The 144179-nt window shown below is 41.2% G+C and overlaps 2 protein-coding genes across 4 annotated transcripts in view; both read left to right on the forward strand.

Annotated features, from left to right (window-relative positions):
• The first annotated feature begins 24632 nt into the window (after positions 1 to 24632).
• LOC111139481 (A-kinase anchoring protein 10) lies at positions 24633 to 103835 on the forward strand. Of its 3 annotated transcripts, XM_022491748.1 has the most exons (15): positions 24633 to 24764; positions 35042 to 35089; positions 40651 to 40833; positions 44571 to 45128; positions 66340 to 66438; positions 71442 to 71526; positions 72330 to 72453; positions 73506 to 73642; positions 76596 to 76740; positions 78927 to 79100; positions 83768 to 83877; positions 86067 to 86149; positions 93713 to 93765; positions 94385 to 94480; positions 102608 to 103835. In XM_022491748.1, exons 1-15 carry the CDS (start codon positions 24677 to 24679, stop codon positions 102611 to 102613), a joined length of 1989 nt encoding a protein of 662 aa, XP_022347456.1. In that variant the 5' UTR covers positions 24633 to 24676; the 3' UTR covers positions 102614 to 103835. The 3 variants fall into 3 exon arrangements, with proteins under 3 accessions (XP_022347456.1, XP_022347458.1, XP_022347457.1); XM_022491750.1 differs by lacking the exon at positions 78927 to 79100; XM_022491749.1 differs by lacking the exons at positions 93713 to 93765; positions 94385 to 94480; positions 102608 to 103835 and adding an exon at positions 88353 to 88545.
• Positions 103836 to 128391: 24556 nt separating this feature from the next.
• LOC111139478 (unc-51 like autophagy activating kinase 2) overlaps positions 128392 to 144179 on the forward strand; it is an 18856-nt gene continuing 3068 nt past the window's right edge. Inside the window, exons 1-5 of the mRNA XM_022491745.1 lie at positions 128392 to 128552; positions 129764 to 129856; positions 130981 to 131022; positions 141286 to 141318; positions 141611 to 141647. Coding sequence (XP_022347453.1) covers positions 128463 to 128552; positions 129764 to 129856; positions 130981 to 131022; positions 141286 to 141318; positions 141611 to 141647 — 295 coding nt within the window. The 5' untranslated portion in view covers positions 128392 to 128462. The remainder of the gene's footprint in view (positions 128553 to 129763; positions 129857 to 130980; positions 131023 to 141285; positions 141319 to 141610; positions 141648 to 144179) is intronic.

Consider the following 144179-nt stretch of genomic DNA (forward strand, 5'->3'; position numbering starts at 1 on the left):
TACTACCTGTACACTCTAACCAGATAGCTTCCTACTGCAAACATCAGTGAGTCTGTGTCTATGGTCTTTCTTTAGCAGCTGGCCTATGCATGGACAAGTTTGGATTTGCTAAAGAGATAATTCCAGGTCAGAGAAATGGAAATATCAGAATGTATTATGTCATGTTAGAGGCTCCATCAGCAGAACTATGTTCCCTAAGAGGTCCCAGAAGTCACCCCCTCTGTAAAACATGGAATGAATTAGTGAGAAGGCCACCTGGATTATTGAGAATTTGAATGGTGGCCCAGAATTTGTGATAGGAGATGCTGTTATGGAATTGGGCTCCCTAGTGTTAATGGTGATAACAGGATTCTAGAATAGCAGAGCCCTTGGAACAGCCCTAAATTGTCAGAGACATGATAGATAATAATTATTGCATTGGTGGGAAAGGTACCAAGGGTGCTTCGACCCATAGGTATATGTAGGAATGGCTAATGATGATTATGTTCTTGGAGAGAGATGGACAGTGTTGTGGACTGAATACTTGTGTCTGTCCAAAATTCATATATTGGAATCCTAACCCCCCAGTGTGATGACGTTATTAGGAAGTAGGGCCTTTGGGAGGTGATTAGGTCATCAGAGAGCCCTCATGAGTGGAACTAATGCCCTTATAAAAGAGATCCCATAGAACTCTCTTGCCTTGTCTGTCTTATGTGGACACAGAGAGAATGTAGCCATCTATGTACAGGAATTAGGCCCTCAGCAGACACAGACTCTGCCAGTACCCCTGATCTTGCACTTTCCAGTCTCTAGAACTGTGAGAAATAAGGTTTTTTTTTTTGGTTCAAGTCATCAGTTCTATGGTGTTTTTGTTATAGCAGCCTAAAGAGACTAAGACAGGCAGAAAACAAGGTATTATTTGACTCACATAATCAAAAGATCAAGATCAGATATCAGAAGGCTGATGTCACTTACCATAATAGAAAAGTCACGACTTTTCATTTGTTTCCAAACCTGAGAGAGTTCTAAGATCTGAGCCTAGCAATTGAAAAGGAGGCCAAATCTTGAGAAACCTTGAAATGCCACAACAAATATATATAGAGTGGCTGTTCTCCCAATCCTTTCTCCAAATAGGCCTTTAGTCACTGATGAGGCATCATCCGTATGGATTTCCCTAGAATATGGCAGAACCTTCACATTGGCTCCCTGACCTGTTGAGTAAGAGTCATTAATTTTTTTAAAAAGTGGGGGGGGGGGGAGGACGGAGAAAGGCCAACTGGAAGTTTCTGAAACTACTCCCAACCCTTGGCTGAGAAAATAAATCAAGCCATAGTATATCCTGGGTGGAATGAAAGATTATTACCTCCCTTAGAGATTTAAAGAATGGGTAGTTGTTCCCATTCTACTTTCCATTTCACTCATGGGCATATGACCCTGCAGAACCCAGATGGATCATGTTGAATGATGGTGGACTACTATGTATTTAACTAAGATGTAGTCCTAATTTTAGTTGCCCTTCCAGATGAACACAACCTCTGACAATTGGTATGTGGCTATAGATTTAGCAAATGCACTGTTTTTGAATTCCATTAAGAATGAGGCTTAAGGTCTGGGTGGCTCAGTGGGTTAAAGCCTCTGCCTTTGGCTCAGGTCATGATCTCGGGGTCCTGGGATCGAGCCCCACATTGGGATCTCTGCTTGGCGGGGAGCCTGCTTCCCCCTCTCTCTCTCTGCCTGCCTCTCTGCCTACTTGTGATTTCTCTCTCTGTCAAATAAATAAATAAAAAAAATCTTTTTAAAAAAATAAAGAATGAGGCTCAAAAGCAGTCTGCATTCATATGGGATGGAGAATAGCACAAACTCAGTCTTTTCCAGTCCTTGTTAATTCTACTGCTGTCGGTCCCTTGGCCACAGTTCCCCAGTAAAACAGAACTGAGAGAGAGAAAGAGAGATTTTTTTAATAAAGGACTGGCTCATGTGATGTAGGAGGCCGTTGGCAAGCTGGAGACCCAGGAAAGCCAGGGTGTGATTCAGTCTGAGTCCAAAGGCTTGAGATCCAGAACTGATCGTACAAATCCCAGTCTGAGAGCAGGAGACCAGGAGATGAGATGTCCAAGCTTGAGCTGTGAGGCAGAAAAGAGGGGATAAAAATTCCTCCTTCCCCCACCTTCTGTTCTCTTCACACCCTCAACAATTGTATGGTCCCCACTCACACCGGAACAGGCAATCTACTTTGCTGAGTCCACCAATTCAAATACTAATCTCATCCATAAACACTCTCATAGACATACCCAGAAAGAATGCCTACTATGGGCACCTCATGGCCAGTCAAGTTGACCCATAAAACTAACCATCACACTCAGTATCAAAATAGTCCAAGCAATGGTGTCCAACAGAAATATAAAAATGCGTAATTTTAGTAACCACACTGAAAAAAAGTAAAAAAGCAAAGGAAGTTAATAATATATGTATTGACTTACTAAACATATCTAAAATATTATCAATTACCGTATATAATTGACATAATGATATTAATAAGATATTTTATGTTACTTTTTCATAACAAATCTTCAAAATCTGGTGTATATTTTATGGTTATAGCACATCTTAATTAACCACATTTCAAAGGCTGAAAAGCTACATGGAGCTAGTGGCTACCATGGACACTGCAGATCTAAAGAACCCTTCGCTGTGGGGACATTCCGCAGAACATCACACTAGGACGCTATATTGATGACATCATATGACCAGACCCAGTGAACAAGAAATGGCAGGTATTCTAGATGCCCTGGTAAGACACATACCATGCCAGAAGGTGGGATATAAGCTCTACAAAATTCAGGGGCCTGCCACATCAGTGAAAAAAAATTTTTTTTTTTAGATTTTATTTATTTATATGACAGACAGAGATCACAAGTAGGCAGAGAGGCAGGCAGAGAGAGAGAGGGGAGGAAGCAGGCTCCCTGCAGAGCAGAGAGCCCGATGCGGGGCTCGATCCCAGGACCCTGGGATCCTGACCTGAGCCGAAGGCAGAGGCTTAACCCACTGAGCCACCCAGGTGCCCCATATATCAGTGAAATTTTTAAACCTGTTAGATATTTATGTAGAAAATAATTTAACTCACCAAAAGAGAGGTCTGGCCTCAGTTCTTGGTTGGTAGGCAGTCATCTCTAGGCTGTTGGAAAGTCATGCCAGATAGATATGTTGTATTATAACTAGGGCCAGCCATATTGTAACAGTATGATTTGGGGTGGGACCTTTGGGTCACATGATGTCAGTATGACCTGTCGAGGGGCTGCAGACAGAGGTCAGTTGCAAAGGCAATCAGCCTTGTTTGTGGGATGGAGTCCCAATCCTTTGAACACTAGCCTAGGGTCAACTTCCCTGGTTGGCAATATTCCATGCATGTTGTCATGTATCAATGCCAGGAGAGTAGAGCTCTCTTGTCTCCATGGGGAGAGGACAACTGGAGGCTCTGTGTTTTGTACTTGCCTGGATTCTGCCTTATGCATTTCTTCCCTTGGTTGACCCTAACCTGTATCTTTTAGCATTTATGACCCTGGGATCATGACCTGAGCTGAAGGCAGAGGCTTAACCCACTGAGCCACCCAGGCACCCTCTCTTTTAGCATTTAGAAACTATAGCTGTGAAGGTAACAGCTATCCGTGAGTTTTGCAAGTCTTTCTAGCAAATTATCAAAACTAAAGGTGATCCAGGAGACCCTCAAACTGGTATCATAAGTGAGGGTGATCTTGTGCAGACACAGGGGGTGACTTCCATGTTATCATTAAGTGTTGATTTATCTTTGTCTACATATTTACCACTTTCTTTGTTCTGTATGTCTTATAGCTCAGACTTTCCATCTGTTATCACTTTCTGTAAATTCTTTGGCAAATTCAGGTCTGCTAGTGACATTTTTTTCTTTTGTTTTCATCTGAAAATGTCTTGTTTTGTGTCATCTTTGAAATATATGGGTACAGGTTTTCAGGTTGCTAGTTATTTTTACCAGCACACTGAAGATTTAATTCCATAGTCACCTGGCTTCCACTGTATCTGTTGAAAATATCGGATCCCTAAGTGTCACTCCTTTGAAGGTGATCTGTTTCCCCAACCCCCAGGTTTTTTTTTTTTTTTAAGATTTTATTTATTTATTTGAGAGAGAGAGAACTCACACAAGGCGGGGGCAGAGGGACAGGCAGAGGGAGGAGAAGTAGGCTCCCCACTGAGCAGAGAGCCCAATGTGGGGCTCAATCCCAAGACCCTGGGATCATGATCTGAGCTGAAGGCAGATGCTCAGCTGACTGAACCACCCAGGCACCCCAAACCCCCGGCTATTTTTAATAATTTTTTGTTGGGCTCCTGGGTGGCTCAGTAGGTTAAGCGTCTGCCTTTGGCTCAGGTCATGATCCCAGGATCCTGAAATCGAGTGCTACATCAGGCTCCCCACTCAGTGTGGTCTGCGTCTACCTTTCCCTCTGCCCCTCTCCCCCCACTCATGTACACATACTCTCTCTCTCAAATAAATAAAATCTTTTTTTTTTAATTATTTTTGTTTATTTCCTGAAGTTTCATTGTAATAGTCTTTTTTTAAAAAAGATTTTATTTATTTATTTGACACAGAGAGAGATCACAAGTAGGCAGAGATGCAGGCAGAGAGAGAGGGGGAAGCAGGCTCCCTGCTGAGCACAGAGCCCGATGTGGGACTCGATCCCAGGACCCTGAGATCATGACCTGAGCTGAAGGCAGAGGCTTAACCCACTGAGCCACCCAGGTGCCCTCATTGTAATAGTCTTGGTGTGTATTTCCTTTTGTTTGGAGTTCATTGTGATTTTTTTTTTTTTTTAAGAGAAAGTGTGTGAGCAGGGGTGGTAGAGGAGAAGCAGAGGGAGAGAGAAAATCTTTTTTTTTTTTTAATATTTTATTTATTCATTTGACAGACAGAGATTACAAGTAGACAGAGAGGCAGACAGAGAGAGAGAGGGAGGGGGAAGCAGGCTCTCTGCTCAGCAGAGAGCCTGATGCGGGGCTCGATCCCAGAACGCCGAGATCATGACCTGAGCCGAAGGCAGAGGCTTTAACCCACTGAGCCACCCAGGCGCCCCAGGGAGAGAGAAAATCTTAAGCAGGCTCCATACCCAGGGTGGAGCCCAATGAGGGCCTCGATCTCACAACCCTGAGATCACGATCTGAGCTGAAATCAAGACTAGGACACTTAACTGACCAAGCCACACAGGAACCCCTTATAGTGATTCTTGAATCCGTAGGCTGATTTCTGTCTTCACTTCAGGAAAATTGTCAGCCATTAATGTTTCAAATATTTCCTCTGCTACATTCTCTCTTCTCTCCTTCTGGGACTCTGATCAACATATGGTAGACCTTCTCACTCTTTTCTTCTCTATGACTCTCACCTTCACCGCATGCTTCCTTCTGGATATTTTCTTCTGACCTGCCTTCCATTTTACAAATTCTCTCTGTTATAACTCTGCCTACGATCCAATGATTTGGTTCTTAGTTTCAGTTATTTTGCTTTTTCAGTTCTAGAATTTCTAGTTGCTTCTTTTTCATATACATTCTGTCAGTTTTTATAATTTTCAGTTCTCTGCCCAAATTTCCAATGTTCTTTTTTATAACCTCGGTCGTAATAGGCATAATTATGTTCAAATCTATGACCAATAAGTCCACGATCTAGAGCTCCCATGTCACTATTTCTATTGTTTATCATTTTTCTTGGCTTTTGTTCCTAGCGTCTTATCTCCTCATGCACCTGATATCTGTGATCGTGTGCCAGACATTATGTTTGAACAATCGTTTGTGGGAATAATTTGAGACATTGGGTGGTATTAGCTTGTTCCGTGTGGATTTTCATTTGCTTCCACCAGGCACCCAGGGCACCAGGAATCAGGGTTTGCTTGATGTATTGCTGGGGTTAGGATTTCCTGAGTCGTACAGAGGACTGGAAGCTGGGTTGCAATCCCTGTAAAGGGATTGGTTTACTTCTGATGTAGCTTTTTCAGAATCCTGATCCAAAGCAAGCCTGAGGCTCCAACTTTTGTCCTAATGTCTGTGACATTATCAGAAGCCTCATTCAGCTAGCTTCTCCATCTCTTTTCCCTGAACAGGGATGCTCCCAGAAAAGAGGCCCTAATTGGGGACTTAATTCACTGGATTTTGTTTCTCGTCTCTCTCTTCATCTGATAATTCTCCATTGGCTTATTGCCTCAATGGCTTGCAGTTTGGTTTTAGCTTTTCTTTTTCCGTTTTCCACAGCAGGTGGCTAGTCCAAATGACCTGCTTTACTGTTATTAGAAATTGGTTTATGAGAGGGAGGTATATGCAAGGGGACTGCCAAAGGAGCCGTAAGACTGAAGGAAAAGGCCAACTAGTCCAACTTGACAAGAAATGGCTTATTAAGGGGACTTAGGGACAGAAGTGTGTCTTGGGCAGCTATAAGACAAGTGGATTTGCACAACCCCATCTCCTGTGAAAACTGCTTTTATAGTTTTAGAGGCTGGGAAGTACATGCTTGTAGACCACCTGGGAAGAAATATTTGAGAATAGTTGTGTCATAGTCTTACCTCCAGAGCAGATCAAAGATGTTATGCCCCTGGGGTGTATGTAAGGAATTCTTTGTTATGCATTTTTAAGAGATTATTGTCATATCTCCTACTTGTTTGGGGTTCCTTTGATGGGAAAAAATGTGCACTAAACTCCCATTTATCTGGCCTGATTAGAGACTATAGAAGAAATAAATTACATTAAGCCCAAATTGCTTTTAGCTTTGATTAAAACTAAACTCAGAGGCCACAATTTTTCTTAGAGATAAATTTTACAAAGCTATGGATGCAAATGCTTTTGAGAATGTGAAACACTGGTTTAAGAATTAACCTTTGAGCGTTGATGAGAAATGTAAGTTATAGCAATACACATTCTGAGACTTGTCATAAATCTGAGTTTGGTTTTGGTTGCTTACTAATAAGATACAGGGAGCTTTTTTCCCCCTATAGTGTCAAAAGATTTATTTGAATAATTTCCTTGAGGTTATGAATGTTTGATATAGACAACCACATTTGTTAGAATGTTTGCTATAGAATTCTTTGTTCAATTTGTAAAAAGTGTTTGTTATAGGAAATTACTTTTATTCACTGGCTTTGTGATAATTACCTGGCTGATTTTACCTCACTGATTTGTTGTAATTGATACAACTGGTATAAAAAGATCATGAAGGGGCCCCCTGGGTAGCATAGCCAGTCAAGTGTCTAACTCCTGGTTTCGCTCAGGTGGGGATCTTCCCGTGCGTGAGATCAAGCCCCATGTCTGGCTTGGTGCTTTATGTGGAGTCTGCTTGAGACTCTCCCTCTCTCCCTTTGCCCCGTCCTCCCTAAAATTAATAAATAAATCTTAAAAAAAAAAAAAGACTGTGAGGATTTCCTTAAAATTAGGAATATAATGGGTATGTGGGTGAATCAGTCAGTTAAGCAACTGCCTTTGGGTTAGGTCACCATCCCATGGCTGTGGGATCAAGTCCTGGATAGGGTTCCCTGATCTGCGGGGAGTCTGCTTCTCCCTCTGCTTCTTCCCCACCCCAGTTTGTGCACATGTGTTCCATCTCTCTCTCAAAAATAAATAAACGAATAAAAATAAATAAACTAACTTTAAAAAATTGGGACTATCATCAAAGGAATTCCTTCCAGTAAAAATTCATTTTGTTTTATGTGTATATTAAAGTGGCTTTCACAAATTAATTTAGAAATGCAATGCAGAATATCTGGTTTGCCACAACTGCGTATTCAGGCGAATGGAATACTCTCGCTTATTTTTATATTCTTGTTTTATTTTAACTATTCATCTGTGGATCATCAAATTCCTACAGATTAAATGGTAGTGTAGTAGTACACTTAACGCTTCCCTAAGCGTATAAACACTTTAATGGGTGATGATTCAGAAGGCGTCTGCACTGCTAGGTATCATGCATTGCCTTCTATTTTCCCAATAAATAGACACCCCAGGCTGGAATCAGCTGATTAGGTATGAGCTGCAGGTGGAAAGAAAGACAGGAGCAGTAGTATAAGCAAATAGCTTGGAGTCAGACTGACTGTGGTCGAAATCTTGTCTCTATCCCTTATTAGCCTTGTGCTCCCGGGGTAAGTTACTCTGAGCCTCAATGTCATCACCCGTAAACTGGGGGTAATGACATTAGCCATCTCATGGGGTCTTTTGGTAGGGGGGGAGACTGTAAACGTAAAGGATGAAGTAAGAGTGTGATAGTAGGGGCGCCAGGGTGGCTCAGTCAGTTAAGCATCTGCGTTTGGCTCAGGTCATGATCCCAGGGTTCTGGAATCTAGTCCTGCATTGGGTCCCCTGCTTGGTGGGAGGCGTACTTCTTCTCCCATTCCCCCTGCTTATATTCCCTCTTTTGCTGTCTCTGTCAAATAAATAAATAAAATCTTTAGGAAAAAAAAAGACAAAGCACTTAGTATACGGAGAGCACAGGAGTACCTAAGAAATAATGACAGGGGCGCCTGGGTGGCTCAGTAGGTTAAAGCCTCTGCCTTCAGCTTGGGTCATGATTCCGGGGTCCCGGGATAGAGCCCCGCGTCAGGCTCTCTGCTCAGCGGGGAGTCTGCTTACCCCCCCCCCCCCGCCTGCCTCTCTGCCTACTTCTGATCGCTCTCTGTCAAATAAATAAATAAATATTTAAAAAAAAGAAAGAAAGAGAGAAAGAAAGAAAGAATGACAGGTATTACCACCTGAGAATACATATTCTGCTGCCCGGAGGAGTAAAGGCAGCTCCAGAATTTCTCTACGAGGCACTCAAGAGCAGTAATCACAGTGGAAGGCAGGGCTGGTCCTGCTTTTACATGGATTCTACGCTGAGTTAGAGAAAATGAGAAAGGGTTTGAGATTTGCAGGGATTAGAGCACTCCCCCTGGCTCCTGTTCAGTGATGATATTCAGGGCATTTCTTACACTCTCCCTTCAGTCCCAGGCAACTAGCCAGTCAACAAATACAAGAAGGCACTGCCAAGGGACTGGACTCCGGGCGGGGAGAGAGAGAGAAGGGTCCCGTGCTTACACTTCTGCTAGATCCCACTTAATTCCCTTATATCAACTGCACATCAGCTACACTCTTCCTTGTCTTCAGCCAATCTCATTGAAGGGCAAGACCTTTGGTTTTATTGGCCACAGACAGCAGAGTGGTCCTCCTGAGCGCAGGCTGGTTTACAACAGCCCTTCTGATTGTGGAAGGACGCTGACCAAATTCCCCTGCGGCCTCTGCAGAGGCCCCCAGGAGATGAACAGACATCCATTCTCAACACCAACTCAGGTCCAGAATACACTCAGGCATCCAGAGCCTCGGCCAGTCTCTCTCGCTTCTACCTGGCCACACTCCCTTTACCTAGGCAGCAAGAGGTTTGATCTTAGGCTCTGGAGGTAACTAAGTTTGAAATCCAGGATTCACCCCTAGTTAGCTTGTGACCTTGGACAAGATACTTTAACTGTGCCTAGTTTTCCCCACACCAAGACCCAAAGACTATTCTTTTTTTTTTTTTAAAGATTTTATTTATTTATTTGACAGAGATCACAAGTAGACGGAGAGGCAGGCAGAGAGACAGAGAGACAGAGAGAAGCAGGCTCCCCGCTGAGCAGAGAACCCGATGCGGGACTCGATCCCAGGACCCTGAGATCATGACCTGAGCCGAAGGCAGCGGCTTAACCCACTGAGCCACCCAGGCGCCCCCCAAAGACTATTCTTAATCTGGAGGCTTTGGCACAGTAACTGCGTAGAAAACGTTCAATAAGTATCAGCTGTGATTACTTTACAGGCCCAGGACCAAAACAAATCTATTAAGTTGCTCTAATTACATGGTGAAAAGACACCGGGTTTTAGTTAGTCTCAAACACTGACACTCCATAATCTTGGACAAGTTGGACTTCTTTTTGGTCCCGTGTCCCCAACCGTCACATGATTTTACTGATTTAAAAAACACTCAGTGGACATTTATTCAGTGCTATCTTCTATATTCCTTCCCCAAAGGAGCACACACAAGGCTACAATTATTTCCCAACCAGGGCACTTCACCCAGTGGTGAGGAACACTGAGAGTGCGGGGGAGACTTGGTTCCCCTCTGCTTTAGGGATGGATGGAGGGCCAGATTTACCGGGGAAAAGGCATTTGAACGAAGCTTGAAGGATAATTCACGAGTCTGCCTTGTAATTACTGGCGATGCTTTTATGTTACCGCCCCTTTCAAACTTGAGCATTCGTAGGGATTCGGTTCTGAAAACAAACCCACTTCTCCTTTTTTATTGCCGAGGTCACTGTGATTGAGAAAGCCAGTGCAGCCGCATAAAACAGGTTATGCCTCCTCTTCCCCCTTCGAGGAACCGTGACCTCGCGGTATCCGCGCGACTGGGGGTGTGTGTTTGGTCTGCTCGCCTGGGCGAGCACGGGCTGCAGGTGCAGGGTGAAGCTGCTGTAGTCGGCCCGTGCCTTTCAGCCTCACTGGAACCGAGAAACAGGAGGGCTAAGCGGGAGCGCGGCAGTGCTGGCCTCGCCTTGTGTACAAGGGCACGCTCTGAGTGCCCACGGCCGGACGCCCCCAGACCTGAGGCACTGCGCCATCCACTCCAGGGTCCGGCGGTAGCGCGGAGTGGAGAGGACTCCGGCTCCAGGAGGGCCAGTTTTGCGGGGACCGGATCTACATCTCTCCAACTCTGGCAGCAACGCCGGACCTGGGAAAGGGCACAGGCCGCACGCGCGCAGGATCACGTGGGCGGGCTGGGCGCGTGCCCCCGCACCCACGAGAGGAGGCGGGGATGGGGGGCGGGGCCGGCGTCTCGGCCTCCCGTGAAGCCTCGCGCGGGGAAGGACCGGAACTCCGGGCGGGCGGCTTGTTGATAATATGGCGGCAGGAGCTGCCTGGGCTTCTCGAGGAGGCGGTGGGGCCCACACCCGGAAGAAGGGTCTCTTTTCAGGCTAGTGCGGCGGCCGCTGCGGACCCGGAAGTCCGGGCCGGTTGCTGAATGAGGGGAGCCGGGCCCTCCCCGCGACAGTCCCCCCGCGCCCTCCGCCCCGACCCGGGCCCCGCCATGTCCTTCTTCCGGCGGAAAGGTAGCAGAGGGGGCTCCGGCTGGGAGCCAGGCCGGGCTTCAGGGGCGGCGGTGGGGTAGGTGGGCCTGCACGGGCTTTCCTCCCGGCTGGCGGCGAGGCCCTCGGCCTCCGCGCAGACGCCCCCTGCGTACCTTGCTTTGCTCCCGGACTCTGCAGGGAGGGAGAAGGTGGCCTCCTCGCGCGAGGTCAGAGGGGAATTTTCTCGCTGGTCCAAAAGTGTTTGCCGGAGCCGGTACAAGTTAATGCCTGTTTGCGCAAACCCAGTTTTCGCGTTTGTGTGCTGTGTGTCTAAACGGTGGATCCAGAAAAAGGAAATTCCTTTAGTACCCTGTTACGGAAGTCTCTGACTTTTCAGCATATTGAGGGTTTTATATCTAAAGGCAACATGTGAAAAAGCTCTTTTCTTCAACTGGTGCTATTTTCTAGTTTCCCCTTTTTTGGGGGGTGGGGTGGGGGATCCTGCAGTTCTAAATAACATTACTTATTGCTGAAAGTTCCCTAATGAAGACTATTTCTTTTGATCACTTAGCAAGTCAACTTAACTGTTGGAACGCTCACTTTGTAAACTAAATTTCTGATTTTCAGTTGTAATAGCTGCCCATTTTTTAAGTAGAGGCAGTTTAGTTTTGAACCTGGATAAAGTTGTTGTGTTGCATTCAAAGTATATATCCAGAATGAACAAGTGTAGGTCTTTTGGGGTGATAGTGGTTCTTTAAGTTCTTGTTATTTAAGAGAAAAGGTATCAGAGGAAAAAGAGAAAAAACACTAAACCTTATCAGAGGCTTGGGTTCACATGACTGCTCTGCTACTGACTGTCACCTGGGATAGAAAAGTGTTAACCCACTTTCTTCTCCTCTCTCAACCAAGAATTAGGTGGTTCCTAAAGGCCCCGTTCAGATATGAATTCAAGAATTCTTTTTAAGTACATGCAGAGTTTTAGTAACTGATGTCTAGGTGAGTGAATGGTACTGTGAGGAATAAATGAAAGCTCTGCTGAATGAAGGAAACCTGTAAAATGGTACAAGGAAGCTTTGTTGATAATGTACCTTGGTGTAGTTTATCGCTCTAATTTGTTTGACAATGTTGAAGTGGGTTTTTTTTTTTTTTTAAGGGGGAAAGAAAGCATTCTGTGTATAATAAGGCAGATTGCATGTTACATAATAGACTGTTGTCTCTGTCCGACAAATACTTTTGAATGTCTGCTGCTTGGCAGGCACTGTGTTAGGCCCTCATTATTAAGCACTGAACAAGAAAAAGTCCCTGCACCTACGGACCTTATTGTCTGCTGCAGCAGACAGGCAATACATTTCTCTTTTAATACCTGTGTGTATATACAAATTGATAACATGACAGAGATGAGGTGAGAGGAGAAGCATATTTTGGTTTGATGTTAGAGAGGGGCCTCAGCAGGTGACCTTGGAACTTAGAGCCAAGGGCTCAGTAGGAGGTACCAGAGGCTAGGGAAGAGCATGTCCAAAGGTTGTGAGTCAAGAAAGAGTTTGGTGTCCTTCAAGAAAGGAAGGAAAGCCATTGTGATTTGGGCTTGGAGAGGTAGACAAGATTCAGAGCTTTGTAGGCCATAGTTAGGTTTTATTTCAAATGCAGAGACATTATTTCAATTTATTATTATTACTCTTATTTTTGAAAGAGAGCACGAGAGGGGGAGGGGAGAGGGAGAGAATCTTAAGCAGGCTACATGCTCAGTGTGGCGCTACTTCGGGGCTGGATCTCATGACGGTGAGATGGTGACCTGAGCTGAAATCCAGAGTCAGACACTTAACCCACTGAGCTACCCAGGCACCCCTTAGAATTTTTAAAGAGGAGTGATTTGATCTTATGTTATAAAAAGATCATTGTAGTTGCTTTTTGCAGGCTGAATGTGGCAAGAGGAGAAGCTGGAGATGCTTCTGTTTAGGGATCCCATCCAGTCTTTAAATACCATTTTTAAATACCACCTATATGCAGACGACTCCTGAATTTCATCTCCAGCTTGAATTCTCTCCCGAGTTAGGAATGGTATATCCAACTGTTGGTCCACTTTATACCTCTACCTAATAGATACAGTATATCTGTTAATAGAAATAATAGGCTGACAGATGGATCTTTCAGTTACTGTATCCAAAATTTAACTCCATATTTTTTGTTACCTCAGTAAATTGCATTTCTGTTCTTTTACTTGCTCAGTCTAAAACTTTAGTACCTTCTTGAAGCTTTCTTTCTCTCCTACTCTGTATCTACATAAGCAAATCTGCTAAGACTACCCCAGAACATAACCAAATTCAACATCTCACCATCCCTAACTATTAACTCCCTGGTCTAGGTGGTCATCCCTGTAGATTGGACAGTTAAGTCCTTTGAGAGGATGTCACTCAAATCTCAGCTTGAATGTTAAGAGGAAGCTGGTTTTATGAAAGTAGAGAAAACAGGTGCCTGGGTGGCTCAGTTGGTTGAAGGTCTGACTCTTGATTTTGGCTCACGTCATGATCTCAGGGTTGTGAGATGGAACCCTGTGTTGAGTTCCGAGCTGAACATAGAACCTACTTGGGATTCTCTCTCTCCCTTTCCTTCTGCTTCCCACCCCCACCTCCCCACCCCCCATCCCCTGCCAGCACTTGCTTGCTCACTCACTTGCTCTCTCAAATAAATAAAATCTTCAAAGGCAAAAAGGAAGTAGAGAAAGCAGAGTTATTTTGCTGTAGGCTTCAGTTTGGTTTCCCTTCCTCCAACCTTGACCCCTATCTCTTCAAATTTCTCTAGTAGCTTCCTATACACGGCCCCCCTTAATCTTGTTCCCATTTCTTCTCTGTGTTCATCTCCTGCTCTCCTTTTCCTGTTTCCTGTTTCCTTTTCACTGTTCTTTTTATATTGGCCTCTTTGTTGTCAAATACATTCCTGCCTCAGGGCCTTTGCACTTATTTTTTTTTCCCCCTCTGCCTGGAAACCTCTTCCCACAGACACCCACTATTTTGTTCTCTCATCTCCTTCAGGTTTTTGTTCATTTGACATCTTGGTGAGGCTTTGTCTATCCTACTTTTAACATTGCAGTCCCCAGCCCTTGCACTCCTGTCTTACCTACTTTCTCCACAGCATTTATCACCCTCTACTTTTCTATGTATTTTATTAAGATGGAAGCTGATTTTTTTTTAAAGATTTTATTTATTTATTTGACAGACAGAGAGCACAGGTAGGCAGAGAGGCAAGCAGAGAGAGAGGAGGAAGCAGGCTCCCTGCTGAGCAGAGAGCCCGATGCGGGGCTCGATCCCAGGACCCTGGGATCATGACCCAAGCCGAAGGCAGAGGCTTTAACCCACTGAGCCACCCAGGCGCCCCTGGAAGCTGATTTTGTTCACAGCTGTATCCCCATGTGTAGGTCAGTGCCTGGGCATAGTTAGGAATTTGGTAAATATTTGTTGAATAAATGAATAAAAACAAAAAATATCTGCTATTAAAAAGTGCTGAGCAGGGAATTTAAATTGATGTGGGAGTAGATCACAGGACAACAGTATTTGTTCAGATAATAAAGGAAGGCTTGTCTGAGAAGATGGTATTTAGTTTGAGATCAGAGTGAAGGGAGAGAGCCAGCCTCACAAAAGATCAAAGGAACTGCATTCTAACCAGAGAGAACTAGAAGTACAAATGTCCTGAGGCAGCAATAGCTGGGTGCATTTAAGGAACCTGAAGAAGGCTGGAACTTACTGGGTATAGGATATGCTTTGGAGACAGAAATAGCATAGCTTGAACAAGTGATTGGAGTGAAGAAAAACTGGGAAAGTTTTGGGCTTACAGCATGGGGCAGGAAGAGTTAAGAACTGTTTTTGGCAATTATGACCTTGTGTAACAGACATCCATGTGGATACGTTAAAGAAGCAATGGAATGTATGAATCTATATAATTCTAGGAAGAGGTCAGAACTTGAGATACGGTTCTGGCTTTAGAAATATTTTGCAGGGGTACCTGGGTGGCTCAGTCGGTTAAGCCACTGCCTTCAGCTCGGGTAATGATCCCAGGATCCTGAGATCGAGCCCCCGCATTACGCTCCTTCCTCAGCAGGGAACCTGGTTCTCCCTCTTCCTCTGCCTGCCACTCCCCCTGCTTGTGTGCTCTCTCTCTGTGTCAAATACATAAATAAAATCTTTAAAAAAAAAACATTTTGCATAACTGATGATTAATGACATGGGACTAGATGAGATCACCTAGAGAATACATAAAATGTGAGAATTATGTTGAAAGGCTAAGGCTATTATAACAAAGATACACTGAAGTGTAATGGCTCAAAAAAGATAGATTTTTTAAAAAAATTACTCTCTTGAATGTAACGGTCCAAGTTTATTGGGTGGCTTTGCTTCACAGTCATTCAGGGATCTTTCCTCCCATATTGTTACACCTCTTTCCCTTAGGGTGTGGTTTGTTGTCAAAGCTGGGTCATAGCCCCTTCTGTCTGTCCTCAGTCCCCTGATCCATGGTAAAGAGGAAAGAGAAGCTTTGGCCAGGAAAGTGGCACAAAATTATTTCTATTCATATTCTGTTGGTGAGAAGTTAGTCATATGGTCATAGATAACTGCAAAACCTTCTGGGAAATGTAGAGTAACTAGCCAGCTAGTAGCTAGCTAATAGGCTACAGTCCTCTTGCTAGAAAGAGGAAAATGAGTTCTGTGGCCAGGTCGCATTGCCTGCCATACTATAGACAAGAACAGAGCCTTGGTGAAAGTTCTGGAGTTAAGCCAGCTTTTAGAAGTTAAATTGAGGGGCACCTGGATGGCTCAGATGGTTGGGTGTCTGCCTTTAACTCAGATCATGATCTTCAGGTCCAGGGATTGAGCCCCATGTCACTTCTGGTTCTACAGAGGTCTGCTTCTCCCTCTTCCTCTGCCTCTCCCACTGCTTGTGCTCTGTCTGTCTGTCTGTCTCTCTCTCAAAAGTATAAATCTTTAAAAAAAAACACTTTTTTTAAAAGTTAAATCAAGGAACATGAGCCATTGGCAAAGGGGAATCAAAAATAAAATAGCAGGGGCGCCTGGGTGGCTCAGTGGGTTAAAGCCTCTGCCTTCGGCTCAGGTCATGATCCCAGGGTCTTGGGATCGAGCCCTGCATCGGGCTCTCTGCTCAGCGGGGAGCCTGCTTCCTCCTCTCTCTCTGCCTGCCTCTCTGCCTTCTTGTGATCTCTGTCAAATAAATAAATAAAATCTTTAAAAAAAGGTAAATGCATGGAAAAAAATATACCTTAAAAAAAATACCAGTTATAAAGGAGTGTGATATCATGGAAGCTAAGAGAAGATAGTGTTTAAAAAAGAAGGGTGTGTTGTGTTGAATGTCACTTGCAGGATCAAGATGAAATAACTACTTAGTTTGATAATGTGGAAGTAATTGATGACTTTTGAGGGAGGTATCACTATCAGTGGAATGGGTTGGAGGGAGAAGGTGAAGTGTGGAAAGTAGCAAGAATAAAAACACCCTTTTTAAGAAACTGCAGTGAAAAGGAACTAAAAGGGGCTCTTGGGTTAAGGGATTTTTTTCTTTTCTTTCTTTCTTTCTTTCTTTTTTTTTTTTTTTTAAGATAAAAGGTGCTAGAACATGTTTGTATGGCGATAGAAATGATATGGTAGAGAGGGAGAAAATGATACAGAAGAGAGAGGTGTTACTTGAGGGAGTAAAGTTCTTGAGAACTCCTGAAGGATGGGATTAAAGCCCGACTATACCAAGATTTGGTTAGGGTATGCTGCCATTGGGAATGGCAGTTGGTAGGACCACTTATATAAAGTTTAAGAACCTTCAATCAATGCTATATGTTGTTTACAGATATAGAAATACGTTAAAGAGTAAAACTGTAGGTGGAGACAATAATCTATTTTATGAAATTATTTCCCTAGGGAGAAGGGGGAATCCAGTCAGGGAGAGAATTAATTTTCACATGCATGTCTTCTTTTGAAAAATTTTTAGAAGCAAATGTAGCATAATCTTAAGATTTGATAAACCTGAGTATTACTCAGATTAAATTCTAGTATTGTCTTTGTTTTGGATGTTTCATAATACAAGGAAATACAGAAACAAGAAAAAGTATAGTTAGCAGTATAGAATAATGTAGTTGAAATAAACCTAAATCAGTAGTCACAATAAATGTAAATAGGCTTAATTCTACCAAAAGACTGTATGGCTAAAAGACAAAAAGCCAGGCTGGATAATAAACCAAGATCCAGCAATAAACCACTGGGAACACAACTAAAACATAAGGACATAGAGAAATTGAAAATAACTGGATGGAAGGATATAGCAGACAAATGTCAACCAGAAGAAAGCCGTGTGGCAGATGACATACTTGAAACAACAAAACATTATCAGGGATAAAAAGGTGACTACATTATGATAAAATGAAAAGGGTAGTAGGAAGATAAAACTCTGAACTGCTTTGCACCTAATATCAGTCTCAAAATACATAAAGCAAAATATGCAGAATTACCAGGAGAAATCAACAAATTTACAAAGTTTTAAGAATGATCTTCTTTAGACATCTAGAGCAGTAATCACAATAAACAGAAATGGGCTGTCCCAGTGAAAAGACTAGATTCCTCCTATATGCCATTTAGTATAAAAAGGATCATAAGGTTAAAAGTAGAAGGATGGGAAAATATATCAGGGATATTAGACAAAAAGAAAGCTAATGTAGTCTTCACAATAGCACATACACAAAACAAAAAGTAGGGAAATTTAAGTTTTGGAATGGAAAGGAGACAAAGGAATTGTTAGTCCCAGATAACATAATTGCATATATAAAAAAACTGAAGAAGATCTACACACTTACTATTAGAACTCATAAAAGAGTTCAGCTGGGTTTTAAAAATATATGTGTTTATATGGGAGTATTTAAAACTCAGTTTTACCACTGTATGCCAGTAAAAACAAAACTAAAATCATTATAGAGTTTACAAAACCTAATTTGACATGAAAGGAGACCCAGATAAATGGAGAGGTATATTATGTTCATGGATAGAAAGACTCAATCCCAGAAAGATGTGAACTCTCCCCCACATTAATCATTCAGTCAGTGCTACTTTAAAAATTCCTATGGGGGTTTTAGGATCAGGACAAGTTGACCCTATAATTAATAGAGCAGATAGTTTTGTAAGAGAATAAGGTAGAGGACTTGGCCCTGTCAGAGGCTGATTATATGGTTAAGTAATTAAGACTGGAATTAAATGCTCAGAAACAGATCCATGTATGTATGGGAACTTGGTATATAAAGAGTTCCTGTTCAGTTGAGAAAGGTTGGACTAATCAGTGAGTGATGTTTGCTGTCCCTCTGGCAGAAAAACAATTAGGATTTTTCTGTGTCGTATCATATACATCAGGGGTCAGTTAGTTTTCTGTACAAGACAAGATGGTGTCCTTGTACCCATAGATTATATGTTAACAAATGGACATGGCTGTGTTAAACTAAAACTTTATTTATAAAAAACTGAAGATGGGCTTGATTTGGCCCATGGGCTGTAGTTTCCCAATATCTGACAAACAGAAATAAATATACAGGTAGATAAGAGCCCAGAATTTTAAAAAGCAAAATTTGAAATCATATGTAAGAAAATACAGAGGAAAAAAAAAATCTGATCCTGGGCTAGGAAAGGATATCTTTAAGACATAGGAAAATACAATCCACATAATGTAAATTTGGCTACGTTAAAATTTAAAGCTTCCATACAATAAAATACACATAAGGTATTTGCAACACCAAGGATTAACATCCAGAATATGAATGGAATTTCTGCAAATAAGTGAAGGACAAAGGAATTGAATAGCCAGCCCATAAAAGAAGATACCTAAATACCCAATAAATACAAAAGGATATTCCCTCAAAGGAACTCAAGGAAATGAATTAAAAATACCATCAAATACCATTTGAAAAATAGTCATTAAATAGCCACTTTCATTAAAACTGCCCATCACTGGTTACCTATTAATTCCGTTTATAGTGTTTTATCCTAGAGAAGTTTTTGTTTTTTTTTTTTAAGATTTTATTTATTTATTTGAGAGAGAGAGAGAGCACAAGCAGGGAGAGGGGCAGAGGGAGAAGGAGAGGCAGATTCCTGGCTGAGCTGGGAGTCTGATGTGGGGCTCAATCCCAGGACCTGGAGATCATCACCTGAGCTGCAGGCGGATGCTCAACCATCTGAGCTACCCAGGCGCCCCTCCTAGAGAAATTCTTACATATAGACTACATAGGAAGACATGTACTAAAATGAATAAATAAAGGTGTATTTTAGGAATTAAGCAGCTAAAATGAATGAACTAGAGCTACATGAATGCATCAGTATAGACAAGTCAAATTATGGGATGAATACAAGTTTCAGATATGAGTAGAAGAATACTATTCATGTCATTTTTAAAGATCTACAGAATAACTGCGTGTTTTACACTCAGGTAGTAAAAACAAATGGTAGAAAACACATCCAATTTAGGGCAGTATTTATCTCTGGGAAGGGAAGAGTAGTGGGATCAGGTAGTGAGTCATAGGCCTTTATATAATATTTAGGGGGAAAAGGGAAGTAAGGCAAAACACTAATAATGTGGTTATTATTGGATTGTGTGTACTTGTCTGTTTCAAGTATTGACTAGATCTGATTGATGAGAATGTATTGAAGGTGACAAAAGTGGAACTGTGGAGGTATGTTTTAGTGGTTAAAATCAGTTGGTCTTAGAAGTGTTTTGGGTGTGGGAAGTAAAGGAGAGACATGTTAAGAATGACTCTGAGATTTTTGGCCTGAGAAACTGGGGTGGGAGTGTCATTCATGAGAGAAAATGAAAAGTGAAGTAAACCAGGTTTGGGAAGAGATGGTATGTTCCATTTTGGAGCAGTGTAATTATAGAAGAGGATGGGTAGATGGTTAACGAAATGAATTTTAAGGTCAAGAAGGTTTTAGACTAGAAACAGAAATTCAGAATTCATAGCTTGTCTGTGGTATTGAAAGCCTTCAGAAAGGGTAAGTTCAGCCAGGAAATACACATGTGTATGTAGTGAAAAGAAAAGGTGCCCAACTTTCTCTGAGAAACTCTCAGTAGGTAGAGGAGAAGTGGACCAGGTGATAAACTGAGAAGGAGCAGCTGGAAACCAGGGAGTCGAGTGCCTTGGAAGTCCAGACAAGTTCATGTTTCAAGTGGGAGAAGCAGTCAGTTGGCAGATGCAACCCAGTTGCTTCTACTACATTACCTTATTTTTTTTTTTCCCAACAGCAGTGATCAGTAGCTGAAATGATCTCATTTTTGTTCATGTTTGTCTCCACATTCTTGTATGTAGACTTCTTGAAGACAGGACTGTTCCTTCCTGAGCCAGGACAATGTCTAGCATATACGAGGCACTCACATACTTGTTGATGGATTAATTTATCTGGTACTTTGAGAGCTCTTTATTTCCTGCTACTAGCCTTTCAGTGTTGACTGTTTAAGAGCACATGTTGGGATTTCTTATTTTGATAGGCTTTTCATGGTGGGGTTAAAGAAAATTTAATGTTGGAAAAAAAATACAAGAAAAGTAAGGAAGGTTAAAAATAGTCTTATGTCAGATCCTGTAAGAGTTCATGCTTTGCTTAAGCTGCCATGTACCTTCCTTTCTTGGATATTACATTGTTAGCATATTTGCAGTAGAATTTCTACTGTTTTGTATAATGGAGAAGAGACTGTGTAGCATTTTAAGAGAAGTTGTTAAGCCTTGAGTATTAGATATTTAGATTATAAGTTTAGAATGTTTTTATTTGCTGCTATGAGAGGAATACACAAAAAGTAAGATACGATACACGAAGAACTCTTTTTCTTGAAGACGCATCTAGTGGCATATTTTAATAATATTAGTTAACATCCTAAATTAACCTTGTACCTCGTACTCTTCTGGGCTCTTTTAAATTCTTTTTTCACTCATAACCCTCTAAGGTAGGTGTTGTTATTACTCTTCTAAAGGTATAAATCAAGGAAATTGAGACCCAGAGAAGTAAAGTAACTGGTCCATGGTCACAGGGCTGTGTAATAAGTTGCAAGCTAGATTTGAACCTAGGTATTCTGACATTGTCTCTCCATTAGCACGATCAGTGCTCTTGACCGAACGACGTTCAAGGGTCACTTCCTTAGAGAAACTTCCCCTGACAACTGTCTTGCCCTGTTCCCCTCCAAGGTGTTATTCCATTGTTGTACAGCTGTGAATATTCATCTGTTAGAAAAAAGCTTGTCTAATTTTTACATCGTACAGATAGGATCTTTTTGACTGTAGAAGTTGGTCATGATGCTCTTTTATCTTCCAGTGAAAGGCAAAGAACAAGAGAAAACCTCAGATGTCAAGTCAATTAAAGGTGAGTTCAGTGGCGTTCCATTGTGTTAAAAAAGTGATGTGCTTTGCATTTACAGGCTATTTAAACCTGTTATCTTCCCCCCTTCTTTTGCCATTAATCATCTCTGCCTTCTTTTGTAATTATTTATGATTGTGACTTATTTCCTTGTTCTACCTGTATATTCTTCAGCACCTTGCATATACGATAGGCTTTTGCTAAGCACTTGTTGGCTGTCCTAGTGATACAGTAAACCAATGCCCTCCATTAATCACATGTTTGATTGTTCCCTAGAATCAATGAGTTGATTTTATTATTTTTTTAACTTAAAATTAGTGAATTAACATAGAGTTTATTGTTAGTGTCAGAGGTAGAGTTTAGTGATTCATCTGTTGCATATAACACCCAGTGCTCATGATTAGATCAGGTGTCCTCCTTAATGTCTATCACCCAGTTACCCCATCCCCCCATACCTCCCCTCCAGCAACCCTCAGTTTCTTTCCTGTAGTTGAGCGTCTCTTACGGTTTGTAGTTGACTTTATTTTAAAAAAAAGCAAAAAGCGAGGGGTACCTGCATGGGTTGAGTGTCTGGCTCTTGGTTTTGGCTCAGGGTCGTGAGATCAAGCTCTGTGTTGGGTTCTCGGCTCAGTGTGGAGTCTGCTGCAGACTCTCTCTCCATCTGCCCCTCCCCACTGTGCTCACTCTCTCTCTCTAAAATAAATAAATACATTTTTTAAATTTTTTAAAATTTATTTTATTTGAGAGAGAGAGAGAGAGCACAAATGGGAGGAGGGGCAGAGGAGGGAAAGCAGACTCCCCGCCAAGGAAGGAGCCTGATGTGGGGCTTGATCTTAGGACCCTGGGATCATGACCTGAGCCTAAGGCAGAGGCTTAACTGACTGAGCCACCCAGGTGCCCCATAAATAAATCTTTAAAAACAAAACAAAAAGTGCCACCTGTGTGGCTCAGTGGGTTAAAGCCTCTGTCTTTGGCTCAGGTCATGATCCCAGGGTCCTTGGGATCGAGCCCCACATCAGGTTCTCTGCTTGGCAGGGAGCCTGCTTCCCCCTCTCTCTCTCTGCCTACTTGTGATCTCTGTTTGTCAAATAAGTAAAATCTTAAAAAAAAAAAAAGTGAAAAATACACTGAGTTGAGCTGACAGTTCTGGAGTAAAGAACGGCCACTTACAAGGCTTGGCTTTCTGTTGTTTAATGTATGGATCATTACAGTTTTTACTTCTCTGTTACTTTGGATGAATCGTCTTTTTTTTTTTTTTTTTTTAAGATTTTATTTATTTATTTGACAAAGAGAGATCACAAGTAGGCAGAGAGGCAGGCAGAGAGAGAGAAGGAAGCAGGCTCTCTGCCGAGCAAAGAGCCCGATGTGGGGCTCGATCCCAGGATCCAGAGATCATGACCTGAGCTGAAGGCAGAGGCTTAACCCACTGAGCCACCCAGGTGCCCGCTACTTAGACTTTTCTTTCAAATGTTTGTATCTTGTGTGGCTGGCATTGAGTATTAACCATTTATGCTCAGTTTGCTGGAGAGTGACTAATTATAACTTAAGAGATTTGTAATACTAGGGAAGAACTAGGGTACTTTACAGTCTTATTTTCTGCTTACTTCTGTTAATTTTAAGCCAGGTGGATTTCGTGTTGGTTCATACTGCCTTCCTTAAGCAGAATTTGATTGACTTTGATAAAGACTTCAAGCCCTTAGCAAGCAGCATGTGTAAAGATGAGATCTGAATGTAGAAGGAAGGGGTTTGATGTCTCAGGTACTTTAGATTTCTCCTTCTACTACTAGTAGTCTTCTACTACTACTTCTTCTACTACTACTTCTACTACTACTAGTAGTAGTCTTCTACTACTACTTCTTCTACTACTACTTCTACTACTACTACTGAGCAGAGAACCCGATGCGGGACTCGATCCCAGGACCCTGAGATCATGACCTGAGCCGAAGGCAGCGGCTTAACCCACTGAGCCACCCAGGCGCCCCCCAAAGACTATTCTTAATCTGGAGGCTTTGGCACAGTAACTGCGTAGAAAACGTTCAATAAGTATCAGCTGTGATTACTTTACAGGCCCAGGACCAAAACAAATCTATTAAGTTGCTCTAATTACATGGTGAAAAGACACCGGGTTTTAGTTAGTCTCAAACACTGACACTCCATAATCTTGGACAAGTTGGACTTCTTTTTGGTCCCGTGTCCCCAACCGTCACATGATTTTACTGATTTAAAAAACACTCAGTGGACATTTATTCAGTGCTATCTTCTATATTCCTTCCCCAAAGGAGCACACACAAGGCTACAATTATTTCCCAACCAGGGCACTTCACCCAGTGGTGAGGAACACTGAGAGTGCGGGGGAGACTTGGTTCCCCTCTGCTTTAGGGATGGATGGAGGGCCAGATTTACCGGGGAAAAGGCATTTGAACGAAGCTTGAAGGATAATTCACGAGTCTGCCTTGTAATTACTGGCGATGCTTTTATGTTACCGCCCCTTTCAAACTTGAGCATTCGTAGGGATTCGGTTCTGAAAACAAACCCACTTCTCCTTTTTTATTGCCGAGGTCACTGTGATTGAGAAAGCCAGTGCAGCCGCATAAAACAGGTTATGCCTCCTCTTCCCCCTTCGAGGAACCGTGACCTCGCGGTATCCGCGCGACTGGGGGTGTGTGTTTGGTCTGCTCGCCTGGGCGAGCACGGGCTGCAGGTGCAGGGTGAAGCTGCTGTAGTCGGCCCGTGCCTTTCAGCCTCACTGGAACCGAGAAACAGGAGGGCTAAGCGGGAGCGCGGCAGTGCTGGCCTCGCCTTGTGTACAAGGGCACGCTCTGAGTGCCCACGGCCGGACGCCCCCAGACCTGAGGCACTGCGCCATCCACTCCAGGGTCCGGCGGTAGCGCGGAGTGGAGAGGACTCCGGCTCCAGGAGGGCCAGTTTTGCGGGGACCGGATCTACATCTCTCCAACTCTGGCAGCAACGCCGGACCTGGGAAAGGGCACAGGCCGCACGCGCGCAGGATCACGTGGGCGGGCTGGGCGCGTGCCCCCGCACCCACGAGAGGAGGCGGGGATGGGGGGCGGGGCCGGCGTCTCGGCCTCCCGTGAAGCCTCGCGCGGGGAAGGACCGGAACTCCGGGCGGGCGGCTTGTTGATAATATGGCGGCAGGAGCTGCCTGGGCTTCTCGAGGAGGCGGTGGGGCCCACACCCGGAAGAAGGGTCTCTTTTCAGGCTAGTGCGGCGGCCGCTGCGGACCCGGAAGTCCGGGCCGGTTGCTGAATGAGGGGAGCCGGGCCCTCCCCGCGACAGTCCCCCCGCGCCCTCCGCCCCGACCCGGGCCCCGCCATGTCCTTCTTCCGGCGGAAAGGTAGCAGAGGGGGCTCCGGCTGGGAGCCAGGCCGGGCTTCAGGGGCGGCGGTGGGGTAGGTGGGCCTGCACGGGCTTTCCTCCCGGCTGGCGGCGAGGCCCTCGGCCTCCGCGCAGACGCCCCCTGCGTACCTTGCTTTGCTCCCGGACTCTGCAGGGAGGGAGAAGGTGGCCTCCTCGCGCGAGGTCAGAGGGGAATTTTCTCGCTGGTCCAAAAGTGTTTGCCGGAGCCGGTACAAGTTAATGCCTGTTTGCGCAAACCCAGTTTTCGCGTTTGTGTGCTGTGTGTCTAAACGGTGGATCCAGAAAAAGGAAATTCCTTTAGTACCCTGTTACGGAAGTCTCTGACTTTTCAGCATATTGAGGGTTTTATATCTAAAGGCAACATGTGAAAAAGCTCTTTTCTTCAACTGGTGCTATTTTCTAGTTTCCCCTTTTTTGGGGGGTGGGGTGGGGGATCCTGCAGTTCTAAATAACATTACTTATTGCTGAAAGTTCCCTAATGAAGACTATTTCTTTTGATCACTTAGCAAGTCAACTTAACTGTTGGAACGCTCACTTTGTAAACTAAATTTCTGATTTTCAGTTGTAATAGCTGCCCATTTTTTAAGTAGAGGCAGTTTAGTTTTGAACCTGGATAAAGTTGTTGTGTTGCATTCAAAGTATATATCCAGAATGAACAAGTGTAGGTCTTTTGGGGTGATAGTGGTTCTTTAAGTTCTTGTTATTTAAGAGAAAAGGTATCAGAGGAAAAAGAGAAAAAACACTAAACCTTATCAGAGGCTTGGGTTCACATGACTGCTCTGCTACTGACTGTCACCTGGGATAGAAAAGTGTTAACCCACTTTCTTCTCCTCTCTCAACCAAGAATTAGGTGGTTCCTAAAGGCCCCGTTCAGATATGAATTCAAGAATTCTTTTTAAGTACATGCAGAGTTTTAGTAACTGATGTCTAGGTGAGTGAATGGTACTGTGAGGAATAAATGAAAGCTCTGCTGAATGAAGGAAACCTGTAAAATGGTACAAGGAAGCTTTGTTGATAATGTACCTTGGTGTAGTTTATCGCTCTAATTTGTTTGACAATGTTGAAGTGGGTTTTTTTTTTTTTTTAAGGGGGAAAGAAAGCATTCTGTGTATAATAAGGCAGATTGCATGTTACATAATAGACTGTTGTCTCTGTCCGACAAATACTTTTGAATGTCTGCTGCTTGGCAGGCACTGTGTTAGGCCCTCATTATTAAGCACTGAACAAGAAAAAGTCCCTGCACCTACGGACCTTATTGTCTGCTGCAGCAGACAGGCAATACATTTCTCTTTTAATACCTGTGTGTATATACAAATTGATAACATGACAGAGATGAGGTGAGAGGAGAAGCATATTTTGGTTTGATGTTAGAGAGGGGCCTCAGCAGGTGACCTTGGAACTTAGAGCCAAGGGCTCAGTAGGAGGTACCAGAGGCTAGGGAAGAGCATGTCCAAAGGTTGTGAGTCAAGAAAGAGTTTGGTGTCCTTCAAGAAAGGAAGGAAAGCCATTGTGATTTGGGCTTGGAGAGGTAGACAAGATTCAGAGCTTTGTAGGCCATAGTTAGGTTTTATTTCAAATGCAGAGACATTATTTCAATTTATTATTATTACTCTTATTTTTGAAAGAGAGCACGAGAGGGGGAGGGGAGAGGGAGAGAATCTTAAGCAGGCTACATGCTCAGTGTGGCGCTACTTCGGGGCTGGATCTCATGACGGTGAGATGGTGACCTGAGCTGAAATCCAGAGTCAGACACTTAACCCACTGAGCTACCCAGGCACCCCTTAGAATTTTTAAAGAGGAGTGATTTGATCTTATGTTATAAAAAGATCATTGTAGTTGCTTTTTGCAGGCTGAATGTGGCAAGAGGAGAAGCTGGAGATGCTTCTGTTTAGGGATCCCATCCAGTCTTTAAATACCATTTTTAAATACCACCTATATGCAGACGACTCCTGAATTTCATCTCCAGCTTGAATTCTCTCCCGAGTTAGGAATGGTATATCCAACTGTTGGTCCACTTTATACCTCTACCTAATAGATACAGTATATCTGTTAATAGAAATAATAGGCTGACAGATGGATCTTTCAGTTACTGTATCCAAAATTTAACTCCATATTTTTTGTTACCTCAGTAAATTGCATTTCTGTTCTTTTACTTGCTCAGTCTAAAACTTTAGTACCTTCTTGAAGCTTTCTTTCTCTCCTACTCTGTATCTACATAAGCAAATCTGCTAAGACTACCCCAGAACATAACCAAATTCAACATCTCACCATCCCTAACTATTAACTCCCTGGTCTAGGTGGTCATCCCTGTAGATTGGACAGTTAAGTCCTTTGAGAGGATGTCACTCAAATCTCAGCTTGAATGTTAAGAGGAAGCTGGTTTTATGAAAGTAGAGAAAACAGGTGCCTGGGTGGCTCAGTTGGTTGAAGGTCTGACTCTTGATTTTGGCTCACGTCATGATCTCAGGGTTGTGAGATGGAACCCTGTGTTGAGTTCCGAGCTGAACATAGAACCTACTTGGGATTCTCTCTCTCCCTTTCCTTCTGCTTCCCACCCCCACCTCCCCACCCCCCATCCCCTGCCAGCACTTGCTTGCTCACTCACTTGCTCTCTCAAATAAATAAAATCTTCAAAGGCAAAAAGGAAGTAGAGAAAGCAGAGTTATTTTGCTGTAGGCTTCAGTTTGGTTTCCCTTCCTCCAACCTTGACCCCTATCTCTTCAAATTTCTCTAGTAGCTTCCTATACACGGCCCCCCTTAATCTTGTTCCCATTTCTTCTCTGTGTTCATCTCCTGCTCTCCTTTTCCTGTTTCCTGTTTCCTTTTCACTGTTCTTTTTATATTGGCCTCTTTGTTGTCAAATACATTCCTGCCTCAGGGCCTTTGCACTTATTTTTTTTTCCCCCTCTGCCTGGAAACCTCTTCCCACAGACACCCACTATTTTGTTCTCTCATCTCCTTCAGGTTTTTGTTCATTTGACATCTTGGTGAGGCTTTGTCTATCCTACTTTTAACATTGCAGTCCCCAGCCCTTGCACTCCTGTCTTACCTACTTTCTCCACAGCATTTATCACCCTCTACTTTTCTATGTATTTTATTAAGATGGAAGCTGATTTTTTTTTAAAGATTTTATTTATTTATTTGACAGACAGAGAGCACAGGTAGGCAGAGAGGCAAGCAGAGAGAGAGGAGGAAGCAGGCTCCCTGCTGAGCAGAGAGCCCGATGCGGGGCTCGATCCCAGGACCCTGGGATCATGACCCAAGCCGAAGGCAGAGGCTTTAACCCACTGAGCCACCCAGGCGCCCCTGGAAGCTGATTTTGTTCACAGCTGTATCCCCATGTGTAGGTCAGTGCCTGGGCATAGTTAGGAATTTGGTAAATATTTGTTGAATAAATGAATAAAAACAAAAAATATCTGCTATTAAAAAGTGCTGAGCAGGGAATTTAAATTGATGTGGGAGTAGATCACAGGACAACAGTATTTGTTCAGATAATAAAGGAAGGCTTGTCTGAGAAGATGGTATTTAGTTTGAGATCAGAGTGAAGGGAGAGAGCCAGCCTCACAAAAGATCAAAGGAACTGCATTCTAACCAGAGAGAACTAGAAGTACAAATGTCCTGAGGCAGCAATAGCTGGGTGCATTTAAGGAACCTGAAGAAGGCTGGAACTTACTGGGTATAGGATATGCTTTGGAGACAGAAATAGCATAGCTTGAACAAGTGATTGGAGTGAAGAAAAACTGGGAAAGTTTTGGGCTTACAGCATGGGGCAGGAAGAGTTAAGAACTGTTTTTGGCAATTATGACCTTGTGTAACAGACATCCATGTGGATACGTTAAAGAAGCAATGGAATGTATGAATCTATATAATTCTAGGAAGAGGTCAGAACTTGAGATACGGTTCTGGCTTTAGAAATATTTTGCAGGGGTACCTGGGTGGCTCAGTCGGTTAAGCCACTGCCTTCAGCTCGGGTAATGATCCCAGGATCCTGAGATCGAGCCCCCGCATTACGCTCCTTCCTCAGCAGGGAACCTGGTTCTCCCTCTTCCTCTGCCTGCCACTCCCCCTGCTTGTGTGCTCTCTCTCTGTGTCAAATACATAAATAAAATCTTTAAAAAAAAAACATTTTGCATAACTGATGATTAATGACATGGGACTAGATGAGATCACCTAGAGAATACATAAAATGTGAGAATTATGTTGAAAGGCTAAGGCTATTATAACAAAGATACACTGAAGTGTAATGGCTCAAAAAAGATAGATTTTTTAAAAAAATTACTCTCTTGAATGTAACGGTCCAAGTTTATTGGGTGGCTTTGCTTCACAGTCATTCAGGGATCTTTCCTCCCATATTGTTACACCTCTTTCCCTTAGGGTGTGGTTTGTTGTCAAAGCTGGGTCATAGCCCCTTCTGTCTGTCCTCAGTCCCCTGATCCATGGTAAAGAGGAAAGAGAAGCTTTGGCCAGGAAAGTGGCACAAAATTATTTCTATTCATATTCTGTTGGTGAGAAGTTAGTCATATGGTCATAGATAACTGCAAAACCTTCTGGGAAATGTAGAGTAACTAGCCAGCTAGTAGCTAGCTAATAGGCTACAGTCCTCTTGCTAGAAAGAGGAAAATGAGTTCTGTGGCCAGGTCGCATTGCCTGCCATACTATAGACAAGAACAGAGCCTTGGTGAAAGTTCTGGAGTTAAGCCAGCTTTTAGAAGTTAAATTGAGGGGCACCTGGATGGCTCAGATGGTTGGGTGTCTGCCTTTAACTCAGATCATGATCTTCAGGTCCAGGGATTGAGCCCCATGTCACTTCTGGTTCTACAGAGGTCTGCTTCTCCCTCTTCCTCTGCCTCTCCCACTGCTTGTGCTCTGTCTGTCTGTCTGTCTCTCTCTCAAAAGTATAAATCTTTAAAAAAAAACACTTTTTTTAAAAGTTAAATCAAGGAACATGAGCCATTGGCAAAGGGGAATCAAAAATAAAATAGCAGGGGCGCCTGGGTGGCTCAGTGGGTTAAAGCCTCTGCCTTCGGCTCAGGTCATGATCCCAGGGTCTTGGGATCGAGCCCTGCATCGGGCTCTCTGCTCAGCGGGGAGCCTGCTTCCTCCTCTCTCTCTGCCTGCCTCTCTGCCTTCTTGTGATCTCTGTCAAATAAATAAATAAAATCTTTAAAAAAAGGTAAATGCATGGAAAAAAATATACCTTAAAAAAAATACCAGTTATAAAGGAGTGTGATATCATGGAAGCTAAGAGAAGATAGTGTTTAAAAAAGAAGGGTGTGTTGTGTTGAATGTCACTTGCAGGATCAAGATGAAATAACTACTTAGTTTGATAATGTGGAAGTAATTGATGACTTTTGAGGGAGGTATCACTATCAGTGGAATGGGTTGGAGGGAGAAGGTGAAGTGTGGAAAGTAGCAAGAATAAAAACACCCTTTTTAAGAAACTGCAGTGAAAAGGAACTAAAAGGGGCTCTTGGGTTAAGGGATTTTTTTCTTTTCTTTCTTTCTTTCTTTCTTTTTTTTTTTTTTTTAAGATAAAAGGTGCTAGAACATGTTTGTATGGCGATAGAAATGATATGGTAGAGAGGGAGAAAATGATACAGAAGAGAGAGGTGTTACTTGAGGGAGTAAAGTTCTTGAGAACTCCTGAAGGATGGGATTAAAGCCCGACTATACCAAGATTTGGTTAGGGTATGCTGCCATTGGGAATGGCAGTTGGTAGGACCACTTATATAAAGTTTAAGAACCTTCAATCAATGCTATATGTTGTTTACAGATATAGAAATACGTTAAAGAGTAAAACTGTAGGTGGAGACAATAATCTATTTTATGAAATTATTTCCCTAGGGAGAAGGGGGAATCCAGTCAGGGAGAGAATTAATTTTCACATGCATGTCTTCTTTTGAAAAATTTTTAGAAGCAAATGTAGCATAATCTTAAGATTTGATAAACCTGAGTATTACTCAGATTAAATTCTAGTATTGTCTTTGTTTTGGATGTTTCATAATACAAGGAAATACAGAAACAAGAAAAAGTATAGTTAGCAGTATAGAATAATGTAGTTGAAATAAACCTAAATCAGTAGTCACAATAAATGTAAATAGGCTTAATTCTACCAAAAGACTGTATGGCTAAAAGACAAAAAGCCAGGCTGGATAATAAACCAAGATCCAGCAATAAACCACTGGGAACACAACTAAAACATAAGGACATAGAGAAATTGAAAATAACTGGATGGAAGGATATAGCAGACAAATGTCAACCAGAAGAAAGCCGTGTGGCAGATGACATACTTGAAACAACAAAACATTATCAGGGATAAAAAGGTGACTACATTATGATAAAATGAAAAGGGTAGTAGGAAGATAAAACTCTGAACTGCTTTGCACCTAATATCAGTCTCAAAATACATAAAGCAAAATATGCAGAATTACCAGGAGAAATCAACAAATTTACAAAGTTTTAAGAATGATCTTCTTTAGACATCTAGAGCAGTAATCACAATAAACAGAAATGGGCTGTCCCAGTGAAAAGACTAGATTCCTCCTATATGCCATTTAGTATAAAAAGGATCATAAGGTTAAAAGTAGAAGGATGGGAAAATATATCAGGGATATTAGACAAAAAGAAAGCTAATGTAGTCTTCACAATAGCACATACACAAAACAAAAAGTAGGGAAATTTAAGTTTTGGAATGGAAAGGAGACAAAGGAATTGTTAGTCCCAGATAACATAATTGCATATATAAAAAAACTGAAGAAGATCTACACACTTACTATTAGAACTCATAAAAGAGTTCAGCTGGGTTTTAAAAATATATGTGTTTATATGGGAGTATTTAAAACTCAGTTTTACCACTGTATGCCAGTAAAAACAAAACTAAAATCATTATAGAGTTTACAAAACCTAATTTGACATGAAAGGAGACCCAGATAAATGGAGAGGTATATTATGTTCATGGATAGAAAGACTCAATCCCAGAAAGATGTGAACTCTCCCCCACATTAATCATTCAGTCAGTGCTACTTTAAAAATTCCTATGGGGGTTTTAGGATCAGGACAAGTTGACCCTATAATTAATAGAGCAGATAGTTTTGTAAGAGAATAAGGTAGAGGACTTGGCCCTGTCAGAGGCTGATTATATGGTTAAGTAATTAAGACTGGAATTAAATGCTCAGAAACAGATCCATGTATGTATGGGAACTTGGTATATAAAGAGTTCCTGTTCAGTTGAGAAAGGTTGGACTAATCAGTGAGTGATGTTTGCTGTCCCTCTGGCAGAAAAACAATTAGGATTTTTCTGTGTCGTATCATATACATCAGGGGTCAGTTAGTTTTCTGTACAAGACAAGATGGTGTCCTTGTACCCATAGATTATATGTTAACAAATGGACATGGCTGTGTTAAACTAAAACTTTATTTATAAAAAACTGAAGATGGGCTTGATTTGGCCCATGGGCTGTAGTTTCCCAATATCTGACAAACAGAAATAAATATACAGGTAGATAAGAGCCCAGAATTTTAAAAAGCAAAATTTGAAATCATATGTAAGAAAATACAGAGGAAAAAAAAAATCTGATCCTGGGCTAGGAAAGGATATCTTTAAGACATAGGAAAATACAATCCACATAATGTAAATTTGGCTACGTTAAAATTTAAAGCTTCCATACAATAAAATACACATAAGGTATTTGCAACACCAAGGATTAACATCCAGAATATGAATGGAATTTCTGCAAATAAGTGAAGGACAAAGGAATTGAATAGCCAGCCCATAAAAGAAGATACCTAAATACCCAATAAATACAAAAGGATATTCCCTCAAAGGAACTCAAGGAAATGAATTAAAAATACCATCAAATACCATTTGAAAAATAGTCATTAAATAGCCACTTTCATTAAAACTGCCCATCACTGGTTACCTATTAATTCCGTTTATAGTGTTTTATCCTAGAGAAGTTTTTGTTTTTTTTTTTTAAGATTTTATTTATTTATTTGAGAGAGAGAGAGAGCACAAGCAGGGAGAGGGGCAGAGGGAGAAGGAGAGGCAGATTCCTGGCTGAGCTGGGAGTCTGATGTGGGGCTCAATCCCAGGACCTGGAGATCATCACCTGAGCTGCAGGCGGATGCTCAACCATCTGAGCTACCCAGGCGCCCCTCCTAGAGAAATTCTTACATATAGACTACATAGGAAGACATGTACTAAAATGAATAAATAAAGGTGTATTTTAGGAATTAAGCAGCTAAAATGAATGAACTAGAGCTACATGAATGCATCAGTATAGACAAGTCAAATTATGGGATGAATACAAGTTTCAGATATGAGTAGAAGAATACTATTCATGTCATTTTTAAAGATCTACAGAATAACTGCGTGTTTTACACTCAGGTAGTAAAAACAAATGGTAGAAAACACATCCAATTTAGGGCAGTATTTATCTCTGGGAAGGGAAGAGTAGTGGGATCAGGTAGTGAGTCATAGGCCTTTATATAATATTTAGGGGGAAAAGGGAAGTAAGGCAAAACACTAATAATGTGGTTATTATTGGATTGTGTGTACTTGTCTGTTTCAAGTATTGACTAGATCTGATTGATGAGAATGTATTGAAGGTGACAAAAGTGGAACTGTGGAGGTATGTTTTAGTGGTTAAAATCAGTTGGTCTTAGAAGTGTTTTGGGTGTGGGAAGTAAAGGAGAGACATGTTAAGAATGACTCTGAGATTTTTGGCCTGAGAAACTGGGGTGGGAGTGTCATTCATGAGAGAAAATGAAAAGTGAAGTAAACCAGGTTTGGGAAGAGATGGTATGTTCCATTTTGGAGCAGTGTAATTATAGAAGAGGATGGGTAGATGGTTAACGAAATGAATTTTAAGGTCAAGAAGGTTTTAGACTAGAAACAGAAATTCAGAATTCATAGCTTGTCTGTGGTATTGAAAGCCTTCAGAAAGGGTAAGTTCAGCCAGGAAATACACATGTGTATGTAGTGAAAAGAAAAGGTGCCCAACTTTCTCTGAGAAACTCTCAGTAGGTAGAGGAGAAGTGGACCAGGTGATAAACTGAGAAGGAGCAGCTGGAAACCAGGGAGTCGAGTGCCTTGGAAGTCCAGACAAGTTCATGTTTCAAGTGGGAGAAGCAGTCAGTTGGCAGATGCAACCCAGTTGCTTCTACTACATTACCTTATTTTTTTTTTTCCCAACAGCAGTGATCAGTAGCTGAAATGATCTCATTTTTGTTCATGTTTGTCTCCACATTCTTGTATGTAGACTTCTTGAAGACAGGACTGTTCCTTCCTGAGCCAGGACAATGTCTAGCATATACGAGGCACTCACATACTTGTTGATGGATTAATTTATCTGGTACTTTGAGAGCTCTTTATTTCCTGCTACTAGCCTTTCAGTGTTGACTGTTTAAGAGCACATGTTGGGATTTCTTATTTTGATAGGCTTTTCATGGTGGGGTTAAAGAAAATTTAATGTTGGAAAAAAAATACAAGAAAAGTAAGGAAGGTTAAAAATAGTCTTATGTCAGATCCTGTAAGAGTTCATGCTTTGCTTAAGCTGCCATGTACCTTCCTTTCTTGGATATTACATTGTTAGCATATTTGCAGTAGAATTTCTACTGTTTTGTATAATGGAGAAGAGACTGTGTAGCATTTTAAGAGAAGTTGTTAAGCCTTGAGTATTAGATATTTAGATTATAAGTTTAGAATGTTTTTATTTGCTGCTATGAGAGGAATACACAAAAAGTAAGATACGATACACGAAGAACTCTTTTTCTTGAAGACGCATCTAGTGGCATATTTTAATAATATTAGTTAACATCCTAAATTAACCTTGTACCTCGTACTCTTCTGGGCTCTTTTAAATTCTTTTTTCACTCATAACCCTCTAAGGTAGGTGTTGTTATTACTCTTCTAAAGGTATAAATCAAGGAAATTGAGACCCAGAGAAGTAAAGTAACTGGTCCATGGTCACAGGGCTGTGTAATAAGTTGCAAGCTAGATTTGAACCTAGGTATTCTGACATTGTCTCTCCATTAGCACGATCAGTGCTCTTGACCGAACGACGTTCAAGGGTCACTTCCTTAGAGAAACTTCCCCTGACAACTGTCTTGCCCTGTTCCCCTCCAAGGTGTTATTCCATTGTTGTACAGCTGTGAATATTCATCTGTTAGAAAAAAGCTTGTCTAATTTTTACATCGTACAGATAGGATCTTTTTGACTGTAGAAGTTGGTCATGATGCTCTTTTATCTTCCAGTGAAAGGCAAAGAACAAGAGAAAACCTCAGATGTCAAGTCAATTAAAGGTGAGTTCAGTGGCGTTCCATTGTGTTAAAAAAGTGATGTGCTTTGCATTTACAGGCTATTTAAACCTGTTATCTTCCCCCCTTCTTTTGCCATTAATCATCTCTGCCTTCTTTTGTAATTATTTATGATTGTGACTTATTTCCTTGTTCTACCTGTATATTCTTCAGCACCTTGCATATACGATAGGCTTTTGCTAAGCACTTGTTGGCTGTCCTAGTGATACAGTAAACCAATGCCCTCCATTAATCACATGTTTGATTGTTCCCTAGAATCAATGAGTTGATTTTATTATTTTTTTAACTTAAAATTAGTGAATTAACATAGAGTTTATTGTTAGTGTCAGAGGTAGAGTTTAGTGATTCATCTGTTGCATATAACACCCAGTGCTCATGATTAGATCAGGTGTCCTCCTTAATGTCTATCACCCAGTTACCCCATCCCCCCATACCTCCCCTCCAGCAACCCTCAGTTTCTTTCCTGTAGTTGAGCGTCTCTTACGGTTTGTAGTTGACTTTATTTTAAAAAAAAGCAAAAAGCGAGGGGTACCTGCATGGGTTGAGTGTCTGGCTCTTGGTTTTGGCTCAGGGTCGTGAGATCAAGCTCTGTGTTGGGTTCTCGGCTCAGTGTGGAGTCTGCTGCAGACTCTCTCTCCATCTGCCCCTCCCCACTGTGCTCACTCTCTCTCTCTAAAATAAATAAATACATTTTTTAAATTTTTTAAAATTTATTTTATTTGAGAGAGAGAGAGAGAGCACAAATGGGAGGAGGGGCAGAGGAGGGAAAGCAGACTCCCCGCCAAGGAAGGAGCCTGATGTGGGGCTTGATCTTAGGACCCTGGGATCATGACCTGAGCCTAAGGCAGAGGCTTAACTGACTGAGCCACCCAGGTGCCCCATAAATAAATCTTTAAAAACAAAACAAAAAGTGCCACCTGTGTGGCTCAGTGGGTTAAAGCCTCTGTCTTTGGCTCAGGTCATGATCCCAGGGTCCTTGGGATCGAGCCCCACATCAGGTTCTCTGCTTGGCAGGGAGCCTGCTTCCCCCTCTCTCTCTCTGCCTACTTGTGATCTCTGTTTGTCAAATAAGTAAAATCTTAAAAAAAAAAAAAGTGAAAAATACACTGAGTTGAGCTGACAGTTCTGGAGTAAAGAACGGCCACTTACAAGGCTTGGCTTTCTGTTGTTTAATGTATGGATCATTACAGTTTTTACTTCTCTGTTACTTTGGATGAATCGTCTTTTTTTTTTTTTTTTTTTAAGATTTTATTTATTTATTTGACAAAGAGAGATCACAAGTAGGCAGAGAGGCAGGCAGAGAGAGAGAAGGAAGCAGGCTCTCTGCCGAGCAAAGAGCCCGATGTGGGGCTCGATCCCAGGATCCAGAGATCATGACCTGAGCTGAAGGCAGAGGCTTAACCCACTGAGCCACCCAGGTGCCCGCTACTTAGACTTTTCTTTCAAATGTTTGTATCTTGTGTGGCTGGCATTGAGTATTAACCATTTATGCTCAGTTTGCTGGAGAGTGACTAATTATAACTTAAGAGATTTGTAATACTAGGGAAGAACTAGGGTACTTTACAGTCTTATTTTCTGCTTACTTCTGTTAATTTTAAGCCAGGTGGATTTCGTGTTGGTTCATACTGCCTTCCTTAAGCAGAATTTGATTGACTTTGATAAAGACTTCAAGCCCTTAGCAAGCAGCATGTGTAAAGATGAGATCTGAATGTAGAAGGAAGGGGTTTGATGTCTCAGGTACTTTAGATTTCTCCTTCTACTACTAGTAGTCTTCTACTACTACTTCTTCTACTACTACTTCTACTACTACTAGTAGTAGTCTTCTACTACTACTTCTTCTACTACTACTTCTACTACTACTACCTAGTCTTCTACTCTAAACTGCTACTAACAGTGTGACCTTGGGAAGTCCTGTAACCTTCCTCGGATTCTTCATTTGTGGAGTGAGAGGGTTGGCCTGCCTAACTTCTGAAACTGTACCTGGCTGAAAAATGCCATGTTCCTACCCTGTGACAGTACATAATCTGTGCTTAGCATTCACTGGCTTACCTTAGAATCTTACAGAACAGCGTAGGAAACAGGCCCTCAAGAAGTTTGCAGTATGATTAGAGCTTAGATGTGGAATAGTAGCAAATACACCAACATACTAATAACAACCATTTCTTGAACACCTGTTCTGTTATAGGCATTAGCCAAAAACTGAGGCTAGACAAAAAAAGACTTGGCTCCTGCACTCACTAAACTTACAGATTGGTAGGGGAGAGAGGAACATTCATCAAGTGATTCCACAGATGGCATGGGCTGGATCTACAGTGATGAAAATAAAGAGATCTGGAGTGATCAGTTTAGAGCAAAAATGGATAGAACTTTGTTATTGATTAAATAGGAGGTGTAAGGGACAGGAAAATTTCAGATTAACACCTACTTTTCTGGCTTGCCTAACTGTGTGACTGACTGGTGGAGAACCAAGTTGGGAAATTATATGTTCAATTTTGGCATGGTGGGTGGGAGGTACGTGGAGACATTTACATATATTATTTTATCCACACAATAATTCTAGAGTCTGATTTTCCAACCAAAGGCAAAAGAGTGATTTTTCTAGAGTCTGGCAGACCAAAGCTGAAATTCTGCTTGTTGAAACAACTACTATCTCATTGACTTATAGCCAAGTATTTAACTTTTGTCTTTCTGTGTCCGCATCTCAAAAATGAGGAAAATACTGGTCTTGCAAAATTGGTGTGAGAGATAATGAAGTAATATACCCTCCAAAAAATGTGTATCAAGCCCCCAGTACAAGGTCTGGTATGCAGGAGGTACTACTCTGGTAGCTCTTATTGTAACAGAAGAGGCCCTGAACATGATGGCTTAGTTAGATGAAGTATTGTGAGGAGGTCAGAGGAATTTGAGATTAGCACATGGGTTTTGAAGTGTGGGGAAGATTTTGTAGAAATGGGACTTAAGCTCTATAAAAGTTGAATAATAAGGATTTGAATGAAAGAGGCAATTCTTTCTCTTTTCCCTAACAGCCCACCCTCTTCTTTGAGTATATATTGGGCAAAGGGACCTTCAGACAAGTAAGAGGATATTTTCACAGAAGATTGATACCCAATTGTAAGGGCCTTAAAGACCAGAACAGAGACTTGAGACAGAGAAAATAGGGAGCCTGCAGGCTTTTGAGTGGGATGTTGATGTTTACATATGGTATTTATGAAAGGTAAGTCTGGAAGAGTTCCATAGGATGGAGACCAAAGAAGTTCTTTTGCTGTAATACAGAAAAGCCTGTATTAAGGGTGTGGTGTTGATAATAAACATGTAAGTAGATGTTTAAATATCTTTAAGAAAAAATCAACCAATCTTAGGCAAACATGTAGAGTGAAAAAGAATGGGCCCATGATTTTGAGCTTTGGAGACTGGCAGGTTGAGCAGAGATAGGGAAATTGAATAGGAGCATTAGTTTGGAAGAAGATGTGGTGAGTTTGGTATTTGGACAAATTGGTCTTGATATGGTAAAGTCAAAGTGAGAATAGCTAGCGGTAAGGAATTAATAGGCCCCAACCCCAAATCAAAGGCCAGGTGTCAGAGGCAGGTCAGTGCTTCCCCCGTGGGGCTCCAGTTCCACAGAGGTGTACCCCACGAGCTGCTGCAGAGAGGTCCAGAGTGTGAGTGAGACGTTCCCCTTGAATCAGCCAGAGTTACTAATAACTCTTTTTTTTTTTTTAATGTATGTATTTATTTATTTGACACAGAGAGACATAGTGAGAGGGAACACAAGCAGGGGCAGGATGGCGGTGTGAGAGGGAGAAGGAGTCTCCCCGCCGAACAGGGAGCCTGAAGTGGGGCTTAATCCCAGGATGCTGGAATCATGGCCTGAGCCAAAGGCAGACCCTTAATGACTGAGCCACCTGGGCGTCCCCTAATAACTCTTTTTAAAAATCTCCTTTAGATATCTGTTTAGATTTTAGGTACCTATTTTATCTGGTTTTATCTATTTTAACAGATGTGTCAGGGTCTCAAGTTCATTTGTGGGAAAAAGAGGAGTGCTTACAGATTTAAATAATCTTTTCAGAAAAGTTGGCCCTAGTAATAATTAAAAGGTTTGAGAGTAAATGTTGTTTCTAGCAGAAAGAATAAAAGAGCAGAGAGCCTCAGGAGGAGGAGTCGGAAGGAGACCATTTCCGACACGGTGGGCATTTTTTTTTTTTTTAAAAGATTTTATTTATTTATTTGTCAGAGAGAGAGAGAGGGAGAGAGAGCAAGCACAGGCAGACAGAATGGCAGGCAGAGGCAGAGGGAGAAGCAGGCTCCCTGCTGAGCAAGGAGCCCGATGTGGGACTCGATCCCAGGACACTGGGATCATGACCTGAGCCGAAGGCAGCTGCTTAACCAACTGAGCCACCCAGGCGTCCCAGGTGGGCATTTTTTTAAATTTCTTTTTTAAGATTTTATTTATTTGTCAGAGAGAGAGCACAAGCAGGGAGAGTAGCAGGCAGAGGGAGAAGCAGTCTCCCCGCTGAGCAAGAAGCCCGGTACGGGACTGCGTCCCAGGACTCTGGGATCATGACCTGAGCAGAAGGCAGACGCTTAGCCGACTGAACCACCTAGGTGTCCCTTCTGTCCTTCTTGCTATAGCAATGCACTAGGCCAACACTATTTAAAAACCTTTAATAAGAGTCTTTAATGTTTGTATGGAATAAATAGGAGAGGTAGAATGCTGATCCAGCTGTAGCAACAAGGTCACAGGACTACTTTGACAGTATTGTAATACTGAGTTGCTTATTTCCTGTTACCAAATGGGTAATCTCTTTATTCTGATGTCAATAGGCCATTTCTTCAGACTACTAAGGAAAATGTATTTTGTGAATTTTTTAAGTGTGCTTTATCTCTAAGCAGCTTGAACCTTGATCATAAATGTTTTTCATTAGAGAAATTTTGTTACCCAATTAAAAAGTAAAATAAGGGGATGCCTGGGTGGCTTAAGCATCTGCCTTCAGTTCAGGTCATGATCCCAGGGGCCTGGGATCGAGTCCCACATTAGGCTTCCTACTCCTCAGGGAGCCTGCTTCTCCCTCAGCCTGCTGTTTCCCCCTGCTTGTGCACTCCCTCTCTCTCTTCCTCTGACCAAAAAAAAGAAATAAATAAAATAAGTATTCTGAAGAATGTTTTTCTCATTTTTACCCCATTTCACAAGTTTTAGTTTTGTTCCTTGGACAAAAAGGATTAAGGAATTGAAAAGGTCCATATATCAGAATGTTTTCTGGCTTTGGTATTATCTGTCATCAGTAGAAGTTCTCAAAGAAACATTTCTTGTTTTAAGTTCCATTTTTGGCACAGTATTTTGAGAGTTATAAATAATAATAGGAAATTGCTTTCCAGTTTTCTGCTGCTTGATTCCCTTTCCCGTAAGTATTTTTTGTTGAGCGTGCATGCTTAAGGGAGGTGCTACAAAATTTTAATTTTTAAAGTTCTCTTAAAGTCCTTTATGAGACATTTTTAGGCTATCAAATTGTGTTTAATTTTTAACCTTTTTTTTTTTCAAAAAATTATAGCTTCAATATCTGTACATTCCCCACAAAAAAGCACTAAAAATCATGCCTTGCTGGAGGCAGCAGGACCAAGTCATGTTGCAATCAATGCCATTTCTGCCAACATGGACTCCTTTTCAAGTAGCAGGACAGCAACACTTAAGAAGCAGCCAAGCCACATGGAGGCTGCTCATTTTGGCGACCTGGGTAAGTGACTCACTTTTCGTTAACTTCTAGTAGGAAGGATTGAGTGTATTATGGGAAACTCTTGCTAGAGGATACTAGAACTGTATAATGGGAATGTGCTTTGGAAAAATGTATTTAAGGTAAGAGCATGTGATTCTTGATCTGTGGGTTGTGAGTTCGATCCCCACATTGGGCATGGAGCCTTCTTAAAATAAAATTTGGGGCACCTGGGGGCTCAGTCGTTAGGTGTCTGCCTTCGGCTCGGGTCATGATCCCGGGGTCCTGGGATTGAGCCTCGCATCAGGCTCCCTGCTCGGCGGGAAGCCACCTTCTTCCTCTCCTACTTACCCTGCTTATGTTTCCTTTCTCGCTATCTCTTTCGCTGTCAAATGAATAAATAAAATGTTTTAAAAAATATAAATAAATAAATAAAATTTAAAAAATAAATAAAAATAACAGCTACGAGTATAACAAATGATACTCTATTATGTTCCCATAAGCATAAAATATAAAGCATTCTCAGTTTAAAAAAAAAAATGGGTCATTTCCTGAAGAAGAAATACATTTAACCACTAATTTTATGAACAAGATGCCTCACTTCACTCATACTCGGGAAATTGCAAATTTAAGTAATGAGTTAATGTTCTCCCTAACACATCAGCAAATCTTTAAAGTTTGACAATTTGAATGGTAACGGAGATGAAGAGAAATAGCCAGTCCTATTTAGTGAAAGTGTAGATTGATGAAGATTTTTTTGGAAGGCAGTGTGGAAGTAGTTATCAGAATGTAAAATAGAAGATCTAGCCCTCAGATGTAGTCTCATATATGCAAAAAGAAGTAGATGCAAGTATATATAAAGCTGTTTATTGCAGTGTTGTTTGTGAAAGCAAAAAATGAGGAACAACAAACGTACATATCTGGCAATGGAGAAGTAGATACATTGTGGTGTGCCCGCATCTGGAATAGTAGGGAGCCATTTAAAAGTCTGAAGATGACCTAGAGAAATATCTAAGGTTAAAGTGCAAAAAGCAGGTCACATAACAGTGAGTGTAGTAGGATCCCTACTATGTTAAAATAACTTCTTCCCCCCACCCCCCAAAAAGGTATGCAGGAGATCGAGGTTTTCTGAATTTTCGTTACCCCCAGTTCTGCACTTTATAAAAATTGTGTGTCATGGTATCATAAATTGAAAGAAAAGTGAATAAATTGATGTCTAATAAAATTAGCCCGTTTTTTGACATCTTTGCTTAACAGTTGTATATCTTCAAAAATGTCAGAGTGTCTGTGGGCCACACTCAGCACACTGCAAACAGCATTTGTATTGATCACAAAGTAAAATTGTAACTTTTATTGGATTACACCTGCGTTGCTGGTGGGGGGTGTGAAATGGTACAGCCACTCTGGAAAATAGTTTGGCAGTTTCTTATACAGCAAAACGTGCAGATGTCGTATGACCCTGCAGTTGCACTCTTTGGCCTTTATCCCAGAGAAGTGGAAACTTACATTCCCACAAAAGCCTATATCCTGATGTCCGTAGTAGCTTAAAAGCCAAAAACTGGCTGTCTTTCAGCAGGCGAGTGAGTGGTTAGACACACTGGCACGTGCACACCACAGAATACTACTCAGCAATGAAGAAGAGCACACTATTGATTTACCTCACAACTCGCGCGAGTCCCAAGGGAGTTACGCTGAGCATCAAAAGCCAGTCCCAAAAGGTTATGCGCGGTATGATTCCATTTGTATAATATTCTTGAAATGACAAAATTAGAGAAATGAAGGACAGAGCAGTGTTTGCCAGAGGTGAGGAACGGAGGAGGTGGTTACAAAAGGCCACATGAGGCATCTACTTGGCATTGGAACTGTTTCGTAACTTGGCAGTTACCCAGGATAAAGTTGCATGGATTCCCTTGCATAGAATGAAGTCCACAGGTGTGTACAGGTGAAATGGGGAGATCTGAATAAGATTGGTGGTAGTAGCAACGTCAGTACCTTGATGTGATACTGTAATATGGTACTGTAAGATGTTACCTTGGGGAACCCGGGTAAAGACTACATGGGATCTCCCTGTATTGTGTCTTACTATTGTATTTGAACTTACCATTATCTCAGAATTAAAATTTTAATTTAAAAATTAGTAAATCTTGGGGCGCCTGGGTGGCTCAGTGGGTTAAAGCCTCTGCCTTCAGCTCGGGTCCTGATCCCGGGGTCCTGGGATCAAGCCCCGCATCCGGCTCTCTGCTCAGCGGGGAGCCTGCTTCCCTCTCTCTCTCTGCCTGCTGCTCTGCCTACTTGTGATATCTCTCTCTCTCTCTCTCTCTCTCTCTGTTAAATAAATAAATAAAATCTTTTAAATAAATAAATAAATAAATAAAAATTAGTAAATCTTGCAAAGGATCAGAATTTTGTGAAATTCAAGAAAGTGAGGTTGACAGAGGTGTACTGGTTAACCTTGAACATGAGACACCCCGGAGGCGCCTGGGTGACACAGTCGGTTAAGTGCCCCACTCTTGATTTCTGCTCAGGTAGGGTCATGAGATAGAGCCCCATGTTGGGTTGGGCTGTGCTTGCTCACTTGCGCCCTCTCTCGAAAAAAAAAAAAAAGAAAAAAAAAATGAGATAGCCGGCAAGGATGACACATGAAGTGCTTCAAAAGAAAATGATTTGAATATCAAAGGATTAAGAAAAGCCCTTTTGAAAAATTGATGAAACCCTGTTAATTTTATGAAGCTGGAACCTCAAAATGTCAATGCTGTAAATGTTAAAAATTGTTTTTGTTTATTCTAATAAATAGTTTGTGGTTATAATCGTAACCTGAATTTAGTTACATATATAATGAACTTATTTTTATTAGATTTTGTAAGTTTAGTTTTATTTCTCAAGATAAAAATCCCAGAGCTACTCTTTATTCTGTTGTAACAAACACTGAGCATTGGTAACGTTTTTCTGGCTGTATGCACACATGGACAATTTTTCCTCAGGAAAAGTTCCTAGAGGTGGCGTTACTGGATTGTGAAATCATGCAGATTATTAAAGCTTTGCCCTCTGTTACTGAATGCTCTTCCAAAGAGGTTTTGTTATTTTTTATTTTCATCATCAGTGGGTGACAGTGTTGCCTGTTCTGCTGTGCCTTTGTTGGTTTTTATTGTTATTTTTTGAAAAAACATCTTCCAGTTTGACAGACAAAAATGTATTAATTTGCTTTTCTGGCATTTTTAATTAGATTGAATATATTTTCATATATTTATTGGCTGCCTTTCTTTGGTACTAGTATCATAAGATTTTTTTTTCCCCAAGAATTTCCATGGTCTGAACTGCCATTAAAAGTCAGATAAGAATAATTGAGTTAAAGAGCTTTTTAACAGATTAATAAGTTTGGACACTTGTTTCTTTGCCTGTTTAGCAGTCACAGTGATGGTATTTCTAGTTCTTTATTCATTAAATTGCTAGGGAAGTAAAATTTTTTTTTTTAAGATTTTATTTATTTATTTGACAGAGAGAGATCACAAGTAGACAGGCAGGCAGAGAGAGGAGGAAGCAGGCTCCCTGCTGAGCAGAGAGGCCGATGTGGGGCTCGATCCCAGGACCCTGGGATCATGACCTGAGCCGAAGGTAGAGGCTTTAACCCACTGAGCCACCCAGGCACCCGGGAAGTATACTTTTATTTAAGAATTCTGGTACCACTAATGCTGATTGTGGCTGACTAATCCATTAATCTTAAATTATTTGTTACTGAACTGCTAATCTTTTGCTTCTTTCAGGCAGATCTTGTCTGGACTACCAGACTCAAGAGACCAAATCAAGTCTTTCAAAGACCCTTGAACAAGTCCTGCATGACACTGTTGTCCTCCCTTATTTCATTCAATTCATGGAACTTCGGAGAATGGAGCATTTGGTTAAATTTTGGTTAGAAGCTGAAAGTTTTCACTCTACAACTTGGTCCCGAATAAGAGCACACAGTCTCAACACCGTGAAGCAGAGCGCATTGGCTGAGCCTGTCTCTCCATCTAAAAAGCATGAAACTGCAACATCTTTTGTAACTGAGTCTCTTCACAAGAGATTGGAGGATTCTAGCTCAGCTCAGTTGCTTATGACTCCATCCGAAGGAATTGACCTGAACAATAGAACTAGCAACATTCAGAATCACTTGCTGCTTTCCCGGGAATGTGAGAGTGCCCATTCTCTCCATCTTGAAATGGCCAGAACGGGAACGCATCCAGTTTCCATGGAAACCCAAGAATCCTCCTCTAGACTTCTAGTAGCCAGTAGAAATAGTCCCTCTTCACCACTAAAGGAATTATCAGGAAAATTAATGAAAAGTAAGTATGTGGTTTTCTTGTCTCTCTTTATCCTGTTTGTTTAATCGGTTTACAAAGTAGAACTTGAGGCGAGGAATTAAAGGATTAGAATAGTTTTCTCTCACACCCACTTGCAAATTTGGGAGGATTTGGAGAATGTCCTGGAGAAGGATTGGTGTATGAAAAAGGAACAGCAGGGATACAGACAGAGATTGGATCCTCTCCCTAAGGCTCTTTAGCAAAATTAACAAATGAAGAAGGGTTGAATGTTATCCTGCCTCTTCCTTCCAGAGATTTTGAAATCAAACCATTATCCAGGGATGCTTATTTCATCCTCATCTCATTCTTAATTTGCTACTAACTTACTGTGTGCTTCGTAGGTAAAATTATTTAATTGCCAACAGGTGACATTTACTGGGTTCTGTGCCAAGTGCTATACTCGGATTTCACCTAATGGCCATACCACCTCTGAGGTCAGCATTATTGCCCCCATTTTACAAATGAGAAAACCATGGTTTAGGACAGTTAAGTAACTTACCTCGGATTATAGAGTGAGCAGGGAGCTCGAGTTAAAATCAGCATTTCAACGAGAGCACCTCTTTATTTCTTCTCTGTTTATTTGGAAGTTACACTCTCTTAATTTTTCAATTATCACCTTCTGGAATTCTGATTTGACAGCCTCCATGTTTTTTCCTGTCTTCATCTTATCTGTTCTTTGCTTCTCGTAGAGCTAGGTGATTCTTTTTTGGTTTTTCTTTGTTTGCTTTTTCTTTTCTCCCCGCTCCCCCGACCCGGAACACTTTATTTTTTTAGGGCAGTTTTCCTTTTTTTTTTTTTTTTTTTTTAAAGATTTTACTTACTTACTTGAGAGAGACAGCGACAGAGATAGCAAGAGAGACCACGAGCAGAGAGGAGAAGGAGAAGCAGACTCCCCAGTAAGCAGGGAGCCCTTCACCTGCTGGGGTCTCAATCCTAGGACCTTGAGATCATGACCTGAGTCCAAGGCAGATGCTTAACCGACTAAGCCACCCAGGCGCCCCTTTTCAGAGCAATTTAATGTTCACAGCAAAATTGAGAGGAGGGTACAGCGATTTCCTGTATACTCTTGGCCCCTGCACATATATAGGCCTGCCACTCCCATCATCCACATCCCCCACCAGAGCAGGACATTAGTTGCCATTGTTGAACCTACCCAGACATGTTATAGTCACCCACAGTCCACAGTTTACATCAGGGTTCACTTTTGGTGCTGTGCGTTCAGTGACTTTCGACAAATACACCATGGCATGGGTCCTTCCTTATGGTGTTGAGTATTTTTACTGCCCTAAAAACTGTCCATACTCTGCCTTTTCATCTCTTCCTACCTGCTAATCCCTGAGAACCATTAATCTTACTGTCTCCATAGTTTTGCCTTTTCCAGAATGTCATATGCCTAAAACTATATCGTATGTAGCTTTTTTACACTGATGGTCGTTTCTTCAGATCTGTGTTTTAGTTCATTTATTGTCTTTTTTTTTTTTTTCATTTATTGTCTCTTAAGATGGGTCTAATCTGCTGTTGAATCAATTTATAATTTTTTTTTATCTAAACGTTACTGAATTTTATATTTCTAGATTTTTTTTAATTCAAATTTGGTCAGTTTTTAGTTTCTTGTTCCTTTATCCCTTCATCCCACTTCTCAGCCTATTTTGTATTTCTTTAAGTTTATTAAACATATATTCATCATCTAATGATTCTAATATCTGTAGGTTTTATGAATCTGATTCACTATTTTTTCAGATTCACACTCTTGGTCGCTTGTGATTTCAGTGGTTTTTGGCTGTCTGAACATGGATTTTGGATTTTTTCTGTGGGAATTCTTTGAGAATGCTGTTTAAATTGGGTTATTCCAGGAAAAAAAAATAAAAGTAAATAAATTGGGTTATTCCAGAGTATATTGGGATTTGCTTTTGCCTTGCATCTGGGGCCAACTTCACTACCTTCCTGGTACCACTTAAAATACATTTGGTCTTTGGGTTTTTCAGGCAAACTCTTAGGGCCTTTGGCATGATTTTGGTCTAATCTTCTACCCTGTTTGGGCCCTGAGCAATTGCCCTTGAAAGTGCACACTTCAAGTCTCTTGGCATTGCTGGTTTTCCCAGGTGACTGCGCTGCCTTTCTGGCACTTTGCCCGTCTTGATTTGCACTGGCTCCTGCAGGTCCACGATTTCCTTATCTGCAATTAAGAAATCCAGAAAGCCTTGACAATCACATTTTATTTTTTTTTTATATTTTATTTACTTATTTCACAGACAGAGATCACAAGTAGTCAGAGAGGCAGTCAGGGAGAGAGAAGAGGAAGCTCTCTTTTTCCGCAGAGAGCCTGACGTGGGGCTCCATTCCAGGATCCTGGGATCACGACCAGAGCCGAAGGCAGCGGCTTTTAACCCACTGAGCCACCCAGGCGCCCCTCACACTTTTTTTTTTTTTTTAAGATTTTATTTATTTATTTGACAGACAAAGATCACAAGTAGGCAGAGAGGCAGGCAGAGAGAGAGAGAGGAGGAAGCAGGCTCCCTGCTGAGCAGAGAGCCAGATGCGGGGCTCGATCCCAGGACTTTGGGATCATGACCTGAGCTGAAGGCAGAGGCTTTAACCCACTGAGCCACCCAGGCGCCCCTCACACGTTATTTTTTAAATGAAAAAAACTTGACCAGAACTGGTGTGAACTAACTGCAGAAATGTGAATGTTTGATTATGTGATGTTGTCCCTCATATTGCTAAGAATATTAATGTGTATATATATATGCCTAGTGCGTTCCCTCTGTAAAAACAAACAAAACCCAGATTCTGAATTCTGAACTATTATTGTTTCCCTTACTTTACCACAAACTCTGATACACTTTTTAAGTGTATCAAAAAGTGTCTTGGGAGAATTCAGTATTGAGAAGAATTTCTTTGAACATTTAGTCTGGCCTGTTTCTGGAAATGGAAGTCTGTTTCTGTCATTGTAATACAGTTTATTGTTTTTGGAAGCTTTTTGTTTTGGTGATAGTTTATTTCAATAAAAAATAGAAATAGTGGAATCATTAAAGGAGTACTAGTTGTTTTACTTTTAAAATTTTTATGCAGTAGATTTGACCTTTTTTGATGTATACTTGCATGAATTTTAACACTTGCATAGATTCCTGTGACTGTCATCACAGCATAAGAACAGTTCTCTGACCTTTATAGTTAAACACTCCTCTATCCCAGGACTTGGCAACCACTGATCTATTATTTTCTGACTCTGTAGTTTTGCCTTTTCTGGAATGCCATACAAGTGAATTTATCTATGTAGCCACTGAGACTGACTTCTTTCAGTCAGTGTGATGGTTTGAAATTTATCCATATTCTGTCAATAGTTTATTGCATTTAATTGCTAAGTTATATTCCATTGTATGGATGTACCATCCATTCACCTGCTGAGTGACATTTGGATTGTTTCCACCTGTTGATGATTATGAATAAAGCTGCTCTAGAGGCACCTGGGTGGCTCAGTCATTAAGCGTCTGCCTTGGGCTCAGGTCATGATCCCAGGGTCTTGGAATTGAGACCGGAATCTGGTTCCCTGCTTGGCTGGAAGCCTGCTTCTCCCTCTCCCACTCCTTCTGCTTGTGTGTTCCCTCCCTCTCTGTGTCTCTCTCTCTGTCAAATAAATAAATAAAATCTTTAAAAAGCTGCTATAAACATTTGTGTACAGGTTTTTGTGTGGACAAAATTTTTTATTTCTCTATGGTAAATACCTACTAATGGGTTTGCTGGAATAGGTGGTGTGTGTTGAAAATGTTAAGAAACTGTCAAGACTGTTCTGTAGATTGGATGTACCATCTTGCGTTTTCACCGGCAACATAGGCCCATACTTTATTGGATTGTCTGTTTTATTATTGAATTTTGAGAGTTCTTTTTGTGTTCTGGGTATAAAACCTTTATTGGTTATATGATTTGTAAATGTTTTCTCCTAGTTTATGGCTTGGCTTTTCATTCTCTTAGTAGTGTCTTTCACAAAACAAAGGACTTTTTTGATTAAGTCTAATTTACCAGCTTTTTTCTTTTCTTTTTGTTTTCTTTTTTCTTTGGAATCGAATCCTAAGAACTTTTTGCCTAATTTAAGTTCATGAAGATTTTCTCCTTTGTGTTCTTCTAAAAGTATTACGGTTTTGTACTTCGTATTTAGATGTATGGTCTATTTTGAGTTAATATTGTATAAGATGTAAGGGTTAGGTCAAGTTTTTTTGTATTGGTGTGTGTGTGTGTGTGTGTGTGTGTGTATTTTTTTCTTTTTTTTGTCGTATGGATACCCAGTTGTTGCAACACCACTAATTGAAAAGACTACTCTTACTCCATTGAGTTCCTTTTGTACGTGAACCATATTCTGTTTATGGACTTGTTCTGTTCCATTGATATATGTGTTTATTCTTTAACTAATACCCACTGTCTTTGATTCCTATAGCTTTACAGTAAATCTTTAAATCGGTTAGTATGACTCCTCCAAGTTTGTTCTTTTTCTAAATTGTTTTGTCTGTTCTGGGTTTTTTTCTTTTCTTTTTTTTTTAATGTAATCTTATTTATATCTACAAGGAAATCCTGTTGGAATTTTTATTGAATTGCATTCAATCCATAGGTCAGTTTGGGAAGAATTTATATCTTAACTGTATCAGGTCTTAAAATCCATGGACGTGGTATGTCTTTATTTTCTTAAGTCTTTGACTTCTTCAGCATTGTGTAGGTTTCAGCATACAGATCCTTCATATGTTTTGTTAAATTTATATCCAAATATTTCTTATTGGTGTTCTTGTGAGTGATATTTTAAAAAATTTTTGTTACTAATTTTATATCACCAGTATTTACAAATATGATTGATTTTTATATATTAACCTTCTATTCTGTGACCTTATGAACTCACTTATTTTAGCAGCTTTTCTGTAGAATGCTTGAAATTTTCTAGGTATACATTGATGTTGTTTGTGGATAGAATAGTATTATTTCTTCATTTCCGATCTTTTTTTTTTTTTTTTCCCCTTGCCATACTGCACTAGCTAGGACTTTTTGTGAGTGGTGAGAATGAATATTCTTGTCTTCTTGATCTTGAAGGGAAAGCATTCAGTCTTTCACTTACTGTAAGTATGAGGTTAGCCATGTTGTTTTTTTGGTCAGTGCCCTTAATCAGGTTGATGAAGTTTGCTCCTCTTAATGGCTTCCTGAGAATTGTTTGAATCATGAATGATGTTGAAGTTTGTTATGTTTTTTGTGTGTTTGATGTGATCTTATGGTTTTCCTTGTGTTTTTTGTTTGTTTTTGTTTTTTTGTTTTTTGGTCTGTTAATATGGTGGATCATAATTGATTGACTTTTAAAAGTTTGAATAAGCTTGCATTTCATGGGTAAGCTCCATTTGGTTGTGGTGTATTATTCTTTTTACATGTTGCTAGATTTGATTTTCTAAATTTTGTTGAGCATTTTTGCATTTATGTTTATGATGGATTTGGTCTGTGGCTTTTTTGGGCTGTGATTGTATAGTGGTTAGTACTCTGCCTTGTGTGTCTTTTTTGGTACTGCTTTTGTCTGGTTTTAATATCAGTGTGATGTTGGCCCCCCAGAAATGAGTTGGGAAGTTTTCCCACCTCTTCTATTTTCTGGAAGAGATCATGTAGAATTGTTATTATTTCTTCTTTAAATGTTTGGTAGAATTTGCAAGGGCATGGATTTGTTTGTTTTGTTGTGTTGTGTTTTCAGAACATTTCAAACTATGAATTCAAGTTCTTTTATAGGCATGGGACTATTCAGGTTATCTGTTTCTTCTTGAGTGAATGTTAGTAGTTTGTGCTTTTTTTTTTTTTAAGATTTTTTTTTTTTTTAATTTATTTGACAGACAGAAATCACAAGTAGGCAGAGAGGCAGGCAGAGAGAGAGGAGGAAGCAGTCTCCCCGCTGAGCAGAGAGTCCGATGCGGGGCTCGATCCCAGGACCCTGGGATCATGACCTGAGCCGAAGGCAGAGGCTTTAACCCACTGAGCCACCCAGGTGCACCAGTAGTTTGTGCTTTTTAAGGAATTGTTTATTTCATTGAATTGTTGAATTTATGGGCATGTAACTATCTAGCATGCCCTTACTGTCTTTTTAATCTTGAGTTTGTAGTGATAATCTCTTTTTCATTCCTGATGTTGGTAATTGTATCATCTCTTTTCTTTGCCAGTATACATAATGGTTTAATCTGTCTTTTTCAAAGAACCAGCTTTTGATTTAATTAGTTTTTCTCTTTTTTCCTGTTTTCAGTTTCATGGATACTCTGTTATGTTATTTCTCTCCTCCTGCTTGCTTTGAATTTATTTTACTCTTTTTCTCATTTCTTTTTTTTAAAGATTTTATTTATTTATTTGACAGAGAGAGATCACAAGTAGACAGAGAGGCAGGCAGAGAGAGGGAGGGAAGCAGGCTCCCTGCTGAGCAGAGAGCCCGACGCGGGACTTGATCCCAGGAACCTGAGATCATGACCTGAGCCGAAGGCAGCGGCTTAACCCACTGAGCCACCCAGGCGCCCTGAGATCATTCTTTGAGAGAAGCATGTAATACAGGGGTGTCTGGGTGGCTCAGTGGGTTAAGCCTCTGCCTTCGGCTCAGGTCATGATCTCAGGGTCCTGGGATCGATCCCCACATCGGGCTCTCTGTTCAGCAGGCAGCCTGCTTCCCCCTCTCTCTCTGCCTGCATCTCTGCCTCCTTGTGATCTCTCTCTCTCTGTCAAATAAATAAATAAAATCTTAAAAAAAAAAAAAAAAAGATGAGCATGTAATGGTACAAATTTCCTTCTAATCACTGTTTTAGCTATACCCTGCAAATTCTGATACTTTGAGCAAAAATTAAATGTCTCATTTCCCTTATATCTTACTCTTTTGCCCATGATCATTTAGAAATGTTTAATTTTCACATGTTTGGGGAATTTTTGCCCTGTTATCTTTCCATTATTGGTTTCTCATTTAATTGTACTATGGTCAGAAAACATACTCTTAAAAAAATACTATTTCAGTTATTTTAAATTTGTTAAAATTTTTAAATAGTCTAGGATATGGTTTGTCTTGGTGAATATCTCACATACAGTAAGAAGAATGTATGTTCTATACTTTTCTATAAATGTCAATTAGATTGAGTTGGTTGATGATTATGTTCAGTTTTTCTGTATCCTTGCTGATACTTTGTATGCTTTCTATATCCATTACTGAGAGAAAAGTATTGAAGTCTCCAACCATAATTGTGGGTTTTTCCAATTATATTTCAGTTCTATCCATTTTTGCATGTATTTTGAGGCTCTGTTCTTAGGTGTGTACATTATATCTTCTTGGTGAATCAAATCTTTTATCATTATGTAATGTTCTTCTTTGTGGTAACTTCACTTGTTCTAAGTTCAAAAATAATCTGCTGTCTGATTTATATAGCTACTTCAGTTTAATCTGATTGGTGTTTACATGGTATATCTTTTTCTATCCCTTTACTTTTGACTTGCCTTTATTATTTTTAGTGAGTTTCTTTTGATAGCATGTAGTTGGGTAATTTTTTTTAAATCCATTCTGACAGTCTGATTTTTTGTTGATAAATGTATTTCAGCGTAAGTTTTAGTCTAGTTATTTGTATTAAGTGTAGTTAATTGTAACATGATTACTTACATTATAATATGTAATTACTCCTACTTGTTAATATAACATATGTATTGATATTAAGTATAATTATTAATGTATTTGGATTTAGGTCTCCCATTTATTTTTTTTCTTTATTCCCTTTGTTTCCCATCCTTTGATTTTTCTTTTTTTTTCTTTTTTTTTTTTTTTAAGATTTTATTTATTTATTTGAGAGAGAGACAGTGAGAGAGAGCATGAGCGAGGAGAAGGTCAGAGAGAGAAGCAGACTCCCCGCGTAGCGGGAGCCCGATGCGGGACTCGATCCCGGGACTCCAGGATCATGACCTGAGCCGAAGGTAGTCATCCAACCAACTGAGCCACCCAGGCGTCCCCCTTTGATTTTTCTATTCTCTTCTTTCTTTTGGATTGTTTGATTTTTTTCCTTTTTCTAACAATTCATGAATTTTTTTTAAAAAATTACTTATTTGAGAGGAGAGAGAGCACACAGAAGCTGTGGGGAAGAAGCAGAGTCTCTGTCAGAGCCTTACATGGGGCTTGATCCCAGGACCCTGAGATTGTGACCCAAGCCAAAAGCAGATACCCAACTGACTGAGCCACCTAGGCCCCTATGATTTCTTGATTTTATCTCTCTGTATAGGTTTTTTAGTGGTTTCTCTAGGGATTACAATATACATGCCTAAACGGTCTACTTAAAATTAGCATTTTATCATGTTAAGTGGGATGTAGAGCATGCCACCTAGGTCCCTTTTCCTTCCTGCTCACGTGTTATAGTTTGTCATCTATTTTCCTTGAAAACCCCCACAATTTAAAGAACTTAGAAGAAGAATTGTTGATTACATTTAAACCAGATATTTGCTGTAGCTGTTACTGTTCCTTCATTCCTGAAGTTTGGTTATTATTTCTGGTACCATTTTACCAGTGTCTCAAAAATTCCTTTAGCACTTTTTTTAAAGCAAGACTGCTATCAGATAATTTTCTCAGTTATTTTCCATCTAAGACTTCTCCTTATTTTGAATTTTTGCTTGATAGAGAATTCTAGGTTGGTAGTTCTTTTCTTTTACCACTTTGAAAGCGGTGTTTCACTGCCTCTGGCCCCTGTGGTTTCTGGTAGAAATCTGCAATCTTGGAATCATTATTACTCTGTATTTAACATCTTTTCTATAGCTGCTTTTGAGATATTTTCCCTGTCTTTAATGTTCAGCAATTTGGTTATAGTGTACAGGTATAGATTTCTTTGAGTTTCTTCCTATTTGAGGCTTACTAAGCTTCTTGATTTTAGCAGTTTGGTTTTTGCTGTTTTGGGGGTGAATTTTCAGCCATTGTTCTTCACATTCTTAGGGGCACTGTACTTTTTTCCTTTCTTTCTGGGACTTTAATGACGCAAATGTTGTATCTTTGTCATTGTCCTGCAGGTCCTTGAGGTTCTGTACTTTTTCTAATTTTTTTTTCCCTATTGTTTAGCTTGGAAAATTTCTATTCATATTATCTCTGGATTCACTGATTCTTTCCTCTGTCATTTCGTCATGCTTTGAGTCTTTCCAGTGAATTTTAAGTTTGGGTTATTATTGTTGTTATTATTATTGTTTGGTTTTAAAGTTTCCATTTGTTTGCTTTTTTTAAAATCTTCTGTTTCGGGGCGCCTGGGTGGCTCAGCGGGTTAAAGCCTCTGCCTTTGGCTCAGGTCATGATCCCGGGGTTCTGGGATCGAGCCCTGCGTCGGGCTCTTTGCTCAGGGGAGAGCCTGCTTCCTCCTCTCTCTCTGCCTACTTGTGATCTCTGTCAAAAAAAAAAAAAAAAATTTAAAAAATATATTAAAAAAAATAAAATCTTCTGTTTCTCTGTGGAGGCAGTCTTTCCATTTGTTTCAAGAGTATTTGACCTTCTTGGGACATGGTTATAATACCCCCCTCCTTTTTTTTTAAAGAGCGCTTATGTGTGTGAGCATGCAGTTGTGGGAAGGGGAAGGGTGGAGGGAGAGGGAGAGAGAGAATCTGAGGCAGGCTGCATGCCCAGCACAGAACCCAATGCAAGGTCAGTCCCACTTCCCTGAGATCATGATCTGAGCTGAAATTAAGAGCTAGACACCTAACCAACTGAGCCACCCAGGCACCCGTTCTTTAAAAACAACAGAAACAACGACTTTGTTCTATAATTCCAGCATCTGTATCATCTTGCTTATCTTTTCCTTTGTGAGATAATGGGATTTTCTGGGGTTTTGAAAGGCAGTTAATTTTGGATTGTATTATGGACAGTTTGACTTCAGTCATTCTGGGTCATGTTTAAATCCTTTAGAAAATGGTGAATTTTTGCTTTAGCAAGAAATTTGCCTGGTTAGGTTCAGGCTACAAGTTCCAACTAGCATTCTGTAAGTTGTGGTTTAAGAGTCCATTCATTTTTTGGATTTTACGTGTATGATAAGTCTGCAAGCATCCTGTCTGGAAAGGTCATAGTTTAGTTCTCAGACCCTTTGGTATGCGCTCACAGTCAAGTCCATGCATGCCCAGCTCACGTATGAGCCCAGGAGCACACATACAACTTGGTAAGCTTTTCACGAACCTCCCGTTCTGCAGTCTCTCTAATGGCTTCTGGCGCCTGGGGGAGCCCACCTTCCTGGTTGTTTGGCTAAAAAGTTGGGGCTTTACTTTCCATGACTATGTCCGCCTCTGGCCAAGCAGTGAGAGGGCAGAAGATCGCAGAACAAGGGATTCTCCTCTTCCTACTGGGACCACAGTTTCTCTGTAGAGCTTTAGGAGCCTGCCTGACTGCTGCCGCCATTGCCTGCATTGCTGGCCTGGTGTTCCCTGGGGACCAGGACTAGCGTGAAAAGGATGAAACAAGAGTCCAGGAAATTCACTCTCTCTCCCTTATCGATAGGAGTCCCCTTCCTTAGACCAGAAATAGAAGGCTTCTCTGGAGCTTTTCTTTGTGCATCTGGTGTGTAGTGTCAGCTTTTGAGTCCAGGCTAGGAGATCCTGGAGGAACAGAAAGTGGGGAACTTGCCCCTGGTGTAGTGGTGCTTTGAGTTCTGTTTTCCTTTCTCTGTCTGCCTGCTACACCATTTACTTCCCAGGTCCTCAAATAAATTTGTCTAGTGTTTTTAGTTGCATTCCATGGGAGATTGGGTGGCACGTGCTTATTTCATCTTGACCTACTCCTTAGGATTTCAAATCAAGTCACAGCGTGTGGATTTTCTGTTTTCCCCTAAAAGCAAATCATTGGGAAGATAGTGGTTTAACATCTACCTCTGTGGTTCCTATTATAATTATTTTCATTGTATTAAAGCCTCTTGATGGGCACCTGGGGGCTCAGTGGGTTAAGTTTCTGCCTTCAGCTCAGGTCATGATCTCAGGGTCCTGGGATTGAGCCCCGAATTGGGCCTTCTGCTCGGTGGGGAGCCTGTTTCCTACTCTCTCTCTGCCTGCCTCTCTGCCTACTTGTGATCTCTGTCAAATAAATAAAATCTTTAGAGAACAAAAACAAAACAAAACAAAAAACCTCTTGAGCTACAGAAGGTGGCCATCTGTCAGCGCCTCTTATAATTGTATTTAGAACTTTTCTGGAGCATAGAAATGCCTACTCTCCTCGTTCTGGTTCCAGCTCTCATTTTTCATAGAGTGGAAACACTTTTTCTTTTAAAACCTTTTTGTATTTGCCTGTATCACTCTCAGGTAGCCTAGGGTTTTCTTAATAGGTCCTTATAACTCTTTACCAAAAATAATTTGTAATGGCCTATTGCTTTTGTAACTAAAGATTGAGATTAAGAGCTCAGAGTTGATGTGTAATTTCTTCTGAGTAACTTCTTTAGGATATACTGGTGTTTTGTACTTCCATTTAAATAGATACTGAGTTGGTGTTAGGATCTTTATGCAAAGAGGTGGAGGTTAACAAGATACGGTCTTCTGAGCTGATGTTAATAAATGAGTTAATTTTTCATTTTGCTAATACACATTCTCCTTAATAGCCACTCGGAGTGACTAATGCAGAGTCTTTAATAGGCTTACATGTTCCTTGTGCTGAAGCCCACTTCCCTTGACTTTCTTCTCTGCTTTAAGGCATTTTATCACAAGTCCTCTTGTGATAAAATGTCCTCTTCCCTCTGACTAAAAAGGATTTCTGACTTCAAATATTTTCATAGAGACGGCTGCTAATTTAAAATAATAGAAAAAAAAAAATAGGGGCACCTGGGTGGCTCAGTGGGTTAAAGCCTCTGCCTTGAGCTCAGGTCATGATCCCAGGGTCCTGGGAATGAGCTCTGCATCGGGCTCTCTGCTCAGCGGGGAGCCTGTTTCCCTCTCACTCTCTGCCTGCCTCTCTGCCTACTTGTGATCTCTCTGCCAAATAAATAAATAAAATCTTTAAAAAAAAAAAATTGATATTTGGAACAGCCTGAATCCTAGCCAAAATATCGTGATTTTTTTTTTAACGCTAGAATGTTTTAGGATAATCCGACGTGACCAAACTATCTGGCTCTCTGCTCAGCAGGGAGCCTCCTTCCCCCTCTCTCTCTGCCTTCTTCTCTGCCTATTTGTGATCTCTGTCAAATAAATAAAATCTTTAAAAAAATAAAATAAAATAATAGAAAAAAATGTGTTTCTATATCAAGTAAATTAATTCTTTCAGCCAGTATTTGTGGTAAGTTTATTCTTTCAATGGGTATTTGCTACGCACCTAATGTGTAATGCCACATACTGTACTGGTCACCAAGGAGGCAGAAATAAATGAAATAGTCACAGGCTGGGCATTCAGGAAAATTTTTGTCCATTGCATGAAGTTTATAGTGTGAAGAATTAATTTCTTTCTTTCTTTTTTTAAATTAAGATTTATTTTATTATTTTGGAGAGTGAGAAAGTGCATGGCAGGGGGCAAAGGGAGAGGGAGAGGGGGAATCTCAAGCACACTTCCCACTGAGTGCAGAGCCTGAAGCCAGGCTTGATCTCATGATCCTGAGATCCTGACCTGCGCTGAAAATCAAGAGTCGGTTGCTTAACTGATATTTTTTTTATTATATATTTTATTTATTTGAGAGATTGAGACGGAAAGAGCCTGAGAGGGGAGAGAATCAGAGGTAGAAGCAGGGGCTGGGTCTGTAGCCCAGGACTCTGGGATCATGACCTGATCTGAAGGCAGACACTTACCTGACTAAGCCACCTCCGTGCCCCAGTGTCCTTTTATTCTTAAATGAAAACTGAATTCTCCTGATCCAAAAGAAGGATGTAACCTCATTCAGTGTTTCTGAAATGAAATATAGTTAATATTTTATTTAAAGGTGTCAAAACTTCTTTCAGTGAGCTTAATCGCCCAGAAAATAAATGCATCAGTGTCTGTACAACTTCTTACAGCATTTGTCTGGGATTGGCAGCTGTTTTTAGTGGTGGAAAAGCAAGAACTGAGAAACAACCCAAGTTCTGATTTTTAGGCTTTTTGACAGACATTTTCAACAAAACTAGTGTCTTTGTTCTGATTAACAATTTGCTCATAGTGGCTATACAATAAATGTTTGTTGAGAGAGTGAAATTAGGTTGGATTATGTTATATCTGGTTAAAGGCAGAATAGTCCCCCCAGATCTTCACAATGGATACCTTTCATTGAGGCCTTGGTTGTAGAGAGCATTAATTTACACACAAGCACAACTTCCCTTCCCCAAAACATCTTTTTATAGCTCTGGATATTAGAGGCAGTACCGGTGCTGATGTCAGACCTGAGCTTTTGTCCTAACTCTTGGACTTTCCCTTTTTTCTTTAATTCTTTTGTCGTCGTCTTTTTTTTTTTTTTTTTGATGTGGTAAAAAAAGATACATGAACTCTACCTTCTTAACAAATTTTTAAGTATATGGTACGATATTATTAACTGTACATACAATGTTGTATAGCAGATGTCTAGAACTTACTCATTTTGGGTAGCTGAAACTTTATACCTGATAACAGTCGCTCTCTGTATCTTCCTCCATCCCCTACAGTTACTGTTCTGTTTTCTGCTTCTATGAGTTTGTGTTAGATACCGCATATGAGTGGAATCCTGCAGTATTTGTTGTTCTGTGACTGGCTTATTTTATTTAGCATAATGTCTTCCAGGTTCATTGATGTGGTCACATATGGCAGTAGTTCCTCCTTTTTATGGCTGAACAGTATTCCGTTGTGTGTCTGTACCACATTTTGTTTATACGTGTATCTGTCCACAGACGTTTGGTTGTTTCTCTATCTTGGCAATTGTGAATAATGCTGCAATGAAATGGGAGTACAAGTATCTCTTGAAGATCCTGATTTCAGGATTGGTTTGTTTGTTTGTTTGTTTTTTGATAAATAACCCAGAAGTGGCATTGCTGGATGGTATAAGTATTAACTTTTTTTGAAGAGTCTCCATACTGTTTTCCACAGTAGTCACACCATTTTACATTCCCACCAACAGTGCATGAGGGCTCCAATTTCTCTATATCTCACTAACTCTTGTTAACTTTTTTTTTTTTTTTTGTAATGATCTTCCTAACAGGTACGAGATGACTGATATCTCATTGTGGTTCTGTTCTTTTGGTCTGTCTTTATGCTAGTACCATACTGTTTTCATTATTGTAGCTTTATAATGTTTTTGAAGTTGGGAGGTGTGATGCCTCTGTCTTTGTTCTTCTTTCTCAAGGTTCTTTTGACTATTCAAGTCCTTTGTGGTGCCTTATGAATTTTAGGATTTTTCTATTTCTGTTAAAAAAACTACCACTGACATTTTGATAGGGGTTCTGTTGAGTCTGTAGATTGTTTTGGGAAGTCACATCTTAACAATATTAAGTCTGCCATTTCACGAACACAGGATGTTTTTCTATTTATTTGCACCCTCTAATTTCTTTAAGCAATGTGTTACAGTTTTAAGCGTACAAATCTTTCACTTCCTTGGTTAAGTCTATTCTTGAGTATTTTGTTCTCCGTGATGCTATTGTAAGTGGGATTGCTTGCTTAATTTCCTTTTTGATTAGTATAGTTCATTGTTAGTATATAGAAATGCAGCTAATTTTTGTATGTTGATTTTGTATCTCTAACTCTGAATTCAGCTATCAGTTTTTTGCGGAGTCGTCAGGGTTTTCTACATATTAGATAAAGTCATTTGCAAACAGAGATAATGTAACTTCTTCCTTTCCAGTTTGGATGCTGCCCCTCTCCCCTATCCTAATAGCCTTGGCTAGACTTCTAGTACTATGTTAAATAGAGAGGTTAAAAGTGGGCATCCTTGCCTTATTCCTAATATTAGAGGAAAAGCTTTCAGTTTTTCATGATGGAGTAAAATGTTAGCTATGAGTTCCATATATGGCTTTTATTATGTTGAAGTAATTTCCTTTTGTTCCTAGTGTGTTGAGAGTTTTAAATAACGAAAGAGTGTTGAATTTTCTGAAATGCTTTTTCTGCATCTGTCAAGTTGATATGGTATATCACTATAATTGATTTTCATGTGTTGGACTGTCCAGTTGGTCATGGTATGTGATGCTTTTAATGTTCTGTTGAATTCTGTTTGCTCATATTTTGTTGAGGATTTATATTTATATGTATATATATAATATGAACATACATATATATATGTATGTTCATCAGGGATATTGTTCCGTAGTTCTTTTTTTTTTTTAAATTTTTTATTAACATATAATGTATTATTAGCCCCAGGGGTACAGGTCTGTGAATCGCCAGGTTTACACACTTCATAGCACATACCTTCCCCAATGTCCATAACCCTACCACCCTCTCCCTACCTCCCTCCCCCGGCAACCCTCAGTTTGTTTGTTCTATAGTTTTCTTATAGTGTCTTTGTCTGGCTTTGGTATTAGGGTATTGCTGGCCTCATTAAATGAGTTTGAAAGTATTCATCTTTAATTTTTTTGGAAAGAGTTTGAGGATTATTGTTCATTCTTTTTTAAATATGGTAGAATTCACCAGTGAAGCCATCTGTTCCTGGGCTTTTCTTTGTTAGAAGGGTTTTTGATTACTGAATTAGTCTCATTACAAATTGTAGATATGTTCAGTTTCTCTCTTTCTTGGTGATTCAGTCTTAGTAGGTTGTATGTTTCTAGGAATTTATTTCTTCTAAGTTGTTGGCATATATCTAATTTGTTGGCATATTATTGTTCATAAGTGTCTTGCGATACTTTTAGTTCTGGGGCATCAGTTGTAATATCTCCATTTATTTTTTATTTTATTTGAATTGTCTCTCTTTATTTTAGTCTAGCTAAAAGTTGGTCAATTTTGTTGATCTTAAAAAAACCAACCTTTTCATTGATTTTTCCATTGTTTTTCTATTCTGTATTTTATTTATTTCTTCTCTAATTTTTATTCCTTCCTTTTAACATTGTGCTTAATTTCTTATTTCTAGTTTCTTACATAAAGATAGGTTCTTTGAAATCTACTTTCTTAATATAAGCATTTATAGCTATAAATGTCCCCTTGATACTGGTTTTACTGCATCCAATAAAATTTGGGTATTTTGTGTTTTCATTTGTCTCAAGATATTTTTTAAATTTCCATTTCGATTTCTTTTTCAGCTCATTGGTTGTTCAAGAGTATAATTGTTTAATTTCCACATATTTCTGAATTTTCCAGTTTTCCTTTTGCTTTTGATTTCTGGGTTTATTCCATTGTGTTTGGGAAAGATACTTGGTTGGATTTCTGTCTTCTTAAATTTAAGACCTGTTTTGTGACCAAATGTGTGATCTATCTTAGTGATCTGAATGTGTATTCTATTCTGCTGCTGTAGATGGAACGTGCTCTATCTTACCTGTCTGTTAGGTCCATTTGGTCTGTGGTGTTTGAGTCCTCTTTCCTTCCAAATTTTCTGTCTGGATGTTCTATATTGATTATTGAAAATGGGGTATTGAAATCATTATATTGTTATTTGTTTCCTCCTTCGCTTCTGTCAGTGGTTTCTTTATATATTTAGATGCTCTGATGTTGGGTACATATATATTTATAATTGTTATAGCGTCTTGGTGGATTGACCCTTTTATCATTGTCTCTTGTGACAGTTTTTGACTTAAAGTTTGTTTTGTCTAATACAAGGTTAGTTCCCTTGCCCCGCTCTCTTTTGGTTACTATTTACATGAAATATCTTTTTCCATTCCTTCACTTTCTGCCTGTGTGTAACCTTAAATCTAAATTGGGTCTCTTGTAGACAGCATATAGTGGGATCTTGATTACTTAAAAAAAAAAAAAAATTCAGCTTCTCTCTGTCTTTTGGGGAATTTAATCCATTTACATTTAAAGTAATTATTGATAGGGTAGGATTTACTGTTGCCATCTTGCTCATCGTTTTTCTGAGTGGCTTTAGGTCTTTTTCTTTACTTTCTTGCTGCCTTCCTTTGTATTCCTTTGTTTTTATGTAGTGATATGCTTTCATTTCTTTCTCATTCTTTTGCATGTCTCCTGTAGGTATTTTCATTGTGGTCACCATGGGACTTATATAAAAGATCTTATAGCAGTCTGCATTAAGTTGATAACAACTTCAGTCACATACAAAAACTATGTTTTTGCTTCTCCCTTGCCCCTCCTTCACTCCAGCACTTTCTTAGCTAAAACAGATCATTTTAGTTTTTAGCACATAAGGTTTTTTTTTTTTTTTCTGTAAAAATAGTGATAATCTATTCTTTTTTTTTTTTTTTAAGATTTTATTTATTTATTCAACAGACAGAGATTACAAGTAGGCAGAGAGTCAGGCAGAGAGAGGAGGGAAGCAGGCTCCCTGTTGAGCAGAGAGCCCGATGCGGGGCTCGATCACAGGACCCTGAGATCATGACCTGAGCTGAAGGCAGAGGCTTTAACCCACTGAGCCACCCAGGCGCCCCGAGTAATAATCTGTTCTTAAAAAAAAAAAAAAGAAATCTGTTCTCTTAACCCAGAGGTTCTCAAAGTATAAGAACCCACCCATAGAGGGTCCCTAGAAATTTTTTCAACAGGGTCCGTTTAGTCAAAACTGTTTCCATGATAATTCGGAGATGATATTTGTCTTTTTCATGGTGTTGACATTTGTAATGATGGGGCAAGGACAGCTGTGGGAAAACCTGCTGGCACTGGGCCAAATTGTAGTAATAGTCATTTTGTGCTGCTACATACTTCCAGTAAAACTAAGTGCCAGTTTTACTTAAAGACGTCTTTGGAGAAGTAGATAATTAATTTTGTTAAATCAAAACCCTTGGGTACATGGTTTTTTAAAAAATACGTAAGTTTTATTTTTAATTTTTTTATTTAAAGTCCAATTAGTGGGGCACCTGGGTGGCTCAGTCGATTAAGCATCTGTCTTCGGCTGGGGTCATGATCTCAGGGTCCTGGGATTGAGACCCATGTTGGGCTCTCTGCTCAGCAGGGATCATGCTTCTCCCTCTCTCTACCATTCCTCCTGCTTGTAGTCTCTGTCTCTCTGTCAAATAAATGAATAAAATCTCTAAAAAATAATAATAAAAATAAAGTTCAGTTAGTTAACATACAATGTAATATTATTTTCAGATGTGCATATAGTGATCAACACTTCCATACAACATCCAGTGCCCATCATAGCAGGGGTATGTGGTTTTTTAATGTGTGATGACATGAGAAGCGTGCAGAACATTTTTGCATACTCGGGTATGCTACTTGTTTTAAGGAAAAGTACATGTATATTTGACTGCTTTTGTAAGCTCAAGCAGCTGCTTTTTTTTTTTTTTTTGCTTTTTTTTTAGATTTTATTTATTAGAGAGAGAATGAACAGAAGGGATGGGGAGAGAGAATCTAAAGCAGATTCCATGTGGAGTGCAGAGTCCCACACCGGGTTTGATCTCACGACTCTGAGATCATGATCTGAGCTGAAACCCAAGAGTCAAACCCTCAGCTGGCTGAGCCGCCCAGGCACTCCTCAGTTAGCTGCTTTTTTGATGGAATACCATTTTTACTCCAAAGAAAGACTGTGGTTACACAGACTTAGGTATTTTTCCAGACGTTTTCTTGGAAATGAATGAAATGAGCTTGTCATTTCAAGTGTTCGTTGATAGTATATTTTGCAGACAGTATTTGTTACCCTCCGTAAAATGTAAGCCTTTTCAAGTGAAAATTAGAATTTTGGGAAACTTGTATTCACCACCCTGTGTTTTGGCAGCTTTAAGGTGTTCGATAGGGTGATATTAATGATGCGATACACTGTAATGATGCAGTGTATCCATGTTTCAGAGGTCTGCGTAAGTCAGTGAACCAATATTTTCAGAAATATTCAAAAGTATGTGATGTCATAAAATCAAGAGTAAAAAGATCCACTTACCATGGGAAATAGACCATTGGGTTTTAATATAACAGACAGGTTTACTGATCTAGTTTGCACTTCCACATTCTAACTAACCTTTAAGAAACTACCACTGGTCATGTTTTGATGTAGTATCAAAGAAGAATATCTTCACAGTGATTTCAGAAAGCTGTTAAAATACTCCTTTTCCCATCTCTGCATGTGTGAGGCAAGATTTTCTTAATATAAAGAGGGGTGCCTAGGTGGCTCAGTTGTTGAGCATCTGCTTTTGGTTCAGGTCATGAGACCAGCATCCTGGGATGGAGCCCCACATCAGTTTTCCTGCTCAGAGGGAAGCCTGCTTCTCCCTCTCCCAGTCCCCCTGCTTGTGTTCCTTCTCTCTGTCAGATAAATAAATAAAATCTTTAAAAATATATACAGATAAAAGAAAACCGTTTCTCCATTCACAAAGCTTCTGATATGTGTGGGTTTTCACACCAAGCATTCTTCTCTCTGTGGGGTCCTACCGTTTAATTCTTTCTGGCACTAACTCCCCAGAGGTAGCGCCGACCTCCCAGGTTAAGGGCTCAGTCCCATAAGATTGCCCCCCATTTCAGGTGCCAGCTGCAAGTCTCAAATTTTTACCTATACTTCTGGCCAACCAGCTATATAAATCCGGGGTTTCCACAACCTCTCCTCATGTTCAATAATATTTTTATGATAACTCACCGAACCTAGGGAAACACTGGTTTATTTTAAAGTATGTTATAAAGTTATACAAGTGAACCACCAAGTGAAGAGGTGCAGAGGGCAGGGTCAGGAAGGATCCCAAGTGCAGGAGGCCCTGTCTTTGTGGGGTTGGGATGTGCCACCCTTCCAGCAAATGGATGCATTCACCATCCCAGAAGCTCTCTGAACCACTTCATTCAGGGGTTTTGTGGTTCTATACTGTGGGCACGATTGGTTGAATTACTGGCCATTGGTGATTAACTTGATGATCCCTAGCTCTTCCACTCTCCCTGGAGGGTGGGGAGTGGGGCTGAAAGTTCTAATTCTGTAATCACATGGTTGGTTTCTCTGGCAACCAGCCCCATTTCTGCAAGTCACCTCATTACCATAAACTTTTCTGTGGTTGAAAGGGGCATATTACGAATAACAAAATATGCTTCTCTCACCTCTACCACTCAGGAAATTCCAGGGGTTTTAGAAGCTCTCTGCCAGGAACAGGGATGAAGACTGTGTGTGTGTGTGTGTGTTTGTGTGTGTGTATTTTATTATATCACTGTATCAAAATACACTTCAGCCAACACAAAATAGCACTGCAGATTGAATGCCAAAGCAGATACGAAAACATAGCAGTTTCCTATCAATATAAACAGAGTGTTGCAAAAATGTTCAGTAATGCCCTTTTCCCACTAATTGTTTTGGAAAATAGTTTTTTTCCATAAAAATACATTTTTGGAAATGTGTTTTGGAAATGTATTGTTTGGAAAATAGTTTCTTCTCCATAAAAAATGTATTTGTTAACTTAAAAAAGATTTACTAATGTTAATTTTAACTGAGTCAGAAATTTTTGTTTTTTTTAATTTCTTTTTTTTTTTTCCAAATATTTTATTTATTTATTTGACAGAGGAGAGAGTACAAGCAGGAGGAGCAGCAGAGGGAGAGGGAGAAGCAGGTTCCCTGCTAAGTAGAGAGCCCGATGCGGGGCCCGATCCCAGGACCCTGGGACCATGACCTGAGCCAAAGGCAGTGGCTTAACCATCTGAGCCACCCAGGCACCCCAGTTTTTTTAAATTTCTAATACCTTCATATCTATAGCCAAAACTCCCACTAGCGAAAGATCTTTAGGTTCCTCGGTAATTTAGAGTTGCAAAGAAGTCCTGAGACTCAAAAGTTTGAGACTCCTTGTTTTAACCTTCTAAGGTCGTTGAAAGTTAAACAGATGTGATTATGAATGTGAAATCATTTTGTAAAATATTTTAAGTGTAGGTTTATAAATAATTTTTCATTTTTAACAGCTCTTGCTGTTACAGTTGCTGTGCAAGTCCTTCAAGTTGAGACTTGGAGAAGAGACCTGGAAAGAAAACATGCAGAAGTAATTGCTGTTGCGGAGCTCATTAGTTTAGATGGGAGTCAGGGGGGAGATTCACATAGAACTCTGTTACACAAACCAGACAGTGAAAACATAACGTGCTGGAGGCTTGTTTTGTCCTAAATACTTTGCAATACGTATTTGTAATATACGTATATGGATTTGTGTGTGTGTTTGCTTGGTCATATCGCAAAAAGGTCTGCTGCTCATGATTCTAGTCCATTACTCGTCCAAGTTGCTCTTTGAATTTTGAAGTTATCCCCTTCTTTCCTTGCAGGTATAGAACAAGATGCAGTGAATACTTTTACCAAATATATATCTCCAGATGCTGCTAAACCAATACCAATTACAGAAGCAATGAGAAATGACATCATAGGTAAGCAGTGCTTGAAGCTATGGCAAAAATAAATAAATAATGCATGGTTTTGGTTATTAACTAAGAGATTTTTTATGAATATGGAATTCAACATATCCTTTCCTAGTCTGTTTTCAGAGCACTTTATATATCCACTGTATCTCACTTTAGATTTTCCTCTCTCATATATTGGACCGAAATTCTTAGACTTTGATTCAGATAACAACAGCAGCAAGGAAGTAACGGTAGCACACATTTATTGAGTACTCAGTGTGTCCTAGACAGCATTGTAGGCACTTTTCGTGGATAAACTCTAATCTTCTAAAGAACGTTGTAACGTAAATATAGTTGTTATTTTATTTTATTTTATTTTTATTTTTTTTTAAAGATTTTATTTATTTATTTGACAGAGAGAGATCACAAGTAGACGGAGAGGCAGAGAGAGAGAGAGAGAGAGAGAGGGAAGCAGGCTCCCTGCTGAGCAGAGAGCCCGATGCGGGACTCGATCCCAGGACCCTGAGATCATGACCTGAGCTGAAGGCAGCGGCTTAACCCACTGAGCCACCCAGGCGCCCCAGTAGTTGTTATTTTATAAACGAGGAATCAGAAGCACAAAGAGAGTGAATAATTTGCCCAGAGTAACACAACTCAGACACGGCAGAGTCAGGATTTGTAGTTTAGCCTACACATTAAGTAGTATGCTATTTGGCAGTGGTTTTCAAACTGTAAATTCAGACCAGTCTCCTCTTAGACCTAGCTTTCTGCCAAAAAAAGGACTAGAATAGAAAAATTGAAGTGCTCAGTAATAAGGGCAAACAAACATCATTCCAGGACATTGTTTTCATATATGTATATATATACTGTGTCAGGTAAATCTATGTCTCTGTAGGTCCTAGTAAGAAAAAAATTGGGGGCACCTGGGTGGCTACTGGATTAAAGCCTCTGCCTTCAGCTCAGGTCATGATCCCAGGGTCCTGGGGTTGAGTCCCCGAATTGGGCTCTCTGCTCAGCAGGGAGCCTGCTTCCTCCTCTCTTTCTCTGCCTGCTTCTCTGCCTTCTTGCCTACTTGTGATCTCTGTCTGTCAAATAAATAAATAAATAAAACCTTAAAAAAAATTGTCAGTTTTTGTTGTGTTGTATCAGAAGGACCTTAGGTGCACCTGTAATCACAGATGACAGTGGTTTGTTTGTTCATTAAATAAATATTATATTCCCATCAAGCCCTAGTACTGAGTTTTAATTTTTATTACAGGGACTTTGTATTTTCGATTTATGAAATGAATCATGCTGTTAACAGATTCTTCCCAGCATGGGGCTCCTGAAGTCTTCACCAGAGATACTTTGCACTCAGTCATCGTTGGAGACAGTAAAACTCTTTCCTGTCTGAGCTGTAGTTCTTAAATTGGCCCACCATACTTCCCAGTGAACAACTGTTGGCTATTTTGGGGTCCGTCAGATGCTGGGCCCATTGTTTTCCTTTTCTTTCTTCCACACAGATGCTTCTAGCATGTAGGTCTTGTGGGTAGTGGTTGTTTGTCCCCGTTTGCTTGTATTTTGGGTTTTCACCCAGTTTTGTTGCAAATGTTGTCATTGGATTTTGGCTTTTCTATGTAATTCCTCTATTTTTATGTGGGAATTTGTGGCTACCATCTTCCAGACTTCTCTAGACCAACATTTCCTGTATAATAATACAACTAGGGTGTCCTGACTGATGAGAATTTGACTGTTTGGGGAATTGGTTGGCTAGTGATTCCTTTGGGCACTCATTTGTACCAGCAAATAACCAAACTATCTGGGGTAGGGGAGAAAAGGGGGGATTTTTGAGCCAAATACATTACATTTAAAAATGAAATAACAGGAATGCCTGGGCGGCTCATTCGGTTAAGCATCCACCTTCAGCTCAGGTCATGATCCCAAAGTCCTGGGATCGAGTTCCACGTCAGGTGCCCTGCTCAGCCGAGAGCCTGCTTCTCCCTCTGTCTCTGCTGCTCCCCATGCTTGTGCTCCCTTTCTCTCTCTCTCTCTCTCTCTCTCTCTTTTTCTCTCTCTGGCAAATAAATAAGTAAAATCTAAAAAAAAAAAACACAAAAAACCAAAAACCCCACAAATACCACCTCAGTTCTTTTTTTCCTTTTCTTAAACTGTATCTAATTAATGATACAGTACCATGAGGGGGGGAAATAATCTTTGGAAGTATAAGTTGATAATATTTAGTGATTAAGGGATCTGAGAAAGTTAAAATGTTAATTACCTGTATGTTTTCAGACCAGTCATTTTTCCTCTTTGAGCCCCATTCTTCCTAATCCTACCCCATGTTCTCCTCTTTTGGTTGGAATATTCTAATACAGCTGTACTTCAAATATGTTACAATTGGAAGAAGTCTGCACTTGCACTGTTACTGTGTACCCCACCTGCCTAGTTTTGCTGTAAATGTTATTCATGGGTTTCTGATGTTGCTGTCTAATTACTTCCTTTTTATATGGGGATTCAGAATAACCCAGAAACTATGCTTCCACTGCCTCCTTCATCTTCTGCAAATCCTTGAAGTAAAATTTAAAAAATATTTTGAAGGTACAGCTGATAGAATTTGCTGATGGTTTGAAAATGAGCAGGGTGAGAAGGAAAAAGGAATCAAGCATGACTTCATTTTTTTGAAAAACCTGAATAACTGGGAGAGTGAAGTTGCCATTTATAAAATGAAGAAGATTGTAGGGGTAATAGCTTAAGGGAAAAATCAGGAGTTTGGGTTTGTAGGCGCCCAAATGGTGAAAGTCACATACGCAGTTGGATATCTGTGCAAGGAATTGATGAGAGAGGCAGGCCTGGGTTGGCGATGTGTTTGGAAGTCATCAGGGTATAGATGGGTTGAGAGCCGTGGATAACATTGTCCTCAGAGTGAGTATGGTGAACAGACAAGAGGGCCAAGGACCGTGTCTTGGGGCAGGCCTAAAATTCACAAGTCTGGTGGGTGAGGGAGAACCAGCAAAGGAGACACAGAAGGAGCAGCCCGTAAAGTCAGCTCTGTATCTGCTATGTCTCAGAAGAGTAGTTCTTAATGGAAGCCAAGTGAAAAAGTGTTTCTGGGAGTCAGGGAGTGATCAGAGGTGTGTTAAATCCTGCTGAGATTTTAAGTTAGGAATGGAATGGACTTGCCAGCCTTGTGGACAGCTGGTCCATCAGTTACCTTAATTTCAGTGGACCACTGGAGACAGAAACTTCGCCAGAGGAGGCGGAGTGAGGACAGCAGGTATGAGCAACTCCTAAGAGGCACTTTGCTATTAAGATGAGCTGGAAGAGGATGTTAAGTCAAGGGACAGTGGTTTTTTTTGTTTTTTTTTTTTTTTGTGGCGATGTGTTATAAGCATATGAGATATAGCACACAAACAAGTATGTATGTATAGCACACAGACTCTAGCTGGTGAGTATGAGGCAACAACAAAGGAAAAATTGATGCAGGAGACAGAGGACAACTGCTGTAAGAAAGAAGTCTTGAGGAGGCAAAGAGGATGGGGCCCGGTGCTCAAAGGCAGAGTGCATGGTAGAGGTCCAGGTAGATGTGGGAGCGATGGAAATAATTTTCTCATTGCTTCTATTTTCTTATTGAAGCAGGAAGCAAAGTCATCAGCAGAGAGAGTAAAAGAGCCGTTAAGGTGTTCCAAGAGAGAGGAGAAACTGGGTTGTGTGTTGTCTGGCAGAGTATGAGAGTAAATGGACCCGGAAACTGTAGTACGATCCTTGGGTTTCATTCAGGTCTCACTAAGGTCGTGAACTTTAGGTGAAACCAGCTATCGTAGGTGAATGGTTTTTTTCCAGCCATATTTAATAGCTGGCTAACCAGCTTACTGATGTGCTGCGGTTTACTTAGGTAATTTCTAATTTTAGCGCATTTCGTGTTTCTACCAAACAATATTCTGATAAACTTTTTTACAGATAAACCTTTTTTTTTTTTTTACAAATCTGTAACTCTTTTAAGTTGCCGTCTTAGAATTGCTGATTGAAAGGGCATGTTTATTTTTAAAGCTTATGCTATAAACTCCCACAATGCTTTCCAGAAAAGGATATACCAGTATATTCTCACTAACACTAGTTAGAGTCCGTTTTCCCATGTCCTTGCCCAAGCAAGGCAGTGCAGTGTTAAACAATGAAACTTGTGCATTGTTACAACAATTTTGTGCCAGTTTACTAGACAAACAGTAGGGTGCCTCCTTATTCTAACCTGTGGTTATATTTATTTGACTGCTAGTGAGCATGTGTATTTTTTCATATTGGCCATTTTATGTTTATTCTTTTTTTTTTTTTTAAGTTTATTTAATTTTTTTTTTAGTAATCTCTACACCCAGCCAGCATAGAGCTTAAACTCACAACCCTGAGTGAGCATCCCCTCCAGACTGAGCCAGCCAGGCACCCCTTTTGCAAACTATTTCTTCATGTCCTTTCCTCATTTTTCTTTGGGGACATTTTTTACTAGTTTGTAGGAGCTCTTGATATATGAATGATAATAATCTGTCATATACAGGGTAAACTGTCATTGGTGCTGCACATTTCCCCCCGCCCCGCAGTTTGCCTTTAAAAAAAAAAAAAAAGATTTTATTTATTTTGACAGAGATCACAAGTAGGCAGAGAGGCAGGCAGAGGCGGGGAGGGGGGCGGGGAGCAGGCTCCCCGCTGAGCAGAGAGCCCGACACGGGGCTCGATCCCAGGACCCTGAGATCATGACCCGAGCCGAAGGCAGAGGCTCAACCCTCCGAGCCACCCAGGCGCTCCCCAGTTTGCCTTTTTAATTTTGTTTTATGGGTGTGTTAATGCATAGAAATTAATTTTATGCTATTGAATCTTTTGATTTCTGCCTTTATATCTATGGTTAGAAAGACTTTTCCTACCTCAAGATTATATGTCCACCTGTATTTTTCTTAGCTCTATTTAAAACTTTCTGATTTGTATGCCTCTCCAGTTATTTCCTACTCTGATCCACAAAGGTGTATGGTTTGGATTTAGTAGAAATGTATTTACCATTTCTTTTACAGCAAAGATTTGTGGAGAAGATGGACAGGTGGATCCCAACTGTTTTGTTTTGGCACAGTCCATAGTCTTTAGTGCAATGGAGCAAGAGTAAGTTAATTTCATACTTTCACATTTTGGGTTTTGGGATTTGGGTTCACTCAACTACAAAGGATCAATTTTTGAGGACTTAAGTATTTTGAATGTTTACAGGATCTTATAGGCATATCTAAGACTACCTTGGTTCGTGGTGTCTTTTAAATATAAATTATGTGAACTCTTAAAAATAAAACACATGTTTGTTTTTAATGTTAGTATTTCCTAAGTTAAAAGAATTTTTTAAAATTCTGAAGTCATTTGGGGGTGATTATTAGAATAGTGTGACTATTAGAATTTATTTAAGCTATGCACATGTTCAGTTAGATACCCTAATTTGTTAGCGCATGTTTTAAGCTTAATGGTTGCTCTATTACTAAATCCACATAGATTGGTTGAAACTGCCTCCAAAGTTTTTTTTTTTTTTTTTAGATGAATTACTGTTGCATGCCTGCAAGGAAAAAAATGTACATATTGATTCATTTAGTATTTATGAAAAGGGTGCTCTTTGCAAGGCATAGTTATAGTACCTGCTTTGAAGGAAGTTACAGCCTATTAAGAGAAGTAGGGTATTTTCTTTGGTTACATGTAATATGAGGTAGTTTGTGTCACATACCAGAGGAAAGCTACAAAGTTTCTAAGAGGTGGGAGAGATTACTTCCAGGTCTAGGAACCAGGAACGGACACCATGGGAGGGGAGGTAGTGTTGACCTAGGCTTTTAAGATATACTAGGCACAGAATGGAAAGAGTATATTTTTCCCAGTTAAGCTCTTTCCTTGATCGTTCCCTCAAATTTTCCCTTTTTGTCCACGTGCAGGCACTTTAGTGAGTTTCTGCGAAGTCACCATTTCTGTAAATACCAGATTGAAGTGCTGACCAGTGGGACTGTTTACCTGGCTGACATTCTCTTCTGTGAGTCAGCCCTCTTTTATTTCTCTGAGGTAAAGTCTGCATTTCCTTTCACACTCTGTTAGAGCATTCCAGCCTCTAAACTAGAAATGCTGGGGCCCCCTTCTATAGAAAATAACATGGAAGAGCCAAATCATTTCCAAAAAGATCACTGGAATGAAATAATTTTATTATGTTAAGTTGTACACCTAATGGCAAGAGTACTTTAATGGCGTATCAGTCAGGTTAAAGAGAACATGAAAACTCAGTGTAAAATAACTCTAATTTTGAAAACTTAATTAAACTTCTTATAAGATAATGCCTATTTTTAATTATCTGGAGCCATTTTAAAACCATAGACTTGATACTTGATTCCAGGGTACACATATTTGTGGACCAGACTTCAGAAGAGAGAAAGAAAAGGAGTAAATTTTTTCCTACTATCACCACTTTTATTTTAGCCACCTGATAGGATTTCTCAAGCAATGAGTAGATTAATCTCTTTGAGGCATATTTGTTTAGGTTTCAGCAAATGAAATTCTTTCGTTGCAAAAGCAAATGACTATTAAGTAGAGAGGAGAGGATTTTCCAGGCTCACGAAACATTAATGTAGATAGACACTTGCACTCGGCCTCTCCCAAGAACAGAGCTTTTGGTTGATTTGCTTTCTCACTCCCTCTGTTTCCCGTAAGTTTAAGGCCCCATTTGTTTAGGTTGTGGTGGCTGAATGGAGGGATGGAAGTGATTGGGTTTAAAAGACTTGGTCTGCTTAGTTTACTTTTTGTATGTTAGCCACTGAGGGACCACGGATCATCTTTACTTTGATTCTGACTCCAGTTCACTTAAGTTTGTACCCAGCAATGTGGTGGGGTTTTTGTTAGTTGTTTGGTTTTTCCCCCCCCTGTGAGAATGATCTTCAACTTTTCAGTCTCAAGAGGGACTGTGAGTTGCTGACTGGCATGAACTGAACAAGTACATCTGTTTCTGTTTTTGTTTTTGTTTTTTGTATATGTCTACATTTTTAATGGTTGGGGTTATGGATTAGAGATGGTTAGAGAAATCTGTTGATAGTCTTGTGTTCTTCTTTTGTATTTTTCCTTCCTAGTACATGGAAAAAGAGGATGCGGTGAATATCTTACAGTTCTGGTTGGCAGCAGATAACTTCCAGTCTCAACTTGCTGCCAAAAAGGGCCAGTATGATGGACAGGAGGCACAGAACGATGCCATGATTTTATATGACAAGTGAGTATTATTGATGTATTCAGCATCTGGCAAATATTGAGTATTTGATATGTATATCAGAAGTAAAGACAAATCCAGTTTTTGCTGTCAAGGAGCTCACAGGGAATAGCATAAAAGCATCTTTTCCTATGGAACATTTTAGGATTCTTAGGAAAAAATATTTCTGCTAGGGGAATGGGTGGTTTGTGTGTGGCAAGAAGGATGATGGTAGTGGAGTTAGGGAGGTTTCACAGAAGAAAGATTTGAATTGGAACCTGAATAATGAATTGAATTTTGCTAGCCAGAGAAGGTGGGAAAGAACATTCTAGACAGAGGCATTGGCCCAAGCAAAGTCGGAGAAACTTAGGGTGTGGCACTTTCAGGAAACTTGAGTTTGGGTAAGTAAAACTTGCGTAGGGAATGTAAGAGGAAGATGAAACTAAAGGGAATGTATTGTAAAGGGTATTAGATATCTATGTACAGGTGTATCATATTTCTGGTGAAGATCTGCGCAGCCAAGTTATTACTCACTGAATAAGAGTTTTTCATTGGTCTTCATTGAAAATGAGAGGATGGCAAAATCTTACAGTGAACAGAACTGATAACATCTGGTCAGTCGAGTGATAAGCCTGTGGTCACCTGTGTCACCCTTTTTTTAAAATTAATTTATTTATTTTTAAAGATTTTATTTATTTATTTGACAGACAGAGATCACAAGTAGGCAGAGAGGCAGGCAGAGAGAGAGAGAGAGAGAGAGGAGGAAGCAGGCTCCCTGCTGAGCAGAGAGCCCGATGCGGATGCGGGGCTCTATTCCAGGACCCTGGGATCATGACCTGAGCCGAAGGCAGAGGCTTTAACCCACTGAGCCACCCAGGTGCCCCACCCTTTATTTATTTATTTATTTTTTAAAAAGATTTTATTTATTTATTTAGCAGAGACACAGCAAGAAAGGGAACACAAGCAGGGGTAGTGGGAAAGGGAGAAGCAGTCTTCCCGCTGAGCAGGGAGCCTGATGCGGGGCTCGATCCCAGGTCCTTGGGATCAGGGCCTGAGCTGAAGGCAGATGCTTAACGACTAAGCCACCCAGGCGCCCCCAGCTGTGTCAGTCTTTTAATTTTCATTTAATTTTTCTTAATTCTGTAAAGAAAAGGAATGTGCTATTTGTATCCACAAGCAACCGCTGAGAGGATAACTTGACAGTAGAGGAAAACCACGGGATGTCAGGGTTGCAAGAGAGCTGAGCGCATCTAGGTCAGCAGTTCCTGAGCACTGCTCTGCAGGTCCGTGCTGGGCTGTCTGCATAAGAACCAGCTGGAAGCTTGTTAAAAATAGATTTCCAGCGCTCCGCTATTCTGATTCAGCACGTTTGAGGCATGACCCAGGAATCATTATTTTTAGAAGATACCCCAGATGATGCTGATGGGTAGCCAGATTCAGGATCTAGTCTAGTTTTCCCATTTTGCAGACAAGAAAATGAAGACTTTTTTCTCAAAGTCACAGGGCAGGTTAGTGGCAGAACTTGAGCTGGATTGCAATTCTTCATGTTTTCCCAGTGTTTGTTTTAGTACAATACATTTGTGGGAAATATTACATAAGAAACATTGCTAATGTGGATTTGGAAATAGCAAGTGTTTTCTTTTAGAAATTTGGTCTGGGGTACCCCAAAATTCAAATCATGGAGGAATATTTGCCAGCTTATTTTTGCAAGTTGGGAGACTATTTGTTAAGAAAAGGCTAATAACAAAAAAATTTTTTTTTAATTTTATTTTAATGCTAAAACAGAAGAGTGGCACTAGTACTAAGGTCCTGGCTGGAGTTCAGTAGCCACCCAGAGCAGAGACCCTGTTTGCCCACTGGATCCCATTTTCACATTGGGAGCCATGTTTAAATGAAGATTGCTGTATGGCATCCCACTGGCACTGTCACTTTGTCAAGTTCATTGTGTCAAATTTGACTTCACCAATCCCAGTTCTTGAGGTTTTTAAAAGATTTATTTATTTATTTTTTTATTTGAGAGGGAGAGTGCGAGCAAGCATATGAGGTGGGGAAGGAGCAGCCAGTGAGGGAAAGAATTGAGAATCTCAAGCAGATTCCCTGCTGAGTGTGGAGCCCGACAGTGGGCTGCATCCTATGACCCTGAGATCCTGACCTGAACCGAAATCAAGAGTTGGACACTCAGCCGACTGAACCACCCGGGCCCCCATGCCTGTTTGGTTTTGTATCTTATGTATGTATCATCACAATCATACCTGATCAGTCTTTCTGTGTTTGTATCATAGACAAGATTTGGAAGTCCCTAGAATGCTTGGAAGAGAACATGCATATTTTTTTTGCTTTTAATCCTTTCTTTGGTGTCTACCTTATAATCCACTTACCAAAACAGTAGTTTTGCATTATATCTTGTGAAGTTAGAAATCTTTGAGGTATCATTGATTACTCCTTTTCGCTTCTACACCCACTCCTCATCAAGTCCTGTCATTCTATCCAAATACGTGAAATCCATCTACTTGACCCTCAGCGCTATCGTAGTTTGAATTCCTGCATGTTTGACTTGTGCCTTGTAGCTACAGTGGTGTTTTCTCATTGTGTCTGATGCAGAGATCTTTTCTGCTCCCTTTCCAGAGGGAAGAACTGTGTCTTACCCTCTTTTAAGTCCATTTCTGTCTCCCGGGTGTTGAACAGAGAATAGGGGCCCATTAAATATGTGTGATTGGTTTCTTTGTCTCTTTGTAGCCTGACCCTCAGCGATCTTAAAACAAGAACTAAGGAAGATGGAAGGACAGAGAAAGGTAGCAAGTTGACCCAGATACCTTTGGGGCTGTGGGAATAAAGGTTGCAGCACGGCTTCTAGAAGCCAGCTCTCAAGTCCTAGGTCCACAGGCTGAATCAAGTAGCCTCATAAAAGAGTAGGTGCCAGAAGTTGCTTATCCTGGCTAGGCAATTTGGTTTGACTTTGGCTGTCTTTATACCATAGGTACTTCTCCCTCCAGGCCACACATCCTCTTGGATTTGATGATGTTGTACGATTAGAAATTGAATCCAATATCTGCAGGGAAGGTGGGCCACTCCCTAACTGTTTCACAACTCCATTACGTCAGGCCTGGACAACCATGGAGAAGGTAACCAAGAACTTCAAAAATATTAAACTGCAGGAAGTTTTTACTGGTGAAACCCAGAAAACATAACACGGGAAAAAACCAAGTGTAACAAAACTGGAAAATTGAGGCAGTGGAGCATAGTGGTTAAGAGCAGAGGCCTTGAGTCTGACTTTATATGTATTACTTTAGCCTTGATAGGCTGAGTGACCTCAGGCTGTTACTGAAATTCTTTAATTCCGGTTTCCGTTATCCTCTAAAATGGAGATAATGTGGATACTTACCCAGAAGTTATTTTAAGGAGGAAAATGAGGTAAGACGTATAAAGTTCTTCTTACTAGCATTACATCCAACACATATAAGCATTAAAATATGTTAGTGGCTAATATTGCCTTTATTATTGAATTTTCAAAAATAATTAGATAGCAATATTAGGCAAATTTGCTTAAAATGATCCAAACATTTTACCAGTATCTATCAATGAGGTTTGAACACTAGTTTCGTATATTGTAACTCGTGGGGTATCACTAATAGCTTAATAATAAGGTATTAGAATTTGTGAATGATTTCTTTTTCTAATGAACTAGAGCAGATTTTTACCAGGAATTGCACAGAGCCCAGGATAAGCCCATGAAGTTATGTTGCTTATATATGTCATGTGTATCTAGGTGGAAAAGGATTGAGTAAGCACTGTTGAATAATACATGTAAAAACTGAATTTCAGAAACGTGGAAGAGTTACATATAAAGATCAAATCATTGAAAAGCTCATGGTAAACTGAATAGAGTAACAGCTATTGCCCAGAGATGAAAATTTTTTCATGATTAAAATTAAAATCTTTCTGATCGTAAAGGAAAAGTTCCAAATCTGTATCATATAAAGAATGTAAACTTTCTTAATAAAAGAAAATTAAAATACAGAGAAAAACAATGAAAATATTTCTTATAAAATGTGCATATGTAAAGAACTTACACTAATTTTAAGAATACTGTCAAATAGATAAATGAGAAAAAGAGAAGGATGATTTTTTCATCAGTACTTTGAGAATTTTTGTGTTAGGTATCGGCATTTCAGTGATAAACAGAAGAAACGTGGCTTCTGCTCTCCTGGACCTCTGTCTATAATGAAGGCACACATTAAACACAGACAACTTACAATCATGTGCTAACTGCTCTGAAGGAAAAGTTGGTAGTAGGAAATGCCAGTAATAAACATGGAAACTTACTCAGCATCATTAATAATTTTTATTTTTTTTATTGTGTTATGTTAGTCACCATAAAATACATCGTTAGTTTTTGATGCAGTGTTCCAAGATTCATTGTTTATGCACCACACCCAGTGCTCCATGTGATACGTGCCCTCCATAATACCCACCACCAGGCTCACCCATCCCCCCACCCATAATTTTTAAATGTAAATAAAAATATCCATATTATCATTATGCACTTATTAACAGTGATTTGGAAAAACATATCTGGTGTTGGAAAGCCTGTGTCAAAACAGAGACCTTGATATATTGCCAGTGATAGAAATTGACAGCATCCTTCTGAAGAGTAAATTGACCATATATATCAAAGCTAAAACAGGGCGTCTGGGTGGCTCAGTTGGTTAAGCAACTGCCTTGGGCTCAGGTCATGATACAGGAGTCTCGGGATCGAGCCCCACATCAGGCTCCCTGATCAGCAGGGAGTCTGCTTCTCCCCGACCCCTCTCCTCTCATGCTCTCTCATTCTCTCTCTCTCTCTCTCTCAAATAAATAAATAAAATCTTTAAAAAAAAAAAAAAAGCTAAAACACTCACACTGTTTAACTCCATAATCACACGCCTGATAATTTATCTTAAGGAAATTAGTTTAGAAGTAAAAAAAAAAAAAAAATAATAATAATATATACATAAAGACTTTATAACCAGAAAAATCTCATTTCAGATTAGATCCACTCCCTGAATGTTTTCTGGTACTAAGAAGTCTAAATATCAAGTCTATGTAATAGTTTTATGGCAAGCTTTTGGGTGGGGGGACACCTATAAATTGTACTTGTAATTTTAGTTACAACATAAACTGTACATGAAGGGGTAATACTTGGAGCGTAACAAGGAAAGGCAAAGCCCTGTGTGCTAGCTGGTGGAATTGTGCGTAAAACTTTGTTTTCAAATAAAGTTATAATTGTATTTGATTCCACCTTTAAAATGATGCTTGTCCTCTCTTCCAGGTCTTTTTGCCTGGCTTTTTGTCCAGCAATCTTTATTATAAGTATTTGAATGATCTCATCCATTCGGTCCGAGGAGATGAATTTCCAGGAGGAAATGTTTCCCTGACTGCCCATGGCTCTGTGGGCCCTCCTGATGACTCTCACCCCGGTGGTCCGGATAGCTCGGCTTCTCAGGTACTCATCAGTTAGCCTCTGGCGATCAAAAGAGAGGTGTACGGATCCTTTCCTTCAAATACCAGTAGCAGATACAGTTTGGAAGTTTTTGTTGTAGAAGAAACAAAGTAGAAAATAAAATTAGCCTACTTACTATATGTCTTAATAAACATGTCATAGTGATTAACAGTGTATTATATTGGAAGGTACTGTGTTGTTTCAGGCCGTTACTCTGCCTGACACTCCAGCTGAGGCTCTTTCAGTAATCAGACAACAGGACATGCGTTTATAGCCTCTGAAGAGCTCTTTTTTGAATTATTTGGGAAATTATAGTGACTACATTTGAGATGCTTTTTCTTTTAAGATTTACTTATTTATTTGAGAGAGACAGTGCGTGTGAGCATGAGCGGAAGGGAGAGGGAGAGGAGGAGAGAGAACCCCAAGGAGACTCCACACTGAATGGAGCAGACTTGATCTTCCTGAGATCAGACCTGAGCTGAAACCAAGAGTTGGACGTAACCGACTGCCACCCAGGAACCCCTAGAATAATTCTTCACGGTTCTTAATGTATTTCACTGAAGAGTTTCTGGTTTCATTTTGAACTGTAGTGCCGTTGTACATTTCCTTAATCTTCTTTTGTTTTTGGAGTGCTTTCCTATATCAAACCTTATCTGATTCTCCCCCAAATTGGATGAAATGGGTTGTTGCCAAGAGAAGAGATCTAGGAAGATATTACGAAGTTAACTAATTGTATTAAAATCACACAGTAAGTGTAGAGCCAGAACATATTCCCTGTCTAGTGTTCTTCAGCATAACGTAGTATAATTATTTTCTCATCACATTGTTGACACATACATAACACTTCAGATTTTTTGACACAGGGCCTTGGATAAATTTTCTTAGTTTCTGTGACAGTACTATTTATCACCATCAACAAGGCTCTCCTTAGTATGTTTTCTTCCTATTTAGCTTATGTAGCTGGTGACCTGCCGAATGTGGTTGCCATTTTGCTTTTTGAGATACGCTAGAATGTTTAGTTGTTACTTCAGCACTTAAAAGGTCTATCTGCTGACCTTAAAATGTATTCTTACATTTTTGGTTGAAGTATAATATATATACAGAAAACTCCGTATATCATAACTATATGTAGCTTGAAGAATTTTCATAAACAGACTTGATCTGTGTATCTAGCATCCAGATCAGGAAACATGACATTATCAGTATGTCATAAACCCTCTTGTGCCCTCTTCTAGTCACCGTCCTCCCTGCTAGAATAGCTACTATCCTGATTTTTGATGGCATTGGTTAGTTTTACCTATTTAGTTACGTAATTGAAATCAGTTTGTATATACTCTTTTTTCACTACAGCTTTATTGAGATATAATTCATATACCATACAGTTCACCCATTTATGTTGTATCATTTAGTGATTTTAGTATATTCATAGAGTTGCTCAACTGTCACCAAAGCCAGTTTAAAGTTTTTCATCTGAGAAACCTGTGTCCTTTAACTAATACCATCCATATCCTCCAATTCCTCCAACCGTAGGCTACTGCTAATCTACTTTCTGTCTCTATAGATTTGCCTATTCTGGACATTTCATATAATTGGAACCATATGATGTTTGGTCTTTTGCGACAGCCTTCTCTCATTTAGTGTGCTGTTTCAAGGTTCAGCCATGTTTAGCATGTATCAGCACTTTATTCCTTTTTTTATTTGTTTTGTTGTTGGTGCTGGTGGTTTAAAAAAAGTCATTTACTAGAGAGAGAGAGACAGCATGAGCTAAGGGGAGGGGCAGAGGGAGAAGCAGACTCCCCGCTGAGCAGGGAGCCTGACACTGGGTCCGGTCCCAGGACCCTGACATCATGACCTGAGCCAGAATCAAGAGTCCAGTGCTCAACTGATTGAACCACCCAGGCACCCCAGAACTCTATTCCTTTTATGGCCAAATAATACTCTGTTGTACACACATACCACATTTTGTTTATACATCAATTGATGGACATTTGGATTGTTTCTGTCGTTTGATTATTACGAATAATGCTGCTGTACAAGTTTTTGTGTGGATATAGGTTTTCATTTCTCATATATATATATATATATACCTAGGAGTAGAATTCTTAGCTGAAATGACAAGTGTTTAACTCTGTCCTAATTACCTTTGCTTGGGTAACAAGTTTTGAAATCAGGAAGGAAGTAAGTCTTCCCACTTAGTTCTTCTTTTTCAAGATTGTTTTGACTATTCGAGGTCCCTTGAGTTTTCAAATGCATTTAAGGATCAGTGTGTCAACTTCTATGAAGACTCCAGCCAGGATTCGGATGGGGAAGTGCATCAGTTCCATCGATCAGTTTGGGATGAATTGCCGTCTTAATGATACTAAATATTCTCACCCATGAACATAGGATACCTTTCATTTATTTCAAATCTTCTTTAATTTCTTCCAATAACATTTTGTAGTTTTCAAGTATCAGTTTTGTATTTCTTCAATTTCTTTTAAATATTTTATTCTTTTTTTTTTAAGATTTTATTTATTTATTTGTCAGAGAGAGAGAGGGAGAGAGAGCGAGCACAGGCAGACAGAATGGCAGGCAGAGGCAGAGGGAGAAGCAGGCTCCCTGCTGAGCAAGGAGCCCGATGTGGGACTCGATCCCAGGACACCGGGATCATGACCTGAGCCGAAGGCAGCTGCTTAACCAACTGAGCCACCCAGGCGTCCCTAAATATTTTATTCTTTTTTGGTACTATTATAAAGGGAATTTTTTCTTATATTCATATTTTCATTGTAAGCATATAGAAATACAATTATTTTAAAATTGAGATAAAATTCACCTAACAAAGTTAACTATTATAAAGTGTCTAATTCAGTGACATTTAGTATATTCAGTGTTGTGCAACTATTACCACTATCTGGTTCCAGCCTTTTTTCATCCCCCCATATGGAAACCTCGCAAATGGAACATTAAGCAGTCACTCCCCGTACCCATCTGTATTTTCTTCTAAGAGTTTTAGGCCTTTGATCCATTTTGAGTTAGTTTGCATGTTGTGTGAGGTAGGGCCAACTTTATTTTTTTTTTTGCATGTGGATATCTAGTTGTCCCAGAACCATCTGTTGATAGAACTATTCTTTTATCATTGAACGATCTTAGCATCTTTGTCAAAAATCATTTGACCTTAGGTATACCAGTTTATTTCTGGAACTCTCAGTTCTACTACATTGATCTACATGTATCTTATGCCAGTACTACATTGTTTTGATTACTGCAGCTTTACAAGTTTTGAAATCAGGACTGTGTGTCCTCCAACTTTGTTTTATTCAGTTGTCAGATTATTTTGGCTATTCTGGGTCCCTTGCAATTTCATATGAATTTTAAGATTGGGTTTTCATTGAATCTGTAGATTCCTTTGGGCTCTATTGCCATTTTAACAGTATTAAATAAGTCTTTTTCCAGTGCATGAACGTGGGATATCATCCATTTATTTAAGCTGTCTTTAATTTCTTTCATCATTGTTTTGTGGGTCTTAGTGTACAAGTTTTGTATTTCCATGGGTCTTTTTTTCCCTGAATATTTTATTCTTTTTGATGCCATTATAAACAGAATTATTTTCTTAATTTCATTTTCTTATCCTTCATTGGTAATGCATAGGAGTAAACTTTATGTGCTGATCTTGTACCTTGTAACTTTACTAAATTCATTTGTTAGCTCTAATAGTTTTCTTTTGGATACTTTTTTTTTTTTCTTAATTTTAATTTATTTGAGAGAAAGAGAGTGAGTGAGAGGGAGAGCACAAGCCATGGAGGGAGAAGCAGAGGGAGAAGCATACTTCCCCACTGAGCAGGGAGCCCAATGCAGGACCCGAACTGACCCAAAGGGGGCGCTTAGCTAACTGAGCCACCCAGGCACCCTGGTGCCTCTTTTTAATTATTTACCCTTCTTGGTACATAAAGAGAACCCCCTCCCCCACACTGTAGGGTGTGTTCTATAATAAGTGTCTGTTCAGTTTTTATTTTAATTTAACCTATACCTTAGTCATGTATATTAAGCACATTCCCATCTTTTGTTATTTTAAACAATGCTACAGTGAATAATATTCTTGTATATTAGTCATTCTGTGGAGCTAAGTCTGGCTGCAATTGAATTTTTAGAGGTGGAATATCTAGGAAAACCCATGGCTCCAGTATTTCCTAGAAATACCAATTCTGACTTTTTTGTGGGATGAGGAGTGGGAGATGACATGCTGGAGGGGAACTTACTATACTCATATAGCTGGTCATTTTAGAAAGTTTTCTTTAGCTTCTCCTTTGTTACATAGCCTCACTGAAAGTCAAAAGTATTCATGTTTATTTGTAAAAGTTAGCTGAACTATGTCTGCGTGGATGCGAGTCCTGCACACTTGGGAATGTAATACCCATGAGGATAGCACATTTGTTGGAACTTAGATCATTAAGAAAACAAACAGATTTGGCAATAAATGTGTGTGTTTACATTGTAATACTGTACTTTCCTCCCATAGTTGTATTTTGAGGTGTAATTTCATAATCATTGCTGTTCAACATCTCCATAATGATGAATTTGAGTGAGAATTACGTGTATTTCAAATACCGAAGATTTTGTACAACTCTGTCATAATCCAAACTTAGGACTGTTTGATTCCTGAATAACTATTAATTTTACAATTTCTCTTGTAGTCCAGTATGAAAAAAGCCAGTGTTAAAATTCTGAAAAATTTTGATGAAGCGATAATTGTGGATGCTGCGAGTCTGGACCCAGAATCTCTGTATCAGCGGACATACGCAGGGTAAGTTTAACTGGTGTCGAGAATTTTTTTTTTTTTTAAAGATTTTATTTATTTATTTGACAGATAGAGACCAGAAGTGGGCAGAGAGGCAGGCAGGGAGAGAGAGAGGGGGAAGCAGGCTCCTGCGAGCAGAAAGCCTGATGCGGGGCTTGATCCCAGGACCCTGAGATCATGACCTGAGCCGAAGGCAGAGGCTTTAACCGACTGAGCCACTCAGGCGCCCCTGGTGTCGAGAATTTTTACAAGTCTACTGAATTTTGCATCTTTTATTTTTTTATTTAAAATTTAAAAATTGTTTATAATCTACTGTTACATTTTTACATAGAGTATACAGTAGACCACAGTTAAGAGTGGAGGCTCAGGAGTGACTTTCTCGGTTTTAATCTTGGCTCCGCCACTTATTGGCAAATGGTGGACAGTAAGCCTATTGGATTAATTAGCAAAGGTTGTATTTATTAGGGAATGGTTGGTTCATTTACTTACAGCCTTAATTAAGACAGTCTGTTGGGGTGCCTGGGAGGCTCAGTCAATTGAGTGGCTGCCTTGGCTCAGGTCCTGATCCCAGGGTCCTGGGATCGAGCCCTGCGTCTGGCTCCCTACTCAGTAGGGAGCTTGCTTCTCCCTCTCCCTCTGCCTGTCGCTCTCTTTGCTTGTGCTCTCTCTCTCATTCTCTCTCTCTCTCTCTCTGTCAAATAAATAAAATCTAAAAAAAAAAAAGTCTGTCAATTGCAAGATGGTTTACTTATGTAAGTATTTTGCTGTGTAAAATAAATTTTGACAGATAATGTATAAAATGGATCAGAAATGGAGAAGTAATGACTTTTCCACATCTTTAAAGATAGTTTTCAGTGTTTGTTTTAGCATTATGGTTTTGGCATCTTCCTGATATTTTTCTCAAAGGAGACAAATTTGTATCTGTTGGTGTATTGCATTCACATTTGAAATGAGGACTTACTAGGAACAGTAGTCCTAAAGCAAGACTCACTGTGCCCAAGGTGAAATAATACCTTGGCATCACAGGGTTTCTTTTTCTTTTTTTACCTTTTAATTACAAATACATTAATCCCTTATAGAAATTAAATTGATAAAGCTAATGTCCCCTGTGGTCACACTCCACTACTCATTCTCTCCCCTTCCTACTCAGGATAATCACTGTTAACATTATAGTATGTATTTTTGTTTGCTAATTTCTATGTAATTGACATCACACTCTATTCGGTATCTCGTGCTTTCATTCACAGTGAGTTTTGGAGATTTTTCTTTGTTAGTTCACCTCATTTTAACTATGTTGTAGTATTCTACATGTAATATTAATTACGGCTTATAACCGTGGCCACTATTCGGCCCTTTTGGTATTGATGAGTATTTAAGTTGTTTGCAATTTTTTACTGTTATACGTAGAATAGCAGAAGACTTCCTTTTATTGACTTCTTTATACCATGAAGCAGATTTTAAATTTTAATAGATCTTACTGACTTACCTTTAAAAATATGTATATTTTGCTTTCTTACCACCCATTAATAAAAATACTAATTTTCTTCACATCTTTATTGACATTAAATAACATCAGATGTTTGACTTTTTACCAATCTGGACTACTGCTCTGAGATTAAGCTTCTTTTGGCATTTTGTTGGTTGTTCAGGTTTTTCTCCTGTGAACTGACCATTCGTCTCCTTTTTATGTTTTTCTCCTGGATGATTTCTTAGTGACTTGTTGGAATTCTGTATGTTTTTTAGCTTTCATTATTGATTAGTAATATCTGTTAAATAAGATCTTTCACTGTGTTCTTTGCCTTTTAATTTTGTTTTATATTGTTGTAGACTTACAGGATGTATAATTATTATATATAATTACTTTAGCTTTATAATACACATTTTGATCTAGGGCAGCTTCCTACCTTTTTATCTCTTTTACAGAATTATCTTGGCTTTTCTTACGCCTTTTCTCATATATAGATTTTAGAATTGTGAGCTATCTCTTCACGCATCATGTTTCATAAACCTTTCTGGGATTTTGAATAAAATTACATTGAATTAAAGATTAATTTTGCTTTCTTTGGGGAACGTTTCTATTTGAAATAAGCTTTGCTCTGAATAACATGAGCTATCAATCATTTTTTTAAAATTTTTCTTTCCTTAATTTAAAATTGATTGTTAGAAATCATGTTCTTCTTTTTGTACTTATATAGGAAGATGACATTTGGAAGAGTAAGTGACTTGGGGCAATTCATCCGAGAATCTGAGCCTGAACCTGATGTAAAGAAATCAAAAGGTTTGTGGTGTTTTACACTGTTAAAGCCTTCACTCACATTAGTCATTAACTGTAAGTGAAGGATCATTTAAGATACAAATAGTTTATCTTATGAAATAACTACCTTATGTCTCACTTGTGTTTATATCACAACTGAGTCCAAGGGCTGTGTGTAGTTGCATCTCCCTAAATGAAAGTTCATGAACTGGGGCACCTGGGTGGCTCATTGGGTTAAAGCCTCTGCCTTTGGTTCAGGTCATGATCTCAGGGTCCTGGGATTGAGCCCCACATGGGGCACTTTGCTCAGCAGGGAGCCTGCTTCCCCCCTCTCTGCCTGCCTCTGTGCCTACTTGTGATCTCTGTCAAATAAATAAATAAAATCACTTAAAAAATTATATAAAAAGAAAGTTCATGAACTTGCTTCACCATGACAGAAGGCACATCTTTATGAAAGAATATTTGTCACCTTTCAAATTTAATGAACACCCTTTAGTTCATTAAGTTTCCTCTTATTTGCTGAAAGTTATTATGAAATATTTGTGGAAAATATTAATAGGTTGAAATTTAAATCCTTTGTTTAATCAGCAGGAGAGTGCTCAGTCAGTTGTTAAACCTGGAAGTCTTTTTTGACAAGAACATTATTTGCGACTGATCTCAACTTCCAAACAATTTGTCTTACACAGGAAGATTTTGGAAACCAATGTGGATCCATTCACTTGGGATCTAGAAATTTTTCAGTGTGATTGGATTGACAGTATTGTCTTGAGTAAAAGATACTAACTTTTGGAAGAAGAAAATGTTCCAAGGGCGCGTGGGTAGCTCAGTTGGTTAAGCGTCTGCCTTTGGCTCAGGTTATGATCTCAGGGTCCTGGCATCAAGCCTCACATTAGGTTCCCTGCTCAGTGGGGAGTCTGCTTCTACCTCCCCTGCACTTGTGTGCACACACACTCGCTCCCTCTTTCTCTCAAATAAATAAATAAAATCTTTTTTTTTTTTAAAGATTTTATTTATTTATTTGACAGAGAGAGATCACAAGCAGGCAGAGAGGCAGGTAGAGAGAGAGGAGGAAGCAGGCTCCCTGCTGAGCAGAGAGCCCGATGCGGGGCTCGATCCCAGGACCCTGAGATCATGACCTGAGCCGAAGGCAGCGGCTTAACCCACTGAGCCACCCAGGCGCCCCAATAAATAAAATCTTTAAAAATTTTTTTAAAAAGAAAAAGTATTGTTTTGATAGTGTGTTTAAAATTAAGAGCTATTGTTAATCTTCCTATTAAATTTAATAGGACTACATTCCTATTATGTGTATTTTTAAATTTTTTTTTTAAGTAAACTTTACGTGGGCTCAAACTCACTACCAAGATCAAGAGTTGCGTGTTCCTCTACTGACTGAGGCAGCCAGGCACCCCATATTATGTTTAATTTTTAATGCAACTGTTATTTGAATGAATCACACCACTTTATGTTGAGGAGCAGTGTACTTTTGGGTCAGATCTACATTGACATAGTAAGCAAAAAATGCAACAATTGTTGAAATAATTTAGACCAAAAAAAAAAAGGGCCTGTTACCTGTTTCACCTTTTAGTGTATTTAAATAATTGATTTTATTTCCTATTTTGCCAAAGAAGTCTGAAGTACATGGTCAGGAAAAGTTTAAAGACTGAAAGAAGTCTTCACAGCTCAGTCAGTAAATAATTTTTGAGTGACTCTGTGCACTCATATTCAGGGGGCGGGTTAGAAGATACCGATCCTGCTGTTAAACTCAAGAGTCTAGCCGCGTCTTTGGTTAGGTCAGACCTGAACTGGAGGAAGAGGTTACTGGTCACCTTGAAGCAGAGGGAGTGCTGGACAAGTTCTGCGGGGGGACTGGCTGGGAGGGGCTCTGTGTTATCCTCAGATAGCTTCTATCAGTGAGGATAATGGCATCTCCAGGATTAAGAGAATTTATCAGCTCATTAATTTTTTGAAAAGCTGGTCTTACTCCTCTGACACCTCATGAAGAAGTGCTCCTGCTCTAGAGTATGGGTATTGGGTGCTTCCAGGGATAGATAGATATATATACACATATATACAAATCAAGAGATGTAGTTAGCAGCTAAAGATATACAAGAAACTTTTTCCCCCATACTCTATCTCTGCTCATTCTGTTTATTGAGTCTCTTCATATTACGCATTTACTTATTCGTTCTAAAATATGAGTGCCTGCTCTATGCATCTGTCGTTCTAGATTCTGAGAAGCAAAGGAAATCTCCAGCCCTTGTGGAACTCACATTATAGTGGAAGAGACAGTAAACAGATAAATACTGTGTGTGTGTGTGTGTGTGTGTGTGTGTGTACACATGTATAAACGTAAGAATAATGGGGAGTTCTGTTTTAAAAGTGGTTGTCAAGGGTGCCTGGGTGGCTCATTTGACTGAGCGTCCGACTCTTAATTTTGACCCAGGACATGATCTCAGGGTTGGGAGATTCTCTCTCCCTCCCCCTCCTGCTTACGTTCTCCCTCCCTAAAATAAATAAACACATTAAAATCTTTAAAAGAAAAAAAATAAAAGGGGTTGTCTGGAGAAGCTCTTGGGTGGCTCAGTCATTTAAGCATCTGACTCTTGAACTCAGATCAGGTCCCGATCTCAGGGTTGTGAGCTCAAGCCCGCATGGGCTTCACGCTGGGCCTGAAGTCTACTTAGGAAAAAAAAAAAAAAAAGAAAGGAAGGAAAGAAGGAAGGAAGAAAGAAAGGAAGAAAGAAAATGGTTGCCAGGAAAGGTCTCAACTGAGGAAGTCGCGTTTCGACTAGAGATTTGAGCAAAATGGGGGAGTAAGCCCTGGCAAGACCTGCAGGAAGGGGTTCTTAGCAGAAGGACCAAGACAAGCCCTGAAGTGTAAGAGCCCAGCACGATCAGGCAGCAGCAAGACCAGCGCAGAGGAAGGGGGATGAGCGGAGGAGGCGGTGGGCTTCGGACGGTTCTCACAGACCATGGTAGGAAGTTGAAAGTGTTGAAAGTTGGAGCAGGGGAGTCCCAGGATGTGATTCATGTTTTAAAGGTGTGGCTTTGGCAGCTGTTTGGAAAGTAGAATGGAGGGGGTTGAGAGGAGAGGCAGGGAAACAAGGTTCGTGGTCTAAGCAGAGGAGGAGGATGGTGGTCGTGATTTAGGTCGTGGGAGAACCGTCAGATTTGGGTTGTGCTTGAAGGTAGAGGCAGCAGGGTTCTGTATCCACCAGCAAGCTGGTCCGTCAGGTTACTCGCATTATTGATGTAATTAAGACGTTCCCACATGAAGTAATTAATAGTAATTTCTGCAGTTTGAGTAAATGCATCCACAGATCCCAGTGCTTCCTTCAGCTGTCCAGACGTGTCTTTAAATGTATTTTTGTGGTAAGTAAATGACCTAAAGTAGGAGCCAGCAGGTTCCATTCATTTACTCAGAGGACCGGAGATGATGTTATGTGCTAAGCATACAAATAAGAACATAAACTTGGAGTTTATTTTAATCTAGCTTAGTCCCTCTTTTATGACCCTGACTCGGCACAAGCCTGTCATGCTAGTTATTCTGTCAGATGCCCCGCCTTCTGGATTTTTCTGGTCGTGCTTGTTAGCTCACTCATTTCTCACCTGTGTTTCTCGTGAGCTGGGATTTGTACCTAAAGTCTTGATTTGAATATGATATTTTTAGAAGAATATATATAATATATTTCCTGGAAGAATACACAAAGCATGTAACATAGTGGAAGGATGAGAAGAGGGAGATGCCTTCTGCTTTCCTTTATACCCTTTTCCTCTGCTTTTTGAATTTTCTTACCCCATCTGCTTTACTGCTTAATTACCCACCCACCTCTTCTCCCGTTGCTTTGGCTCGCCTCTTTGCTGTGACCTTTGAATGTTCCCTGCCTGCCTCTACAACTTCGCCTTGAGCCACTCTCTGCTTCATGGACTAGGATCTAACTAAAATCTCCTTTATTCTTTTTTGAGGTCCCGTCTCTGTTAGGGCCTCTCCATTTGCCATTCTCCCTGCCATGGCTTTCGTGAGCTCTTTCCCAGGGCAAGTATTCGCTCTTCAGAGAGGACCTGAGTGGCTCAGTTGTTCAGCATCTGCCTTCAGCTCAGGTCATGATCCCAGGGTTCTGGGATCGAGCCCCACATCGGGCTCCCTGCTCAGCAGGAGCCTGCTTCTCCCTCTCCCACTCCCCCTGCTTGTGTTTCCTTTCTCGCTGTTGTCTCTGTCTGTCAAGTACATAAATAAAATCTTAAAAAACAAACAGACAAACAGACCGAGAGGACTTCCCAGCCCACATGATCTCAGCTTATCTGTACCACTAACATACCACTTCTTCAATTTCTTACCACTGTCTGATATTATCTTACTCATTTATTTGCATACTTGTTAGACTCTGTTTCTTTTCCATGAGTATAATATCACCTCTCTGAGAGCAGGGATTTTGTCTGTCTTAAATTTGGCACTGTATTTCCTGATTATAAAATTATACCTACTGCAGATAGGCATTAATTAAATATTTGTTGGTTTAATTAATTACTCTAAAGGAATTTCTTCAGAGATTATCTAGGTGGTAAGATTATGGATCATATTTATTTAATTTAAGAAAAGTATTATTTTTTAAACCAACACACTCAGTTTTCTTATCCAGATTACTTTATTATTCTGAGGATACTCATAGAACCCTACTCCCAAGTATTCTCAGACCCCAAGTAATGGAGATTCCTTAGCGGTGGATACTACCTCCATATTCTGCAAATGAAGCAGTTGAGGATCCAGGAAATTATAACCTGTAGGAATCACAGAGCAGATTAACAGCAATCTAGGGGCTTTGGCTCAGAATACTGTTGTGACTATTCAGCTTGGCTTCCTCTCCTTCCTTGCTGAGGATTGCAAGAATGGTCATCATTTACTAGGCTATAGTTTCAATTTGGTTTTTTATATACTGATAGAGAACAGAGGAAAGGGTTGAGCTTTGAGAAGGGTGTATCTCAGAGGCTTCTGAAAGTATGGGAATTTTGCTTTCAGGGCAAGCAAAGTAGTTTTAAAAGTTACATTCAGGGGTGCCTGGGTGACTCAGTTGGTTAAGCGTCCAGCCATTGATTTCAGCTCAGGTCATGATCTCAGGGTCAAGATCAAGCCCTGGGTCTGGCTCCACACTCAGTGGGGAATCTTCTAGAGATTCTTTCTCTCCCTCTCCACACCCCCCCCAACCCACCGCCAGCCCCCTACTCTTGTGCACATGCACACATGCTCTCGCTCTCTAAAATAAATCTTAAAAAAAAGTTGCTTTCAAATCCTCTAGGAGAAAGTATACAAAGGAGTTGTAAAAGATGTTGTGAACATGTATAGTGGCTAGTCCTAGTGCCTGGATGTAGTGGTGGGCAATGAAACAGTACTTACGTTGTGAAAGCCCTGGCATGTCAGAGCCTGGGTTCCTGTCATGTAAGCATCAGGGATTCTTTCCCTTTTTTTTTTTTTTTTTTTTTTAAAGATTATTTATTTATTTATTTCAGAGAGAGAATGTGCAAGTGAGAGCATGGGGAGAGGGAGAATTGAAGGAAGAGGGGGAGAGGGAGAAGCAGGCTACTGCAGAGCAGGGAGCCCACACGGGGCTTAGTCCCAGGACCCTGGGATCATGACCTGAGCCAAAAAAAGGTGCTTAACCTGACTGAGCTACCCAGGTGCCCCTAGATTTTATTTTTAAGTAATTACTGCACCCAGTATGGGCTCCTGGAGATCAAGAGTCACACACTCCACCAACTGAGCCAGCCAGGTGCCCCCCACCCCACCTCACATTAGCAGAGTACCAACTAGATGCATTTTTCTGGCAGTGGTAGAGGAATGAATTGGTATCTGAGAGACCAGTCAGGTAGTAGGATTAGCTAGTAATGTAGATAGAAGAAGAGGATTTGAAGGTAGGTAGCAGTAGCAGGAATTAGAAAGGTCAGATTTTTAAGACTTACAAAGGGAAATTCAAGAGACTACATTCAGGGTGGAATTTGGGGACAGATTCATATAGAGAGTAAATGAGGAAGGTGGATTGAGTTTTTTAATACGGGTTCTCTGGGTGAAAATTTATGGTGTGAATTTTTTTTTTTAATATTTATTTGACAGAGAGAGCGAGAGAGAGAGATCACAAGCAGGCAGAAAGGCAGGCAAAGAGAGAGAGAGGGGGAAGCAGGAGCCCTGCTGAGCAGAGAGCCTGATGCGGGCATGATCCCAGGACCCTGAGATTATGACCGGAGCTGAAGGCAGAGGCTTAACCCACTGAGCCACCCAGGTGCCCCTATGGTGTGAATTTTTAATAAAGGATTAAATTAATGTCTGAGAGAAGATACAAGAAAAAGAGTAGGTAGGAAACAGACACTCAGTTTGAAGCACATAAGTTTGAGACACCTAGGACAATATGTAAGTACGAATTTAACACCCAAGAACAGGTTTTTTGATTATTTGTGTTTTGAAGGAAGTCAAAGTCAAAAGAGGTGATGAGATATCCCAGAGAAAATGTGGTGAAGGAGAAAAGAAGGCTGGGGATGGGGTCCTGGAGAAGTTCTATATTAAAGGAGGACAGAACGCACAAAACGGAGTCAAATATGTGGGTATTTGGGGGGGAAAAGAAAAGGAGAGCGAGCATTAAGCAAGTAGGAGACTGTCAGCAGTGTGACTCTTTGGATGAGTCCGTAGAGGGAGCAGCAACTGGGCAATTCAACAGCCATTTGCAGCTGTAGGCGGAATGTGTAATATTGTGGCCCCTGTTGGCCATAAAGTTTAACTAGACCAGTATTCAGACTTTTAGCTAATACTGAAAATTATTAAGGGAATAGATCCAGGTTTTATACTTTTAATGAATGCTATTTTTTGTTCTAATCCAGTCATTGAAATAATCAGGACCTTGCCTAAGAAATAATCCACCAGCATTTGATTTAAAGCAGAGTTAGGACAGGAGCCTATTTGTGGAAATGAAAGGATAAGCTATGTATTTAATTCATGGCAAAAGTGGCTAGCCTATGTCCTTGTAGTTCCTCAGACCTGAGTACAGATGTGGGTAGGCTTCTGTGTATCTCCTGGGAGACTGAGGTGTGCCATGGCTCAGACACAGCATGGCTAGTTAAAGCTCTGTTCTTACCCAGCTCATTTATACAGACCAGAGATTAAGCATGTATAATAACATAATCTCTACTAGAAGCCCTTTTGTATAGGAGCTTGTCTGAACAGTTTGGATATATAGCAAGTGGATTGATATCTCCTGATGTATCGCTCGATTCTTATCTAAGACCAAATCCTGGCCACAGTTTTCTTCTGTTTACTTAACGTTTGCTGAAAATCTCACACTAGATGATAGAGGAGACTAGAAGAAAGAAAAGTCCAGAACTCTGAAATAGCCATTCAAAAGTCTTTTGAACCATGGTTTTTCCAAGTTAAATACTTATTAATGGGGATAATCAATTTTGATTAATGGTAATATTCCTTAACGTTTTAGATGAGATTGTGCAAAAAAAGAATATCCATTTCTGGAAGTAGTTTTTGAATAAGAGCACTTTTTAAATATAAGATTATGCATGAAATCTACACTCAGTTTTGGTTTCTTTTACTAGGATCCATGTTCTCACAAGCTATGAAGAAATGGGTGCAAGGAAATACTGACGAGGTAAATTCTACTTTTCACGTAAAGAAATTCCTGCACATTGTCTAAGTAAGGTTTTAAGTTTTCTCTTTCTTTAGTTCCCATGTGTAAGCGTCATGGCGCATTGCTCCAGGACGGACCAAGAAGGAGCGGCCCTTGTTAGCATCTAACAGTAGCCTCACGGGGACAGTGCAGGATCTTTAGTTCAGAGATTCTGTCCACTGAAAAATATCCGCGCCTTCAAGTTTTCATCAACCAGTAGGCATCAGTAGAATCAAAAAGCTCGACTTTTTCCTTCTTCACTGTCAGTTTTCAGAAAAGGATTGCTCTTTGACTAGTTAGTACATTGAGAGATGTGAATGGAAAAAGAAAAATTTTTCTTCTGGTCATCTAATGTGAAAATAGTCGGGATGTTGGGTACCCAGTAGTTGGCCCTAGAAGACAGTGCATGAACAGCATGTTAATGTAGCATGGTCAGAGGGTGGTGCAGGTCCGTTCATACTTGGAATGTGCTGCTTATCCATGAAGTAGACATGATATGCATAGATAGTTGTGTTAGAGCACTAAAAATATAAATCTTGATTTTTCTAATGAATAACCATTATCAACAGTTTGAATTGTTTGGTTTTTGTTTTGTTTTTAGGCCCAAGAAGAACTAGCTTGGAAGATTGCTAAAATGATAGTCAGTGATGTTATGCAACAGGCACAGTATGATCAACCTTTAGAGAAGTCTACAAAGGTAAGGATGACTTGTGTTCTGATCCAGCCTGTATAAAACTGAAAAGAATTAGATTCCAGATACATAAAAAAGACATAAGGGAGATTCTTTTGCCTTTGAAAGATGAGGTGCTTTAGAAACTGCCCTCTCATCATGAACAACTAGGAAACTAACAAACTAAATGAAACAGCTGTTTCCAGATCCTGGACAATAGGCAGGAGAGGTCTGTAATCCTTGAAAGAAGGGTAACATTGACACGATCCCTAGCTCTCTACCCAGAAGCAGTTTCCAAAGTACAGGGAGGGGGAGTCTACCAAAGTTCATAGTGTTGCTGAATTGAGGAGTCAGAAATGAAAGTTTGGATAGCCCAGAGTGGCTAGAAGTCATAGAGCACGTTACTAGAAAAGGAGCTTCACAGAAAGAAAACTCCAGAGTTTATCTCTTTATGAGAGGTCCCTTGAAGTCCTTGGCCAAATACTGATCTATACATGTATTGGGTGAAAATACCCATGGGGAGGGGAAAAAACTACCAGAAATTAGTGGGCTGAGCGATTCCTGAAACTTGGGGTTAGGAATAGATCACATCCTTACTGACTGGTGTGGATAGATCTCATAATGTACAAGACATTGAGTAGTGTCCTCAGAAACATCCCTTAATACTGGAGCTAAATTAGCCCTAGAGTAAAGCATTTAACCAAGCCTAAAAGCAACTTTGGAAAGGATCAGAACAAAGGCCAATCCTTTAAAGGAACACAGTAAAGTTCAGCACTCAACAGTGTGAAAATAACACTGTCTGCCACCCACTGCATTACTGGGTATGCAAGGAAGCAGAAAAACTTGACCCACAATCTGTAGAAACCATACCCTAAAAAAAAATACTGAATACAAAAGAACTCCAGAAAAGGGGGAAAAGAGAAGAAAGACTCTAGTGGGACAAATGAAAGACAAATAGCAAGATAGTAGGTTTAAATGAAATCATATAAATTGCCATGTTAAATGCAAATGATCTAAATAGTCTAGTTAAAACAGATTATCTGATTAGATAATGGCAGAACCTACTTAGATGCTATCTGTAAGAAGCCGACTTTAAATATAAAGACATAGGCTAAAAGTAAAAGAATGGGAAAGATGTACCATGCAGACATTATCCAAGGTAATATGGACTGGGGCACCTGGGTGACTCAGTGGGTTAAGCCTCTGTCTTCAGCTCAGGTCATGATCTTAGAGTCCTGGGATGGAGTCCCACATCGGGCTCTCTGCTCAGTGGGGAGTCTGCTTCCCCCTCTCTCTCTCTGCCTGCCTCTTTGCCTACTTGTGATCTCTCTGTCAAATAAATAAATAAACAGGGGCGCCTGGGTGGCTCAGTGGGTTAAGCCGCTGCCTTCGGCTCGGGTCATGATCTCAGGGTCCTGGGATCGAGCCCCGCATCGGGCTCTCTGCTCAGCGGGGAGCCTGCTTCCCCCTCTCTCTCTGCCTGCCTCTCTGCCTACTTGTGATCTCTCTCTGTCAAATAAATAAACAAATAAATAATCTTTTAAAAATAAATAAATAAATAAATAAATAAACAAACTCTTTAAAAAAAAGTAATTTGGACTGCATATATTACTACAAGTCAGAGTAAACTTCAAAACAAGGAATATTATCAGGCAAAAAGAAAGACATTTTAAATGATAAAAAGATCAGTTCATCAAGAAGACATCAAGAATCCTAAATGTTATGTGTCTAGTAACATTGAAAACACAGAAAGCAAAAACTGCTAGAACTACAAGGAAAATACACAAATCCATAGTGGTTAAAGTCTCAGTAATGAATAGAACAGCACCATCAACCAGCTTGACTCAAGGGACATCTGTAGACTGTGCATTCAGCAGATATTCTTTTGGCCTGCAAATACAACATTTATCAAGATATACTATATTCTGGGCCATAAAACAATTTTCAGTAAATTATAAGGATTGAAATCAGACAGTCTGTTTTCTTACCACAAAGGAATTACACAAGAAGTCAGTTACAGGAAGATATGTGGGAAATCCCCCAAGTATTTGGAAATTAAATAGCATACTTCTTAGTCTTCCATTGGTCAAAGAAGAAATCAAAATAGAAGTTAGAAAATATTTTGGACTGAATTAAAATGAAAACACAACAGTATTTGTAGAATACTGCTAAAGCAGTCCTTAGAAGGAAATTTATAGCATTAAATGTTTATATTAAACCAAAAAAAAGTTTTCAATCTTCTGTCTTAAACTAGGGAATGAGTAAATTAAACCCAAAGAAGGAAATATTAAAGATAAAAGTGAATATGGGGTGTACTTGGGTGACTTAGTTAAGCATACGAATTTTTTTTTTTTTTTTAAGATTTTTTATTTCTTTGATAGAGAGACACAGTGAGAGAGGGAACACAAGCATGGGGAGTGGGAGAGGGAGCAGGGAGCCTGATGCGGGGCTCAAACCCAGGACTCTGGGATATGACCTGAGCTGAAGGCAGGCGTTTAACAACTGAGCCATCCAGGCGCCCCAAGCATCTGACTCTTGATCTCAGTTCAAGATCTTCAGGGTCATGAGTTCAAGCCCCATGTTGGGCTTTAAAAAAAAAAATGAATATCAGTTACATAGGTAATAGAGAAAAATCAAAAGCTGGCTCTTTAAAAAGACCAGTTACATTTATAAACCTCTACCAAGACTGGGGTAGGGGGAGAAGAGATTAGATAGGAATTACCAATACCAGGATTGAAAAAGGGGACATCACTACAGATCCTAAATTTACTAGAATGGTAATAGTAGAATCTTATGAATGACTTTATGCTAATAAATTCAACAGCCTGAATGAGATGGAGAAATTCCTTGAAATACATAAATTACCAAAGCTCACTCAAGAAGAAATAGGTAGCCTGAATAATACTGTGTCTGCTAAATTGAATTTGAGGAATTAATATCCAAAATATATACGGACTTGAATAGAAAAAAAGATTTTGAATTTAAAATGGGCAAAAGACCTGGAAAGACCTTTTTCCAAAGACATACAAATGGCCAAAAGGTACATGAAAAGGTGCTTAATATCACAAATCATTAGTGAAGTACAAATTATAACCACAGTAAACTATCACTTCATACCTTTTAGGATAATTGTTATCAAAAAGACAAGCAATAACAAGTGTCGACAAGGATGTAAGAAAAAGGAACCCTTGTTCAGTGTTGGTGGGAATGGAAATTGGTACAGGCACCTTGGAAAATAGTATGGGGAGTCCTCAAAGAATTAAAAATAGAACTACCATATAGATCCAGCAGTCCCACTCTGGGTATATATTTGAAGAAAGTGAAATTATTACCTCAAAAAGATACCTGTACCCCCTGTTTATGTTCACTGCATAATTTATAATAGCCAGGTGTTACATAGAAATAACCCAAGTGGCACTGACAGTTGAATGCATCAAGAAAATTTACCCATTAAAAAAAAATGAAATCCTGACGTTTGTGACAATATGGATGGACCTTAAGGACATTATGCCTAGTGAGATAAGTCAGACATAGACAAATACTGTATGATTTCACTTACATGTGGAATCTAAAAAAGTTGAACTCATAGAAACAGAGTAAAATAGTAGTTACCAGGGATTGGGGCTTAGGAGAAATGAAGAGATGTTGGTCAGAGGATACAAACTTCCAGTTACAAAATCGATTAGTTCTGGAGATCTAATGCATAGCATGGGGACTCTAGTTAGTATTGTATTATATACTTGGAAGTTGCTAATGCAATCGATCTTAAGTATTCTTACTATTTTTTAAAAAGGTATTTATGAGAGGTGAAGGATGTATTAATCTTATTGTGATAATCATTTCACAAAAATATATTTATCTAATTATCACATTATACACCTTAAACTTACACAGTGTTATGTCATAACAATGAAATTGGGGGGTGGGAGAGAGAACGTCAGGTTCCTTCCCACAAAGAAAGCTCCAGGCCTAGATGGAATTTAAAGAAGAAATAATACTGATTCTAGACAAAGTTCTAGAAAATTGAAGAAGAGGTAATATTTCCCAACACACTGTATGAAGCTAGCATTACCTTAACACCAAAGACATTTACAAGAAAAGAAAACTATAGGCTAGTGTCTCCCTTGAACATACATGCAAAATCCTTAACAAAAATACAAGAAGGTGGCTCAGTGGGTTAAGCCTCTGCCTTTGGCTCAGGTCATGATCTCAGCGTCCTGGGATCGAGCTCCGCATCGGGCTTTCTGCTCAGTAGGGAGCCTGCTTCCTCTTCTCTCTCTGCCTACCTCTCTGCCTACTTGTGATCTCTCTCTCTGTCAAATTAATAAATAAAATCTTTAAAAAAAAAAAATACAAGAAGGGATACCTGGGCGGCTCAGCTGGCTCTATCTGACTCTTGGTTTCAGCACAGGATCAGGAGATTGAGCCCTGCATCAGGCTGCACACTCAGCAGGGAGGCTGCTTGAGATCTCTCCCACTAGTGCTCTCAAATTACTAAGTAAATAAATAAATACAAGGAAACCAATCATCAGTATATAAAAAGGATAATATGTCATGACAAGTGGGGATTATCCCAGGAAAGCAGGTTTGCTTTGATAGTTGAAAATCAGTTGCTGAGATGCCTGGGTGGCTCAGTTGGCTAAGCATCTTGACTTCAGCTCAGGTCGTGATCTCAGGGTCCTAGAATCAAGCCCCACATTGAGCTCTGCACTCAGCATGGAGTCTGCTTGTCCCTATCCCTCTGTTCTTCAACCCACTCACACTGGCTCAGTCTTTCTCTTTCTCTCTCTGGAATAAATAAAATTTTTTTTTTTTTTTTAAGGAAAAAATCAATTGGACTTATTCATCATAAAAAGAAAAACCTATGATCATCTCAGTAGATGAAGAAAAAGAATTTGACAGAATTCAACCACTGGCAATAAAGCTCTCAGGAAACTAGGAACAGAACAGAACCCCTTTAACCTGATAAAACTTACAGCTAAAATCACGTGTAATTCTAGGAAGAAGGCAAGGACACTTGCACTGGAAGTCCTAGCCAGTGCAAAAAGGCAAAAAAAAGGCCTATAAATTGTAACGGAAGGAGTAAAACTGTTTTTTTTTTGCAGAAGACCTTATCATTTATGTAGACATTCGTAAGGTTGCTTTATCCAGTGTGGTTGTGACTAGCCATGTACGTACAATACAGAGCATTTCTATTGTCACAGAAAGGTCTTTTGCATGGTAGTATTTTAAGGAGTCTATAAAAAAAGGGTTAGGACTAAATTTAGCAATGCTAAATGTTATAAGGTTAATATGTAAAAATGAAGTACATTTCTATATACCAGCAATTAACAGTCGGAAATTGAAATTTAAAAAAGGATACAATCTACAGTAGCATCCTAAAACATAAAATTCTAAGAATATATTTACCAAAATGTGTGCAAGGTTTATACGATATAAACTGTAACTGAGCAGAATTAAAGATTTAAATAAGAGACGCAAATGTTGTTAAGGTGCTGGTTTTCCCCAGGATGATGGTGGTGATGATGATGATTGAGGCGTAGCTGACTTACATTATGTTAGTTTCGGGTCTACAACATAGGGATTTGATATTTATGTACATTGCAAAATGATCTCAAATTTTTTTTCTTGTGATGAGAACTTTTAAGATTACTCTCCTAGCAACTTTCAAATATGTTGTACAGTATTGACTATATTCTCCATGCCGTACAAGATATCCAAGATTCAGTACAATCACAATAAAAATTCCAGCAGGGTGTTTTGTAGAAGTTGACCAGTTGACAAGATGATTATAAAATGTAACTGGAATATTTAAAGAAACTAGAATGACAGACATATGGGGTGGGGGGGGCCGAGAAAAGTTGGAAGACTAACAGTACGTGGACACATTTACTATCAAGCTGCACAATCAGGGCAGAGTGATATCAGCATAAGGGTAGACACAGAGAATACAGAAGTAGACCCAAATATATGAAGTCAGTTGATTTTTGACATACATGCCAAGGTAGTTCAGTGATAAAAAGCTAGTCTTTCTGGTTTATGGTACTGGGACATCAAGATATATGTATGGGAGGAAAATGAACCTTCTTCCTCATAACACATACAGAATCCACTCAAAATGGATCGTAGACCTAAATGTCAGAGCTAAAAAAATCCGTGATTTGGGATTAGGCAGAAATTTCTTAGACATATGAAATATGAGCTATAAAGGAGAAAAATCGATAAATTGATCTTTATCCAAAGTAGAGACCTGTGCTTGTCAAAAGACCCTGTAAAGAAAATGAAAAGGCAAGTTACAGACTGGGAGATGATACTTGCAGAACAACTTTTCTGAGGAAGGAGTTGTATTCAGAATATCCACAAGCTAATATTCTGTTTCTCTACAGCTTCGCCAGCTGGTTCTAGTTGGGTATGTGAGAGCCCTGCAAGTGACCTTCAGAAAGTTGAGGGCTGCCGTGTAGCATACCCTGCCTCCCTCCCCGCCCCCTCTGACACCCAGTCCTCTCTTCAAGCCAGACATTCCCAGTTTCTTCAGCAATTTTTCTTTCTCTAACTGGAGTTGATTCACAGAGACTTAAGGCAATAGGAGAATTTCTGCTCGTGTTCCTTATGAAGGCAGGAAATTACTACTCTGTTACTTACATTAGCAAAAATTGGGAATCAGAATTAAGTATGTTCAGATGACATCCCACGGAACCCACAGTGGTTCTGAGGGCTTGTGTTTAGACTGAGGCCTGGCAGACCCCTTTCTCTGCCTCTGTTTACTCAGAGAACTGTCCTTACCAGAGCTTGGTTTGATTTTGAACTTTGCACTGAGCTGATTCACACCAACTTTCTGTTCACTTTTGCAGATTCTATCCTCGTTTTTGTTTAAGGGTGATAATTTTTATCTATATTTATCTTCACTGGCTCAGGCAAACCTAAAATAGCAAAGAGCAAGATCAAGGTGTATGAAGTTGTGATTCCCCATTATCTTTGAGGATGAAATGTTTAACAATACGAAAAATGTCCTTTTAGGCACCATTTTAGAAAGTAGATATTTAAAATTTGAAGGCTTTTTATTTGAGTTGTATGTTCAGATTTTATTATCATGTGCTTTTTATTTTTAGGATATACAGATACATTTTGCTGTATTTTGGTTTTTAAGCTTGCTAGCCTTTCTCTTTGGCTGGCTAAGATACCTATCCTGCCTGTCCTTAGGGATCTGCGGTGTATTGGTATGGAAGAAGTGCTGGGCTAAACAGAACTTGTTTGTTCCACTTTTAATGAACATATGTGACCTTGTGCAAGTTATTTTCCTTTTCCAAGTCTTAGTTCCTCATCAGTAGATGAGAGAAATTGAACAAGACAGTCTCATAAGATCTCCTTCTGAGTCTCATTCCATGATTTTATGAAAGTAAGACATCCTACTTCCATGAAAGATTACCCAGCCTCTCTAGCCCATGTTGAAGCCTCTCTTTGAATGTCCTACTTTACGCTGGTCTATAGAATGTACTTAGGCATTTAACATAAACTACCTCACAGCATTTCTGAATTGTTGCATGTGTATATGTCCCAAGGACCTTGTCTTCTGGGATGTTTTTTTTCCTCCCCAGTGCTATGAGTAAAGGGGTCTCCACTTCAGGAACCTGGTGTTAGGTGGGGAGAAATCAGAGGGGTTTTTTTTTCTTTCCAAAGGTATTGGAGTATTTTGTATTATGGCTCTCCTGATTTAATGACTCCCCTGTGGATTGTCATTTAAGTCATTTTGGGTTTTTCCCTGTTACAAACAGTACTTCAGTGAATGTGTATGTATATAAATCTTTGCCCTCTCTTATGAGCATGGTGCACGGTTAATTCCTAGAAGCCAAATTACTCTGTCAAAGAATAGATGTTTCGTTTTACTATTTATTGCCAAAAGGGAAAGATAAAAGCGGACCTGGGTGCCAGTCCTTGTTATCTTAGGGTGAGCTGCTTGACCTTTTTAAGCTTCCGTTCATTCATATGTAAATGAAAATAATTACAGCATTTTACCTCTAGACTGTAGTCAGATCCTCACTGTCAAAAGCGCTGGTATGTAGTAAACACTAAGTGCTGGTTAACCTTAATCTGTCATGATAATATGTCCCTGGTTATAAAAATGCACCTTAACCTTTTTCTTTTCCCTTTTTTCAGCTATGACTCAAGACCTGAGAGAAAGGAAATCTGCTTTTGAAAAATAAGTGAACTTTTTTGCTCTGGTTGGATTCTTCAACACAGCCAATGAAAACAAAGCACCGTATTTCTTTTCACTGATATATCACTGTTGTTCCCAAGAAAGACTGGCAGACAATCCTAGACTTCCATCCTAAGCAGAGTGACATGTAGACATATTTGCTGCACATGATGTTCACACAGTGAAAGTCATAAAGAGACAAAGTGGTATTGTTTACATTACTAGAAAATTAATAGCTTTCCAATGGCAATAACCCATTTATGAACGAGTTTTAGTCCACTGGAATAGACAGGGACCACATACTGTGGGAGGCAGATAAGCATAGAGCTGATACGTGATTGACGCACATTCTGTAGCCGTGACCCATCCCTACAAGTATCCTTAAAGCAGGTGCCGGAAGTGCTTTGCTTTGGCCTGAGCAGACAGGTGAGTCAGCCCCTCCGAGAGCCAGGCAGCTCAGAGTGGCGGTGCGGTGCTAGCGGATTGTTTTCCTTCAGCAGACCAGGGCGAGGGCTCCCTGCCAGTCTTCCTTCACAGAGGCATTAATTTGGAAGGAGGCTAGCTGACGGGTTGAGTCTCAGTGACATTGTCCTTCCCTTGGGTGACAGTGTGCAATTTTCACATTTTAATTGCTCCTGAGATGTGCTGTACTGCAGACCAGTCTCCCCTGCTAACAAAAAGATGAGCCTCCTTTACTTTGAGCACGAAGACTTGCTCTTCTAGAATGCTCTGCTCCAAGTTACTTAGCTTTCCCTTCAGAATACGTGAGGAAAAGGAGCAGGAGTAACAATCATTCCAGTTTCCCCCTGTGATACCTTGGCCAAAATGTTTATTCCCAGATTGTATGGGTTTTGGTTTTTTTTTTCTTTCTTTTTTTTTTTTTTTAAGATTGGCAAGCGAGGTTTGGGGGGTGGGGCAGGAAAAGCACTTGACCTTGGCTGCCTCCCCTTTCTTTGCTGTGAGCTGGGAAGTGTGCAGGTGGTGGCCTTTTCTCTTTCTCTCTCTAGGAGAGCAGGAGACTCCCTCACTGCACTTCCCTCGGTCAGCTACTGGGTGCGGGGCTCGCTGCCATCAGCAGGGCCGCCCCACTGGCGAGCACACTCCATGGGCCCCCGGTGCCCACGCCTCCTCACAATGCGTGACTGGGGGGGACGAACGTTCTCTTAGGTGTTACTGCTTTTGCTCAGACTTTGCAAAAAAAAAAAAAAAAAAAAAAAATTATATATATATATATATATATATATATATATAAATATATAATTATTAATCACCTCTGTCCTTGAGAAAGTCTTGAATGAATAGAGAATTTATTCCATTGCAATATTTGATTGTATAGAGGCACACTGTTTCATCAACAGAAGAAGCGAAAAGGCTGTGTATAAGTTTTTGGTACTATGTACCACCTCTGTTATTCTTCTAAAGCAAAGTATTCATGTACTTAAACCATATTCTATTTAATTGTGTTTGATTTGAAAAATATATATATATATGAATTATATTTAAAATTGTGTCAACTTTCTGCTTTCAGGGCATTTATGGCTCTTCTACTGAAATGTGTTGATTCTTCCAAATATTTCCATTTGCTCTACAAAAACCCAGACATGAGCCACTCCTGGACTTAGTCTTGTGTTTGGAGTGTACGGCATAGACCCTGAGGTTTTATTAGGTGTATTTGCTGTGATTAACTTATTTTGTTCCTTTAACAAAATATTTCCATCCTTTCACTTTGCTTCAACCTTTAAGTAACAGAAAAGCAATATAAAGGTCATAGAATAAAATGTGGTTTTGGGTGACTCTTGCTGCCTCTGCATGTTTTGGAATAACAATTTCTCTAAGACCCTAGGCTATTGAAACTTGTGCTTTCAGTTACTATATAGTAATTTCTTCGTATACATTTTGTGCTTCTGAGCTAGAGATGTGGTAAGATTCTTAAAAGAGGAGAACAGCAAGTTGGAGACTTCATTAGTTTCTTCTGCCCCACCTGCTGTGGGACACAGAGCAGACACTGCAGTTATTAGCCAGATTTAATATTTGATCGGAAGTAGATCTTTGTACTTACATTAAAATTGGAATTGGATTCAGTGTGTCCTTGAGCACCACTGTGTTCAGGCTCTGTGCAGTGCACCCACAAAATACGATGCCTCGGCAGGATTTTCATAGGCTCGAGGAATCTGTTAACATCCATCTTTATCGTGTTGGCTGACACCAACCCAGATTGTTAGAACAGACATTAGTGCAGAAGCGGTACCTTTGTAACTTGCCATGTCTTCATCTCTCCTGTAAGATTTGATGAAAGTAAAAAGCAAACATCAACCAAGTCCAGCAAAGAGCAATAAAAACAGGGAGCAACTTTTTGTAACATTTCCATCTTGGGTTTCAGTGTTCGGTAGAGCTTTATGAAATGTTAGTGCACGTGTCTGGAACTGTGAAGAGGTCAGCCGGAACTTGGAGGGGAAGGTATCATAGGCATCGTAGGCAGTTACAGACTGCTGTTTTAAGTACCAGCAGCTAAGCCCCTGCCGAAGCAGCAGCCCTCCCTCTCTGCTGACACTGGGGGTGCCTGCCTGAGTCAGGCTCCCCTGACTCATTCCCTGCGGGAGAGGGGACCGTGTCTGTACCCAGGGACATTTCCCCTCCCCCCGCCCCCACCAGTTGAGGAGACCAGCGTCGAACTTCTCATCCAGACAGGCCCAAGACACTTCTTTATCTTGAGGGTTTTGCAAGGGGAAGGAGAGAGACCCTCTGGGATTGCAGCTTGTGCGGGGCCCTTAAGAAAGTCGGGACCCGTGAGCCGCCCTGCACAGGCAAGCAGAGAGGTTTAGAAGTAGAAAGAAACGTGAGTGCAAGCAAATCAGATTGGCTACTTCAGTAGCCTCGAGGCCTTCACGGGTTTCTGGATCTGTTTTCCCTCCTTCCTGTGGACCCTGTTCGTCCCTCAGGTATCCTTAGAATGCCTCTTGGGTTTTCAAAAATCAGTCCGAAGTGACTTTTTATTACATGTAACCGAAAGGACCTTGACTAAAGTACTACCAGACTGCTCTAATTAACTCATGATCGTGTGTCCTCAGCATGTTTGCAAAATACCCCTACCTTTGGGAGAATTTTTCTTTACTAAATCTTTGGTGGTTTTGTGAATTCTCTCAAAATGGGGTCCTCAACTAATGGAACTAAGAGACACTCCCTCATTTTTGTAGGGAGGAGTTACTCAGCACTGGGACCCCTTCATGCTTTCCTGAAGCCCACGTTTCCTATCCTTCCAAAGGATAAACACCATCCCTGCTTTTAGCAACTGTAATAAACCAAGAAATAGAGGGCATTTTTTTTTTCTTTTTATTAACATAATGTATTATTTGCTTCAGGGGTACAGATCTGTGAATCATCAGGCTTACACAATTCACAGCACTCACTATAGCACATACCCTCCCCAATGTCCATCATCCAGCCACCCCATCCCCCACCAACCCCCCCAACAACCCTCAGTTTGTTTCCTGAGATTAAGAGTGTTACGGTTTGTCTCCCTCCCCAGTCCCATCTTGTTTAATTTTTTCCCTCCCTACTACCCACGACCCCCCACCCTGCCTCAGATTCCTTGTATCAGAGAGATCATCTGATAATTGTCTTTCTCTGATTGACTCATTTCGCTCAGCATAATAGCCTCTAGTTCCATCCATGTTGCAAACAGCAAGATTTCGTTATTTGATGGCTACATAGTATTCCATTGTGTATATATACCACATCTTCTTTATCCATTCATCTGTTGATGGACATCTAGGTTCTTTCCATGGTTTGGCTGTTGTGGACATGGCTGCTGTAAACATTCGGGTGCACGTGTCTAGAGGGCATTTCTGTCAATGAGTAACTGATAATAAGCTTCAAATGATGGAGGGCCACTGCCTATTTATTACGAAATAGGTACATGCGCTGACCACTTCCGTGGGCTAGGTAAGATGTCTGGCCTTTGGCTGCAACCGTAAGTGGGAGCAAATCCCAGCAAAACCCTCAAGGTTCCAACTTAGGAGACCGGCACTAACAGTTATGGTAGGAGGCCTCTGGTGGATAAGCACTGTGGGCACTTACAAGGCCTCTCTGCTTGGGCAGGGTTGGGAATGGCTGGGAGTAAGAAGTGTGGTACTGTATGGATTTGGGACAGGCGGAAATGGCCGTGGCGTGGCGAGTGTTGGAAGGATCCATATGAGCAAAAGCTAGAGGACATTCATGCTCAGGGAGGAAGAAGTTCATCTGCTTTCCCGTCACGCGGGGTAGTGATTATTTCTGCCTCAGTAACTTTATGCAACCAAATATTTCTTCAGTCTCTTCCCCTCAAACCACCTGCTCTGGCACAATGAGTGTCTGAACTCACCTGGAGTAATTAAACCCCTTGCCCAAGGGTAGGTAGTGCCCCCCCCAGAGGCATCTACACCACTGCTACCTAGTTGTACCCGTATTTGCGAGCATAGTCTGGGGCAGCTGGGCCCTCGGCCTGTGGCGGGCGGGCAAGCTGCCTAGGAAACATGGGCTTCAGTTCAGTTCGGAGGGAGCTGGGAATTGCCAAGGAGCCAATAGGATTGTGGTGACTGGCCTTTCCCTTAACTTCAGGTATCGGGGGCCCCCATCTTGAATGTGCCTTCAGGCTCACCCCTAGATGATCCCCAGCTGGCCTCTGCCTACGTCACAGTAAGAGTCCACCACGCACCTCGTGGAAAAGCCCTGGCTAAACAGCACCCTGGGCCTCCACACTGTGCGTAGCTCCCAGCGCCAGGCCGGCCTGGCGTGCTCACCAGCACCCAGTGGGCTCCACCCAGACCTTAGGTTTCCTCCTCTTGGCAGAGAGCAACCTTTGTTCCTTCTAATAGCAGAGCAACTGTTCTAGCAAATGTTTGCCTATTCCGAAGTATTTTAATGTCTACTAAGTGCCGGGCTCTGTTTACAGTGCAGGGACTCGGGAAATAAGACAAGCTTCCAGGGCGCCTGGAGCTTCCATTCTACTGAGAAGGAGATAGAAGTTGGAAGCTCCATCTATAATCGCTGGTATTTTTTGGACTCAAGCCAGCCTTTTGAGCCTATGATTTAACACTCTTTCCTTACAGGGCCCCGTAGGGGGTCACTAGGCTTTCCTGACCCAGAAAGGAGACCCACAGGGTAGAGGGGCCTGAGGAGGGGTCGCTCCTCTGAAAGCACCCGCCCCTCGAGGACTGGCTGCCTCACCATCCCATTTACTCCCTGCAAGACTAGAAACAGGTGTTGCGCACCTGCCTGACGACAAGGGGTGGCGCTTTGATGTCTGAGGCCATCAAGCAAGGCTCTGTGAGTGGGGTAGGCTGAGAAGAGGCCACAGGATCAGTCTCAGCCCCCTGGGGCTCCCCGCAGAGCTTTGGGAAGTGTGAATTCTTAGAAACCAGAAACGAGAAGGCTAGTAGTGTAAAGTTATTACACGTGCGTGGGACAAAATCCTGGCCTTGGAAGAACCTAGCTAGCCATTGAGCTGATGCCGCGAGGCGATCAGCTCTTCCTGATTCTGCTTGAATGATAATGGCAGCAAGCAGCAGGACTGAGTACTTAACACTGTGCCAGGCACTGGAAAGGTAAGTACCTACTCTCCCCTCCTATGAGGGGGCGCTGATGCTTCAGAGGCCCGGGAAGCCAGTTGAGGCAGTGAACCAGCCCTCTTCCCCACCACTCTGCTCTGTCGTAAGTCACCCTTGGCTCTTCTCTCCTCCTGCTGCTTGTTGGTACTCACTAAAGACTAGTGTACCAGACGCTGCAGGTTTCTGGAAAAGGGGACTGGAGCTTGAAAACGTTCCATCCATTGCTTTAAAGCAGTAGTTCTTAAACTTTCTCATGCATCAGGATCCCCTGGAGAAACTTATTAAACCTTGGAGTTCTGGGCCTCACCCCGTTTCTGATTTAGTCAATCTGGGGTAAAGGCTGAGAATTCACATTTTTAACACATTTCCAGGTGATGCTACTGCTGCTCAGGAGACCAGACTTTTGAGAGTCACTGCCTTCAGATCATTCCTATAAATTGGGAACTATTTCTATTCCCTTTTATTGGAGATGTCCATGCTACGCAGAAAGGGAATTTGAGGCTTATGCCTCGTAAATCACCAAAACAAGCACACACATCCTTTATTAGTGTTCAGAGGTTAACACCAAGAACACCCAAACACCACCCCACTGTCTGTCACTGAGCAGTTCTGGACATCGAGGCAAGTGTCTCCCCATGGGGTAAGGCTTAGAAGAAGCCACAGTCTAGTCTCAGCCCCACGGTCTCCCTCCTCCCTTACCGCCCCCTCACCCCATGCCCAGTGCCTTTGCCGGGGACAGTGCACCTGACATGTTCTCCAGGGCTGAGACTTTGGGCTGCTGGGATCACACCTAAGGCCCCAGTGGAATCTTTGGTGCAATCCCTGTCTGGTCCATTTCCTTCCAGTATGTCCCCCCGCTCCTTGATGCCAGCTGACCTCTGAGGTCTTGACTATGCCTTTCCTGACCTTCGTTGCTGTCCTCCTTTTCAGGTCCCTCCCATTGGACACTAGTACCTTGTTCTTCCTTTCTGCCCACTCTGTCTCCCTCCTCCCCGTTTCTTCCTTCAGCACGTATTTCCTGGGGACTTGTTATATGCCTCTTCTCGTTACTGGGGGTACAGCAGTCCCCAGAACACACATACTGCCCATCTTCTTTGCAGTCTAGAAAACTAGGACGATTCATGCGATGAGTATTAATGAGAAAGCACGAGGAACCTGTTGCGGGCAGTCTAGGTGGACCCCTCTTTGTGAGTCACAGACTTCCGATCATCTCAGTCTTTCTGCAGAATGTGTCCATTCTGCATGTACCTCTTTCCTCAAGATACCCTTTCTTCCCAGTTCCAACACCCCCTTCCCTGCGCAACTGGACCAGGACTCCATATTGGCATATTGGCATGACTGCCCGCTGCTGGCCAGTGCTGTTTCCATATCCTTGCTGCACAGCCTCCATTGCTACATGGGGAGGCTGTGCTCTCACCTCTACCCCCTGCCTGGTTCCAGGACATTCCCAGCTATCTCCAAGGCCTTGATACATCACCGCTTCATTCCCACCCCCAAAACATTTCTCTGTCCATGAGGATGATCCTACCCAGGAACCCAGCTTAGAGCTCTTTGGCCTCCTTCGTTCTCAAAAATATGTTTTACTTTTCAGTCACACCATAACGAGGTCTTGTCATCTCCTGCAACTGCTCTACTACCTCTGATCTCTCCTCACATTTTAGCCCACCGTAATGATAAACGATGCCAGACTCCTCCTCCTGAGATGGGTGAAAAGGGGGGTGGGAAGAAACTTCGCAATTATTCCAGGGGTATGCCATCACTATTACAAGAGTTAGGTTTTGCAAACCAGCCTTTCAAGGAGCAACTTCAAAAAGCAATAAGTGAATACTTTTGCTCTAAGGATTGTAAACCTGCACCTACATGAAAAGTTGGGGATGGGGCAGAATTGTCCTAATGTGACTTGGATCAAACTTTCCAATGACAGTGAAAGACAAGTATTTTAAAATGCTGCAGCTCAGACAACTTCGATGCAATTGAAGGACATACACTTGAAGAAAGTGACTCTGGATATGATGAAGACATTGACATCCAAGATGCATGTAGAGACTTTGAATAAAATTGTTACTTGACATGTAAGAATGGGGGGGAAAAGCAATATTTTGTATTAATGTATTAGTGTATATAATGTTATTTTAAATATGCATGTATAACTAAATAAATTAGATATTATAATTCGACATCTGACTATTTCATCGACATTCCTAAAAGTTTAAATTTACACGGATTGATCCCTTAATTTAAAAAAAAAATTTTTTTTAGAAAAAATTTTTAGGCAGAGCATCTCGCAGAGGGAGAGGGAGAAGCAGGCTCTCTGCTGAGCAGGGACCCCAATGCGGGCCTTGATCCCAAGACTCTGGGATCATGACCTAAGTCAGACAGATGCTTAACTGACTAAGCCACCCAGGCACCCCGATCCCTTAATTTTTAAAGATGTATTCATTAGGAAAATAAGGATTTGCCTTAAATATAAGATCACTGGTACCATTAATGAGCCCTGTTGCTGCTGAATAAATCCCAAATTCCTTATATAGCATTTAATGCCCTGACTGTTCTAGCCGCCTTGATCTTAGAGCACTAGACTTTAAACCATACCTCTCTGTACTCTTTCTTCAATGGGCTTTCACACCTCTGAGCCCATGCCTTTCTTTGCTCAAGCAAAGCCTACAGTTTAAAATGTCCTCCCCCACGCTCTGCCTAAAGAAGTCCTTCTCGCCTCTAAATACTGGCTCACTTCCTCCTCTGCCTCTTACTCCGAAAACCTTCCCTGGTGCCCAGTTTGAGTTCTCCTGAGCACATCGTCACACAGCATCCAATATGGAGTCATGGAGGGTTGGTTCCGGACTGGTCTTCACCAGATATGAGTGAGCTCTTCCCAGGAAAGGGCTGGGATTGATCCAAGCAGTATGGCCCAGGAGATGCTGGAGGAAAGACAACAAAAACAAAACACTTGCTTTAAATGAGGCCAAGCTAATGGTCTTCTGGGCCCATCTCCCCAGAATCAGGACTAAGTCTTCCTATGCCTTAGGCAAGTAAAATATATTCCTTGCTCCTGGCAAGAGGCTGACATTGAGATATTCCTTTCTTGTACTAACCCAGCAATCCCTAAGTTCTGATTCACAAGTGTCTGACTGCCCTGAGACCCTATCAGGAGGTCTGCACAGTCAAAATTACATATTCTAATAGTACTAAGACATTAACTGCCTTTTCCACCATGTGAATATTTGCACCGACAAGGCAAAAACAATGGTAGGTGAAACTTCCGGCACCTTAGCAGGAGTCTGGACAGTGGCACCAAGCTGGACCAGCAGTCATCGTATTCTCTACCATCGTGCACCTGTCCTAAAAGAAAAAGTTTCCCATAAGAATGTCCTTGGTGAAGCAGAAACAATTATTAATTATACTAAACATCAACCCTCAAGTCCATGTTTTTTAATATCACGGGGGACAAAATGGGAAGTAGGGATAAAACACTTCTGCACAGCAAGTAGGACAGTGGCCTTCAGGGAAAGCACTTCTGCAATTGTTTGGGTTGTTGGCAGAACCCGCCACACTTGTCACAGAATACCGCGAACGAATAGCTGACTAACTGGGTATTTAGACCTGACTCTCTCTTCTTTTTTTTTATAAGATTTTATTTGTTTATTTGACAGACAGATCACACATAGGCAGAGAGGCAGGTAAGGGGAGTGGGGGAGGAAGCAGGCTCCCCGCTGAGCAGAGAGCCCGATGTGGGGCTCGATCCCAGGACCCGGAGATCATGACCTGAACCGAAGGCAGAGGCTTAACCCACTGAGCCACCCAGGCGCCCCCAGACCTGACTCTCTTAAAAGACATTTTCTGGAAACCAAATGAAGCAAGCCAATGGCCCTGAGAGGAAAACACTTGACAGCATTTATTGCCAAGGATAGAAGAATGAGAGTTTTCAAGCAAAATTTAGAATTTTGGAACACCAGTCTTTGCCACCATGACCTGGAGAGCTTCCCATGTTTACAAGGCATTTCTGCTGCGAGTGGATTAACAGATACGATTTTTTTTTTTAATACCGTCAGACAAAATGTGCCAGCATTTGGAAGATCGATATAACCCAATGAACCAATGTTTCCCAAACCACCGATGCGTGATGTGCAAAACCACGCATAGGTGAGAATCATTCAAAGCTCAAGAGCCACCAATAGAGGCTTGAAGGGTTCCTGAGATGAAGAAGTCTGAGAACTCCTCCACTTGTCCAAACCTCAGGCTGGTAGAAAAAGACACACTCAGGAGGCCAGACCGTATCTGCACTGTGCTATTGGCATGGAAACAGGTTCTATCCCGTATCATGCTGTGTCCCTGCTGTGGGATCTTCGGCATTTCCTTCCCCTCTCTGGGCCTCTGTGTCCTCTGCAGAAGTGAAGGTGCTGATTCTTCAGCAGCTGCTGGTGGCAGAGAGAGAAGTCTAGTGATTCGAGAAACCTTTTGTAATGCAGTCCCGAGGTCCTGATGGTGTATTATGCAGAAGAAGGCGAAGAGCTGGTTTTCTTTAGATGGTCACAAAGAAAAGAAAAGAAAAGAAAAGAAAAGCCCGTCTTCAATAACCCTACTTCCGAGGCTGCTCCCACAGTGCACACCCAGCAGGCCACGGCAGGCCCTTGGCTCCTCGTTTGAGGCATCTCTGATCGGGAGGATTTACTGGGGTTGTGTGATTGTCAAAGGAAGAAGGAGTCTTCCTTCTCTCCCCACCGCGGTGACAACTGTTTATCTGTCTTCCCCCAACTCAGAAGGAAGTGAACATTCTGTCCTGACCACAGGGCCCAAAACAGGTTCCTTTGAGCTGCCTGAGGTCAGCCACAGCACCGACATGCCAGCCTCTCGGGAAGGAAGCTCGTGGAAGCTGTGGGCCTGAGGTTAGCCCTCAGCGTGGCTTTGATGGTGAGCAGGGGACACCAGGAGAAGCTGGGGGCCCTGCGGTCCTCCCTAAGGCTCTACAAGGGGAGTCTCCCTCCAGAGAATTCACACAAGCCTGATTTCATGAGCAACCAGAGGTCAGGCTGAGAGATTGTCTCAGGAACCGGTGGCATCACTCCAGTTTCCTGAGGCTGTGGCACTGTCAAAAGGTAAACCAGAAAGAGCATTTGGCAAAATCCAAGCACCGGTTCCAGCAAACCAGGAATAGAGGGGAGCTTTCCTCAGCTTTGACGTTTGTCTAAACCCACAGAGTGTGCAACACCGGGAGTGAGCCCTAATGTAAACTATGGGCTCTGAGGAAGAATGGGGTGTTGACGTAGGCTTACCACGTGTCCCACTATGGGGCTGGATGTGGACAGCTGGAGAGGACGTGCACATGTGGGAACAGGGTATATGTGCAAAAATCTCTGTACTTTCTGCTCCATTTTTTTAAAAAGTCATCTCCAAACTGAACGTGGGGCTCGAACTCACAACCCTGAGATCAGAAGACACATGCTCCATCCGCTGAGCCAACCAGGGCTAGGACATCTTGCATGAATTCTGCTGTGAGCCATTGTGCTGGTTTTGAACTTTGACTCTCAGAGTTAACCCTCTATCCATGCAGCCATCCTACAGAATGTTGGTTATACACACTGCCTCTGTCAATGTCATCCTAGGGCCCAACACAGCAGACAGAAGCAGAAGGAATGACAGAGACATCACAAAATGGAGGTGCCTTATTTAGTAAGAGCAAGTTGTTAAATTTTCATTTTTTACCCTAGGAAAAGATAAATTTCAGATGGATTAAAAAATCAAATGTAAAAAAGCAAACAAACAAGCAAAATAAAACCACTTCCCAACTCACACAGGAAACTCAGAAGATGGCGGGGGGTGGAGGGGGCGGGATACATGTTTGAAAATTAAAAATGTGTTTTGAGGAACACCATAAACTAAGCCAATACATAAATTATGGATTTGGAAAAACAATATTTTCAAGGCAAATGACAAAGTCTCTGTGTGTGTGTGTATCATATAGTTCTAAGAAGACCTCTAACACATTGCCAGATATTAAATCACCAAGAAAAGCAAATCCAAATGGTCTACAAGTATATGAAAAGATGTGCAGGCTCCTTAGTTTCTAGGAAAAATCACATTAGAGAAAAACAAAACATTTTATTGCCATGAGAGTGGAAAACATTAAAGAGGTAGAAATGGGAACTGTGGTAGCATTTTAGGAAAGCAGTCTGGAAAAATCCATTACAGTGTAAGATTCATATATCCAGGACACCTGAGTGGTTCAGTTGGTTAAGCATCTGCCTTTGGCTCAGGTCCTCATTTCAGGGTCCTGGGATTGAGCCCCGTATCGGGCTCCCTGCTCAGCAGGGAGTCAGTCTGCTTCTCCCTCTCCCTCTGCCCTTATGTTCTTTCTCTCAAATAAATAAAATCTTTAAAATGAAAAAACTTTGTATGTCTTTAGACCTAGTAATCCCATTCCTGGCAATCTATTCCAAGAAGTAAAAGCTTTGATACATAAAGTATAGATGTAATGTAATATGGTTTCTAGTGGGAAATATATGTGCGCGCACACGCACACACACACACACACTCACTACAGGGAACAGTGAATGTCCAACAGCAGAGGGTGACTGAATGTCTTCTGCTGCTTCCACGCTGATGTGGGGTCGTTGAGCATGGTGGGCAAGAGAGAATTCTTGAGAAAGGTTCACGGTGCGAAAAGGTGCTTTTGATAAAGCACGGGGCCAGGACCCTTGGGCAGAGAGAAGTGCAGCTGTGATTGTGAGGAGGGACTGATCAGTTAGGGGGTTGGGATAAGAAAATCTCTGGGGAATTTCTGTACGTTGAAAGTGAGGTTTGTGAGACCTTGGAGGTCTGGCTACTGTCAAGACAAGATTACCCTTTACTGTCTAGCAAAATATTAGTCGTGAGACCCAGTAGAAATGCCTTGTCCCACGTGGCTCAGATGTGCATCAGAGGGCCACATGTTGTAAGATGATTCTTTTTTGGTTACATTCTTCCTGCCTTTGTTTTCTTCATCAAACACCGCGGAATATTATGCAACCATGAAAAGGGGGTTAACTAGATGGACTCCAGTTAACCCGAAAGAATTACAGCAGGTCATAATCTAAGAATAGCAAAATGCAAGGAAGTGTCTATTATGTGATCTCGTGTTTGTCAAACTCTGACACATACGGGAAGGCTGTTTTCCACATATATATTTATAAGCATCTGTTTAAATAATTTTATATATGGCCATACTTGCCTGGGGAAAATCTGTAATAGGTTGCTGACATGTGTCTTGTGAAAGAGGAAGAAGAGGGAGGTGAGCAAAATTAGAAGAAAAATTAAAAAGAGTAGCAAAACAAAATGCCGGCATATATAGTGTGATACTTTGTATTTTGGGGGAGGAAAATCTACATATGAGAATACATCAATAAACCTTAAAATAGCTTAAAATAAGCACACTACCATGATCCCTCTTGTTTTCTAAAATTATACACAGATGGGGCAAGAAATGATGTGGTATCTATGCCCAGACTAGATGTCCCTTGTCTTTTCAAAATTTTCTACAATGAATTGCTATTGCTTTTGTTACAAGTAAAGATGAATATTACAAACAAGAAGATCAGGGAAGATTTCTTTGTACCCTCCCACCAGATGCCTCAATGGCTCCCACTTCCTCTCTCCTCTTGCCTCAGCCCTTCTCACTGCCTTATTTCATACATGTTCGGTCACGGCTCCCAAACCTCTCTCTTGCCCAGGTAATAAACAAATATTTGTTGAGTGAAGAAAGGTTGTGTCACTCCTTACCTTCTGGCTTCAGTTCCTTCATCCGTTACTCAATCCCTATATCCCAGCCCTACGAGCCTCTGTACGGTTGCTGCAACTGGGCACAAGCTGCTAACTTTGTCTGAGGAGCCTTTCTTCCTCAAGGACACCTGACTCATTTTCCAGATTCACCTGAAACACCATTTTAGTCTCATTGGACTCCATCTAGATAGGATTAGTTGCTTCTAATTCTAATTCTAGCTCTGCCTTCAACAGATTGTCCTGGCTTGTGGGAGTCCCCTGCCACTGCATGACGGGTAAATTAAAAGACAAAATTTATTCGTTCAATAAACTGAGCCTTTACTCCTTGTTGGGCAGTTTCCTAGGCACGGGGACTAGAGAAGTAAGCTATGCAGACACAAATCCTTGCCCCCAGAACGCCTCCTTTCTACTGGGAGCAGACAGACAGCAGAGAGACAAAGGGGTAAAACAGATAAGAAGGAGGTGAGGGGTTGGCCATGTGAAAGGAAAAGAGTTCCAGGCTAAGAGAACAGCAGATGCAAAGACCCTGATGCAAGACACCGGTAACTTGCCATGAGGAGATCCAGAAAGGACCGGGGAATGTGGAAGAACTTTCCAGAAAGGTGACACTTGGGTTGAGCCTTTAAGAAGGAGAGAGGTTTTGTTTGAGGCAGAAGGATCCCAACAGCAGCCACATCTCAGAGGTGTGAAAGGGCTGATGCTTTTGGGACATGATTCGTGTGCAGTGTCTGGAGCTGAATTTGGGGTATGTGATGACAAGGATGAGGGGAAACAGCAGGAAGGAATCGGGATGTGGATTCTGGTCTCCTGCTTCAGGGTCTGGGGATGCCACAAGACTCTGAGGGAGCTGGGAGAACAGAACCATCACCCATATCCCCAAATGAACTTCCACCGGTTTTCAGATCATTGTCTGTCCGACCAATTGGCAGGAAGTTTGGATCCCTTGAGGTGAGGGGAGGTGGGTGCCCCTCTGCCTCTGACACCAGCCCTGTGGGATTTCCGTGGAGCATAGAATGGGGCTCACAGCTCTCCAAGAGAAGGAGGGTGATCTGTCAAGTCAGAGCCACCAGGTGATAAGAAGACTGACCCTACTAGGTACTGGTGAGAATAAGAGCAACCAGAACTCTCATCCTTGGCTGGTGGGGGGGTAGACATTGGAATACACTTTGAAATGTACTTTCTGAGTATCGATCAGCATTGAGTACGCATGCTATGACCCAGCCACTCCACTGCTAGGTATATGCCAAACAGAAATGCATACCTACATTCACCAAGATTCATGTCCCAGAGTGCTCATGGCCGCATTATTTGTAATAATTATTTACTGGACATTATTTAAATGCTCATCAGTAGCAGAACAGACACACAAGTTGGGGTGTTTTTGTACCATGCAGTATTGAAAAGCAAAAAGAAGGGGCGCCTCAATGGCTCAGATGTTAAACGTCTGCCTTTGGCTCGGGTCATGGTCCCGGGGGCCTGGAATTGAGCCCCGCATCGGGCTCCCTGCTCAGCGGAAGGCCTGCTTCTCCCTCTCCCACTCCCCCTGCTTGTGTTCCCTCTCTGACTGTGTCTTTTATCAAATAAATAAATAAAATCTTTTAAAAAAATAAATAAACTGCAGGCTGAGATGAAATTAGCCTCTTTAAAAAAAGAAAGAGAGGGGCGCCTGGGTGGCTCAGTGGGTTAAAGCCTCTGCCTTCGGCTCAGGTCATGATCTCAGGGTCCTGGGATCGAGCCCTGCATCGGGCTCTCTGCTCTGCGAGGAGCCTGCTTCCCTCTCTCTCTGCCTGCCTCTCTGCCTACTTGTGATCTCTCTGTGTCAAATAAATAAAATAAAATCTTTAAAAAAAAAGAAAAAAAAAGAAAGAGAGAAAGAAAAGCAACAAGAATGAAGTGACAACTTGGAAGATTCTCGAATACACACGCAGAGTGCAAGATGCCTTACACAAAGCAGATAAAACTAAACCTGCAAGCTGGGATAGTGCTGCCCTTTGGTGGAGGCAGTGGCTGAAGGAGGGCCTGAGGGTGTCTCTGAATGAATCTGACTCTCCCAACCCAGCTGGTCGAGCCATGACCCAGGAGAGGCTGTCTTGGATTTTCCAACCCCAGTGACGCCACCACTGCCAATACCTTGTGGGGCAGAGATGAGCCATGCCTCATGGGCCCCATCCAAATTCCTAATGCATGGAATGAACAGTGAGCAATTTAAAAAAAAGGAAAGTGGTGTGCCCAGGTGTCTCAGTCGTTGGGCGTCTGCCTTTGGCTCAGGTCATGATCCCAGGGTGCTGGGATCGAATGCCGCATCGGGCTGCCTGCTCATCAGGAAGCCTGCTTGTCCCTCTCCAGCTACCCCTGCTTGTGTTCCTTCTCTCACTGTGTTTCTCTCTGTCAAATAAGTAAAATATTAAAAAAAAAAAAAAGAAGAAGTTTCTTGTTTTAAGCAACTAACTGTTACAATGTAGCAAGAGATTACTAGAACAGTTTTTATTCATCTTTGAGAGGCTACTGAGGACAGGGACCTAACCTAATCATTTCTGTATCTAGGGTGATGTTAAAAATATCTAACAGTATTTTTTTTTTTTTAGATTTTATTTATTTATTTGACAGAGACAGAGATCACAAGTAGACGGAGAGGAAGACAGAGAGAGAGGGGAAGCAGGCTCCCCGCGGAGCAGAGAGCCCGATGTGGGGCTTGATCCCAGGACCTTGAGACCATGACCTGAGCCGAAGGCAGAGGCTCAACCCACTGAGCCACCCAGGCGCCCCTCTATTTAATATAAATAATTTAATTATTTATTTATTAATTATATTATTTAATATAAATAATGTTATATGTTAATATACAAGTATAATAATAAATTTAAACATCCTGTTTTATTATCTGAGTAAATGAAACAATATACCACAAAGCTTCCTTTTTTTTTTTTTTTTTTTAAAGATTTTATTTATTTATTTGAGAGAGAGACAGTGAGAGAGAGAATGAGCGAGGAGAAGGTCAGAGGGAGAAGCAGACTCCCCATGGAGCTGGGAGCCCGATGCGGGACTCGATCCCAGGACTCTGGGATCATGACCTGAGCCGAAGGCAGTCGTCTAACCAACTGAGCCACCCAGGCGTCCCCACAAAGCTTCTTATTAGCACGTATACGATGTAGCATAATTTATTAAATTACTTTGAAAATCGTGAATGATTTGTTAATGTTTTGAAATTGTTGGATCATCATTTCTCTGATGTGGCTGACTGTCACTAGTTAAATGAGGGCTCTGTGCAGACCATGCTTTAACCATAGAGAATATAGTAAACTCTCCTTAGGAATTCTCCATTAAATTGGAAGTCATAAGGTATTTCAGTATTCTTAATTTGAGAATAATTTCAATATTCTTAATAAGTATCAAATGTCTCTTAATATTAATTATGTTGTTGGGGTGCCTATGTGGCTCAGTTGGTTAAGGGTCTGCCTTCGGCTCAGGTCATGATCCCAGAGTCCTGGGATGGAGCCCTGCTTGTGTGTGGGGGGATCTCTGCTCAATGGGGAGTCTGCTTCTCCCTCTCCCTCTGCCAGCTACTCCGCCTGCTTGTGCCCCTCCCCCGCCTCCTCTCTCTCAGTAAAATAAATAAATAAAATCTTAAAATATTAACTCTTAATCCTTTCTTAATCCTTGTAATAATCTCAGAGATTTAATTTTTTTTAAAGATTTTATTTATTTATTCAACAGACAGAGATCACAAGTAGGCAGAGAGGCAGGCAGAGAGAGAGAGAGAGAGAGAGAGGAGGAAGCAGGCTCCCTGCTGAGCAGAGAGCCTGATGTGGGGCTCGATCCCAGGACCCTGGGATCATGACCTGAGCAGAAGGCAGACACTTAACCCACTGAGCCACCAGGCACCCCAATCTCAGAGATTTTTTTTTTTTTAAAGATTTTATTTATTTATTTGACAGAGAGAGATCACAAGTAGATGGAGAGGCAGGCAGAGAGAGAGAGAGAGAGGGAAGCAGGCTCCCTGCTGAGCAGAGAGCCCGATGCGGGACTTGATCCCAGGACCCTGAGATCATGACCTGAGCTGAAGGCAGCGGCTTAACCCACTGAGCCACCCAGGCGCCCCCCAATCTCAGAGATTTTAAAAATATATTCAACATCTTTATTATCAAGTATATATAAGATTATTTGTATGTCGTATTGAATCTATTGACATAATTTTATGACTTTTTGTCCGTCCTCAATCCATGAGGCCAAAATATCATTTGAACAGTTTCAGCATTTGATAAATAGAAAGATTTAAAAGTTTACTATAATTGTCACTTGTGTATTAAATAATTTCCTTATTATGTAATTAAACAACCAAGATTTGCCCTTGGGATTGATTCTTTCTTTCTTTCTATTTCTTTCTTTTGCAGGGGTGGAGGTGGGAGAGGAGCAGAGGGAGAGAGAATCCAGGCCCAGCACAGAGCCTGATGTGGGGCTTGATCTCACGACCCTGAGATCACGACGTGAGCCAAAATTAAGAGTCACACACTTAACTGACTGAGTCACCCAGGCACCCCTGTTTTATTTCTAATTGCATACCATCTCTCTTTATTTCTCTTTCACCCACTCCTTTGTCATAGTTTCCTGTCCTCATGTTTATATATTTAATCACTTTTATCCTGGACTTAATTAATCCAGCAGTTCTCAAACTGTTTAGCTTTAAGACCCAACATATTTACTGTATTAAAAATTAAAACTAGGAAACGCAAAATAAATTTATTCTTAATTTATTTAAAGACTACAATAATAAGCCCATTAGAAGTGGATACAAATAACATATTGTAATAAAAATAACTATATTTTCCAAAACAAATTTACTAAGAAAAGTGCCTTTTGCACTTAGTGCCAATATTAATACAACGTAAAGGGCAACTCATATTTTTATGAAAATACATGGAAGACATCACAGTCTGACCTCATGGAAACCCTGAAATGGCCTGAAATCTTCAGGAATCCACACTTTGAGGACCATTGAATTGATCCAGCAGTTTCAGCAATATCTTGTAAAGCACTGACTCTTCTATTATTTTTTTTTAAAGATTTTTAAATCTCTTTGAGAGAGAGAGAGTAAGAGAGAGAGCATGAGATGGGGGGGAAGCAGACTCCCTGCTGAGCAGGGAACCCCATGTGGGGCTCCATCCCAGGACTCCAGGATCATGACCTGAGCTGAAGGCAGACGCTTAACCGACTGAGCCACCCAGGCGTCCCAAGTGAATTTTTTTTTTAAGTGATCTCTACCCTCCTGATGGGGCTCAAACTCACGACCCCGTGATTAAGATAGGCGCCCGATAGGCACTCTACAGACTGAGCCAGCCAAGCACTCCAACCGATATAATTTTTTAACTGCTTTGTCATTCTAGGATCACAGCCTATCGAGATCCAAGTCTTCATCCCGCTGTCATTATTTCAATCCCTGCTCTCAAACATTTTATTTCCTTCCCCCTGCTGTTTATTTGCACAGGGTAGTAAATACAACATTTATCAAGGGAAGATTTGAAGTGTGTTACTTGATTTGCAAATGTCTTGCATCATCCGGTGATGACTGAACACAGTGACTAAGCATCACGTGAAAACATCTGGAAGTTTTCTAAAACTTTGAAATGCTAGACTTTCTCCCTAGCATGACACTGGCACCACAGGTGCAAAACAAAATGAGGTTTTCACATGCATCTTCCTCATTGAAACCATTTTTCCGGAGCACTGACCATCAAATTCAATATATGATTTGATTTGATTTGATTTGATTTCTTGAAGATTTTATTTACTTATTTGACAGAGAGAGAGACAGCAAGACAGGGAAGACAAGCAGAGGGAGTGGGAGAGGGAGAAGCAGGCTTTCTGCTGAGCAGGAGCCCAGTGCAGGGATCAATCCCAGGACCCTAAGATCATGACCTGAGCCGAAGGCAGACACGCTTAACGACTGAGCCACCCAGGCACCCCTATGATTTGATTTTTAGATGCTATTCCCGTTAGCATCACATCATCTATAAGAACCAGTAAACAATCTTCCAAGCCTTCAATTATACACTGTAAGTACAGGATTAAGATACATGTACGTGGGGTCCATGACCAGGTGATGGCAGGCCTGGGGGAGATGCACCAGTGCCCTAAGGGTCCCCGGCCAGCCTTGCAGACGGATATGGAAAACAGTTTCAGGAGAAGGCCAAATGTCTTTGGGTACAGTGGAGCAGTTCTTCCCCAGTGCACACCTCTGCAAAATAAGGGCTCACTCACTGGACCTTGACCTACCAACCAGCTGGGACCAGGAGCGGGATAAGGTGGAAGCTTATGGGGCAGCTCATGACCAATGGGTGTGATGTGTTCAGGAGGATGGAAGTCTGCTGCGCATAAGCCCGGAGCTACAGACCATTTCCTCCACTTCCAGAGTAGAGAGGGCTCTTTGGAGGGACATGAATTCCCGCATCACCCAGAGGAAGGGCAGGGCCACCAGAGAACCAGATGAAGATGAGGAAGAGGCAGACAGCAAGGAGGAGATGGAGGTCACAGTTGGGGATGTGTAGCCGGGACACAAGGGGTCTGCCCCCAGCCTGAACCCTCTGGTCCAGACTCCCAGACTATGAAGAGGATGGAATCCAGGATGGCCAGCCCATCGCTGGGAGAAGGAAATAAGTGGAACTGGGAATGGTTTGTGCCTTTGTTTGCTAGTTGTTTGTGGGAGTTTTCTGGAGGGTTGTGGTCCTTTGGACTGGTTACCCCATCCCTGCCCTCTGTCCCACTCCCCTTCCCGTCCAGCTCCCACCAGAGGAAGAAGAGCCCTAGGGTCCTTGGTCTTGGGATTGATGGGACCTGGTTCACCACACTCCCTTGCTGGTTTCCCAACACAGTGCCTCTTGGGAGGGGGATGAGTGGGTGTGGGTGTGGCTGGAGAAGCTACACGCTGATTGACAGAGGGCAGGTGCCCTTGGGAAGAAACAGGAGAGGCAGGAGAACCAATACTCGGCCTCAGAGAGACATTCTAACTATTCAGAAGAATTTCAAAGCTTAGTTTCTTGGCCCACCCTAGCAGCCTGGTTGTTGTTGTTGTTCTTCTTCTTCTTCTCCTCTTTTAAGTTTATTTATTTGTTTTAGTAATCTCTACACCCAAGGTGGGGCCTGAACTCACGACCTCGAGATCAAGAGTCACATACTTTTCTAAGCCAGCCAGGCGCCCCACAGCCTGGTACTTTTGCACAAATAAACAGATGGACAAATGGAGCACAGCAGCCCTCTGAAAGTTTCCAAAATAAACTGTTTTTTTTTTCCTTGAACAACAACAAAGCAAATCAAAAATACTTGTATGGGAAACAATAGGCTTGTCATTGACAATGATAGAAATTGTACAGCCTGATCCGTAAGTTTTCCAAAACACTGGAGTTGACTTGGAGATGTGTTGCCCAGAACTCGGGGAGGAAGGATGCACCGCCCGGCTGGGGAAATTCGGTTAGCCTTCGGTCAGCCTGGCCCACAGGGGTCACACTTGCAGCTCAGGCCTATCAGGTGATGAGGTGAGCTGGGGCATTCTGGCTCAGTGTAAGTCAAGTCTGAGGCTTCGCTCCAGAGCCTTCTGCTGCCGTGGCCCAGGCTTGGTCAAGCCTGCATCCCAGTTCTCTCTCTGCCAATGTTTCTCCCAGCCCCTCCTGCCACCTGTGTTAATTTCTAATAATCACCTTGCGCCTAACTCCGGGTCAGCCCCTGTTTCTGCAAACCCACTTGGGACAGGGTTTTCTCATTTCAGTCGATATGCATTTCACAAGAGGGCGCAAAGCTCTAGATCACAAGGATATGTCGATAAAATATTTCTTTTAGGAGTTTTAATATTTCAGTTGCTTTATTTGGAAAAAACTGACTCATGATGTTCCTTGCAATTTATCTCAGCGATGTTTGCAAATATTCTGTATTTTGCCTGTTAGCATGAACAGAACATTATGGCTGTTCCTAGGAAATACATGTTTAGCAGTTTTAACTTAAAAAAAAAAAGATTTTATTTATTTATTTATTTGACAGAGAGAGAGAGACAGTGAGAGCAGGAGCACAAGCAGGGGGAGTGGGAAAGGGAGAAGCAGGGGGAATGGGAGAGGGAGAATCAGGCTCTTGCTGAGCAGGAAGCCGGATGCGGGGCTTGATCCCAGGACCGTGGGATCAATGACCTGAGCCAAAGGCAGACGCTTAATGATGGAGCCACCAGGCACCACCAGCAGTTTTAACTTTAAACGATCCAAACTGTGAGCACCATTTGGGTCCAACAGTTATGGCAATAGCAAAAATAAGCTACTCGGGATCTTGGGTGAAATAATCAAACTGCTTGTCATTTTAGAAATGCAAATTTTATTCCAGTTCTTGAACAATATGGAAAGATTCTCCTTGCTGTTGTCATATTATCAGAGTTGTCATATTACCAGCAAATACCTGGGCTGAAGCCTATTTTGGGTATAATACCGAAAGAAGTCTGTTTATGATTCAGAAGAATTGTGACTATGATATTTCCTAAAAGCTTTACAAAATATATCCAAGTCTTGTTGTCTCTTCATTTTATGTGTTATTTCAATAATTTATTATAAATTCATGCATGTATAAATGCCAAAGCCCTGCATACTACCTATTCCCAAGAATTCAAAGCCTCAGCAGCAGGATCAGAGTAGAAACAATAGAACTGAAATAGAAGCAATGATGTCATTTGAAGAGAATGATAAACGAGCGATTCTCCTAGACCTCCGGTACCTCCCTGCCCAGGAGACTGGGCTGCTAATGTTCCTCACATTTACTTTTCCAAGAGGCGCTTTTCTCACCATGACATCCTACAGCATTTGGCTGATGAAGTTTATACTAGAATTTATGTTAGTAATTCATTTTACCTCTCATTGGGGTTACTGTTATGCAGTTTACTAACTAGCACTGACGCATTTCAATTGCTTATCAATAGGCACATTTATACTCATGCGCACACACAGAGTTAAACTGGACAAATTAAGACCAATGAAAGTGATTCAGATTAGTCACGCTGAGTGATTTCAGAAGCAAACTAAAATCCCCCTTGCCTCCATTCCTGAAGAAAGCTTGGATTTGACCCATGGTAAATACTTTCTGGGTTGTCCGTCTAGTCCCTTCTTCTGGGAGCATCTCTCTGACCTTCCTCCCACCCCACCCCCTGCCCCACCTCTCTGTTGCACCTGCGGACTTGCCTTGGGAACAGTCCTAGTTACACAACTTGGATTGCCTCCCTCATCTCCAGTCCCTGGCTTTAAGATGATTGTTCAGTGCACCTCATCTAAGGTGGGTCAATCAGAATCCCTTCCTTAAGAATTTGGATTTGAGGGGCACCTGGTGGCTCAGCTGGTTAAGGTCATGATCCCAGGGCTCTGCTCAGTGGGGAGCCTGCTTCTCCCTCTGCCTGCTGCTCCCCCTCCTAGTGCTCTCTCTCTCTGTGTCAAATAAAATTTGTAATGTCCTAGTGTGGAGATGTAATTTTTTTTTAAAGATTTTATTTATTTATTTGACAGACAGAGATTACAAGTAGGCAGAGAGGCAGGCAGAGAGAGAGGAGGAAGCAGGCTCCCTGCGGAGCAGAGAGCCTGATGTGGGGCTCCATCCCAGGACCCTGAGATCATGACCTGAGCCGAAGGCAGATGCTTTAAACCACTGAGCCACCCAGGCGCCCCTGGGGATGTAATTTTAATGACATTAATTATAAACAGCTCAAAATTGTATATTAATTATAGTGAGCATCAACTCCTAGTGGATAGGACCTTGTGAACAAGGCTAGGTTATGAATTATGTCTCATGACAAAAGGTCCGAGACACAGATTTGTGTAAAATATCCATTGACTTAGATGACAAAGGGTATACCTGTCCTCATCTGGACAGTGAGGTGACCAGCAGGAAAGTCAGAGTGCTGCTCCGGGCTGGTACTAACCCCCAGAGGGGCGTCTTGGCACACAGACCCTGAAGGCAGCATCTTCAGCCACTTCTGGGCAGCCTGGGAAAGTACCCCCTGTGCTCCCCGAGATGCTGACTGTCAAGTACAACATGGGAAAAGCTGTCAGACCTAGTCTAGATGTATACCTCTCCATTGCTCCCTGCTATCCAGAAAATGTATGCTAATTGTTCCTGTAGGGAACAATTCTGGAATTGTAGAAAGAATAGGAAGAATTCTTCAGACATGTGTTTGATAAACCACCCTTATGTGGGTATAGATGGTCCATCCCTGGAGCTGAACAGCTTTGATTTTGTTCACAGGAGAGCTACTGCGGGAGTACACAGAAGAGGAATGGGGGAACCGTCCTGAGGGCACCGGTCTGGGATTTGGGAAGTACCGCCTAAAGCTTTGACTTCACTTTACTTACCTGGCAGTTTCTTAAATTGTTCTTTGGATAACCCAGGCACTGGTTAAATGCTTCACACGCTTAACTCACTTGATGGACCTGATGAGGCAGTTACTGTCTTCATTTTACAAGTGAGGAAACTGAGTCACAGGAAGTTATAAGTGACTTATTCAGAATCCTACAGCCCATAAGACGCATTCCTGAAGACCTATTTTTTTGGTGGTCGTGGTGGGGGGGATTGGCACATTAAATCCTATATTCCAGGGCACCTGGGTGGCTCAGCCTGTTAAGCCTCTGCTTTTGGCTCAGATCACGATCTCAGGGTCCTGAAATCAATCCCGCGTCTCTCTCTCAAATAAATACAAAAAATCCTTTAAAAATATCCTATACCCTATTTAAATATACATATTTAAACATTTACAATAAAGAAGCTTTCAAACAGGGAAAGAATCATTTCCAGATGAATTTTTGTGTCTCTGTGCATATTTGCTTCATTTGCTTTTCCGTTTGGAAGGCTCCAGATCTCCATAGTGTCTCTCACTCACCTGGGCTAGATTTTGAGATAGAGGTAGAATGACGTAGGTATGCACAGAAGTGATAGAAGAGTTCCAAGACCCTACATTTTGAAGGTTTGAGGAAGGGAGGTTCTTCCTCTGAGAATTCCAGCTGGAGGTTCTTAGGGTCTCTGTGCCGCCTTCAGTTCAGTTTGCCGCGATGGACCTGGGGTGGGAAATGTAATTCTGGTGGTAGGGGATAACCTGAGCGCAAATATATTAAACAACTGAACATACCGGGATATATGGGGTCTGAGTTTTCTAAGATATTTTTAAGTTTATTGTCTATAAAAAGGTTTTGTAAGACTCTTCCTTGAGGAAAGTTGCCAGGTAAGTTCTTTTGACACTTGAACTTCAATAATCAGGGAGAAAAGCAAGCTCCCTTAAAGCTATTCAAAGGTAAGCCTGAGAGCAAACTAGCAGGATATCTGGTGGCTAGAAGCAGGGGTTCTCATTATTAGGGCCGTGGAAAATGTATTCAATACCGAGTCTGCGTGCATAAACATTTCTCCGGGAAGACGGTCTTGAGCAGTCCTCAGCTTCTCACAGAAGTCAAGGCACCCCCAAAATGTGCAAAACCCCTGCCCGACCACATCTTCAGGGACCCTGGGGAGTAAACCCAGACAGGTCGGGGAAGACACGCAGCTTGGCAGCACGACCTCCGCTTTCAGAGGGAGCGGGGAAAGCCGGACTCTAGGATATGCTCCTTTGCTCTGATCGGTTCCCTGAGGTCTGTACTGCGCAAGAGATGCCCGGTCCCTCCTGCAGTTGGGGGTTCAAGACCCGCTTTTCCGAAGCCCGCCTCCCAGTGGGCTCCAGCCCGGGGCGTGGCAGGCTCGAATCTGCTCCCAGGCCCAGCACGAAGGCTGCAGCGCGTAAGGAGCTGTGGTTCCAACGGCTCGCACCCTCCTTCCCCGCCTGGGCGAGGGACTCGGGGACCGGCCTCCATGGCAGCGCCGCTCCCCGGGATCCGCGCGCACTCATTTTCCTGGCGGAGGGAGCGGGCCTCGGTGGGCGCTGCGTCCTACAAGACGTGCTGACGTCGCGGAGGTCCGGCAGTCGGCTCGGGAGCTGCCGGCGCGCGCGTGTCTGTTGGGCCCCGCTGCGAGTCAGGGAGGCGCGTACGGACGGTGGTTGTGCTGGTCCTAGGGCGGCGGCCGCCTCCGCAGCAGCACTCGGGACTGAGGGGGCCGACGCGGCCCGACTAGCTGGGAATGGGGAGGACCGAGCCCCGCACCTCTCCCCGTCGCGCGTGCGGCTCCGGGGGCGCACAGTGACGGCTGCGGCGCCCCTGGCCGGGCAGCGCTGAGGCCGCTTCGCCAAGGGAGCCTTCGGCCGGCGGCGGGCCGGGCCATGAGGAGCGGCCGGGGCCGGGCCAGGCCTCGCTGACCCCGGCCCCGCGCGGAGGCCTTCCCCGTTTCCGCTCCGGCCTCTCGGCATGAGTGTCCTCTCGGGCCGGGGGCCGCGGCTGCCCCAGTCCGGCGGCCCGCGGGCGCGCTCCGGGCCGGCGGGCCCGCGGTGCTGAGCCCGGCCCGCCTCGCTGCAGCCGCCCGCCCGCCCGCTGTATGCCCCGGGGGCGCGGCCATGGAGGTGGTGGGCGACTTCGAGTACAGCAAGAGGGACCTCGTGGGACACGGGGCCTTCGCCGTGGTCTTCCGGGGGCGGCACCGCCAGGTGAGCCCCGCCGGCGGGGGCGAGGCCGGGGTCTAGTGGGCCGCGGCCGGACTGGGTGATCCTGAAACTTGGCAACGCCGCGAGCGCAGAGGCCCCCCGGGGTCGGCTCGCCGCCCTGAGGCCTGCCATTGTGCGCGCTGTCAGTGTCGCGGGGTTTGTTTTGGTCGGGCGAGGATTGTTTTGAGGCCGAAGCCGCTAGGCAGCGCTCCACCTACCGACGGGCCGCTCGGCCTCTGATTTCCTCCTTGCAGAGTGCCTGGCAACTGGAGTGCACTTAGGGGCTCACCGCCCTGGCCCGCGGGGACGTGCCTTTCCACCTGAATGTGCCCAGGATACGAGTCCGAAAGGACAGTACGGTCCCCTGCCCAGCTCGGGGCTCGGGCGTGGACGCACCTTAGGTTTTTCCGCGCCCGGGGCTGCCAAGGCTTGTCACTTTTTGAGTCGATAATTGCAGACCCAGCGGAAAACGGGCTGGTTTCCCGTTAGCCCGAGACTTTCTCTAACTCGGGGCGGGGTGGTATCGCATTTCCCGGCGTTGGTTCCTCTACGCGCGGACGAGCCCCGTACCACCTTCCCTTGGTGGGGTTAGACTGGAGGGTGGAAAAGATGGTTGGACGCTTCCTTTTTCCATCCCAGTAAACATGAACGCAAATTCAAAAATGTCTTAAAGCTCTTGCTGTTCCACAAACAGGGTCCCACGAGGTTTTCAAATCAAAAAAATTTGGGAAGAGCACGTAGGGAGTGGAAATAGAGGCGTTTGAAATAATCAAATCCTTGTTGTTCGCAAGGGGCCTGTTAAAAGTGGGCTGGTTTTTTTTTTTTTTGCTTATCAGAATAATAAAAACTTACTTTCTTTTAATATGAGAATAACCGCAAACTCAACGGAAAGTAATTAAAAGAGGGCTAAATCTTGCCAGGCGATCAAATACCGCCTTCCAGTTTATTATCTGCATTTCTCTGTAACTTTAAAGTGGCTGTAAACTTTGTCCTTTATTTCACTTCCTGCTGGTTACTATGTGGTCTTCGTAGTTACTGTTTTTAGTGGCTGTCTTGTAGGACATTAGCTTTTAATTTATGAAATCCTTTTCCTATTGGAGATTCAGATTCTTTTCCATCCCCCCCCCCCAGTGTTTATGAATTTGCTAAGAACACCTTGTAGATGATGTTTCTGTAAAACAATTTCCCGAAGTAACACTACTTTTCCTTTTCAGAAAACTGATTGGGAGGTAGCTATTAAAAGTATTAATAAAAAGAACTTGTCAAAATCACAAATACTGCTTGGGAAGGAAATTAAGATCTTAAAGGTATGTTGCTTTATGTGGTATTTCATACTGGGTTAAAACTTATTTTAAATTAATGCACGATGACATCTTTAGTAATTTTGGCCCTTGGAGCCAGGTTTGAGAATTTTCACCTGTTGCTCTCATTTTTGCATGCTCTGTTTTTTGAGACATTTGAGTATTCGGAAGCTATTTTTAAGAATAGATGTTTGTGGCCTGTGGCCAGCACTTAGAGGGATTCTGTGAAGACTGATTTTAGCTTCTAATTTCTTCTTTTCTCTAGTTATTGTGTTACTGTTTGAGAAGAGGCACAGTCTTCTTATCCGTTTAGCCCTTCTCTTGATCTCTTTCAGGTGACACTTAAGTATTGGGGGGGTAACTGGAGGGGGGAATAGAATCTTTTTTCCTTGTAAATCGAAAAAAAAATTTATTTACCTCGGAAGTGGTCTTTTTAGATCTCTCACAAGCAGTGTTATTCAAGTGAGGTGCTTTGGGGAAAAAAATCGTCACCCAGTCAAATATATGTGGAAAATCCTGTTTACTGCATACTTCTTAGAAAGTCACAAAGCACTTTGCTGAGTAAAGAAAATCTGAAAAATTGTGCAATGAAGAAACTGGCTTAGGTGTATTTAACTCTGTTCCCCAAGCTGATGTAAACATAAGAGCTCTCACCTCACACCAGCTTTCATCAAAACTACTACTCTGTGGAGAGCTTTTTGTTAAGAATTACAGCTCTTTGAGCTAAGAATCGTGCTTTATTTTCTTTCAGGCAAATAATGTACTCTTAAAAAGCACTTTGGAATTTCATGCCTTTATTGCTGTTAGAAATGTATATTGAATTCGAAAGACCCCCCAGAGAGTCTGGTCCTACTAACTGTGACATTTATTTTGTCAATGAGAGTACTCACCTTGTTAAGAGTCTAAGAAACGATCTTGGTGAAGAAGCATTTAGGGTTCAGGTAGTTTGATTAGGCACATTTCCTCTTATTCTTTGTAGATTGAATTGTTCTAATCCAGTAACGGAAGTGTAGTATATAGAAAGAGTATATAGTACGTGTATGTGTGTGGACACTTAGTATTTATTTGCATATTAAGATATATTTATTAGAGCGATCACACATATTTTAAATTCTCAATTTCCTTAACAGGAACTTCAGCATGAAAATATTGTAGCACTCTATGATGTTCAGGTACCTCATCCTCATTATTATTATTATTATTATTATTATTTCTTAATTTGCATGTCAGTAAAGAACTTTGCTATTTCTTACAAATTTAAATGGATTGTAATAGAAATAGAAAATTGCCTTATTCTTGTTGGAAAGGTATATAGTTTGAGTTACATGTTTATTAACTAAAAAACTGTTTAAAGTAGTGTAGAGGGATAGAGGGAATAATGTGCTGCACGAGTATAGTTATAGTTGTACTACAGGAGTAGTGTTGCTTTAGGTCAAGGAGAGGAATACTGATACCAGATCTAACATTTCTTTTTTTCCCTACCATTTCTGTAATAAATGTAGAAAGGACTGTTGTGGGCTATTTAAAATCAGAGCTTTATTTTTACTGCAAAAACAACATTTGTTAATTGTAGAGGTATTAGGAAAAAAATAAAAACAAAGAAAGCATACATATTCATCCCCTGATATATTTGTGTTTATCACCGTGGCATACAATAGAGTTGAATTTTATTTGGAGGTGGGAAGGCAAGGTTCTGAGGTTCTCTTCTAAGGCAATATTTTTCCCCTTGGAAATCCTTTTAAAATGCCCAATTTTGGAGAAAATTACTATTTTGGGAGGGGCAGAGCACCAGAGTAAGTAGTTGTCTTATATTTAGGGGCCATATTGTGTTTTAAATTCTAGAATCACTCTTGTCTAGTGTGGTAGCCACTGTGTGAGAGCCACTGTGATCTGAGATCTGCGGGCGGAGGGAGGGGGTGCGGCAGACTCGGCTTCTCCCTGGATTCTCACTAGGATTCTCACTAGGACTAGGGTGCTTGATTTACTTTATTTCCTTCTTTTGTTTTTCTTAGTCTGGACAGTTGAATCCCAGTAAAGTAAATGGACATGTTATATGAGCCTGCTGTATATGTTTCTAGCTCAAACCTTTTCTGTGCACACTTCCATTACTCGAATTCATTTGTTTTCTAAAGCTTGGAGTGACTACTATGTGCCAGGCATTGTTCTAAGGATTAGGAATAAAGCTGGGAGTAAAACAAAGTCCTTGCTTTCAGTGTGCTTAATTTTAGTGGGGTGACACAAAATGGACTATGAGACAAAAGGACAAAACGTCCTTCATGTGCTTCTTTTTTGCATGTAGTGACTTTTCACATAGTCCTATCGTACTACGAAGTATTTAACTAAACCCATGTTACAAGATGTTTCATTTTTTTTCCATTGTAGAAAGTGCTATGAGGATAATAAATAAATTCTGAGCATAGCTTGGATTCTTTATGTTCAGTTTCTAGCGTTGGAATCACCAGGGCAGATAAGTAGCACACAGAGTTGTAAAGTTTTTGACTGTAGTGTGTGATTACTCTTCCCCCCACGTTGCAATTTAAATTTCGTGTGCAGACTATGTGAGTGCTATGGGGTGTGCTCATTATCTGTTTAAATAGGTGTAACTCATTCCTTTAAGAAATTGAAAGCAGCGTAGCAAGAAATGGGAAAAAACTTTAAAGTCAAAACTAAAACTTAGCTCACCATCCCTGGTTGAAATGTTGATTCTCTTCAGAGCTGTTTGTGTAGTTCATCTTACTCTCTGGAGACAGAGGGCACCAAGTGGTACAAGTCAGTGCCTGGTACAAAAATCGTTTAAATAATATTAACTCATAATTTCCCATTTTTTGAGAAACACAGACAACCCTGTCAATTGCAGAGGAGATTTGGCTTTCAGAAAATAGAGAGTATACTTAGATTTCATTCTATTAGAAAAATGTTCTTAAGCACTAGCTTTGGTTGTAGAGTGAGATATTTGGGAGTAACAAGTACTCAGAAACCTGAATTATCAAACAATCAGGAATTTTAAGATGACTGCATTAAAATGTTTGTATTTTGTGCATTGTATACTACTAGAAATACGTACATTTATGAAATATCAGTCAAATACACTTTTGAGCATTTGGCTAAGGAGTAAACAGTCTTGACCTAATATTTTAGATTTGCTTCCTTAATTGCTTACAGTATGTTGGTAGAGACAGTACAGTAATTTTATCTACTTGAAACAAACATTGTTTTTCCTGGACCATCAATTTTGGAGATCTGTCTAAAGTTTATGGATACACTTTTATAAATTGAGAACTTCCAACACTGTAAAAAATCAAGTTTCAGTTTAGATGACACTTAAAAAGCAACATGCTTTCCCTAATGAAAAAATTAATATATCCCCATTTAAAATAATCATTGTGAACATGAATAAATTAGAAAAGAAATAGCAATTTTCAGAGATAAATTGAGTTTTCAAAATATATATATATGCAGCTATAATCATTTATACTTAGATTTTTAAGCTTTGCTTTGTGAGGGACTTTTAATAGTATTTTTGTATAAATGCAACTCGTTTTATTAGACTTAGTGTATTTTGGATACCTTTTCATATCAACATAGTACCATAGGGCTAAATGATAATTACTTAAAACCCAACTGTGGCCATTTGAGTTGTTTCTTATTTTTCTCTGTTAGAAACAGTGCTGCAGAGAAAGCTGTGTACATATCTTTGCTAATTTAAATGAGTGTTCCTGTAGAGTAAATTCCTGGTCATGGAATCGTCTGGTAAAAGGTATTAGCATGTTGCCTTGCAGAAGGTTGTGCCAATTTATTTTGATTTAATGACCTGGTTAGTTTTTTTTTTTCCTTAAATCATTAATGCATTGACATTTTCATGTTTTATTTGCTTTTTTGTATTTCTTCTGTGACTTTCCTTTTACCATTCTGTGATGCTTTTGTTGTGTTCATTGTTCTTACTGATTTCTTTGTAATTAGTATTTCTTGGATCAGTTAATGAGAGTATACAGGAGTAGAGTGGTAAACAGAATAGAAATGGTCCTTGCCCTCGTGGAGCTTCCAGCATATTGGGGAAGAGGACACGAAGCAAATAGCTACTTATTCTAAGTGTGCACCATGCTGTGAAGGAGAAGAGGACAGTTAAGACCTTTGAGAAGAAAGCGTATGGGGGTGGGGAAGACTTGGTGAAGAAATGGTGTTAAGCTTGATGGAAGAGTGGGAGACGGCCAGGCTTAGGTAGGTGGGAGAAGGGCAGGTAAGAGCCCCAAGCAGAGAAGTCTTCTGTGTGAGCAGACGGGAAGGATGAGAGCTTGAGGAGCTGGGAGAAGCCTGGGTCAGGGGTGGGAGTGCAGGGGTGAGGGGAGGGGAGTGGTAGCTGGTGATGGCCTTAATGCTGGCAGGGGCCACAGGCAGTCTTGATTCTGACTTCAGTGGCACTAAGGCACTGAAGACTTTTAAGAGCAGGAGAGAGATACCATTTCTGTTTTTCAAAAGATACCTATCTTTGAGCCTTCTGGGCACGAGATAAGTATTGTCAGGAGTACTTCACCGGCATACTTGTCAATTGTCAGGATAAATATCCACCACTAGGTAATTTTTAGTGTTGTGAGGAAAAGATGATTCATTTAATAAAATGGTGCTGGCAAAGCTGAGTTGTCTGAGAAAAAGTAGTATGGATCCCTATTCTCATCATTTTCTTTCTTTTTTTTTTTTTAAGATTTTATTTATTTATTCGACAGAGATCACAAGTAGGCAGAGAGGCAGGCAGAGAGAGAGGAGGAAGCAGGCTCCCTGCTAAGCAGAGAGCCCGATGTGGGGCTCCATCCCAGGACCCTGAGATCATGGCCTGAGCTGAAGGCAGACGCTTGACCAACTGAGCCACCCAGAGCCCCAAGAATCTTAGAATAATATTTAGATGACTATAATTCAAGAGTTGGAAAGGTATTTTAAATCAAGAAACTCAGAAGCTATAGAATTTTTCAAAAGTTGCCTTATGGCAAATAGTACCATGAACAAGTTGACAGCCATAAAAAGGAACAAACTTGATACCTGCCACAGCATATGAATTTTAAACATTAGCTTGTGTTTCAATGTCCCGATTGGGTGGGGGCCTGTGGTGCAGGTCCTGAAAGAATTCACTCAGCGTGGAACAGTGGAGGTAGACGTTTGCTGAATATGCCAAAAGGGAGCAGCATGCAGGACGGAAGGGAGAGGAGGAGGTCTTTGGAGGAGGCAGTGGTGGGGGCTGTAGTTATAATGCAGAGTAAAGAGGTAGGGGCACATATGGAACTTTCCCTTTTTTGGTAAATGTACATGGTTACGTTGGTCACTTACGTTCTGTGGCCATTTTGAGGCAGGTCGCTTAAGGAGCCTGTTTGCAGTGTGGTGGTCACTGTGGGTCTTTCTGTCTGGCTCACGTTTCCATTGCTCAAGCCTGTTGCCTAAAAGTGGCCTCTACAGTGCTGAGGAAAAGAAGCCAGCCATATACAGCTCCCATATATGATTCCTTGTTTGTGAGCTCCGAGAAGAGGCAGAACTGAGTGAGAGTGGTAGAAGTCAGGGAAAGGCGCAGGAGAGGGTGGTGCCTCAAGGGAGCTGGACAGCCAAGGGGATAAAAGAACTTTCTGGGATGATGGAAATGATCTGTCTTTCGATTGGAAGGGTGATTACATGGGTCTCTCCATTTGTCGAAACCCCTGAAATGTGCACTTCAACCTGTGTATGTTAATGAATATACATTATACCATAATAAAATTTTTAAAAAGAGGAAGTATTTACAACACAACAGATACCAGGCTAATATCTCAAACATATAGATCGTCTCACAAATTGGTAAGGAAAAGATAACCCAAAGAGACAGTAAGCAAAGGATACAAATTGTTGGTTCTCATAAGAGAAATAAAGATGGCTAATGTATGAAATGATATTCATGAACAAGTGGTCAGGGAAATGTAAAGAAACAGTGAGATGTCCCCTCTCACACATCCCTTTGGCAAATTAAAAAGTGCCTCAGTTCCTTCTGGTGGAAATGAGGAGGAGGTGTACAGTGTTCTCATGGATCGCTGGTAGAAATGGGAGTTGTTAGAACATTTTTGGTATGCTGTTGGACAATATTTTGCTTCCACACCCTGTAAGAATATTCTTAATGTCGCAGTCAGACCAGTCCCGGTGATTATGTAAGTCAGGGCTTGTTGGTCCTTTGCTCGGGCTCTGCAGCAGCTCCCCATTTTTATCAAAGTAAACGCCCAAGTCCTTATTTGCACAACATGACCCTATTATCTCTGACCCAGCTCCTAGTTCCCTGGGCTTGCTGCTGCTGCTCTGTCCACAGGGGCCTCCAGCATGGTCCCCGTAGCAGTCCTTTCTCAGGGCCCTCCTCTTCCTTTCCCCTAAGGCCTTTCTTCCCAGGTACACCGTATATATGGATATAGACATATTCTCAGCCTCTTTGAGGTCTTTACACAAGGGTTATGTTTTCAACAAATGCATTTCAGCTTTCTTCAGCCACCCTCAGTAGAATTGCAGTTCCCTCCCCAGCACTGTCTCCCTTCCCTACTTGTTTTTCAAAGCACTCATCACCCTCTAACAGATTTTATATACTCAATTCTTTTGTTTGGTGTCTCTCCCTGACTCTTACCTCTTAGAATTGAAGCTGAACGAGAATAGGGCATCTGTCTCTATCCTCACCACCTAGAACAGTGTCTTGTATATAGTGGGCAGTTAAAAAATATTTGAATGTTGCCATTAGAAATACACACTTTTTACTACGAGAAAGTTGTGAAAAGAAACATACCAGCTGGAAATACTGACTATTTGGAGGGGTGGAGATAAGCAAAAAGGTGGAAATGGATTATGTTAAAACGTACAAAAATGTAAATATATGCCCTGTTTGCATGTGAGTGTACGTATGAAGGCGTAAACTATCAGGTCAGTCTCAGATGGTGAGATGAAGGTGACTGTTTACTTCTTTCAGATGTGTTGTATCTTAAGGTCTTGCAATAAACACTTTGTAATTGAGGAATAAAAGTGATTTTCTTTTTTTGTAGGGGAGTATTCACTTCTGCTTTCTTTCTTTCTGTAATGCTTGGGCAGTCTTCTGATTATGAATTTGCATTCCAGGTCCTTTAATGCCAGTAAGGGAGTACATACATTTAAACATTTGATTTAACCATTATGGTTAGGAAAAGGGATATTCTCTGTTATAAATCAGTGGGCATAGGTGGCTGTTAAAGTATGTAAACCACTAGCTATTCTGGAGAATGGGCAGGGGTGGGTACGGGGACACCATGGGTGAGGGGTCTGGGTGATAGCGGTGGCACCCCTGGAAATGGAGAGGCCTAGACGGATGGGTGAGACATTTAGGAGACAGGGCTGATAGTAGCTCTATGAGGTGAAGAAGAGGAAATCTGAGTTGTCAGCTCTTTGTTATATGTATTGTTGTATGTTTTTCCCAGTTTGCCTGTCTCTCTTCTGGTGGGGGGCAGTAGGGAGGAGGGAGTTTTTAAGCATCTCTTTGGTATATGGAATTCTTGTGTAGTAGTATTTGGCCATCTGTTTTTTTTTTTTTAATTCTTTTTTTAAGATTTTATTTATTTGAGAGAGAGAGAGAGAGGGAGTGCATGAGAGGGGAGAAGGTCAGAGAGAAGCAGACTCCCCGTGGAGCTGGGAGCCCGATCTGGGACTCGATCCCGGGATGCCAGGATTATGACCTGAGCCGAAGGCAGTGGTTTAACTAGCCCAGCCATCCTGAGGCCCCCCATCTGTTCTTTAATAGCCTCTAGGTTTCATATCACGTAGGGAGTTCTCCACTATGAAATTATAAAAATGACCCTCTGCCATTTTCTTCTAGTCTTTGTGGTTTTGGTTTTTCGTATTTATGTCTTTGGTCTCTGGAATTTATGTGCAGGGAAATGATATAGGGGCTCATCTGATTTTCAGAAGGGTAACCCAAACTTTTACCTGTTGTTGAGTACAACTGCGGAAAAGGGTGATACCTTCTGTGGGCCTGTTGCAAAGAATCAGACAATTTAAAGAATTACAGGCAAATCGAGTTTAGATTAGGGAAGTCCTTTGTTATCACTTATTAAGTTTGTAACTGGGGCCCCAGGGTCCATGAGCACCTGGCGCCGGGAGTCCCGAATGGACCAGGTTTGACCACTCACCACTAACAAAATACAAAGGCAGAGAAATGAGTGGTGGTTAAACGAGAAAGGAGCTTTTCAGTGCGGCCAACACTGGGAAGACAGCCTAGAGTAACTCTCAAAAGACGGTCTCCAAAGTGCTGAAAATACTTCAAGGTTCATGTAAGGAAAATGTGGGGCAAAGATTGGTTGATACATGCAAGTGGACAGGAAAGGCCACCCTTAGGTGACCTGGGGGCTCTCCGAAGGTCACCTGATTAACATAACAAAAGAGCCCTTCACCTCTCATCCCTTAGGAGGTTACAAGGATTTTCTTTCTTCTTTTACGAGTAACCCATAGGAGTCACCTAAGGGGTGGAGAATGAATCAGGAAGAGTAGCAGACAAATGGTGAGGGGTGGGTGTCAGGAGTCCAGACTTTGCTTTCAATTTTTCTCATGCTCTTTACTGAATTGTTTTGTTACTTTAGTTTCTCCCCTTCTGATCCTGAGCATCTGAATTCTGCTGGAAAGGGCACCTAGTCATGCTATCTGGTTTTTAAATTCACTTTGTCTTTATTGTTCTTTCAAATTACAGAAGTAATAGGCCCTTGGTGGAAAAACAATTTAAGTAGTCTAGCAGTATATAAAGTAAAAAAGAGATGCCCTCTGCTGATAGCTCCCTTTATTTCTTTTTCCAGAAAAAACCCACTGTTGTGCATCCTTCAAAAGACTTTATTTTTTATTTATAAACACCGCCCCCTTGGTAAAGGGAGATGATAACCCAAGCTGGCTTACTCATAGGATGCTCTCAGGCTGGCTAATACAATGTAAACCCAAGGAGAATAATCCTGAGGATTGTGTTTTTAGTTGAACAAATGGTTTTTTAAATTTTCATCTAAATTTTTGTATTCTGGCATAGAATTCTTAATAATAATACCTTGCTTTTTTTTTTTTTTTTTTTCTTCTTAGGGATTTTCTGTCTTATTAAGGAGTTTGAGTAGGGAAATGATAAATTGACATTCATTGTGTTTAATTCTGTGGATGGAAGTTCCCCGGGGAGGAGTTGAGGATGAGGATTTCCTGAGTTTTAGTCCAGGAGATCAGATGTGTGTTCAGCTTTGGGATACCCTCCGTGGTCTGGCTCACAGGCCCATTGGCCTCGTTTCTCAGCCTTTCTTACCCTCCAAGTACCTCTTCGAGTCCCACCCTAGTTCCTGACTACCATCGGCGTTTCAGTTTGTCCGCAGACACCCTGAGTGGCTGTTTGCTCTTTTTGCGGACTCTTTCCTGGCTCTCGGAGCTTACTCGTGCTCCAGATGTCTTATATGCTTCGCTTAAAACATGTGCGCCATTTTGTAATGGAGGGGGGTGTTCAAGAGAAAATGATCGAACCTTTGGAGGTTTGTATGGCTTTAAATGTGGGCAAGAGAAGACTTGCATGAGACATCAAGGATGTTAAAATATTTCTTTCCATGTCTTCGTGTGGAGTCAACAGTTAGCCCTCCCTAAGGAATTCCTAGTTGTCTCTTATCTTCAAGTAGTTAGGATGTGGTGCTATTGTATGGTAAAGCAATACTGATTTGAGATAGTATTTTTGTACTTCATACTTAGGGAGATGAAGACTGTGGTTTAATGAGATTGTAGTATTTTTAGGGATGGTAAGGCATTTTGTTATGGATTTGATCAGGTTAGATGGCTAAACATAGACCGATTCACCATAGACATGATTTAGCTAAATTAGAAATGTATTTTTGTTTTTGTTTATAATAAAAGGAAATAAGTATTTCTTGCAGACTTGCTTTTCTGGCCTGCTGGGAGCTGACGGCTCTCCACTTCCTTCCTGCTCATGGGAGTGCTGCTGTTTAGGGAAACCAGCTGTCAGTTTCAGGCTTTTGGCTTGGCTCTCCATGCTGGGTGTGATCCCGCTTGGGCAGGACTGTGGTTCCTGGTTCCCCATCACAGAGCAGAAGGCGCTGCCATTCTTTTGAACTTCCAAATGCCTCCGTGTGAGGGCGGCGGGGGCTGGGGCTCAAAGAATTGGGTACAGTGTGTTTGAATTTTTTGTCTAGTCCTCTGGAGAATTAAGTGAAGTAAATCATCCCAAGCCACAGAGTTTCTTGCAGAACGTAATTTAGCTCTTGACTTGTGGCACCCAGACCCTTGGCGAACTCCGTGAAACCACACTGTGGCCATCCCTGTATGGCTTCTTGTTGCACAGAAGAGCTGTAGACTAGAAGCACTGAGATGCCAGTTTTTATTTCGAGTTAGTGTGACCTGATAACTTTATTGATAAAATCCAATAAAAACAAATAGTTGTAAAAATGAAGTTAAGAAAGACCTACAAACAGCTGTCCAAAGTTTTTATTATTAGGTTTAGCAGACATAAAATTATTTTGTTAAATTGCTTTAAGCCTTTTAAAATTTCTTATGTTTAGTTTCTATAATTATCTCATGTGGGCTAGTACCAAATAATTCCCTGATTGGTGCTGGTTCTTGAACTACACTCTGAGGGATACTGCCCTACCTCTCCTCTTATCCTCTGCCAGAACTCCACATTCTTACATTTAGGATATAAGTGAAGCCAAGTGGTTTTGGGAAGGGCTATATCTTGAATCACATGTGAACACTGTCTCCAGTTAGGCTATAGGAAGCACAATTTAAAATTTAATTAACACTGTAAAAATTATTATTGAACAATCAAGAAGCCAGTCTGTGAATTACCCAGGCAACGGATCTGGATATCATATAGTATATGACTTTGAGAGATGTAGTAAAATTTCTGAAATCAGTTCCTTAAAAATCAGTATGTTACCAAGACATGTGAGGAAATAAATGTCTTTCCTTTGCCAACAATTCCCAGATAATGTGATTGCTTCTAAATAAACATAAGAATCAGAAAAACAAAAACCTAATCATCCTGGGTCATGTATTCCAGAAATCAGATTGTGCATTTAGCATTGCTAGATAGGATTATGCAATCATTGCTCAAATCGTAAACTTTCCAAAGTGGAAGTGCTTTTCTGAGGAGCAGAGACTCCTTCCTGCCCCCCACAAATTTACCATAGCTATGACCGAACAATGAATCTTTCTTTAGTTCTTTCCATAAACAAAATTGAGCAAATGACTATATTAGTGTCATCAAAACTTGGCTTGGCTTTGAAGTTGGGATGCTTAAATTATTGTGTTGGGATTTTAAATTTCACTTATTAATAGATTTTGTGATTTTATTTTACTTGTTAAATAATAAGTATAGTATTTTTATTAACTGCCATTATTTTTTAAAATTTGTGCTTCATTCTTTCTCTAAATTCTATTTAATGTTTACTTTTCAGGAATTACCCAACTCTGTCTTTCTGGTGATGGAGGTAAGTAGTATATGTGCTGTTTAATTTACTTCAAATTCCTACTGGTTAATATGTACTTTAAAGTGGACAGTAGATTGTTGTTTGAAATTTTGAATTAATAAAGTCCATTTAGTGACTTAGATTCTACTTTATAAGGAATATATAATTTAAAATCTTTATACCATAATTCTTGATTTTTCAGGCTAGATTTACATTATATAGAAACTATTTTTAATTAAAATTAGCTGATCATGATTTGAATTAATCTTGAATCAGTTTCCTTATTGTAATTATCTTTTCTTTTATGTATCAGTACTGCAATGGTGGAGACCTGGCAGATTATTTGCAAGGTAATTTTTGTCTGTCAGTGTTCAATAAAGATAGTGCTGTGGTCTGTTGAATCCTCAGAGTTACTTTCAAAATAATGCTGACCCTGTTTTCTGCACTTGTACAAAAATGTTCAATAAATATTTGTGTATCTGTTTAAGTGTGATTACTTTGCTGACCAAATGTTGTTTATTGTGGTTTTATTCCTAAACTTGTGGATAAGTGCTTCCCTCTCTCTGGTACTGTTGGAGAGATGAGTCCTCTCCCCAAGAGAGAAAAAGACCAGATGGTTCTCATCTTCAAGAGACTCTCCTGGGTTGCCAGCAGTGAATGTTTAGTCCCTTTCATTTCTTTCAAAATTTAAAAAAAAAATCACAATGCAAAAAATATACCTAAGAATGTGTTTATCAGTGTGAATCTTTCTTGTAAATTAAAAAGTTACAAAGGATTAATTAAAAGTAACATTGAAATTTTTCGTGGCAGAGGTAAGATTTTAGTACTAGATGTGCTTGAAATTCTGTATCCAGAATGTGTATGGGCAGGATGGATATAAGGCATTCAGATCAAAATGTGTCTGTCTCCCACAAGTATGTTTTAAAATTGTGTTATGTGAGGCCAGCTGTTGATCCCTTAAAATGCAAGGGAAATATGCAAAAAAATCTCAACCTCCAAACTGGTCATGGTGGTTGGTGGTGACCCTAAGACTTACAAAGGGTGTGGACAGTTTATGAGAACATAATTAAAATGTTCAATTTCACCTAGTAATTAGGGAGTGCAACTGAAAGTGAGCTTTGAAAAATCTTTGAAATATGAAACATCACTGACTTTTAAAAGCTGCACAAAGATTAATAGGAAGAGCCCTGGGAGTGTTGCCCCTGTGCCTGCTTGGTGCGGTGGTGGGTGAGGTGGCCCCTGGGCGCCAAGCTCCTTGCAGCCCATGGCGGCGGCGGGCCTGGGTGCATAGGGGACAGCGGCGACCCTAGGACGCCGACGACCATGGACGCCACACGGTCCACCGCCAGCAGAGCTCCCGCGGCCCGCATACATCAGCTGGCCGGCTGGGCACCGCAACTGCCACCTCGGAGAAGGAGCAGAGCGGGAGTCCTGTTCGTCCTGATGGGTGAGAGGCAGGCCTGAGGGGAGCAGAGACCCCACCTGGTCCCGCGCGCTCCTGCCCTGAAGGGACCGATGCTCCATGGCTCCTGCTTACCCGGGCCAGTCCCGCCTGCCCTGCCCACTGTGGGCCCTTCGTAGTAGCTGAGCAAGAGCGGCAGGACCCCTCCGGAGCCAGCATGCCTTAGGGAGGTACTGGGGACAGAGACAGTGTTTGGAAGCTCGGTTTTTGGCTGATTGTTGCGGAAGGAGAGGAGGGAGTGAGTGACTGAAGGAAGGAAGGGAAGGAAGGAGAAGAAGGAAAGGAATGAAGGAAGGAAATTGGTATCCCTGCCTCCATTTAAAAAAAAACATAAATAATGGAAGCCCTGCCTGAGTCCTTCCCTAGTCCCACTCCCGTCCTTACTCCCTTACCTTGAATTTGGGAGTTTATTGCATGTGTAGTTTTGTGTTTTTTCCAACTAAGATTCTTTTTTTTAATCCTTATTTTATATATATCCCCCAAATGTCAGTTGCTAGTAGATAGAATGCGGTGAGACAGGCACTTTCATTGACCATTTGCGGAAAGAAGTTCAAGCTAGAAAACACCCTGCTTCTGCCTGCCCAGAGAAAATCTCAAGTTCCTTGCCGGTCTTAGTGATCCGGGGTAAAAGCACCTTCCACCGGGGTCAGATGGAGTGGCTCCCTATCAGTTCGGTGCCCTCATTAGAGTATCAGTTTCCCTCAGTAACAGAAGTCCTCCTCGCTGATGCAGGCGCTGCTGCTGGTGTCGCGGACTTAGGTTAGCTTCCGCAGCAGTTTCCTGCGTTATGTTGAGCTCCTATTTGATATTACAGAGCAAGAGTGTTGGAACAGGAGACCCGTGAGTGAGGCCTTCACGAGCTTGAGTGTTGGAGTCAGACAAGCTTGTTTACAGCAGGGCCCCCTTCACAGCGTTTGACTGCTATGGTTTTGTTCAAGTCCTTGATCCGCTCCCTGGTCCCTCTCTGCCACAGTCCTTAAAGGAATCCCTTGTTGTTTGAAAACACTTGTAAAGACATAGAAAAGAAATCCAGACCTCAAGGAATTTTCCAGAGTTAAACCACCCAGTAAGATAGCCACCAACCTCATGGGGCTACAGAGCTCTTATTAAAGTGTGGGCTAGTCTGAAGACAGTGTGCAAATGTGAATGTATTTGATTTTGAACATTTCAATGAAGAAAGCAATAATATCTCACTGAGGATTTTATGTTGATTACAAGTGAAATTGTTTTGGGTATATTAGATTAAATATATGTTATGTAAACCTGTTTCTTTTTAGTTTTTAAAATGTGGCTACTAGAAAATTTGCTTTGATAAGTAAAATGCCATTCACATTTTCAAAAGACAGAAAGCAGATTCTATGGACTGTAAGTTAAAAACATTTTAAATTAATTAGCAAGTCGTACTTTAACATGCATTCTG

Source organism: Enhydra lutris, unplaced genomic scaffold (genome assembly GCF_002288905.1).
Source record: "Enhydra lutris kenyoni isolate GAN:26980312 unplaced genomic scaffold, ASM228890v2 scaffoldscaffold109, whole genome shotgun sequence".
Classification (NCBI taxonomy): domain Eukaryota; kingdom Metazoa; phylum Chordata; class Mammalia; order Carnivora; family Mustelidae; genus Enhydra; species Enhydra lutris.

Bases quoted from the DNA above. Each gene is read 5' to 3' on its own strand.
- LOC111139481 (XM_022491748.1), top strand. From the start codon at position 24,677: ATGAGGGGAGCCGGGCCCTCCCCGCGACAGTCCCCCCGCGCCCTCCGC. The intron at 86,150-93,712 runs GTTTGTGGTGTT...TTCTTTTACTAG, and splicing joins TGATGTAAAGAAATCAAAAG to GATCCATGTTCTCACAAGCT. The intron at 93,766-94,384 runs GTAAATTCTACT...TTTTGTTTTTAG, and splicing joins TGCAAGGAAATACTGACGAG to GCCCAAGAAGAACTAGCTTG.